General features: G+C 41.1%; 5 protein-coding genes across 5 annotated transcripts in view; 2 read left to right on the top strand and 3 right to left on the bottom strand.

Moving 5' to 3' along the window:
• The window catches only part of tmem276b (transmembrane protein 276b), a 13,107-nt gene extending 6,449 nt beyond the window's left edge, over positions 1 to 6,658 (bottom strand). The window contains exons 1-3 of the mRNA XM_080769003.1: positions 6,237 to 6,658; positions 1,991 to 2,104; positions 1,466 to 1,603 (exon numbers count right to left, since the gene is read on the bottom strand). Coding sequence (XP_080625129.1) covers positions 1,466 to 1,603; positions 1,991 to 2,104; positions 6,237 to 6,633 — 649 coding nt within the window. The 5' untranslated portion in view covers positions 6,634 to 6,658. The remainder of the gene's footprint in view (positions 1 to 1,465; positions 1,604 to 1,990; positions 2,105 to 6,236) is intronic.
• Positions 6,659 to 9,896: 3,238 nt separating this feature from the next.
• On the bottom strand, positions 9,897 to 28,071 carry slc39a13 (solute carrier family 39 member 13). The gene is made up of 10 exons (XM_080768995.1): positions 27,931 to 28,071; positions 26,246 to 26,596; positions 22,544 to 22,651; positions 21,526 to 21,677; positions 18,611 to 18,709; positions 17,494 to 17,583; positions 13,582 to 13,632; positions 12,762 to 12,894; positions 11,416 to 11,515; positions 9,897 to 11,187 (listed from the first exon to the last, which is right to left on the bottom strand). Exons 2-10 carry the CDS (start codon positions 26,556 to 26,558, stop codon positions 11,112 to 11,114), a joined length of 1,122 nt encoding a protein of 373 aa, XP_080625121.1. The 5' UTR covers positions 26,559 to 26,596; positions 27,931 to 28,071; the 3' UTR covers positions 9,897 to 11,111.
• Positions 28,072 to 40,516: 12,445 nt separating this feature from the next.
• Positions 40,517 to 46,656, top strand: spi1b (Spi-1 proto-oncogene b). Its single transcript, XM_080760602.1, has 6 exons — positions 40,517 to 40,858; positions 41,314 to 41,404; positions 42,471 to 42,643; positions 43,021 to 43,260; positions 44,251 to 44,401; positions 45,606 to 46,656. Exons 1-6 carry the CDS (start codon positions 40,817 to 40,819, stop codon positions 45,905 to 45,907), a joined length of 999 nt encoding a protein of 332 aa, XP_080616728.1. The 5' UTR covers positions 40,517 to 40,816; the 3' UTR covers positions 45,908 to 46,656.
• Positions 46,657 to 48,635: 1,979 nt separating this feature from the next.
• On the top strand, positions 48,636 to 91,708 carry mybpc3 (myosin binding protein C3; the record flags this gene model as incomplete). Its single annotated transcript, XM_080770482.1, has 29 exons — positions 48,636 to 48,660; positions 50,872 to 51,135; positions 52,052 to 52,279; positions 57,254 to 57,331; positions 58,516 to 58,664; positions 60,582 to 60,699; positions 61,383 to 61,434; positions 63,847 to 63,903; positions 65,036 to 65,199; positions 65,456 to 65,588; positions 65,994 to 66,118; positions 66,718 to 66,823; positions 67,736 to 67,902; positions 69,458 to 69,623; positions 69,725 to 69,831; positions 69,932 to 69,961; positions 70,072 to 70,211; positions 72,897 to 73,056; positions 75,575 to 75,679; positions 75,845 to 76,033; positions 80,941 to 81,075; positions 82,429 to 82,596; positions 82,939 to 83,027; positions 83,492 to 83,684; positions 83,821 to 83,960; positions 88,119 to 88,278; positions 88,794 to 88,930; positions 89,285 to 89,471; positions 91,326 to 91,708. 29 exons carry the CDS (start codon positions 48,636 to 48,638, stop codon positions 91,373 to 91,375), a joined length of 3,822 nt encoding a protein of 1,273 aa, XP_080626608.1. The 3' UTR covers positions 91,376 to 91,708.
• A 3,421-nt stretch (positions 91,709 to 95,129) lies between these two features.
• Positions 95,130 to 126,781, bottom strand: lgr4 (leucine-rich repeat containing G protein-coupled receptor 4). The gene is made up of 18 exons (XM_080766700.1): positions 126,030 to 126,781; positions 118,617 to 118,688; positions 113,884 to 113,955; positions 111,578 to 111,649; positions 109,053 to 109,268; positions 107,395 to 107,466; positions 105,983 to 106,051; positions 105,130 to 105,201; positions 104,742 to 104,813; positions 104,054 to 104,122; positions 103,423 to 103,494; positions 102,383 to 102,448; positions 101,905 to 101,976; positions 101,716 to 101,787; positions 101,462 to 101,587; positions 99,844 to 99,938; positions 99,357 to 99,410; positions 95,130 to 98,700 (listed from the first exon to the last, which is right to left on the bottom strand). Exons 1-18 carry the CDS (start codon positions 126,263 to 126,265, stop codon positions 97,295 to 97,297), a joined length of 2,985 nt encoding a protein of 994 aa, XP_080622826.1. The 5' UTR covers positions 126,266 to 126,781; the 3' UTR covers positions 95,130 to 97,294.
• Between the last annotated feature and the right edge of the window lie 17,398 nt (positions 126,782 to 144,179).

Genomic DNA, 144,179 nt, shown 5'->3' with positions numbered 1-144,179 from the left:
GTAGGTCCTAGTGTACAGTATGTAGGTCCTAGTGTACAGTATGTAGGTCCTAGTGTACAGTAGGTCCTAGTGTACAGTATGTAGGTCCTAGTGTACAGTAGGTCCTAGTGTACAGTATGTAGGTCCTAGTGTACAGTAGGTCCTAGTGTACAGTATGTAGGTCCTAGTGTACAGTAGGTCTTAGTGTACAGTATGTAGGTCCTAGTGTACAGTAGATCATAGTGTACAGTATGTAGGTCCTAGTGTACAGTAGGTCTTAGTGTACAGTATGTAGGTCCTAGTGTACAGTAGGTCTTAGTGTACAGTATGTAGGTCCTAGTGTACAGTAGGTCTTAGTGTACAGTATGTAGGTCCTAGTGTACAGTATGTAGGTCCTAGTGTACAGTATGTAGGTCCTAGTGTACAGTATGTAGGTCCTAGTGTACACTATGTAGGTCCTAGTGTACAGTATGTAGGTCCTAGTGTACAGTATGTAGGTCCTAGTGTACAGTATGTAGGTCCTAGTGTACACTATGTAGGTCCTAGTGTACACTATGTAGGTCCTAGTGTACAGTAGGTCTTAGTGTACAGTATGTAGGTCCTAGTGTACAGTAGGTCCTAGTGTACAGTATGTAGGTCCTAGTGTACACTATGTAGGTCCTAGTGTACAGTAGGTCTTAGTGTACAGTATGTAGGTCCTAGTGTACAGTAGGTCTTAGTGTACAGTATGTAGGTCCTAGTGTACAGTAGGTCCTAGTGTACAGTATGTAGGTCCTAGTGTACACTATGTAGGTCCTAGTGTACAGTAGGTCTTAGTGTACAGTATGTAGGTCCTAGTGTACAGTAGGTCTTAGTGTACAGTATGTAGGTCCTAGTGTACAGTAGGTCCTAGTGTACAGTATGTAGGTCCTAGTGTACACTATGTAGGTCCTAGTGTACAGTAGGTCTTAGTGTACAGTATGTAGGTCCTAGTGTACAGTAGGTCTTAGTGTACAGTATGTAGGTCCTAGTGTACAGTAGGTCCTAGTGTACAGTATGTAGGTCCTAGTGTACACTATGTAGGTCCTAGTGTACAGTAGGTCTTAGTGTACAGTATGTAGGTCCTAGTGTACAGTAGGTCTTAGTGTACAGTATGTAGGTCCTAGTGTACAGTATGTACCTCAGCTAAATTGAAAATGAGGGCTTGCCCTCAACTGTATTTCCGAGTATAAATAAAGGTGATGATGAAGATGATGATGTAGGTCCTAGTGTACAGTATGCAGGTCCTAGTGTACTGAGTCATAACCAACTCAGAGTATGTTTGTATTTGGATGTGTGTGTGTGTGTGTGTGTGTGTGTGTGTGTGTGTGTGTGTGTGTGTGTGTGTGGCCTCACCATCAACCCTACTCTCGCATACAGTATAAACAGTGCGTGCACTAACACACACATGCACGCACGCACACATACACACTGTTCAATGTAATGCGAGAATGTGCTCTCACTGTACCTCCCATGAGGAAGAGCAGTCCCGCTACATACTGCATGAGGTCATGCTGCTGGCAGCATCCCAGCACTCCAATGATCCAGCCAAAGAGAATAATGGACACGGCCATGCCCACAAAGCCAGCCGTCATTCTGCGTAGATCTACAAGCAGAGATCAACATTATTCAAGAGAAACGTCACAGGTTTGGAGCACTATAGTCCCCTGAAGGCGTGTGTCGATCTGGCTTTTAGTTTGGATGGAATACATTCTAACAACACGATAACAAAGAACTGTTACAAGAACGTGAGACAGACGGAAACAGACATACACTGTACAATCTAGAATGTTAAATTAACTCTCATGGGTACATTTGTACACCCTCTGAGTTAAACATTCTGGATTTTATTGTGTAGAAAATGAGACAGATAGGAATCTGAGGATAAACAACACCGATACAAGACGTGACAGATTGATTGGACCAGACTATTATGAGTCTATCCTATTCAGACAAGCTCTCCACCAAGACAGATGGGAAGGCTGAGACTTACGGAGTGCATGCCACTCATCCTGTCGTATAGTCTTTGTAATGTTGACAGGTAGATTCCGTGGGAGGATGGAGGAAGTGTAGTGATACTTGACTGGTGTGCATCTCTGAATTAATCCTACAGTAGCAAGGGAAAGATGGAAAAAGTAGTTACGATAAAAACTAAAAAGAAGACTAAAACAGTCTAAAAGACCCACTATCATGCAATGCCCAGTGCTGGCTAATGGCTATAGGGGCTGTTGTTAAATAACAACTGAACTGGACATTTTGGGCCAAGGCACTAGAGAGAGTTACTGCAGTTAACAGTTAAGTCAATGAATATGCAGAGCTGAATCACAGCCTAAAACGTAATTAAACGTAAACGCAAGTAAAAGTCTCAATACAATGCAATATAGAACAACATGTACTCTGTTACAAGTAAAAGTCAGGTAATCAAAATGTACTTAAAGTACCCACTTCACAAGTTCAAGGATATTAGGATATATATTATAAACCATAAGGTAAATATTCCAAACATAATTGATTAAAATAAAATGCATTTGAACCGGGGCAAACTTTTAACCGAATGAAAAGAAAAGAAAAGAAAAAATGATTAAAAAAAAGTGTTCAGTCTGTCTTGTAATGCAAAATAAGGCAATAGCAACAGTTAAACGTTTGAGATTGTAATCACTAAAGTATTGAGAGCCTCAATGGATGCAGCAGATGCAGTATAGTGATAGTTTGTAATGTTATGTTTTATTGACAGGAATTAACAATAACATTAATAATAAATAATATTATTATTTTCATAGATTATTGACTGAAGGGTGAAATACACTTCTCAATGAAACAATAAGAGTCTGGAAGGCTGCAGCTAGGGACCCCTAGAGGCCATGTTTACGCGGCAGACCAGATCGGTTTGAACAGGCTGCGCTCCACACTTACAGGGCGATTTCCATCTAGTTTTCAAATGAATCCACACTATGATGAAGTTAAGCAGGACACTCCAGTGCCTCTGTAGAAGGTGGTGAAGTAGGCAGTCTCCCTACAGGGCGTAGAGGATGAGGTGTTGCTGTGCCTTTTAGGCTGCAGATCGAGAGCCCAGGTGAGGTCGTCTCGTCACAGACCCTCAGTGCTTCATCACTGGCATTGCAGTGGAAAGGGTCAGTGAGTTCAAGTTCCTCGGAGTACACAACAAGGAAAAGTGACTATACTGATTTTGTCACTTGAAGATGTTCAGAGTGGGCCACCGTGTCCTCAGACTGTTGTACAACAGCTCCATTGAAAGTGGCTGTGTCACTGCCTGGTGTGGAAACTTGAACCAACAGCGGTATAGTGTGGTTGGCATAGTGCATACCTCATACCTGTTCCTCTATGCAGACTTTACTTTCCCTGTGTACCTGCCATGTGGATTTTTAACTGTGAAGTTTCTGCCCTATGTTGACTACCATTCTATGTGGACCCGTTCTCTTTGACACGTGATTATGAATCCCACCACAACTCTAGGATTGGCTCCCGGGCAGGCATAGTTTTACTGAAGTTATAGGGTTAGGTTTAGGCATAGTTTCACTGAGGTTAGGGTTAGGTTAAGGCATAGTTGCTAAAACGAGAACTGTCAATCACAGAAACTACTGGCCAATCACAGCAGAGTTTGCTTAGAGCTGCAGTGGGATCCATAATAACACCTCTTTGACATGTTTCTTTACGGTTAGATTTTTCTCCTTGCTCTCCCTCTCAAAGGCCATGACCATTGGACAATACCAACACCTTCCACCACTCACTATAGGCCTACATGACATAGAGTATGTTGACAACTTCACGTACCTTGGAAGTAACATCTCGAACACAGGAGACGTGGAGAAAGACGTCAACAACCGAGTTGGCAAAGCTGCAGGAGTGTTTCAGCGTCTCCGCAACATTTGGTTGTCTAAAACCATCTCTACGGCCACCAAGCTACGCCTCTACATGTCAGTGGTCATCCCAACAGCGACCTACGCCTGTGAGACGTGGGCGAAGACAGCAAAACTACCAACAAGTTGGATGTCTTCCACCGAAGATGCCTCAGATCCATCCTGAGGATCTCATGGAGAGACCACATCACCAATGAGAAGGTGATGAGAAGGGCAGGAGTAGCACCACTGTCTGTTATCATCGATGAAAGGAGAAGGAGAATGGCTGGACACGTACTCCGACTGCCAAGAGAGAGACCGGCAAGTGTGGCAATGGACTGGATGCCAGAAGGTGGAAAGAGGAAGAGAGGGAGGCCAAAAAAGACAGACAGCGGAGGAAGACCTAAGCGAGATTGGTGTCAGCTGGCACAGAGCAAGAAGGGTCGCCAGAGACCGGAGTAAATGGAGAGGACTCGTCGCCCAATGTTCCAATAGGAACGGGAGGAACTAAGTCTAAGTAAGTCTCCCTCTCCCCTTTTCTTCTTCACCCACTTCTTCTTCACTTGTTTTGTGGATTATTGATTCTTGCTTTTGACCGTCCCTCTCCATTGAGAAGCAACTGATGTCCTGCAAAAGTCAACAACCATCTCCATTGTTTCATACAAATAAGGTTGTTGTCATTGTACCAGCTCACCAGTTTCTCCACCTTGTCTCTGTATGATGTGTCATTATTGTTGAGGCGCACTACTGTTGTGTCATCAGCTAAGTTGATGATATTGTTGGATTCAGATTTGACAGAGCAGTTGCATGGAGTCAATAGTGTGAACAACAGTTGAACTGGAAGGTGCCTGCAGTGCTCAGTCTGATGGTGGCTACTGTTCTCCTATATAATGTGCATTGTCCAAAGACTCTCTGTCTCTCTATAATTTGTTATATACAGTATAACCAAAATTGTGTATACAGTATTGTGATATAAAACCAACAACAAAATATTTTTGTTTTTGTGACTAAAGGATTTTATTGTTTTCTCTTGAATATCCACCAGTCCAAACTAAATCCACTAGCAAGATGAACTGATACATTAGGAAGTACAGCACTGGAGCAACTCAGACTAACTTACTGTGTGTGTGTTTTCATTAGGATGCAAAGTCTGGAATGGGACAATGTTTCGATGTACACTATGTTACATATTCAGCAGGCTCATGTGATGCACTGGACCTGCCAAACTATATCTGGTTGATGTGTGTCATGAACTGACACATGTCTGTTTTATTATTAACTCCTAATTTTAGCACTTGCTACATGGAAATGTCTTATTTCCATGCAGTTGGTTGTGGCACAAGCCTCACTTGATCCATCAAAAAAGAAATAAGCAAACAGTTTGTCCAATTTCATTTGTTTATCCTGAATTATTTATAAGGTCTATAAGGAATATGAAGTTGAAATCACAGAAGAGCATTATATACTGTATAGTATTATATACTATTATATATAATGTGCATTGTGCAGACATATCCTTTCTTTACTTTGATTTATAATTTTTGTATTGTTTTGGTCCAGCACTGGTTGTTTCAAGAACTGTAAGGTGTGTGTATACAGTATATATATATAGTCAAATTAATGAAAACGACTTTAGCAGGTGAGTCAGTGTATCAGAATCTGTGTTAAACAGCTATAGCTTACACTTCTAATAATTACATAATTGCACCCATATTGTAACTCTGCAAATTAAGCTGTCCTCCTAATGCCATAGGCCTACTGTATGTACAGTATGCTATTATTAGTATAGCCTATATCTGGTGGTATCATGGTGATTGAGTAAATAGGCTAATTGTTATCATGACAAAATGAAGAGGCCTCGACACTGTGAGTATCCCCAGTATAGCTACAAATTCGCACCAACCGGATGTTTATCGATAATTGTATCTGAATGTCACATTTCCTCCGTGACATTTAGTCATTATAGACATAACAAAATGAAATTCAGCCTGTGACTGTTGCAAACAACTTATATGACAACATTGATTTTCTTTGAGAAGAATGCCACTCTCCTTATAGAGCACGAGTGAGTGAAGTATAGTGAACAACGGAATAGGCTCGCTCAGCACCATGGACAGCGGAAGGGGGGGAAAACGAAGAAAAAAAACATAACGAGCCATACCCAATGCTTGTGACATGATATGCTATACACATTCTCATACTCACAGTTTATAATATGCTATATAGATAAACACATGCAAAAAATGATCTATTAACGAATGTCGGCCTGCATGTGGTCAATTAAGCTACGTTTGCAGACCCGTTAAACAATATGCTATAGATGTTGAACTCATTCTGCGAGACCACCGCGGCCTGACAAGACAGGCTTCACATCATGTTTACCTTTATATATTAGGTCCTCAGTTTCCAAGTCGAATCCCTCCCGGTGACACTTTCTCCAAAGCCCAGAGATGGTGGAATTAAACTGGCGGCTGCAGTGGGACTCCATGGTCGATGCAGCGGCCAGAAAGTGTCGTTTCCCCCTGATGAGTGCACCAGAAATTGGGCCATTCCCTCGCCTCTCTATGGTCTTTGGAGGCATCTGAAGGGGAAGGTTATGATTTGAAATGTAGATGTAACCAGGGTCATTCCGTTTGTTGGCATAGTTCTTGCACCGCTCTCGATGTCTCCTCGCATCGGTCTCGTACCAATGGTCGGTGCATATCGCCATTGCGAGCAGCCCTAAAGCACAGAGCGCCAAGAAGAGCCCTGTGCTGGTTAAAATTTTCATAGCGGCCATCTTCCCCACTCGATGGATGAGGAGAGTCCAAACAGTCGAGAGATTGTTCCTCCTCGGCGGCCGTGGTGGTGGTACCCCGTGAAATAAATCACGGCACTCACAGCCTCACGCAGGTCTGTGAAACTGAACGCATGATCGAAGGCCAGTGTTGCCTCGACTGGACGCCGCGGTCTATTGTTGTGGTGCCCAGCAGATGTAATGTTTTCCTACCATCTGTTATGGTACAGGAGGAGAGTGCTGCTGAGGAGAGGGATGGATGATAACCAATGCTGTCAGGCACGGACGGAGTGTAGTTGCGCGCTCTCTCCTCCAGGTTGTTTTTCTTCTTTTATGAGATAGACCGGACGGTGTGTAGCCTGTTAAACCATAAACATTATTAAAATGTCATGTTAAAACTATTGTGTGTGTATATATATTAATATATATATATACATATATATATATATACAGTATTTAAAAAAATATATAGCTAGTTAATATTTTATTACTTTAGAAATACAAATATGAATATATAGGCCTACAGAAATATATAAATATGCACTTTAGAGATACAAATATACAAACTAGCTAACATGTTTTCATGGGCAAGATAGCTACACATTATAAACCCCCGCTTCTTTTCACTCACTCACAGTCTCACACAGTCTCACACAGTCTCTCACACACACACACACACACACACACACACACACACACACACACACACACACACACACACAGCTTTCAGTCAGGACACACAAGAGCCACTCCTTTCATCTTTTGTACCATACACAGATCCACCCTTTAATTTGTTTTAAAAAAAGTTAAGGGAAGAAAATAAATTATAGATAAAGTGCACAGGTCTCCACCAGGGCAGGTCAGGTTGTGGCCTCCTGGTGACGCTATAATAGGCCAATGTGAAAAGGGTGCCATTTCTTCTTACCCTTGGATGGCAATTGGATGATTTGAGGCATTTTGTTCCAAAAACGTGTTTTGCAAATATCCACCTGTTGGTGGCGCTATAACAGGCCAATGTGAAAAGCCTTCTGGAAAGAGGCAGAGGTTCATCATTGGCATCCAGTGAGTATGTGTGCAAAATTTGGCATCGACCGGGTTAATGGTGCCGGAGATTAGCTGGTAACAGACGGACGGACGGAGTGCAAAACATACTCTCTCCCCATGCCTTCGGCCTGGAGGAGACAAAAAGAAAACAATCATGGACTGTATAAATTATGTACAATTGTTTTAGCTGTCCATAAAGTAGTGGTTTTCAAAGTGGGGTCCTTGAGGGGGTTCCAGGTGTCAGTGGGTTCCCACCAGTAACATGAGTTAATGTAGCAACTGCCTTATAAAGCATGCAGCGATTTAGAAAATCACTAATCTGGTGAGGCATGTAGTAATGTTTTCTATGAAGTTACATGCCAACAACAGACTTAACATTCAGTGCTATAAAGAACAAAAGCAACATATTGGGGATTAGGCCTAATGATTCCTATTTATGACTTCAACAAAATTGAGTTATGTATAGCTAATATGGGAATGGAATGGCCATATGGGATTGGAATTGTATGATACTGATGATGTTTAGACTTTTGTGATGGTTATTTATGGAGATTGGAGACATTCTCATTTGTCAGACACTCATCCATTAATCTGTATTAATTAATACCAATAACATAGGCTACTCGACTATATGCATACGGTATACAAGTCTTAGGTACCGAGTTACTGATTATAGCCTTCTCTCGGTCTGGGACCAGTGTGATTATCAACCTTTTTGCTTATGGACTTACAGCTGCTAAAAAACTCTGCATATGGTCCAAATTTATTGAAAGATGTGATACATGTTCATGTTTGTACATTGACCAAAGTGTAAATTGAGTGGTTTGCTCTTGTCTTCATTTGTAATGGTTTGCTGCCATTCGTGTTGTGACGTTCAGGAACAGTCAGTTCATGACTAAGGCCCAACTAATACACTTCCTTGACACGACGGTGGCGCGCGTCAAAAATAGCCCACCTACAAGCTCACAAAGCGTTGTAGAGGCGACGCGCTGTGAGCTTGTAGGTCCGTTATTCTCGTTGCGCGACACTGTCGTGTGTACGGAGCATAAATTAGGCTTCAGGAAGGCAACCCGCAGGGGAGTCGTTATGGCAACAGGAGCTTGCCAAACAGACTGTGTTGGAATTGGACAAGTGTGAGCGCACAATCAATACCCCCCTCCCTTGTCTACCATCTGACATTTTAGGCACAGAACCCTTGCTGCAGAAAATATGCTTATGGTGCAGAATTTGTGTTCAGCAGGTGCAATTCTACACAGTTGGGCTTTCCAATCCATGACCACATTTCTCCTTACATGATCCTTGCTTGCAGCAAGTATCAGGTGGTGTGGAAAGCAAAAGGTCCCAGGTTTGATTCCCCGACACCGGCTATATTGTATGTCGAGGTGTCAATGACTTCCCTAACTCCAGTTACAGCATATGGACTATAGACAACGTATATGAAAAAGCTTTTCATAACACACAACACATTGTCACTCAACTCCCAAGATAATGTTTAACTGATTTGGTGAAGATTGGTGAAATTAAATTAAAAAAATGTTGGTCTGAGACAAGTATACGCAATTTTACATGTAGGCTTGTGTCGCATGTGTTTGTTTTGGAGTGATCGATAACATGCATTTCTTGATGCTCCAGTGATGTAACCTGGGGTCATTCAGTATCAGGCACCCTCACTCAGGCAACCCTGCCATGGCTGATCAGACATGGACTAAATCTGTCATAATGGTCCATAGGATAAGACAGACAGAAAGATAGACTTGTTGCTCTTCTGCCCGTTAACTGCTTTAATGGGGAGAATGGAATTAGATTAAAAAAAGTTCTGTGGTACAAAACAAATGCAAAAAACGGCAGCAGAGTGCAGGAACCTTAACTCTCACTTATGGATTGGGAAGAATATTTCGGGAGTGTGAACACAGACTAGGGTGAAAACATTGCTGTCCGGAAGAAACCAACTCCATTGTTTAAATAAATAAAGGCTATTGAACACCCTTTACGTTTGTGGGTTGGTTTTATATTGAACCAATGGAAAGTATTAAAAAGCGCTTCGACAAAAACCTAACTCTACTTGAGCTGGATGTTTTTTCATTTCCTGAAAAATGAACATTAGAGTTTAGGTGGTTTCTTCCAAACACTAGAGATATCTACATCCTGGGCTTCAGCCTGCCGAAGATAATGAGACAGATCTAATACTGTAGATATACAGTATTCTTCTGAGAATTCTGGTCTGTCTTACAAAATGATCATGCATTGTTTTATTTCAATTATTAAGCAAAATACAAAACAAGTTGTGTGCAGGAACACATTCATATTTACTTTTTTGAAAAATAAATACTATTAGCTATCATATACCATAGGATGTCTTAAGCAGAGCTTACTGCTTAGTATACATAGGCACTGAGTCATGGTGATCAAATCACTCGCTGGTTATGTCGATAGTATTGCATGTGGCCAGTAAAATGAAAGAGAAAGAGGCAGGCTTTGCTGTACCGCATACACTAATGTAACAGACTGCACCAAGCAGCATATTGTTTCTTGGCACTCGTTTCATGTCAAGGTAGTGTAATGGAGTGGTGTTAATCATAACTAAGACTTATATTTCATGTTGCTTGTCCAATCGTTTTAAATAAATAGACTACACAAGACTGCACCAAGCAGCATATTGTTTCTTGGCACTCATAGATCAAGGTAGTGTAATGGAGTGGTGATAATGATAACTAAGACGTATATTTCTTGTTTCTTGTCCAATAATTTTAAATAAATAGACTACACAAACACAAAAGGATGCACAACATATTGTGCTATACTGTACTGTACTGTACAAACAGTAAAACAAAAAAGCAAAATAATGCTTAATTTCAAACTCAGAAAGGTCTACATAGAACTAATAACACCCTTTTTGTGTTGAGCAGGTACATTATACTTATGTGCAAAACAATGATTGTCTGGTCAATGTCAGTTCAGTAACAAACCTCCAAAGTAGCATTCTTAATTCCCTTGATATTCTGAATCTGGCACATGTGTCAAGTTGTCCATACCCATTTCCGGTCAGCAGATGAACTGAACATACTGTAGTCTGAGTATTGTTGAGAAAGTTGGCATTATGATTAAAGCCAGCCATCCTTATTAAAGTGCCATTCTTATTGCCTCTTCTTTTGCCTTTAGATGTTTGTTGAGGTGGTTGTAATGATTGAATCAAATTTGTCCCCAATTTTGACAATATGCTGCAGTTGGGACATCAAACGTAATCCAGGAAAGGGAAGGACAAGCAGATGCGAGGGGCTTAGTGGAGCTGTGGGATTCTTCTTGTGAAGTGTTGAGTTTTAGTGTGTATCGTCTGGTGAGATTAAAGAGTGTCTGCCCACATGGTCAGTCTACAATGGCAGACAAGAAGGCCATAACAGCCACGCCACAACAGATGAGCAGGATGTCTGCCCACATGGTCAGTCTACAATGGCAGACAAGAAGGCCATAACAGCCACACCACAACAGATGAGCAGGATCTGTATTACGGAATGCCTGGAAAAACAGAATGTAATAAACATGTCTTGTTAAGCGTCCTTGGGTTTCATGAAAAGTTCTGTTTTGTCAAGTATCCTTGGGTTTCATGAAAATTGCTATACAAGTTAGCACACACACACACACACACACGAAACGGGAAAAGGGATGAGTTGCAAGTCGCGATTTGTGACCAATACAAATGGATCCACAACCCAAAAATGGGTAATAAAATAAATAAATATATACCTCCAACTGGACTCCTCTAGCAGGTCTGGCACCACATTCACCAAGGCTATATGCAGGAAACCTCCAGCGGTGAATGGCAATATCCACGCTGTCGCTTTTTCTATTTGAATAAAGATTGTAAGCTATATCGTATGTAGCAAATGTGGAACAGAAATTCAGTTTCTATGTAAATGTACTGACATTTCTACACTGAAAAATATTCAGTGCAAATGTCTTCACACACCTGGGACATGATGAATTCACGATACCAAAATCGCTGGCAAGTATTTAGCTTCACAAGTATTCATAAAGTTGATGCCTCATACAGATTCATGCCTTTATTAACTGACAAATACACCCAATACTGAATTTATCGCCGCCGCAGTATAATATTTGAAATATATGTGGATGTACTCATGAGACAAACAAGTTTGAAACAAATAAATATTTTGGGGTGAATTAATCGTGCAAAATAAATTCCCCTGTAAGAATCTTTGATGTATCCACTTCCAACTCTGAGGGCCCAATTATACACATGGTTTTTTCAGGTGGTATTGCTTAATTTGCTCAAACCGTGACCTCGTTATGCGCCCTTCATATTATGCAAGTTGTGCTGAACGCACGAACGAACTGCATATTTTAGCATTGGGGGAGTGTCCATATGTTAATTATATTCGCTATCGGCGATTATCAGTGGGGCACACAACCGGTGCACCAAGCGCGCATGCGTCGTCAAAATGTTGCCTGCGCGGTAGATCAAAGGCATGCCAGGCGCATTTGCGCCTGGCATGCTGAAACAGTTATGTGGAGAAATCTGACAGGCATTCAATAGGAACTCAAATTAAAATGTGATGTTAACGTCCTGTAAGTAGACTTAGAAATAAAACCAGTGTTGACCAATTATTACACGTTGCTCTTATTTTGAAGAGGAAGTCAGTGCACAGGAAGTCTGTTTCAGTTGTAAACAAGCTACTATGACACTTTCCCAAAGTTACCCGGTGCTCCTGCTAAAACACGCGACCATAATTATTTACACTATGAAAACCATGCATCTTGAACAACACTGGGATTACTTATACATGGAACCTGCAGCAGTAGGTGAGTAATTACTAATTATCTGTGTTGGACGTTTGTTTTGGTTTCAGTGGTTGAGCTGCTAACAAACGTCCTCCTGCTGCTTAACAACTAGCCTAGAAATATACTGTCTGTGAGCATCTTTATCTTTTGCATCTGCCCGTGTGGGCAGCATAACATTGTGGCAGAGTAGAAACGTCCATATCTAAATCAGTAACTATCAGTGCCAAGGACCCCCAAACTAAATGTGTAAAAAGTATAAAAACCTCCCTTGAGGTGGTATCCCATCTCACCTGTGCCTTTTGTTGACTGAGCACACAGAGCAACACAGGCTCCCAGCACCCCTACCAGGGCTGTGTACAGCTGCATCCGTGCAGCACTCCACCGGTCAAACCCAGCCCGCAGCAGGATGGCAAAGTCACCCACCTATAGCACATTTCACAAAGTCACCCACCTATAGCACATTTCACAAAGTCACCCACCTATAGCACATTTCACAAAGTCACCCACCTATAGCACATTTCACAAAGTCACCCACCTATAGGACATTTCACAAAGTCACCCACCTATAGCACATTTCACAAAGTCACCCACCTATAGGACATTTCACAAAGTCACCCACCTATAGCACATTTCACAAAGTCACCCACCTATAGCACATTTCACAAAGTCACCCACCTATAGCACATTTCACAAAGTCACCCACCTATAGCACATTTCACAAAGTCACCCACCTATAGGACATTTCACAAAGTCACCCACCTATAGCACATTTCACAAAGTCACCCACCTATAGCACATTTCACAAAGTCACCCACCTATAGCACATTTCACAAAGTCACCCACCTATAGCACATTTCACAAAGTCACCCACCTATAGGACATTTCACAAAGTCACCCACCTATAGGACATTTCACAAAGTCACCCACCTATAGGACATTTCACAATTTCTTCATGGAAAAACAGTGACTGACCACAATTATAATATGATCAGAATTCTGCTATGGCAGCGTAGAAATAAAGAAGTGGCAGTTAAATTATACAGGTTTTTAAATCCTAACATGACAATGAAAATGTTGTTACATTGCAGCTAAAAATGCAGGTAATCTCACCTCGTGGGGAATTTCATGGAGCAGTATGGCAAAGGTGGTGAGATACCCAACCTGCAACAATTAATTAATTACATCAGCTTTATTTATATACTGTAGCACATTTAAGAACATCAGCAGTTATCCCAAAGTGCTTTCCAATCAAGGATGACATGCAACCTGATGCATGACAGTGACAAGACAGGAGGTTATAAAGCATGGAGCATTCACACACAGCAAGAGAAAAGAGGTAGGTTTTTAGATCAATTATGTTTTTAGTATCTAATTATGGGGCAGGACTTAATGTGGGACAGGATTTGTTCAAACTATGTATTGTATAACATGAACTACAATTTAAAGCTGCTATAAACAATAATATGTCCCACATTTTAATGGCCCTTTTTTGGTATTCAGACAGCCAGCAATGGGTAGAACGTTCCCAACATTTTTATGTCTCTGTGACACATCTATAGGGGCCACAATCTGCATTCAAAGATTTTCCTAAAAGCTTTGTCATTGGTCAATTTGCCTGTCTGCTTCCTGATTGGTTATATTTGTCATTTTTGGACCAATGACAAAGCTTCTAGGAGCATCTTTGAATGCAGATTGGGGCCCCTAGATGTGTCACAGAGACTACATTTTTGGGGAGCGTTCTACCCATTGCTGGCTGTCTGAATACCAAAGAAAAATAATAATAATAATTACATTTTTGACATAATTATTGCTTATAGCAGCTTTAATGCACTACACATGGTCCACTAACTGCGTCACACTAGTTTAAACACAGCTTCACACTGTGCATGTACTGTAGTTGAAGTAAGATTGCATGTGATGTAAGCAGAAAATAGGAGTCATGTGTGTTTAAGACATCTAGGCAACTTCCTCTCTGGCACACTGCTCTGCAGTTCATGCTGTTAGCCTTATGCTTCTCCAGCTGGACTAGCTTCATACCACTAGCATAGTAAGCATATTAGATATAACTTAATGCAATGACTCCATGTTAATGTGAATCAGACACCGTTTGTAGTTCCAACACTGCATTATTATGTTTTAACCTTTAAAACAATGCTTGAGTTATACCATTATACTTTGGAATGAGCAATAATCTGTTCAGAACTCAGAGCCCTCATATGGTGTATCTTGTACTATTCCAAGAGACCTGTGCCAAACATGATACTCACAAGGCAGGCATTATCAGTGCCAATTCTGAATGTATGCCTCGCATACACTTAGTAATACAGCGTCCCTTTGTGGCCACTTTACATTTATTTTAGAATGCAAAATGATGCATGTGAAACTAATCCATATTGCCCTCAACATGAAGTAAAGCACACTTGTTGCTAGAGCTGACTGTAGAGTTGTGCCCTGTTGAAATTGGGATTATTCTATCAATTACTTTTTTGATTGATAGAATAATTGAGAAGCACAATATTTTACATATTAAAGGAATCGATTAACCATGCAAGGCGTTATGTTGTACTTTATCGCACAAGGGTATAGTCTTTTATACATACTGCCCTGTTAGTACGCACGTGAATGAACCTTGATCCATAGCGCACACCGGGTGACCAACGACCACTTTAGCCTGGTGCCCAACCCAAAGACCCGGACATCCAGACACATCTAACGAAGGAGGCAGCATCCCAGGGTTTTGTATCAATCTTCTTCTTCTTATTGTTGTTATTATTACGTTTTTATTTCTTATTTGTATTTATTTGTGTACTGTGTGTTTTCCCACCACCCCTATCCTGCCCTTTTCATGTCGCCCTAGACACTACTTCCCCCACCACAGAAATCCCTCAAATCTCATATACCCAGCTCGCTCACCCAGTCACCACATTGTGGTCGAGGGAGGCCTTTGGAACTGCCACGCAGCTACCAAAAAGGAAATGCCTGAATTTATCTCAGCCCACGCCACCCTCAAGTCTCTGCATTTCCTTGCTCTAACCGAAACCTGGATTACCCCTGATAACACTGCTACCCCCGCCGCCCTCTGTTTCACACACACTATAACATACAAACGAATTAGACCATTCCTCACCCAGGAGTCAGCCCAGCTCCTAATCAGGACAACAGTCTTGTCAAAACTTGACTATTGTAACGCCCTCCTTACTGGCCCACCGGCATGTGCACTTAAGCCCCTCCAACTGATCCAAAATGCCGCAGCTCGTTTGGTCTTCAACCAGCCAAAATTCCCACGCGTTTCCTCCCTTCTCCGCTCCCTCCATTGGCTCCCGGTCGCTGCCCGCACAGAATACAAAACTCTGATGCTGGCATTCAAAGCAACCAAAGGAATGGCTCCCCCATATCTCACAAGTATGATCGTACCCTACAAACCCTTCCGCTCACTCAGATCAGCCAACGCAGGGAAGCTGGAGGTACCTTCACTAAAAACCCCGGGACAACGCTCCACACGTCCCAAACTCTTCTCCCTTCTGGCTCAAAAACTATGGAATGCACTTCCCATCACAGTCAGAACTGCAGCCTCACTCCCAATCTTCCGCCATAGTCTGAAAACCCACCTCTTCAGACTCCACCATGGACCGTAGCACTTGCCCTAGCCTAGCCCCTTAGATAGCACTTTATGTAGACTTCGATAGTATTTTAGACAGACTTATAGCTTGTTACGTAGAGTAGACGGCACTAGATTTGCATTTTATGTAGTCATAGCACACATATATAATATAGTATAGTATGTATAGTTGACATAGATACTCCACTGTTACGTTCTTAGTTTATACATGATTCATGATAACTACTTTTTATATATGTGATGTATGTCATGCTTTTGTTTTTGCTTAATGTAAGTCGCTCTGGATCAAGAACGTCTGCTAAATGCCTAAATTGTAATTGTAGAATAGTGCAAATAGCTTATCTAGAAGCTCACCGCGTTGCATCGCAAGACATTGTGAGCCAATTGCTCCCGATGAGCATGTTGGTATGTCGTTTGCACAGAATTGTGGGATATACTACATTAACATAACCTACATTTGTGAGTGTGTGTGTGAATATATTGTATGTAATGTATGTTATAAAACAAAGCCAATAAAAATATTATTATTTTATATAAATGGCATAATAAAGGAGTAGGGGCTGCATTTTCACATTTCAGCAAAGTAACATTGTTCATATCTTTTTTTGTACAACAAACAGAAATGATTAGTTTTTTCAGACTGCTGGCAGCTAGTTATTTTTTAAATTAAAAGAAAAATCGCATCCGTGTAAACTGAGTGGTGCAACTCCGTGTGGGGGTCCGCGGAACTTCCAGACCCACTGGAACTCGCCCAGGGTGCCGACCCGGTTCCGGTGAGCCACCCCACGTCCGAAACGGTTGAGAAATGACAGAGTAAAGGTTTTATGGATTTTTAGCTGCGTTTCTCCATCGGTTTTCCGAAAAACACGTCCAGTGTGCAACCACCTTTACTGTGTGGGGAAATTACTGTAGCAGACAACACTCTCTCTCACACACAAGTAAGAGAGTGGTATTATCTCTCGCCCCGTCTCTCGCATGCATGCACGCTCCACATTGTAATTAGCAGGCAACAGTGCAACACTCTCTCTCTCTGGACACAGGGACGGACATTGCTGTTCCTTGGAGTGGCTGTACCACTCAAAAAAGGTAACAATTTATATTATATTAAAACTACCAGAAGTATACTTCATTAAACAGATAAAACAGTGGCTAACATAACATTAGCCATTAAGAGGGTTGCTGTGCTTGTGCATGAGCTGCGAACAGTTCAAGTTCATGAAAAGCTTCCTACCTTTCTCAGTCACAATTCTTTTCAGAGACCTTCACACAAAAATGTTGCCTTTGAATAGCTAATCATGCGGCAAGGCAGCAGGCAGCTGCCCTACATTTCTTGTCCACATCATTATGTGATGGACAAGACAATTGAGAAATATAAGAAAGAGTTTTAGATCCTGTGTTCTTACCTTTTTGCTGACCATAAAACTCCCAGCCACAGCCAGCCCATGGGTGAAGTTGTCAATGCAGTTTGCCAGTAGGTTTAAGTAACCACTTGTCTGCAATATATGAAATATGTTAAGCACAACCTTTTATTTATTTAGACACAACTAGTGATTTCAACATTTTGAAGAACTCATGTAGGCAATATGCTATTAATTTATAACTAGCTACTTCATGGCTCCTAAGCTAAATAATTTCCCTGATACTTTAGGATGGTGGCCAAAACTGGGGTAGAGGCATGGAAAACAGACACCTTTCCAGGGCAGTTAATTGAACCTGTGACCTTCTAAGTGGCCCTGAGCAAGACACTTAACCCCTTAACACTTAACAAGACACATAACTTAACCCCTAACTGCTCCCAGAGTACCACACTAATGGCTCCTAATATTTTAGGGTGTGTAAATGGAGGACAAATTTCCAGTTCCCAGTATGTGCAGATATACAAAAATATACAAAAGGAGTGGGGACCACCTTACTGTAATTTATTAGGATATTATGATTATACAACACTTATCTAATCAAATGACTGTTTAGCTAAAGTTGAATTATTCATGCTAAATCATATCATCACTATATGGATCAGTGGGAACATGGATTGAGAATTACAAGCAGATGTAAGCAGTAAAAGCACCCCCCCCCCCCCTTTCCTATTGGAGATATTAGACTTCTACTGTTATACACATATGACATTTTCCAACCTACTGTAGGCCTATATTCAATTCTGAATAAGACTTGAATTCTTAAATTAAATTGATACATTTAAGAACTAAACATAACCCTGGCAGAATTTCTAATTCAAAACCAATGCTGAGCTGTATAACAAAGGTCGAAGGCTCTAACATGTCTGACCCAATTCTACTTGCTAATTAAGTCATGACATGCTGTTGGTTGCTTAACATTTCCCCCGCTGTGCTTTTAAAGGCCCTGGAATCAAAATGCACCAGTTATTCCCATTTATTTTTGGAACAGATGGTCTTTCTTCCTCTGAGCTCTCTTGCAACAGACTTTGTGTGTCCAGTATACTTTCTTTCCCATGATATAGTTTCATTTGTTTGCCACCTCGACAGCTGGCTTCCACAATACCTTGATTTTCTCTGATCCTTCCTTCAGGGAGTGCTGTGGCTTTGAGCCATTCCGTGTCTCTGAGTGGTTTCCATTCTTCACTGCTGAGTTTGATGGTGTCTGTAAAAAGAATAATCAAATGAAAGGTTTTGTCATTCAGGATGGCAAGGCAATCACTATAATCTATGTTATTAGGCAATGACTGCGTCACAGTTTAACACATTAAAATTAAAGGCTACTATTTGTAGGTGAATTAGATCAGCGTTAGGGAGCTTGTGCCTTAATTTTGTATTTGCAGAAGCATGAAAGGAATTTGTTCCTTCTGTGTAATCTGCAAAGTCACACTAAAATTAAAGGTAATTAAGTGTAACACTGGGGAAAAGGGGAAAAACTGGAACAAAGGAATAATTTCTCTTAGATTAAAGGCCCTGCCACTGAAAGACAGATTGTTTACAATTACAAATTACTGTAGCCACACTGAAAAATGGAGGTGTCAAAACCTGTTAATGCATTTTTCAGAGCACAATTCAAATTTCTAGCATTGACCCTCCAATGTAAAAGCTGACGTGTTGCACATTTGAAACACATTGTGAGCTTGTCAGCTTGTTGATCTGCTAGTTTCTATAATTTAGCCTTTCTATTCAAAACCTTTCTCTTTCTTTCTTTTTTAAATAAATGATTATTGGTAAATCAATACGTTTGCTTAACTCTTGTACGCCATGTCATATGCAGTGATATGCCATCATTCCATTCCTCCTTTCATTCATCCTAAACATCCCAAACACAAGCCATGATCCTTGGTTTGCATGTTTTGAATATAAAATAAAATACCTGGTCACCTCATCTATTCTCCTTTTTCCGAGAAGGGTCAACTTCCCCGTTTTCTCATTCAAAAACCACTTTAAGTGGAGGGGGAAATAGCCTGCTGTCCACTGGATGTCATCAAGAGATGTTTGTTCCATTTTCTGTGACAGTTTGACTGCTGATCATGACATTTTTTTTGTTTTCATTGTTTAATTCAATGTTTTTGTTAACTTTTAAGAGATACATGGTTTCCATCGGACACAGTAGGATACAGTAGTACACAGTTTGGATCACGTGACCGGGAAAAAAATCTGTCACACTGGCTTCATAGGGCTGATGGGAAATTGAGGTGCAATGCAAAGTCAATGAGGGGCAATGGCAGCACCTGTGTCTCCCAGTTCCAGTTCCCAGTTCAGTTGGAATATATTTAGGCAGATTTTAGTGAAACGGACTTACATTAGTGCCCGGTTGACTCTTCAAAGGTTAGTGAAATACTCAGCAGTGAAGGTTATTTCACGATTTCAATTCTCCACAGTCTAAACTAAAGGTCCTTGCAGACTACTGCCCATTTGGATTTTTAGCTGCGTTTTTCCGTCGGTTTTCCGAAACACGCGTCCAGTGTGCAACCACCTTAAGTGTTACAGTAAGTATGAGGAAGTAATAAAGTGTGATCAACTTTAAGAACAATTCACCCTACAGGCTAAAGTGTGTGAGATGGGAGCTTGATGAAAGTTCAGCTTTGATCATCAATTCTAAATTACTTTAGAAGTCAAATCAAAGCATATAAGCAATAATAAACACACACACACACACACACACACACACACACACACACACACACACACACACACACACACACACACACACGATTTCAGAAGAGTAACAGACTACAACAACCCCCTCTGAGCGTTACACTACGGTCCTCGTATATCCCTTGCAATACAATAAAATAAGGTCAAATAAAGAAAAAAAATTAAAGAAAGAAAATCACAAAAATCCAATTTCCAAATGTTTGAAGAATAGTCTCACAGCACACCTCTGTCTGTTTGCTGAGCATACACTTGCAAGCAGTCTGAAGAGGGTACACCAGATGCCTAACCCCAGTTCTATAAATAGATGGTACGCTGATTCGCTGAATGAGCCCAGACATGGATGTCAGTCTTGGCACTACAAGGATGAGATACAGGCTGGGTACCGTACCGCGCCTCCTATCGTGTGCAATCAGCATTGTAGAAAGTTTGTATGGCCTCCTGGTGGCGCTCTAATAGGGCATTGTTAAAAGGGTGGCATTTATTCCTCAACATAGTGTGAATGCGAGCAAAGTTTCACAGCAATCAGACGCTGCGTTCATGATTTGCTGCATTTATGGGCCACTCCTGCAAACTTGAGATCTTAGCCAATCAGGATGTAGATTATAAATCAAACAAATCTGTCTTGATCATCATGTGTACCGATTTGCATGAAGATTAGATTGGATTCAATCTGAAGGAGCAATAATCAAAACATGTGAAAATCGGCCTGTTATAGCACCACCATGAGGCTGATGTCAGCCTAGTAGGAATGTGTGTGCAACCTTTCACAGAAATAGTGTACCGATTTGCGTGATTTTTGGACAAAAGACATTCAAATCCACACTACAGCAACCTTACCCCAGGGAACAAAAAAAATCCCTAACATTACTGATATCATTGGTCCAGAAACAAGTACAAAGGAGGACTACTCCTGACATTGTCCACACAAAAGAAGGGATGTGGAAACGGGTATTCCAGACACCTCAGACTGTCTTATGGCACAACACATGTCTAATCTGTTACATAATGATGTACACTGACAGACAGGAATACAATAGCCTCAACACTCATTGAGTTTAATGGCTCTGTGTTTTTTCAGATGATCTCCATATAAGGCATTTAAAAAGTCTTAGGGTCTACACTCTGAGTCTACAGCACCATTTGTCGTTCCCTGGTAGCACTAGCAGAGGACAAATGTTTTACTTGCCTCTGTTCTTTTGGGATTGTCCACATCTCTTCTTGGTTAGGAGACTCTTATCACCATGAAATGAATCCTCGTTAGGACAACTTGTATTCCATAGGATTGAATTGAAAGGAAATTAGGCCCATCACAAGACTTACGGTGGGATTCAAATTGGAGTTTGTCACTGGAGATAGTACAGGGTCCTTAAGACTGTCCTGGTCAGGGAACATCTTCTCCAGCAGTAAGAAGGACAGTAGGCCAATGATGACCCACAGGCCCTGGTTCATGTACTGCTGGTGGTCACTACCAGCTGGAACAGAAGGATACATGGAGTACAGAAACAGATTGGGAGACAACATGCATAACGTTGCTATCAGGCAGAAACCAAACCCCTTACCTCCATATTTACTACAAGAGCGAAAAAGTAGCCAAAATAGCAAATCTACAAGGTCCCAACACATGTAGATCAACTATTTAAAAAAGAAAATCACGCCTGTGTGGAGTGAGCAGTGCAACTCCGGCCCGGTTCCGGCGAGCCGCCCTGTGTCCGAAACGGTGAGAACTGACAGAGTTACTGTGTGGGGTTCTCCGCAACATTCCAGACCCCCAGGAACGTGCCAGGGGGAGGCCCGGTTACACACACACACACACACACACACAAACAGAAAGTGTGTCTGTGGGTTTTAGATTTTTCCCATGTCCTTAAAAAGGTAACAGTTTTGGACATACAAGGTTTCTGCACGACAGAGAACTGCAGACTCTCTTCAGACTCCACCTTAGCCCGTAGCACTTGCACCTAGCCTCGACAACCTTGCAGGCTTATGCAACACTAAAATTATAATTGTGATAATTATTGACCTGACATTCTATAGTGTTTCAATGTACATATTATTGATTTACTAGGTTCTTGGTTTACTTATGATGGTTATGGATTACTATTTCTATGCATTTGATGTATTGTCTTACTATACATAAAGGTACTTATAGTACCTTACTATACTGTATATTGCTCTGGATTAAGAGCGTCTGCTGAATGCCTAAATTGGGAAGTGGAATACTATGAGCTCTGAGGAAAGTTCCAACAAAAATCATTCTTATACACCAGGTGTGAAGAAACTCGGGTACAAATACAATTGATTTCTCAACAACAAAACTCAATCGTGTTGGATGTCTCACCTGAGCTGCCAGATAGGGCCCAAGCCTCTGGGAGGAGGTGGAGGAACACATCACCTAGCAGGCCTCCAATAGCAAAGCTCAGTAGCTGCTTCAACTTCTGGCATCCAGCTGAGCAACATACAAGTTGAAAACAAAGCAGAGCATGTTTATTCTGAACCTGCTTTATTCACTTGCTTCAGTTGATCTTCCCTTTTCAACTTAAGACCATGATAAAAATAGGATTAGTTTAAGACTTCTCTAAAGTTTGTGACACCCACAGCTACAACAACAATCTGGTACTACCCATAGAACAACAAACATGGGGAAATTCTTATTCTACCACCTGGAATGCCCTGACACCATCCATTAAACATGTGAATCACTGGTTTCTTTCCAAACTTGCCAGAGAAACTATCAGGAGACCACAAATGGAGGTAAATGCAATTGTCAAAAGAAAGACTGTCATTCACTGCTGACTCACTCACTGCTGACATTTTCCCCATTTGTACATAGTGTTTTTGTATTTGTTGATTGCATGTATGAGTGTTATTTTTTATGCTATGTTCATGAATTGAATACATATATAGGACAACAATGGAAACAACTGTTATCCTTTTAGCCTTAATGTCTGACTGTACCTGTGCTGTACATTCTTGAATAATAATGTATTCAATTAATGAGGTTTATGGAATTAAAATGTACATCATTTTAAGGGGCCTTCTTCCACCAGAACATGATAATTTAATATCTTCATATAGAAAATGATTATTTAAGTATTCCACAGAAACTCTGTTTATGAATTCCTTTGGTACAGTAACTGACTAACCTCAGGGTTAGGACTGCCCTAGAAAACCCATAGCGTGACATACAAATGTGGGAGGCTGTATTACAGTGGGTGGGGCAACCCAAGAGACCAGTGTTCAGGTTAACCTCAATGCATAGCAAGTGACTCCCCCAATAAAAAATGGAAGCCCGGGTGGCTCATAATTCATAACCAGAGTACATCCTGGTTTTTGCTAAATCCAGTCACAGTTGATGGGAGAGTGCAGACCAGAACAGAATATTTCCAGATGCAGAACTGATGATTGGTGTGCCCAATTCATCCAGATCCTGATGTCACTGCTATTACTGATGTGTCATGAAGGTTAGGGATTATGGTGAGCAGCTTAAATTATAGGACAGTACACACTACACAGTAGGTCATCCAATTTTTGGATTTTGGGGTCTGATTTGTTGTCCTCGTGATCAACCAATAGTCAGCCATTATTATTTCTTCCACTGGGATTATTAAAACATAAGAGACCTGCCTGACCACTGCATCTCATCGAGTGTTTGTGTAACCAGTGGCTACTACTGACAGCCACTGGTTATATTAAAAAAAGCCATTTTTAAGTCTACTAGAGTAACAATCCGAGATTTATGGATTTTGGGGTCTGATTTTTGGGGTCCGATTTGTTGTCCTCGTGATCAGCCAATAGTCAGCTATTATTATTTCTTCCACTGGGATTATGAAAACATAAGAGACCTGCCTGACCACTGCATCTCATCATAAATAACAAACAATGCAATTGAGAAAAGACAATGCAAAAAATATTTGAATAACATGAACTGTCAAATTATTGCACATACTGTAAGGTAGTTGAATAGTCTTCTTCAGATGTGTAAAGCAGTTATCCTTATTGTTCAATTTTCCATTGTGAATTATATTTACAAAAACAAAATCTTAAAATAATGCAAAACGTAATGTTTTGAAGAAAAATAGACAATGTTTTTTTTCTTCTTGTATTGTCTGTCAGGCCGAAGGAGTGTCCGTCTGTCCATCGCCGGCACCGTTGGACCGATCGTTGTGAAATTGTGCATGCACACTCCCTGGAGGCCAGAGTAGAACCAGTAGCTCACATTTTTCTCATCAGCGCCACTACTAGGCTGATTTTTGCTAAACACATTTTTGGCAATTTCTCCTACTGATTTTGTCCAAAAATCATGCAAATCGGTTCACATCCTCTAGTCATGTGATCAAGACGGATATGTGTGATTTTCATATTCCATTCTGATCGGCTAAGATTGACTTACAAAGTTTGCAGGAGTGGTCCGTTTTGAACACAAATGCCTCAAATCATGAACGATTGCCGCAAATCTTTGCACACATTCCCACTAGAGTGACTAGACCAAGAAAGAAATGCCACCCTGATGTGGTGCTATAACAGGCCAATTTGCGGATTTTTTCGATTGGTGTGAAACTTTGTATGCACACCCCCTAGAGGCCAAGGAAAAACCTCTGCCCTGCATTTTTCAGTATAGCGCCACCAGGAGGCAGAATTTTGTAAATGTTTGTTTTATTACTCCTACAGATTTTGTCCAAACATCACGCAAATCGGTACACATTATCTCATGACGGATGTAAGATTTTTAATATTTCATTCTGATTGGCATTTAGATTGCCATCTAAATATATGTCTGTGGCTGTGCAATAACTTAATCAACCTTAATCCCTCATCTTCTACATATTCAATTCACCTCTATTATGACTGAATTCTGAACATTGCTGACCCACAACAACCTACCTGACCTGACAGAGACCTGTGGTCTGAGGAGTACTTTTTCTAGTAGTATCATTCGTTTTATCAGAGAAAACAAAACGTTGTTTATATTTATTTGTTATGGGGGTTTTTTTAAAGAAAGAAAAATCACACCCGTGTGAAGAAGTGATGGGCGCTCTTATCATTGTACATCAAGATTCATCATACATTATCTCATTCCGGCCAATCAGAATTTGCGTCCTCACCTTCGTCTTCAATGTTTGTTTACACAAACACTCAAAATTGTACATTAATTGTCAATGGCATTTCATGTTTGTGTTAGGACAAAGTTTGTGTTTATACACACACTAAAAGCTGATTTTTTGAGAGGCTATCGCCCCTCAAAAAAAGGATTCTCCAAAAATCGGGATTGGACCCAAAATGTCATCCATTGGGCTCTATGCAATATGTATGTCTCACAGGCGGCATGTGTAAAGCGGAGGGGGTGCAGGTTAGTTCCAGATGACTAAATGTATGTAGACATTCTTTCCACTCCTATCTTAGGACATACTGTAGGTGGCGCTGGAATATTTTTTCCATCTAAGAGGACAACACACAAGACTCTGACTCATCTGACTCATTGGCTACTCTTCATCTGTGTTTTCTATGGCAGCATAACAACTCACGCTACAGAAGTCCAGAGATCTACAGGGCATGTCTCGTGTTTTTGAGGGGCGCTGTTTATTTTGTAAACGCCATTGACAAATGTACAACTCATTACGTCATATTGTCTCTTTATTGTTAACGGCGTTTAATGTTTGTGTTTGCACCGTTTGTTTAACATCACCAAATCAACATGAGTTAGACTTTAATATATTAGCGCCCCTCACTTCACATGGGTGTGATTTTTTAATCTCATCACCGGGCATCCCTAATTTGGGCATATGACTCTCCGAGACCTCTATTATGAGATGCAGATTTATCCAAAGCCTAAAATTTAGTGTCTGTGTCTAGGAGGGATATGTGAAAACAACCACTGAAATTGTATAAGCTGACAATAAAAAATATATATAAATATAAGTTATCGGTGTGTGTGTGTATATATATATATATATATATATATATATACACTTAGTGTGAGCTTCAAGATTGGATATTTTTTAAATAACTACATTTTCCCCATAACATTCTCCCCCTACAGTACCTTCCGTTTTCAGGGCTGCTCCAGCTTCAATGGGGATGATGAGCAGGGGGAAAATCCCACTGAGTCCTATTATGACCGACCCGACCAGGGAGCACAGCCAGACGTCAGAGGGATCACTGGTAAGAAAATCTGCTGCTGCCTGGAACCCGAACATGCCATGGCCTGGTCCTGCAGCAGTGTCTGTGGCATGAGCCATGGCTGTCTGGGAAATCTTATGAGCGCTTGATGCCCCCCTGGACGTCACCACCAGCAGGCCAACAACAACGAACACAGCAGCTAGAGCCCAGCTGGGCCGACCAAAGCCTCCTCTCATCCGTTCCACGGTCCAAAGAGCACTTGCAAAGGATGATGCTGCAAGACAGGTCAAAAGTTAATGAAAACAGGGGCCGTAATACCAATTACAGCCGATCTAATCTTGCTCTTGTAGGTCAATCGAATAATGCAGAAGTAGTTTTTTCATATAGGCCTACATAGCTCTGCTGTCTGGAAGAAACCACCTAACTGTACATTTTTCAGAAAATGAAAAAAAAAAATCCATCTCAAGTAGAGTAAGGAGGTTTTTGTCGAAGCACTTTTTAATAGTTTTCATTGGTTAAATATATTTTCACACAGGCGTAAATGGTGTTCAATAGCATTGATTTATGAAAAAGAAAGATGGTGGAGTTAGCTGGTTTGGAAGATAGTTTGAGGATCCAGTGGAGTTAGGATGTTTTGGCTGATGCACATTTGAATACTTTCCATTTTGTTTGTTTTACATCACCTAATCAACATGAGTTAGACTTTAATATATTAGCGCCCCTTACTTCACACAGGTGTGATTTTCCCATTCATTATGTAATTTGTAATCGAGGATTCGAGGCAAAGTTTGTCCTTAACTAGGCCTGATCCAGTGCATAGAGACCAGTCTATGATAGAGACTCGCTATAAGCGACCAGGGCTAGTCCTTAACCAAAGGAGAACAGAGAGACTCTTTTCATCATGTCAAGGGCAGGGCTACTATACTGACAGCCACTGGTTATATTTTTTAAAAAAATCAATTTTAAGTCAACTAAAGTAACAATCCGAGATTTGACTTTGAGACTTAAATCCTGAAGTGATTACTTGTTATGGTCATTATATCATTGTTAAAGAAAATGCATGTGTGAGAGTGCATGAGTCAATACCAATAGGCTGATGAAATGCAACACTTTTTGCTCCTGGTCTTGCAGTTGTCCCTTTGAACTTTCCATGCTTTTAAGCTAGCTCTGGTACTTTTAAGCAAATACCGGTTAATTCCTACCAATAAGCAACATTTTCGAAGCACAATTTAACTGTGTGCATCTACTTAAGTTAAATCTAGGTAAAACATCCTTGACGAAATAAATATAATCACGTTTCGACTTTCGAATACAACGAAACGTTTGGCTGTTTGTTTTAAAAAGGCAAATATCAGCATGTAAAGTGTGGCAACGGATAACTGAAAGAAATCAACAAAAGTTAGCTAACATCAGAGAGCCATGTAGACACTTTAGTTTATGCAGACAGGCTAAAATAGCTACTGTCGAGTGTAGACTATCACACAAGCAATCACTGCAAACGCAGATAGCCTACTACAAACAAGCCAAAGAGTGGGAATGTGGTGGATTAAACACGAATACACTACATACATGGATATTGCGCATACATGTGGCAAATGTTTTTCTAACCTTCAGATTTAGGCAGTCTTTGCACCACCGCTGTGTCCCTGCCATCCAGTCCAGGGTTTGGTCTCCTCTATACGCTCCCAGCAGCAGGCGTCCAAACAGCGCTTCTGTTTCTGCACGCACTCACCAAAGCAAACAGCCACGTATCATGGTCCAGCATTGGGGGGGGGGGGGACTCGGGGAGGAAGCAGGAGAAGACTCGAGAAGACTACACTGGGATCAATTATCTTAGCAACTTGCAGATCCGGCCTAGAGCGGACACGGAAACGGTACGTGTGTGTGCATGAATGTGTGAGTGTAATTTATACCGGATAAAGTAGGCGGTCTCTAGGCCGGATCAGCGCAATGAGCAGTAAATGGAAACCAGGCTTTTCCACAGAGTACTGCGGAAAGCCTGGTGATGATGCGAGTTTGGGAGAAGACCGTCGAGATGGAAATCCCGCCCAGTCATGGTTCCTGCTTCCAGCCCGCTCAGTTCCCGTTTAGGTTGGTGTAAAAGAGAGAAGTCTGCAACTCCATTTAGCTGGGGACCACCTGGAACCCCCTCAAGGACCACTGGTGGTCCCTGGGCCACTGGTTGAAAACCACTGGTGTGTGTGTATATATAATAAAAAATCACTCCCGTGTGACGTAAGGGGTGCTCTTATCATTATGCATCATCTCATGAACAACTGAATTTATGTGTTTGGTTGGTTAAATTTATGTCATATTTGGCGGACATTTGACCTAATTTTTCCTTTCATTGTCAATGGCGAATATGAGACGTGTGGGGACAAGAGGTAATTTGGTGGACATTTGACCTAATTTCTCCTTCCACTGTCAATGGCAAATATTGAGACGTGTGGGGACAAGATTTAGGTCATATTTGGCGGACATTTGACCTAATTTCTAATTTCTCCTTTCACTGTCAATGGCAAATATTGGTTCCAAACTATAGCTGGCGACCCCGACTGGAACTCCCTCAAGGACGCCTGGGGGTCCCCGGACCCCACTTTGGGAACCACTGGCGTAGATGACCAATTAATTATAAGAACATTGAACATCATTAAATGTAATTCTCATAAGCCGATATTGAGCTCACCTTCAGTAGTTTGTGGATGTTATTCTTTGTCCTTGGAGCGTTGTCTTCAACTTCTCTGAGGTTCTGGATGGATACCTGACCAACTGCAGCTGATCCTGCATTATAGGATCCTATAATGCAGGATGAAACCCCAATTATACGAGTCCTATCGATAGGACTCGTATAATTGGGGTTTCATCATATTGGATTCATTGCAAACAGACCACTAGGGGGTGAGCCAAACTCGTTTTTAGCCCAATAAGTATTTTTTTGTTGTTGCAAAACTAATGCTTGGAAAGGTTTGACATGTCACATGCTACATAAAGCATGATGACATTTTTAATATGTTGCCTTCTATAGGTTGTTAATATGGTATGGTCACATATGCCAATTATGAAAATTGCTCAACATATGCAAGTTAGCAGTTCCTACATGCTGGGGACCCATACTCAACATTTCTAACATAAAACCTTGGTGTACTACTCAACATGTCTGGGTTCACAATGGGGCTCTACATGGGCTGGCAAGTAGACTGTAATATACGTGATAGGTGAATAGGTAAAATTGTAATTAATATATTATCACCATGAAACTTCCCCAGTTGATTACTTACACAAAGACAATGATTTATTGTATTACACATTTTCTGAAATTGTACATTTAAATATGTAAATTATGCATTATGTAGGAAATATATGCAAAACATTGAAAATGTGAAAATGCTACTAGGCTACTGTGGATGTGTTTTTACCATATATGAATTTATTGACAATTTTATATAAGTATGGTTTTGCCCAATCAATTCATAATTAAGTTCCAATTTTGGAGGTCTGGTTTATGGACTAAAAACTGGTTCTGAACTGAACCGGTTTCCAACCCAAGTCCCAAGTGCACGATTTCCCCCTCAGCCAACCCTATTTTACACATTATTTGTTGGGGGTATCTCTTACCCATGGTCAGTGATCTGTTTCACTATCAAATCACTGCCTATAGTCCCTTCAACATCAATATATAATCTACTGTGTTTTCTGAGTTTTTCTGAGTAGGCCTACATATGGAAATGTAACCTAGTATACTGACTGCAAAATCATGAAGTTGAATGAATGAATGAGTTTATTTCGAACATTATTTGAGACTATACAAAACTGAAACAAAAAAATACACCAACAATGTCCGAAAAGGAGTAGGATGAAGTATAAAACTTATTAAACATCTACCCCCCTTTTGGGTAGTTGACAAACATCTGCACTAAACTATACTAAACATTCCAGAGTTTGGACTTTGTTTTAAATATATATACTGTAGTAAGTTGAAAGTCTTACATATTGCCAGAGCAGAGTAAGCTTTAGGGTTTGCAGGATCGACCCCTCATGTCTTCTGATTGTATTGCCTGACCACCAGGTGGTGTAGGGCAGGCTAAGGCTATTATGTGATTGTGGTAGCATAAGTATGCAAGATTGGTCCATTTGAGCAAAATGCCTCAAATCATAAACACAGTGTGCAATTTCTGTGAAAGTATGCACACACACTCCCGCATATAGGCAGAGGAAGAAATGCCACTTACTTGTGTAGTACAACTTTGTACGCACTCCCTAGAGGCCAAGGAAAAAACTTTGCCTTGCATTTTCCACATATGCCTGTTATAGCGCCATCATGAGGCCAATTTTTGCAAAACTCATTTAAACGCTATATTATCCTGGTGGAGACCTGTGCCCCAAGGGGCACTTTTTCTATTCAATTTAATACTGTTAATGTAGTGGTAATAATTTATCCACCCACTTATCCATCAGCATTCATAACTATTTAGCTGTAGATGCAAAACAATAGAACAATGCATGTCTAAAGGACATTTCAGGTGGTTTGTGTTTTTTTAGTTTTTTTAGAAAGAAGCCCATGTTAACAGTGAATATGGCTTACAAATGTACCAATGGGCCTAATAATTCAGGTAAAAGAAAGAAAATAAAAGGTTCTAACTCAAAGTAAAAATGAACATGTCACACCGTGGAAAGATACTGAACTTAAACGGGCGTGTTAACTTGTTAAGCAATAAAATTGTAAAAGATGATAATGCCTTGTGGCGATGACTTTGTGTTTGTGAGTGACATGTGAAGATAACAGATAACATGGTGAACAACATGGTGGACAAGATGGACATGATGTCCAGGGTCTGAGTCATCCCTGTCTGACTTGAGCAACACAGTCAAATGAGGAACTTGGCTGGTTGCTAGGGTAAGGGCCAAAAGTGTGTGTGTGTGTGTGTGTGTGTGTGTGTGTGTGTGTGTGTGTGTGTGTGTGTGTGTGTGTGTGTGTGTGTGTGTGTGTGTGTGTGTGTGTGTGTGTGTGTGTGTGTGTGTGTGTGTGTGTGTGTGTGTGTGTGTGTGTCAGTGTCAATGTGCATGTGATTCACCATTATGTATTTATACCCTTCCTCAGCCTTGTCTGATAGTCAATCTTGTGGAGCCCGGAGTCGTATTAGAGAAAATGAGGAATGAGGAATAAGAAGTGAGAGGCCTGGATGTTCCCTAGCATGCAAGTCAGGGGGGCCGCTCTATGACATTGTGAAAGAGATGATGGCCACTGAAACCTCTGGTGACTGACAGGAAGGAAACAACAGCCTTATCTTTTGACTGTCCACACAAACTATTCCTAATATATTTTGTCAGTTGTTGTTTTTTGCCAGCATTTGCCATTCAACGTTGGATTGATCTCTTTAGTTCAAAGAAGAATGCTTCCTGCATGAAAATAAGCCATTTACAGAAAATGGCTAAAGCTGTAAATATAGACAGTACTACAGTCCTTTAACACCCTTCTGCATAGGGCTGGTCATGACTGCTATGAAACTATTGAACAACTAATTCAGAGCATGGTTTTTGCAAATAGTATAAATACTTTAATTTACTGCCTGGGTTCCTGCCTGAATCGTTGCGTTCCATGAATCTGTTAGCGTGACAAAACAGATTCACAGAACCCAGGCTATATTAGGACTATAATACAAATAGTAGCCTACTACTCATCTAGATGCCATGTACTGTATACCTTAGAAACAGTATGCCTCTCATGTCTCGGGCCTTATACTCAGCCAAATAAAATCAGTTATTATGAACTAAACTACCGGTTTACATTACAAGTGGGGTCATACTGTGGGGTCACATTCGGTTAGAAAGCATTTCCGATCTTCATCTTCTTGTTTTATTATGGAAAAGGAAAAGAAGAAGAAGAAGGAGAAGAAGTAGTAGAATAAGGAGAAGAAGAATAAGGAGAAGAAGAAAGCCCTTATGGTACCAACCTAAATTGGTCGAATTAAGGAAGTTTTTAGTTCCCCTGTTAATTCAGTGATATATAGAAAGCCCTCATTTTTTAGCCATCTTTGGCAATTTGGTTCCACTAGCAACAGCTCTCTTCTGGAAATCAAATCAGAACAATGCACAAGCTATTGGATGCTATACAAGCAACGGTAAGACTGAGGCTAATTTGTTCTATGAATGAGAATGGGGCGTTTCCTAACTTTGCTTATGGGGCATCCTTTTTATTGAGATTGATATACCACAAGATTGAGACAGTACTGTAGGTACAAACGTCTTATGAATAATGGAAGTGTAAACTACAACTACTGAGCTGCTGTAGGCATACTTACAGCATACTGTACTTACAATAAATAATCTAAATAGCAACATCTTAAAGCATTGGGCTGTGCTTTGATTTCATACACTGCATCTATTCTATTCTATGAAATTATTAAGATGTATATCATGAAATAGATTACTGAAATCAACAGTATTTTAATTTAAATTGCTAGCAATAAGCCTAAACAGATTATATGAGCATTGGATGTTCCTTCTTTTCCCCCTTTTTAAGTGGCATTGGCATTGCTTGATGGAAACCATATACAAACAAGGAAACATCATGGATCTACATGATGTACAGCATATTTTATATCTTGGGTCTGGTATAGATCACGTTGTTTCTGTACTGAACAGCTTCAACCAAACTAAATTGTTTTGGTGTGTAGTACCAGCATGAATCATTTTACACTGTTCATGTATAGAAATGACGGTTGGGGCTCTTGTTGAAAGCACCATTTTCTACTGTATTTCTCAAGTGCCTTAAAAGTATGGTTGAACTGAAGATGATTACGAAAGATAAATACTGACAAAGGAGACAGTGAGGACATCAACCTGCAGTCATTTCGGTCAAACTGATGTTCTGCAGAGGATGAGTGCAACATTTCCTGTTGCGATGTAACCTGTATCCTGTTTTCCACAGTCAGTGGTCATGCGTGTCATTCCCCTCTGTGGGCGCAATCTCGTGACCAAGTGGGGCGTCTGAGACACAAGACGGGGACATTCCACATGTGCATGTCAGCAAATAAACAACTGAATTTCCACATGAATCAACTACCAAAACTCAATTTAACCACTTGAATCCCAGTATCCATATTCTGGGGGGAACATATTAGACAAATCAAAGCAGATCTGCAAGCCAAATATAAGCTCAAAACTTGTTGCGAAGTGTTGTGAGCTTGTAGATAATAGGCTATTTTTGCAGAAGAGAATTGGGATAAATGCGGTCAAAGTACAGAGCCAACTCAGGTCTATTAAGTCTAGAGGGTTCATGGTTAACTATTTATAAAGTAAGTGGAAATAACTTGTGAAGTTAATATTCCATGCATGAACATATTTTCATGAAATCATGAAAACTTAGAAGAAAAAAGTCCTTATGCACAGTACACCTACGGAGGACAGGTGCGTCGGATAACTGGAACTGGAGAAGTAAGAAGTTTGTTGGCTTTCTAAATAGCCTACACATATACAAATATAGTCATGAGAGCAATGACACCTCTAAGCAGAATGTCTTATTTCTAAGCTGTGAAGTAAGATGTGTCAGTTCAACAGTACACAATAGTTTAGCAATCAGAGATATGCATATTTTGACTGCATTTAGACATAGAAAACGGTGAAGTGCTCAGTCACACCCTATGGTCAGACAAAACCAAATATACACAAGCAAGTCATTGCTGCTGAAGGGTAGAACCGTCAGCATACGTGAAGATAAATATACCGTATCACTTCCGTTAGATTGACTTCTTTTAAACTCAATGTTAGTTGGCATTGACATAGATGGCATAGAAACATAGATAAAGAGAAATGAAACATACATATACTGTATGCGAAAAACATAGGCCATATTTATTTTAATGGAGTAAAACTAAAAGAAATGTTTGTTTTTAAGAGACCTATGTGATTTACCATTGACCTAGTGTGTTCAGTACCTACAGTATTTAGTTTTATGAGCTATGAGAAGGAAGCATTACAAGTGAACAAATAGAAAAACAATGTTTTGCATATTCATGTATAAGATATTCTTTAAAGTGACGTAAACAGGTTTGAATAAATAATAAATAAAGCACATGGCAATTGGCGATGCATAATGTGCCTACACCAACATCTCTTGTTCTTCATCTCTCCATTCCTGGAATATAAAACTGATTTTGTAATAAGTACCGATACCATAACCCAGTGTGACAGTGTGACCTTGATCTTTGACTTTTTTGACCCAAAAGTCACTAATCTCTTTGAGACATTCTGAGTAGTGAGCACGGCATACTAATAATTTCCAGGAGCTTTCATAAATATCATGGACTGATTTGATTTGATTTTTTCGGAACGGTGCAGGAATGCATGCCCCACTGTTCTGTTAATGCGCAGTCCGAACCTAGGCCTACAGTATATATGATTACATATCAGTCAGATTGGCGGGTCTGGACAACCGTCGATCCGACCATCCGATGCAGGGTACCACACTCGCGTTGGTCCTCTTTGATAAGTGCATGATGAGTTTAAGGTCCATCGGTCGGGCAGTTCTCGAGATGCGTGAAGGACAGATACACTGACAGTCTGACACGCATGCATCACACATCATGAACATGCAGAGGTTTTGGTCATATATTCAAATTTGATGGGGCATGGTGGCACAGTCGGCAGTGATCTGTCGCCTCACAGCTAGAAGGTCCTGGGTTCGATTCCCAATGGGGACGCTGTGGGCGCGTTCTCTCCTCTGTGTCATCAGTGCCCATACCCGAGGCGGGGTTGGAAAAAGGGCCTTTCTGTGTGGAGTTTTCATGTTCTCCCCATGTCCCCTAGGGTAGGTACCCTCACAAAAAACATGCAGTAATCCTGATCTCTAAACTACCTCCCCCTGGCCAGCCGGGGCACCTGATGGAGGGGAAAGGAACTGGTTGGAATAACATGTTCCTTCCACACACTACGTCCGGCCAGGGAAACTCCCCCCTGTCAGGTGAAAAGGAGAAGCTTGGACTCCTAGAAGGAAGCATGAGGTCAATCCGCTGCCCTCCCCAGGTTGGCAGAGGAAGTGTAGCGCCCAGGATAATTATATAATTGACACTGGGTGAAAAAATAGGTTGCAAAAATCCTGGGATAAACATTTAAAAAATCACACCCGTGTCAAATGAGTGCATGCCGCTCTTGTCATCGTACACAATTTATGTTAGCGGACATTTGACATTGCTATATAAGGTACATAAGGTGGTCCCTTATTGGCCAAGTTTTCCCTTCAATGTCAATGGCGTTTAATGTTGAATTTACGTCATATTTAGCGGAATTATCAGCTCTTATCGACATACATCATCATGCATCATACTGGCCAATCAGAATGCCTGTTGCAAGACAATGATTTAGCAGACATTTGACCGTAACTCCCCTTTCATTGTCTATGGCAAATCTTGAGACGTGTGGGGACAAAAGCTGTTTGTAGAAGGGGCAAGCGCCCCTTAAAAATATATATATTCAAATTTGACACACGCGTTCCACATCACCACAGGGAGTGCAGTGCCCAGAACCAGCACAAAAGACTCTGCCCAGGCTCCGGACAGGGCCCAAATCCAGATCACCCCTACATCTCCATGTATGGAGCTGGCCTGTTCTGACATGACACCTAATCACCCCCCCAATGGGCACTGATCACCCCTAGATCTCCATATGTGGAGCTGGCCTGACATCACAATGATGTTCTGGCATCACAATGATGTCCTTCAATAATCAACCCCAACGGGCACTGTTCTAATATTAGGAATGTGTAGTAAAGCATTATCAACAGCACGTAGCCTACTGTATGCATTATTTGGATGGGACTTGTCAATGTAAGCTTGTAGAAACAATCAATGGATTTTCTTAAAGAGACATCTTGTAAAAAAATCATAGGCGACAACTTAATTTTCTCACTCACTCAATACAGTACAGTGCACATACAGGTATAGGCTACTATAATGTATACTGTACATGTACATTGTACAGTATATGTATTTCATATTTAATGTGTTTAGTCTGTCAATATACAGTAGGCCTATCAGGAGAATGTAGGCCTATATATTCCTGTAAGGTGTGTTGATACAAATTAGTCTTTTCAAATGCAGTTAAAGGAGAAACTGATTTAAAAAGAAATAAAGTGAATATATATATATATATATATATATATATATAAATAAAATTACAGAAATATTCTAGACAGGCAAAACACTCTTTGGATCACCATGAATATGAAGGCACAGTGACACAAATGGAGATTAGAATACGCAACAGAAAAAAAGAACTGAATCTAAAAGATAATTTCATAGTTCCTCTTTTTTAATAGATGGTCATTGTCTGTGTGTGTACATGCATGCATGTGGAATTGATAAGCCTCTAAGCCTAAAACTGAAATAATGGCATCTCAAAGGTCTTGTGTGTTATTAAAAGGAAATAAATGTTGCTGATCTTAGTGTAGATCCATGCAAAGCAGATGCGATAAATTGTAAAAGTCAATAAAGTGTAAAAATGGATTGGTCTATTTCTACACTTTCAGAATGAAACTAACTAAACTATATGTGTTGTATTCTTGGTGCATACTATACCGGTATTTACAATATCCACTTGCAATAATGTGATATCCATGTGTAACTAGTAACTATAATTACATTTTATGCTTTTTTGTTTGTACTTTCACTTTATACGTTAATACCTATTCAAACTGCGTTAAAGTTTTCTCTATTCAACTATTCATTAAAGAGAAGTGAAAGTATTATCATGAGTTTCTTACGGTCCAGGGTTTAAACACAATGCAGTCACTGTTTTAGATTTTTTGCTTTTGCTTTGGCAATGTAAACGTAGGCCTATGTTTTTTTTAATTTAATTTAATTGAATTTTTGGAACCTGAAGGTCTCAATGGTGCTATGGGAGTCTTTCTGTGCACAGCACACACACAGACCATTGATATACAATTTTACATGACTGGGTGCTGTAAAATGGTTTCGAAAGAATGAAACTAAAGTGTTTAAAAGAAGAAGAAAAAAACAATTAAAATAAAGAAATGGATTGCATTGGGGTGTTGTAACTGCACTACTATTTGCATTTAGATAGATAGATTGATAGATAGATAGAATAAATTGGTAGCAACAAGATACTAATTCTAACATAATTGTACTGATAATGACACAAAAGATAACAAAAAGGATCAGCAGGTACCAGCACACTAGGATAGATAAGATAAGACCTTTATTCAGTCGCCAAGGCAGCACAGCAGTTAAGATACAGGTACCGGGCAAGATACGTCAGGGTAATACATCACAATCACAGATTATCCCATGGACTGAACAGAGCGATCTTGCATGGCATTGTATAGCCTCAGGGCTACCACCACACAATATGTCACGTGAAGGACCCCCAAATTGACACATTTGAACTGGCCAGTCCACACCAATGCAACTCCTTGCCACAGAACCGTTGTAAGGCCAGTCCATATCAATGCAACTCCTTGCAACCTGTTAGTATAGTTGCAAGGAGTTGCATGTTGCAAGGAGTTGTGTCACGAATCATTGGTGTGGACTGGCCTAAAGAGCTTGTGCCAGCCCGGGATGTAGCCATATGTTGTTGTGTCATTCTAGGTGGGGAGATACAGTAACAGTGGAGAGTGAAACCATTATCTGAAAAGCATTTTTTATACATTCTTTCATTGGATTAACCAGTGAAATAATAGTCAAATTTGACTGTTCCTAATTATGATGGGGAACCCCTGTAACCGTCCGGATACCATGGGGCCCATTGACCCCACTTTGAGAACCACAACATCAGCAGCTAATGTTGAGTCAGGTGCAATTAGACAATATAATGATCACTTTAATTGTCACCTGCAACATACCACTCACATACTGTATGCCTTAATTCAGGGGTTCTCAACATGGGGGTCGCGACCACCGACCCCCATGTTGGTAGCGATATTGTAGCGGTCTATTTGTATTGGTGGTGGGGAGGGGGGAGGGGCGAGAGTCTCGATACATGGCCAAAGCATTTTCGAGCCAAAAACGTTGAGAACCCTTGCTGTGCTAGAAATGATTTGAATGAAGACCACATTTAGGCCTACAGTAGGCCTATAGTCTTTGCTGTGCTGTATGCGTTGCAAAACATGTGAAAAATCATCTACAAAATAGGGTTCGCCACTGGAAATAACTGTGGCTAAAATAATGCTGGGCAAGCAGAAACGTTCACTGTGTATTAATATATTTAGAAAATGTCATCAGTTTTGGTAGACAGCTGTGATTAGCATGGGGGCCAGCTAGGGTAGGCCACAGTTTGTGTGGTTTAGCAGCTCCTCCAACAGGGACAATGACAATTATGGTATCAGTTAAACAGGAAATCAAACTGACAGGACACAACTTTTTTGAATTGAATGAACAAAACTAGCATGACAAAGTATGATGGGAAAACAAAGGAAAGCCTACTCACTTTGTACTACAATATATGTATACATACTTTGATATTTAAAGTTTTCTTTCTATTTTACCGACTGATAATGTATAATGACTGCAAAAATAGCTCTTTTGTACCCCTGCAATAACATATGAATTTGATCAAGTAAAAGGGCTGACCATTGTACATCAATGTATAGCTGACCAGTGTTCAGTGTTCCTTCTTGGGTGCTCATAAAATACATTTGCTTCGATATTTTGTGGTTTAAAAGTGATTTTGTGTGACTAATGTCTTCACAGCCATGGGAGTAAACCTTCATTACGGTATAGATGCTGAACACACCTGCTCTCCAGGATTATTTTAATGTGGGGAAAAATAGTATTTTGAGCACTTGTCCTATAGCGGTGTTATGTAACCTTCCTCTTTTCTTAAACACACAGAACATTAAACAGAATATTCCCTTAACCTTTTAAAATTAATGCAGGTATACCAAAATATGGCTGTTAAAATTATTTGATGCATTATCAGATTGTTCTAAATTGTGTAGTCCAGTGCATAGCACACAGCATAACAGTGACATCAGAAACAAGCTAAATGTTTGCATTAAACAGAAAACAAAGAGTCATGAAGTATAGTTGATGTAACCTTAGATGCCCATCGTTATCATTATCTGTTTGGTGCAGTAGGACTGTATTTCCCCTGGGAATTGTTTCGCTTCCTCCTCTCCCTGATAATCATAATCTCCATCTGTGGGGTTACAAAACATGTCTTCATCTAATCTTAAAACTCTGTCTGTCTGTCTGTCTGTCTGTCTGTCTGTCTGTCTGTCTGTCTGTCTGTCTGTCTGTCTGTCTGTCTGTCTGTCTGTCTGTCTGTCTGTCTGTCTGTCTGTCTGTCTGTCTGTCTGTCTGTCTGTCTGTCTGTCTGTCTGTCTGTCTGTCTGTCTGTCTGTCTGTCTGTCTGTCTGTCTGTCTGTCTGTCTGTCTGTCTGTCTGTCTGCCTGCCTGCCTGCCTGCCTGCCTGCCTGTCTGTCTGTCACGCGTGTGTTATGTGCGTGCGTGTGCGAGAGAGAGAGAGAGAGAGAGAGAGAGATTCAATGGAATTAGCACTCTCCTAAAGTTGTAGGAAATGTTCCCATCATGTGTGGTCACGACTCACGAGTCACATATCTGTGGTTGAAAAGCATACTTGCCAAACGTGACATTATGACAAGTAACCTTTTGCTATATTGGTATATGTATAAGTGAGATGCAAATAAGGGATTTTATAAAACAACATATCATTTATTGTGTCTGTGTCTGTGTCTGTGTCTGTGTGTGTGTGTGTGTGTGTGTGTGTGTGTGTGTGTGTGTGTGTGTGTGTGTGTGTGTGTGTGTGTGTGTGTGTGTGTGTGTGTGTGTGTGCGTGCGTGCGTGCGTGTGTGTGTTTACAGTCTTTGGTACAAATAAAACTAATAAACTAAACTAAACTAATAATATAGCCTACTATTGCATTTGGGCTCTTACATGGTAATCATTGCATTGTGCTCCAGATAATTAGCCACTGTGCTACCTACAGTAGCCATCATGTTCATGTTTTTGGTGTCATGTGGAATGCTTTTGGTGAGCAAAAATTCACCAAGGTAAAATGTTGAAACACCAATTGGGTAATATGTTGATGTTTAGATATCACTTTTGTTTCAAGCCCAGTTTGACCATGAAGACACTTCATGGTGATTGGCTGCTGAGGGAGGGGACAACACTATATGTGTGAGTGACTATAGTCACCTCTTGTCAAGTCATTGATAGCCAGGAACCTTTGCCAGACACACTCTGGTGCTCCCAACCGCATAGATTTACAGAAGTCAAAAGTTCCTATTTTAACAGTCAAACCGTTAACCAAGGGGTTTATTTAATTCAGCTTTTTTATATACAACAGAAGGCCGGGAAGGCCCCAAAGAATAGTGAGACTTAATTAGTATATAAAATTTGGGAGGTTTTGTTGAGTGAGAGGAAATTTTGAAACATTGTGCAACGGTGCAGAAGTTTTGAAATATTGTGAGAGACTACTTACTGCAAGCAAACGGAGTCGGTTGGCCGGAGAAGAATCCTCCATGTTGCATCCATACAGAATGGAGAGCTACCTCATCTCGCCTGTGAGTACAACAAATACTTTCTTTTCTCAAATGTTTCCTAGTGCAGTCCAGTAATCTAGGGTTAAATCAATGTTTATGATAGACATTAAAAGCTAAATGCAAGCAGTAAAATTATCATTCAAAAGATGCCAGCATTTTTCAGAAATAATTCATTTCAAAATGATTATTTGTGATGATCTTGACCATTTCAGTAATTTGGCTTTATGCAATAATCCATTAGAAAATATTAAATATATATGCCTATAGAAATGTATTTCACTGTATGTCAATGGTGACAAAAACATGTTTATTTTGGCATTATCATGTCCAAAAACTGCAGATAGGCACAGTTGACTGATAAACAATATAAACATTAAATTACTAATAGCAGGTAAGTCTTATCTTTACTAATTATACTGTTTGATATTGTCATAAAATAAATAGTTTCCTTACAGTTTCCTTATTTTCCCTTGCAGCCAACAGAAGAAATGTATGACAATGAAATCTACAGGCAGCAAATAGAATATTCATATAATCCATATGTCCTCGATGGAGATATTCAGTCAGGTGAGATTCACTCTACTCAACATGAATCATAATAATCCCTGGTTATTCCAATGATATACCAATGCAAAAAGAAACCAGTGTATTGTGGACAGACAAGGAAAATAACCTTATCTCAATAATCAACTCATAAATAAACACTCATCAATAATTTAATAAAATGATTAAAAGACATTTGTATTATGTGGCAAGGCTGTATCTTTCTGTACTGTAAATTGTACAGAAACAGTATGTAGTGTAGTGTAGGTGCAGCTGGTTCTACCACACCGTGTTGTATGGAGCACAGGAAACAGATGCCATTTCTGTCTGCCGCTAAAAACTACAGACATAGAACAACTTTCGGCCCTTGGGGTTTTGTTAATAGAGGAGCGGTTCTGTACTTTCTTTTGTAATCGACTGCTTTGAATGTATGTTTCCAAAATGCAACATTTCTGTTGTTGTTGCGTTGGTCGCGTTATTGAAAAAGAAAGTCATCTTGCACTCATCATGATTTTTTTTTAAATAAATCTCAGTGCATGGTGGTTTAACAAATGTATGTAGATGTAACTAAATGGACCCATTAGGTTACATTTGTACACTCTCTGAGTTACAAATGGATAAATTAACACTGATCATTTTATTGTATAAACAGTTTTTTTTATACAGGTACAATAAATTGATGCTTGATGTACTCTATGATACACATTTATTGTACAATATGAGTACATCATGTCATTAGTTAAATTTATAACATTTGTGTTCAGTTCTTTCAACGGGCAGCATTTGACAATTTAGGAGAAAACATATAAGACCTTAAAATGGATGCATACTGAAAACGATACTAACAATGACATGGAAACAGGAAAGAGCTTCATATCAGGCTGATATATTATTTTCACTTTAGTTTGTTACAGCACACTCATCAGCTCCCTATGGTGTTTTTGTTAATGTTTCAGCTAAAAATCTGCAACTGAATACATTTCCAGTCATTTTTGTAATGTTCTCATGATGTCTCAAAATGTGCTCCGATTTGGAACAACATATTGCACTGTTAAACAAAAGGGTAACATGTCTGTCCTCCTCTGTTCAGATCATTGGGAGTACCACCCTCACCATGGTCACCAGTTTGAAACCCTCCCGGAGAGCCACTTCACAGAACTGCAGAGTGTGCAGTCTCTCCACAACCCCAACCTCATACGACATGACATGGAGAACCTGTTGGATCCCAACATTGGGGTATATCCCCATGTTATACAGCAACCAGTAAGGCCCCCCACCACAAAATATAGGCTGTTTCAACCTGACAACAATAACAACAGTTAAAATCCATAGGCTACTGTAGGTTACATACTGTATACGTATATACACTAGAAAAAGCACAATATGGATATCTGGACCATCTCCCCATGCATCTTCCAAGCAGTTGTTACATGAAAGCCCCCTATACCCCCAAACCCCCCATGCCCACAACCCCCAACCCTCACCCCATACCTCCCCATCTTCCAAGCATGCAGTTCCTATATGTAAACCCCCCCCCCCCCCCCCCCCCCCCCATAGCCCCATGCATCTCTCCCCCCACCCTATTAGTGTCTATAAGTGCCTGGTCACAATTTCAAATTTCAATTTCAATGTGTTCAAAGGTGCAATTTGTCCGACCCATTTCCCCACACCAATCGCTGGTGCAGCGAAGCTCTGATGACGAGGCACATGGAGGACGAAGCCCCGTACTGTCTGAAGAATTCTACCGCGTACAATTTGAAAACCTTGCGAAGAACTTTTTCACAGAACTGCAGCAGTCTCCCCACAACCCCAACCTCACACCACATGACCTGTCGGATCCTAACATTGGGGTATATCCCCATGTTATACAGAAACCTGCAGTAAGGCCCCAGCCCCCCACACAAATTATAGAGTAATGTTCCAATCCTTGCACACTTCCTCTCTGTTAATATAATTTTATACAACATTTTCAGATATTTAATTAGTATTACCAAATATCAAATAAAATAATAATAAAAACGGGTTAGTTAATAGAGTAGCAATAATAGTAGTTAAAGCTGCAAGCAGCGATGACGGGCCCTCCCGCGTGCAAGTTACAGGCAAATATAGACCAATTAGAACTGGAAGCAGAGCAAAGTAACTCTACTGAATGAAAAAGGATTTGCAAATGAGTCCAGTGAGTGAGGTGGACTGTATGACAATCTGTTCAAAGGTTATGGCAAATAGAAACTATAACATAGAAGACCAATCAGAAGAAGGGTGGGGCTAAATTTCACCAATTATTTCACAAATGAAGGATTCTGAACCAAGTTCAATGACAAGGGTAGCCTATTTTATAAATAGTATAAAATATTTTTTTTTCATGATTTAGTAAGATTCTTTCATTCTAGCATTAAAATAATTGATATCAATATTTTAAAATGAATGGGTCAATGGAACCAGAAGTTGGCTGCCACTGTTATGTACTATATATTGCCTTCAAATGTGACTGCTGAATGTAAAAGTATAAAAATTACTTATTTGCCATTGTTTACTATTTTGAGAAACAATTTTAAAGTTCAACTAGCCTTTTTACATTGACACGTTATGAGCTTAATTGTAGATCAGCTTTTTGAACTATTTTAAAAGGTTTTTCAAAATAGGTGCAAGATATAGCCCTTTGTGTCTATTGTTCATTAGCCTATGTCAAAGGCTTTGAATTCCTGTGGGATATTCTTGCCTATATAAATTGCTGAGTTTCTACACGTTCTTCCTCATGACAGCTTTTAGACAAAATTGTGTAAATATGTGTGAAGTTGGTGTAAAGCACAAGATGTGTCTCCAAACAGAATAATTTCAATCAATAACAATCAAGTTTTTATGTGTTCAAGGTTCAATTTTTCCGACCCGTTTACACACACCAATCGCCGGTGGAGCGAAGCTCTGATGACGAGGAGCATGGAGGACGAAGCCCACCACTGGAGGTGTCTGATGAAGAGTGTCTGAGAGAGCGCATTCATTCTGCCACAGCTGGTGAGCTAGGTAACCACTTAAACCCTCCATATTAGTAAACTAGACATTCATTCTGCCACAGCTGGTGAGCTAGGTAACCACTTAAACCCTCCATATTATAGTAAACTAGACATTCATTCTGCCACAGCTGGTGAGCTAGGTAACCACTTAAACCCTCCATATTAGAAAACTAGACATTCATTCTGCCACAGCTGGTGAGCTATAGGTATTACCACTTAAAACCTCCATATTAGTAAACTAGACATTCATTCTGCCACAGCTGGTGAGCTAGGTATAACCACTTAAACTCTCCATACTTAGTAACTATAGACATTCATTCAGAATCATTCTGCCACAGTTGGTGAGCTATGGTAACCACTTAAACCCTCCATAGGAAACTGGACATGAGCTGCCCCTATAATTGGGGAGCTCTTTTCCCCTCTAAACCAACTATCTTATCTATCTTGAAAAACAACCAATCTACAAGCTGCAACACGTTGTGAGCTTGTAGATATGCCTATTGTTGGTGAATGTTCCCCCCAAAATAGTGAGGAGTAAGGAACAAGAATCCCTGGCAATCTTTATTTAATCTCCACTGATAGATTTGATCATTTGAACTGTAGTTGACTAATGATAAACTGCATTAGAGACAAAATACAATGAAACTAAATTGGTAAACAGCAATAATTAGTTTTAATGTAACAAAAGAAGCTAGATGGGGATGATGATATTTGTTACTGCATGTAGCCTACTCCTGGCTGGGGTACGTGGCACCTGTCAGCAGGGAGTGTGTAAGGCATCCTCCTGTTGGGGGCTCCTCACCGGCAGGTGAGGGACACAATGTGACAAAATCATTTAATTTACTGTAGGTAATAAATAATTGGCTACTCTAAATGTACGGGGGAGAACATCTGTGGGTGTGGAATCTAGGGAAAAAATATATTTAGATTTTAGGTTTACAGTTCAACATTAATAGGACAAAAGATACAGTGGGCATCTGGATTCAAGCAATCCAGATGCAAATCCATTTTGATTCTACAATTTACAGTTCAAAACATAAAGATGAAAATGTTATACAGTAGCACCTCAATGTGACAATCTCATACAGTGTGGCTGACTATGAAACTTTATACGGGACCATAAAAAGCATCATATTTGAAAACAATGTTAACTGAGGAACAACTTTACTTGAATCTGTAGTCACTAACATGGATAACCTATTTAAAATCCCCAGCAGGCAACAAAAAGAAGATCCGACTGTATCAGTTCCTGCTGAACCTACTGAGAGATGGCGACATGAAGGACAGTATCTGGTGGGTGGATCATGACAAAGGGATATTCCAGTTCTCATCCAAACACAAAGAGGCTCTCGCAAACCGGTGGGGGCTCCAAAAGGGCAACCGCAAAAAAATGACTTATCAAAAGATGGCTCGCGCTCTGCGCAACTATGGTAAAACTGGAGAGGTGAAGAAGATAAAGAAGAAGCTCACTTACCAGTTCAGTGGTGAGGTGCTGGGAAGGAAACCATATGTTTAAGGCAGATACTGTATCTGGATGATTTTCATTTTTGTTTATTCCATGTTGTTGATCTTGTAAATAGCGTAATATTGTATAGCAACAGTATGTGAATCAACTGAAGGTAGGACACTGTATGTCCCTTTAAGAAGTGGGCTAATTATCCATTATGCATTTCATTACACAGTATTTTCCACATAACTACTGCACAATAATGGTTTGAGCATAATTATAATGACTCATCTGTTTAACATACTGTACCAGTTTAAGACTATAGTCATTTATCACCACATCACCACACCTTCATTAGTAAATGTTTTGTCAACAGAATCTTCCAGAAAAGCAATAGCCACTAGATGGCCTCAGACATCTCATAAATCAAATTTGCATATTCATTTGCATACTTTCTGGACTCTCCTGTGTTGGACTAACTTAAGTTCTCATTTTCATTATACACTATAACTGATTCAAACACAATATTTAAAGAAACAAAAAAACTCTCCAGCATTAAATGCACATATCTCATGAAACTCTCTACTGAATGTATAGCTGTTAAAAATGTACATAATGAAGCTTTTAATAGTTCGAGGATATTTATAGTGACTCCAGGGACTTTCTTTCTGTTGGAAATACATAGATTTTTGCTGAAGTATAAATCAGTTTTAATTTGTTGTTAATACCATTGTATTTCACATAAAATCTTTAAAATTAAAATAAAAAAATTAAACAAATGCTGTTGATGATTATCTTATTATTATTATTATTATTATCACAGTTTTGTACATTTACTCAAACCCAGTGCAATCCTTTATACTTTGCAATATCGCCCTGAGATGGAAGTGACCATGCATGCAGTCACCCAGTTTTTATTTGGACGTGGCCAGTCATCCAGTATGCCCTACGCCATGGTGATACTGCATATAAACACTGGGGACATCCACTGAGATCTACTTAGGATTACTGAGAAAATACAGGGCCACCTGCCCGCATGCATGCCAACACATGCATGCACACACACACACACACACACACACACACACACACACACACACACACACACACACACACACACACACACACACACACACACACACACACACACACACACACACACACACACACACACACACACACACACACACACACACACACACACACACACACACACACACACACACACACACACACACACACACACACACACACACACACCCACACACCCCCCATCTAGGGTACATGAAAGCTTTGCCGCAGGGTGTAAATATTGTTGTGTGCTGACCTAGAGTCTATGGTGCTGACACAGCTCTGTGATGCTGACAAATATGAATTACATTGTATTTGGACCATGCACAAAAAACAGCAGAATTTAAAACTATGTCTTGTATGTATCATTTTCTTTAGTCTGTATTTAAAAGCTAGAAGTGGGCATTTATTTTTTTATATACATTTGTTGGCACTGTATGTACTAACTGGGTAGGGTTTGGGTTTTGTAAACTAATAAAAGAAAATAACAATTGATTTAACAAATCTCCGTCTGTCTGCAGTTTTTGCCGTGACATGGAGGTTATACGCAAACATTGATATCATGACAGACATCATATTGATGATCTCATAGTACTGCAGGAACATAAGTTGCTGTTGTCCCATCCAATATGATGTCACCCTTGCCCAAATATGGAATTCCATACGACTCCTCCAAGTACTCTGATAACAATACTGCACTATAGTTGCGACAGTAGGTCGCAGATTACTATGAAAGCAGTCAGTCCGTCAGTCAGTCAGTCAATCAATCTGTCCGCCCATTCGTCATACATCATCAGTCCGTGTTCAGCCGATCAAATCATCTAAGATTTGGTACACACAAAGACAAAGCTGGGCATATAGGAGGGGCTATAGCGTTCTGTGCTCAGCCAATCAAATCATCTAAAATGTGGTACACACAAACACACAAAGCTGGGCATAGGAGGGGATAGCACCCTCACGAATAGCAGTTTGTATTACAGACATCTAGTACAGAAAAGGGAAACTTTGTTGACAAATTGGTAATGTGGTATGAGTTATTTTACATGAATAACATTATTACATAAATGTAATATTGCTGAGCGACACATAACAAAGCAGTACTGGTATTCCTTTACTTTGAATTTCATTATATGGAATAGGCCAAGACCTCTACTATATCATTCTATTATATTATAATAATAGAATAGAATGATATAGTAGAGGTCTAGTATTGGTCTCAAATACATCAATGAGTGTTTATTACTGAGGCAAGTCTCAGTAATAAACACTCAATGAGTGCACATGGCTGGCAGACAGACAGACAGACAGACAGACAGGATGGCAGACAGACAGGCAGACAGGCAGGCAGGCAGGCAGGCAGACAGACAGTTTAATTCATTTTTTTGTTCTACCTGTTTTGAGGGGGGCTGGGGTGAAATGCAGCACCTTTCAGCACATGTCTATTCTATTTTAACCCCTGCCTTCCAAGAGGGCCCCTCCCTCTCAAGGCCTGTCATGCAGCAGAGGTGTTGGAAGAAAGGATGGTTGAAATATGGCCTGCCTGAGGTCATTGGGGTTTGCTACTTTGCTTTGTTCAGACAAGGGCTTGGGTCTAGACAGTGTCACACAGGGGAGGGTGCGGTTTATGATGGTAGGGGAGGCCTCTCTATTAAAGGCAAAGGCATTGAGGTACATAGAAGACTGACAGCAGTCAGTTACGTTTGTGGAGGAGACTACAGAATTAAGGATGCCTGAGCCAGCCAAAAAAGCAGGTAGGTTCATAATGATTACATTCAGCTGATTTTAAAACAGTACTAACATTTTCCCAACAATCCCAAATGTATTATTAACGTAGTGTTGGTGTTAGAACTGCCCAATACTTAGTTTTAATATGTAGACACATACATGAATCTGTCCAGGCTTTTGTGTATTTTCTTTTAAGTGTAAGAAATGTCAAACATTGCAAACAACCATCTGTGAGAAACATTTGGGCCACAGCCCTTTCAAGCCTATATGGAACTTTGAGTGCCAAGAAGCATGCGAATAAGATGAACAATGACAACTTACATACTTTATCTGCACCGTATTATATATTTTAAATAATTCACTGTCTCCTGTAACCTGTATTGTGTATGTCATGTGCTATATCAAGTCACGTGACCAAGTTATTTTGACAGCCATGAAGAGCAGCATCTAACTTTTCATTCTAACATAAACTTTTAGAAACTGTTGAGAGCTGTACAAAGTAATGTCAATACAGCCTGTTTTATGTACACATGGCATAAAACAGCCAAAACACCCTCATTTTAATAATTGACGTAACATCTGTACATTTAGGAAGGAATCATGAAAGGTTAAGCAACACATACTGTACTGTAAGCAACATGTAATAATACTGTAGGCCTATGTTGTTTTTTTCGGCTTGTTGAAACCCACAAAGTTCCACTAGTTTATGTCTTTCTAAGCTTCCTGGCTTAGTTAGACATCCCAAGTATCCAATAGTGTAGGCTAGAGAATACATCACAGCCGAAATCCTTGTTTTACAACATATGATTTTATGGGTTATTAATAAGTAGCTTGTTTGATCTGATTATTTGATTGGCTAACTATAGAGGAACTCGTGGAACAGCTAGGGAACACATGTTTAGTAAGAGTTATGGTGGGACAAGACACGACTGGCTCTGCTATGCTCCCGACATCATTGCATTCACAAAATAAGCATCACTCATGGTGTACCACTGATCTAAAAATTCCTGACAGGATTCCTATTTGACAAATGACTTTACACAGTTATTTTCTCTCAATGAGAATGCATTGCCTTTGTTTAGTGAGAAGCTTTACATATCAGATGACAGAATGCAACCCAAACAGTCAATTTGTGTGTGTGTGCTAAGTGCTGTAGCGTTCGGGATTTGCTGAACAACTACACTGTATTCAATACCAGCAGGAAACTCAATACCAGGTTTTCAAAAGGAGATTGACAGATTAGGCTATGTAAACACTGTATTATTTCACCATCTATTATTCACTTCATTCGTGAGCTTTTACGAAAATATTTACTGGCTTTACATTTGAATAAAATATAGAACCTTGATTAAAACAAAAAGCAGAACAACCCTAAATGTGCAATGACTAATGAGTACAGTATATATTGAATAGGTAGAAATTAATTAAAATGTAGTAAAAAAACAAATAATTGATGAAAACGTCTGTACAAATATTGTATTAATTAATATATTATATGTGGAAGATATTGATTTTAAATTGACATCTTCATAGACAGGCTTTGTAACGGCCAGAATGCAAAGATTATATAATATATAAATAGTGTCTGGCCAGAGATGCTGGACTGGGGTTAAGTTTATATGAGGCCATTGGGCCTCACACATCCCCAAGCACTCAGCGTTGCTGATATGAAGCTGTGCTCTTGTGGGAGTTGATGACTTTTGCAGTTCAAATAAGAACAGGTCCAAAGGAGAGGGGTTTACATGATTGAATGACTGCGAGCAGAAAATGACGAGAGCTGTCACAACAACGGAAAGTCTCAGGCTGCAAGCATATCATTCCTTCTGGTTCCAGAGTCTCAAAAATAGAGCCCAACTAATCCCTCTACTATGATACCTGGGACACCATTGCAGGCTGCTGGGATCATTTATTAGTACAGTATGGCACATATGTATTCTATATATAAACTCATAAGGTCATCTTGCATCATGTGGAATTCATTTGCTTCATGTGAACTCATATAGTGCAGGAGCTGCAGTATGTATAACTAATTCAACTCCTGCTTAGAGGGCTTTACCATACCGGAAACAGGATGCTTAACAAATTAGTTGTAGATGACTAAATTAATCCTGATAAAATCTCTCTCATATATAGTTATAAGTATGTGCTGTATATTTATTATGTCATTATGTCATACTTTGCCATTTTATTCAAAGTATTGAAAGGAAGAAAATGCATCCCTTTCAATTTAGTCTCAGCATTTGCCAAGAAACCAAAGACTCAGGAGGCAGAAGAGGGGTGTAATGTGGTCTTTGAGGCAGAAACAGAGAAACCTGGTGCAAAAGTGAAATGGCAGTGCAATGCAAAGGATATTGCCAGTGGCGACAAGTATGTGATCACGGCAGATGGAAACAACCACTCTCTCACCATACAAGCGGTCACTACAGAAGACGCCAATAGCTATGCTGTGATTGCTGGGGGTTCAAAGGTCAAGTTTGACCTGAAGGTCATATCAAAGGAAGGTGGGAGGCTTTGATTTTACAGATGTACTGTACACTTGAGGCACTCACTCACCTGTGTGGTATGCAGTCAAAAGAGCACGTACTCAATAAAAACAACATAGTGTGGAAACAGTATGTATTATGTACACTGTCTATGATCTCTTGGTCTTGGTCAGCATCTAACACAGAGGCCTAAAAGCACAACAATCCTAAAATTGTTTTTTTTAATCACATTTGCTTCCCTAGACAGTCACTTTCACAATCACGTTTTATTGAAAATGTATTGAAAAGCAACGCAATGCATGCAATAATTGTGAAATTATGTTACACAAACTGTGGGCCAAGTGTGACATAGTGTGATACTTGTCTCTTCTCCGAATGATGTGTGTTTAATTTGATAAGGTGGAGCTAAATCTGCACGCAAAGAGATGCAGTGACTCGGCTGTTAGTCTTGGTGGGTCCACAAGTGATAAATGGCTGCCTGTGGCCAATGTATGTGGCTCATATCATAACCAACCTTGCTCTTCGGCAAGGTGACCCTAACCCCTATACAGCAACAGATTATTTCCTCATGAGTACCTACCGGCCACCACTTGACTGTGGCTCAGAATAGGCATAAGAAGCAGCTGATAACACACTGCACATGGAAACTTGTTCCGCCATTTAAAGATGATAAAGCTGAAATGTTTGGGTGATAACAGATGGTGGCATGGCAAAGAATATTTGAGCTCTGACAACAATTTGGACAATAATTATTGAATTAAAATAGATCAAATCACACAAACAAGCGTGTAGTTGACTGAGCGATACTGGATTTGTATTATAGTTTAATCAATATTTAGTTTTTTGACAACTGATGGATAAAATGGTATAGAACATTTTGCCATTGTATGCCTCTTATTTGTGCCTGTTTGTCTCCACGTTGCTGGGTATACAGTAGACCTTAAGAAAACGAGCAAAGTCCCACCAGCAAAAGTTGATGGAGCAGACCAAAGCCCAGCAGCATCAGGGGAGGAGACCCCTGCCCCAGCCGCAGCAGAACCCATAACCACAGCAGGGGAGACCCCTGCCCCAGCTGCAGGACAAGGAGGAGAGACCCCTGCCCCAGTTGCAGCAGAACCCAAACCCAGCCCTGCTCCAGGCAGTGATGGTCCTCCATCTGATGGTAGGTCACACAATATAATATAAGCCCAAGCCTGGTGGAAGTACTGAATGAATGAATGAAGTCATTAATTAATTCATTCATTCATTTATGTGCATCACAATGACTTTGGAATTACAGTTTCCCATTTGACATTGCCCTATTGAAGTATTCTCATTATATTAACATTTTCTCTTGAATAGATGTAGGTCAGTCTGTCGATCGATCAGTCCAAACCTTTGGTACCAAACAAGATATCTCAAAAACTCCTTGCTGAATTGCTGTACACATTCGTGCTCCTCTGAGGATGAACTCTACTGATTTCGGAGACAAGGGTAGCTCAGTCGGTAGAGCTCTTACCTTTGGACCACAAGGTCATGGGTCCAGTCCCGGGAGCCAACTAAGCTTATGAGTAGTAGGGATTGGGTTTGGCAAGTTGTACGGTACAGTAAGTACTGGTCTGGGACCTTAACCCATTTTGACCTGAGATCAGATTCTAAAAATGTCTTGTATATCCTGACAGTTTTCTGAAAAAGCTATGTTTCTATGTCAGTGGCTCTTCGATTTTTCAAAAATAGCAGACCTACAAGCTCGTAGCGCGCTATGAGCTAGGACGACCTCGTCCTTTTATAGGGCGAGGTTGCCAGCTCGCCCTCAGGGCATTTTACTGGTGTTATTACTGTAGTTACAGAGACAGATAAAGAATGCCAGGAGGCTATGGATTCTACTTACTCATTAGCCTAAGGGTGGCACTATACTATAGGTAGCGTGGCATATTGTTGGTCCTCCCGTTTGTCCGACCATTACTAACACTATCCCAAACCCTAACCTCACAGGAAGCCTCACAGGGTGATTTATAACCCGCAGCACAGGTCGGACTAATGGGAGGACTGACTTACAGGGGAATTCCACTAATTTTCAACATTTTCATTAATATGTTGATCTGTTGAGTGGAAATAATAAAAAAAAGTCCCCCCCATTCTGTGTTTCCTAGAATCATTAACATTGTGAAGTACAATGTTAATGATTTTTTCATAACCGCATGTACTATATACCTCTATAGTATACACCTCATCAACATCATGGGTGGAATGGGTGAGGGAGTTGGGACCAATAAGAAAATGCAGATTTGAATGCAGTTGAGTAAGTGCATCCATGTTTTTTTTTTTACATCTGTGGCAGGTGGTGAGGGTGGAATGGGTGGCTGAATTGATGGTCTTGATGGAGAGGTAGAGCTGTGTGTCATCGGCATAGCAGTGAAACTGGAGAGGAGGGGACCTAAGCCGCTGTCAGCGTGTATGACTAGGGCTGTGGATGATTTGCAGTTGTATGAGACATATAATTTCAACAAGGATAGAGTTATGCCAATAGAGGGGGTTCCAGGGGTAGGGATGGAGCCCAAAACCGGATGACAAGCTTATTGAGTACCCGGTATCAATACGCGTTGGGCTTATCAAGCCTGTTATCGAGCATAGCAGCCCATAACGTCCAATCAAGTGAAGAGACGATCAAGAAATACATCTGGCACCCATGCTGGCACAAACATGTCAGTCTAAAAGTGTATTGATACCTGACAACCAGCGCTGCCTGGATAAACAAAATGACGCTTTTAAAGTGATGGTTCTTCAATATTATTTTCCAAAAGATACTGGTTCGGTTAAGAATTTGTCAATCTCCCGTCTTTCTACAAAATAATAGAAAATGCTCGATAGTGGGCTTGATAAGAACCCAGCTGGCCGGCTCGATAAGACTGATCGATAAGATGCTCGTTAAACGAGCTCCATCCCTATCCAGGGATCCCCAAATACGTTTAAACACATTAACCCTGTACATCATTTGAAAATAGGCGATCTACAAGCTCTAATCACAACACATTGTGTGCTTATAGATCTCTTTATTTTCAAAACATCTTGGGGTTAAGTGTACTGTTCAGGGACACAAGTTTCCACATGTGACCGAGGCCGGAGACAAACCGGCGGTGACCTTCGATTTACCAGATGGTCCCTCGCTAAGAATGAGGGCAGGAGAGAGAAGGTGTCAGCCAATAAGGAGGGATACATGGATAGATTTTAGATTCTGGAAATTAATGAAGTGCTTCTGTCTTTCAAGGGTGTGAATATCAGTGTCCTAGCCTGGTAAACCATTCCAGTTGTGTGAATTCACATTTAATATCATGCGTCTTCTGCATACCAGTCTGGGCCCAAGTGCTGAGTGGGCGTTGTCTGTCAATCACAGGGCCCTGAAGACTAAAGTGAACGCAGACACTGATTGACTCTTGGAAATGAATGGAGTGCTTCTGTTTTTCAAGCGTGTGGATATCAGTGTCCTATAGCCTGCATTATCATGCATCTTCTGCATACCAGTCTCCAAGTGCTGGGTGGGCGTTGTCTGTCAATCATAGGGCCCTGAACACAGACACTGATCGGCTCTTCCACTTTTTTGTTTCTACAAAACGTCCAGCGAGCGATTGGGTCCAGACCGGTCTGCAGAATGTGAATTCACGCGACTGTGATGCAGTTTACCAGGCTAATCAATGTCCATGGATGTTATCTACGACGTTGTCATAGTTGTCATAGTCTACGTTCTTTTTATTTCCACTCCATTTTGATTGGGCAAGTGAAAATCAGCCTTCAGAGGTTACCATTTCAATGTAATCACCCGAGGGTCAGACTCACTTCTGTAAATCACCTGAGGGTCAGACTCACTTCTGTAAATCACCTGAGGGTCAGACTCACTTCTGTAAATCACCTGAGGGTCAGACTCACTTCTGTAAATCACCTGAGGGTCAGACTCACTTCTGTAAATCACCTGAGGGTCAGACTCACTTCTGTAAATCACCTGAGGGTCAGACTCACTTCTGTAAATCACCTGAGGGTCAGACTCACTTCTGTAAATCACCTGAGGGTCAGACTCACTTCTGTAAATCACCTGAGGGTCAGACTCACTTCTGTAAATCATCCCATAATAAATACACAATGCAAAGGAAACCTTTTTAAAGTCCAGTAAAACTGGGCAGCCCAACTGGCCCAACGAGGGGTGGTGATGGTTACCAATGTCATCGATAGGGGCGTTCCAATGTCAGCCATGGCCCAGAAACAAGGCTATACTGTATATGTTTCACTCTCTCTGTGCTGCATGGCATCCATCTCTGCCACTTTCTGTGTCCGTCCCTTTCGCAGCACAGGTGTTTCTATTATTTAATTAAAATTATTGGATATCGCTTAAAATGTTAAATATGGATTTTGCTCTTAATATAGACCCACAAAGCATATTGTACTTTATTACATTCACAGTACACTAAGCCCCAAAGCAATGATTTAGGTAAACATTACTTATCCTAATCTTTCAAATCAACGCAGTCAAAATGAAATTAAATGTTGTTTCTGCTTTGTGTACAGTGTTTTCCTGCCAATCATCCAGCTGAATTAAAATGATTATCGAGAACTGATCTGTACAAAGGCGCAAAGTTGTTTTGCCAGCAATTTGCCTACTTTAATATCTGAACGTGCAATATTGTTTACTTGCCTGGTGATATGGAACACTTATTGCATTACACTACTTAACTATGCCAAACAGTCGAACATCATATCATGAGAATATGATGTTCATACTATGATGTTTTACTTTACTGTATTTAATTGATGGAAAGTTAAAACATGTTCCTGTCACTTACTCTAAAGTAAGCACATTTATTTGTACTTCCAAGTTCAATAGGCCTAATTGCAGTCATGACCCTGGACTGAGATAGGCTGAAACAAAGCATGTGAAAATGCCCTAAGCTGTCTAGTTAGCCAACTTATCTGTCACAAACGTGATTAGGACATCATACTTTCTGTTTTGGGGATAAAATAATAATAATATATAATAATAATCCATGATTATAGGCATGCCTTTTCAATGTTGCCATATACCCAATATTTCAGGTTTCATGTTTTAATTTAAATGGCACAGCATAAACATTTTGTTGCCTGTTGAGTGTTCTGCAGCTTGATTCCTGATTTTCTTGAAGGTACATACAGTAAATAGTATCTCTGTGAAGTTCCTGTGAGAGATAAATAGCTTGTTGTGACCATGGCACCCATAGTGGCACTGGCACCCACCACTGACTAACTGCCTCAAGACAGCGTGTGAGCCTGTAGAGGGTGCTGATACCCCATTTAACTAAAACAGTACAATGCAGTGAAAGTATTTTCCTTATATTATTCTTGGCAGCGCCATTGAGTTGTCTTTCCAGCTTGGATGTAATTCTCAACATCTCTGAGCTGCTTTTTTTGTTTAATAAATATGTTAGTATTAAACAACATATCAAATGTCGTAAGAAATCCCAGTAGTAGAACATATTGAAGAATTATTAAAATAGGTGATGTGCCATTAACAACCTATAGGCTATAAAATTCTCAAAATGTAATTCTGATTTAAGTACAGTAGCATGTGAGGTGTCAAACTAGAGGGTTTTCATGATTCTGAATCCATTGCATGCATTTGTTTTGGATGAAAAACAATACTTGGGCTAAAAACGGCCATAGCCACTTGCCCAAATGTGATAACCATCACATTGTAAAATGTGATAACCATCACATTTGTGATAACCATCACATTGTAAAATGTGATAACCATCACATTGTAAAATGTGATAACCATCACATTTGTGATAACCATCACATTGTAAAATGTGATAACCATCACATTGTAAAATGTGATAACCATCACATTTGTGATAACCATCACATTTGTGATGACTGCTAGGTTGTTAATGGTACATCACCTATTTTTGCATTTTTCAATATGTTCGCCTATTTGGATTTCTCAGTGCTTTTGATATGTTGTTACTAATATATTTATGAAACAAAAAAAGTTGAAATAGTTTCTGTTGCAATTTGTTTGAGGTTGACCACTTTTTTCCCCCATTGCCTTTACTACATCTTGGCCAGAATGACAATAACCCAAATGATGATGACTCTTTCTAACATGGATTTTGTTTTAAAATTGCACTTTCAGATGGACAGCCTCCAGACACTAGACAGGACCTCACTGGTCTCTTTACTGAGAAACCCCAGACTGCAGAAGTCGCTGTTGGTAAGTGGCAGATCCAAAATGCTCAAACTAATAATGATCTCTTAAATAGGGCCATGTCTCATTTGCTGCTAAAAGCTACTTGTAAGAAAAAACACACCCGTGTGAACTGAGTGGTGCAACTCCCCTCCCCCCTCCCCCCTCCTCTCTCTCTCTCTCTCTCCCTCATTAGCAGGCAACAGTGCAGCACTATCTCTCTCTCTCTCTCTCTGGCACAACAGCGCCCCTACTGGTACTCATTAAAGTCACATAGTCACATACATAGTCACATAGTCACATAGCCACATAGGTTAACACAGACATTGCTGTTCCTTGGAGTGCACTCAAAAAAGAAGAAAAATAATTTAATTCAAAAAGATAGTTGGTCCCGCCTGATGTGTCGCATGTTTGAGGGGGTGCGCACGTGTCCGATATGCGCTAGTCTGACATGCGTTGCGCCATGCTTGCGGTTAGGGTTAGGATAGGGGTTTGGGTTAGGTTGTCGCTCTAATGACAGCTGGACCAATGCGTTTGAGTCCCGATCCCGACGACAATAGACCCATCAGGGCCCAAGCGTTGCCCCCAGGGGCCACGTCAGGGCCCCACGGGGCCATGCCAGGGGCCCCTGGGGGCCACAGGCACACCGTTGCTCCAATCTGAACCAAACGTGGCACTAAACGCTACGTTAAACATTGCTGTAGTGCACTAGAAAGTGCACTACAGCAATGTTTAACACTTCCAATGGTCATAACGCGGTGGCTATTGCTCAGATCAGTGCAATATATGGCTGCATGGATTTGAAAGCCTGAAATTCTAGTATCACATTAAGGCTGAAACAATGTCATAATTTAAATGATCATCAAGCATTTACTTATTTTATGAATCATATTTTGTAATTCAAATATTGTATATGAGGTGTAAAACTACCCATTTGTGGTAAAATACAGAGATTAAAATATAATTTATTTTGCTAGCTTTAGTTATGATGATAATTCTTCTTCTTCTGTTTTCTACATCAATATAACCACATTATAACCATATTCAATGAAATGGGAATTTGTAAAAATGGCAAAATATGACTCCTATAACATTGTTGAAGTGGGACTCATAAAATGTCCCTGGGACTCATCTAAAAGCCCATCCTTGCATCCCGGGACTCATTACATTGAAAACATCACTGAAAATATATCTTTTATTTTTCTGTGCAGGTGAAAATATTACATTTGTGGCTAAGGTGAATGCTGAATCACTATTGAAGAAACCCACCTGCAAGTGGTTCAAGGGGAAATGGATGGACCTAGCCAGCAAAACTGGGAAACATCTGCAGATCAAGGAGCAATACGACCGGAACAATAAGGTAATTTTATGTTATTTTAAACTTTCAACATTTGCTTCTAGATACGCATGTGAGAACATCCCAATTGTTCTTATTTACAGAAAAATCTTTCCATACACTCATGAGGCCTGTATGAGGCCTCGGGATCTTGATGACACAGCGCGCTCCCGTGTGAGGGCATAAAACCCCTCTGCGACTTCCGCTTCTCACCCCGGATAAACCCTTTTCTTCTGCACAAGCAAGCGAGAAGGGCCACCCGGCGTATCTAATGCAAATGTATTGGTTAAATAACCATGGTTATCATATAACCTACAGTTATTTTAACCTTCAACATTTGCTTCTAGATGCATGTGAGACTCATACTCTCCCTTCGTTATCACTAAGAGAGAGAGAGAGAGAGAGAGAGAGAGAGAGAGAGAGAGAGAGAGAGAGAGAGAGACCATCCCTGGTTGAACCCGTCCTCAGAAGTTGAACATGCCTCCCCTGGGATTTATCAATCTACCATTCAGACCTCGGTCTGATTGGAGAGATAGGTTCATAATCTCAAGGTCCAACGGGTCCCTGACCCAAGGACATTGCACACTTGCCAGGAGCTGGCATCCAAAGTTGCCCAGACTCTGACCTGACCATACTGGTCTGGTCTCAACCCCTAACTGATGAGTCCCTGAGGACAAGAACTATAGGGGCCTGAGGGCGGCTCCCACAGCAACTTGCAGGACTGCATGAGCCACCGAGGGCTCAGTAACGTCCAGGTTGTAAAACCTTGCAAAAGTTGAAGGCGACGACCAGTTCGCCGCTAAACAATCATCCTGTACCGATATGCCCTTGTATAGAGCCCAGGATGCTGTGGGTAGAGTGAGCCCTCAACCCCACAGGTGGTAGAGTACCTCTGCTGGAGTAAGCCTTCTGAATGGCCTCCACAATCCATTTGGACAGCCTGACCTCAGTCACTGGCTTCCCCATGACTCCAGTACCTCATGCCACAAACAACTGACTTCCTTTTCTGAATTAAGGAAACCGTTCTGGCCATGTACACCCGTATGGCCCTGACCGGGCACAAGGTGTGCAACCTCTCATCCTCAGCTGACGCAAAAGGAGGGGGGTGTCAACATTGTCATGTTTTTCTTTTGGCTCATGATGTTCTTTTTATCCTCTTATTTTATGTTCAGCACTTGGAGTTAGGGATCCCGTTTTTTTGCTCCCGATCCGATCATTTGATTTTGATTATCTGCAATACCGATTTTTCCCGATCCCATATTTATATGTTTATGACACTTGAGATGAGATGAGATATACTTTATTAATCCCCGAAGGGAAATTGAAGCGCTACAACAGTGGACATAAACACACTACACCAGGACCACACGCAAACTTTGGGGGAGGCAATTCTTATGCATTTGCATTATAGAGTCTGATGGCAGTTGGCCATATCACAATAGTACAATATCCAAAATCACAGACGATATCCAGTCTAATATCATGATATTGATAGAATATTGATACTAGGGATGTCCCGATCACGTCTTTTGCTCCCGATCCGATTCCGATCATTTGAAAATGACGTGATCGGCCCCGTTTTCCGATCACGTGATTGGATCGGGACAACCCTGAACCCTATACTTGGTTTTGCATCAGATGTACATATGCTATATCGTCTCTGTTGAGTGGAAAACTCACAAGTCCAAAACGGTTACTTTTCAAAATTAAAATTAAAAAAAGGCAAAAGTAGTACATCTACAAGCTTAAAACTTGTCACTTCGTGCTGTGTTTCTAGCTGCGTTTCGAGCTTGCTACTTTTGTCCGACGCTGTAGTATGCAAGTCGGGCGTTAATTTACGGAAAAACACAAAGAGTTTGAATGGAGATAAGAGGTTTATGCCCGACAGCAACAATATATATAAAGTTTAATTTATTGATGTCATTACTATGTATTTTGCAGTCCTACACCTTTGAGATGCAGGTCATTGGAGCCAAGGCTAATTTTGCTGGAGCATACCGGTGTGAGGTGACCTCTAGGGACAAGTTTGACAGCTGCACCTTTGATTTGACTGTACATGGTAGGTATGCCGGCTGCAGTATCATAACATCCTTCTGCTAATTACCCTGGAAGTTACCAATGCAGTGGGTCCCCAGTGGATATCTTTATTTAAAATGGAATTTTGGATTAATTATGAAAATATGCTCTGTGCAACTGCAAACAATGGCTTAGCTGGTTCTCCAACATTTGTGATGTGAACTGATCCCTTAATGTATTTGGTATTTGGCTGCAGATCTGAAAATATGTTGTGCCAGGGTGTATATATATATATAGATATATATATATACACGGTGTGTGTGTATATATATATATATATATATATATATATATATATATATATATATATATATATATATATAAATGTATATATATAAATAAATATGTTGTGAGCTTGCAGAATGTGTTGTGGTTAACTGAATTTGATTCTACATTAAGTAATGTTGCTGGGGACCCACTGGAACCCCCTCAAGGACCCTTGGGGTCCCCAGACACAACTGGCTTATAGTGTTCAGTTCACACATTTTGCTCAATACGGTAATTTCACTTTCTTAGGGTTATGTTAAGCACCTTATTTTCTACATAAATTAAAACAGATGGAAATCTGGAGAGTTTACATGCAAAACTGAGATTGTTTGATGCTATATATTTGATCATATTGACTTACATCGACTGTTCTTTCTTATGTCTTGCATTACATTTCAGAGGTTCCGAAGGATGTAGATGGATTTGACATAAGAGCAGCGTTTAGACGCACGTAAGTAATTTTTTATTTAATGTATAGCTTAACCTGCATGTTAACCTGTGAAAAAGTTAAACATAATAGAACCCTGTCACACTTATTAGAGATGGAGTGCCGTGATCTTTTTTTCTGTTTTGTATGTGTCTATGAAGTTAAATTACTACTCTAATAGTCCCCCAGATGTGGTAAGAATATTAAAATATGTCTTCCCTGTGTGTTTTTGGTTTCTTCCTGAAAGCTGAAAACCTTTGAGTCAAAAAGCCCAATCGAAAATACACAATTTGTCTTACATCATAACCGTAACCCCTCAGCTAACCCCTCCCCCATTATCATACAACACACAGCTGTTGGCGAGGCTTAAGTTCAGGTGGGTAGTGCTACGGTGAAAACCAGGTATACTTACAGTAATGAACTGGTGGGTGTGGCCACATTAAAAAAACCATAATTTTAACACTTTCTGTACACTTTTTTTTAAAATAAATCTTCCTCCTAGTATAATCATAGTACCTGATGATCATGTTTTAACATAATATGCTGACAATGTACTCAATATAAAAACAATAACTAAAATATGAATTAATGGTTATTGTTCAACTCATGCCTTTAATATTCCACATTTTATCACAGGCATGACATACTGGATCCAAATGTTACCTTTTCATAATGGGGGCTACGATATCGTGTTTAGTTAATATGTTGGTTGATACCCCGCCTTTTTAATTGGGCCTAATCATTGGAATAGTTATTAGCAGTTAAAACAGATGATTTCATCTCTTTGATTTGGTTACGAACCAGGCCGCTGCATTTTGGACCACCTCATTTCGGAGATGTATTTATTTAATAGACAAAGACAAAATCTACAATTTAAGCATTTAGCAGACGCTCTTAATACAGAGCGATTTACAGTAAGCAAGAACATAAAACATGGTAATACATCAAATAGATAAAAATACTAAAATAGTCATCATGAATCATACGTAAGCTTAAGAACCTAACAGTGGAATATCTATCTACTACACTACACTATATATACTATAGTATACGATATATACTATAGTATTAGTAATATAATATAATAAATTGGTAAACCTAATTTGAACGTAGTTGTCTTTGTACAGTAGCTGATAAAAGTAACATATGGCAAAAAGTACAATTGTTTCCTCCGACTCAACCCTAGATAACTTGTACAGGTGCTATAACCTTTAAATGCTATTTGCCTGATACTCAGGTAATTTGTATCAAAATGATATAGGAATATAAACTGATGCACTTTTTTATTTGCTGATCAGGACAAAGCACATTTATTCAGGAAGTAATTAAATAATTCATTGCTGTTTAAACATACTTAATCAATAGTAATCAACTGTATCGCGGTGCTACCATATTGGGCATGTAAAGATAAAGAATAATAACTGTGGACATGCAAACTCATTAGGGGTGGTGAAGCTGCTAAGAAGAAGAGTGGACCATCAACAAGGTATAAGGGTGTTTGTTGCAACAGCGGAGGCTCATATTCAAACTATGAGATATGATTGTGAATGTAAAGAGAACTCAGGACAAGGAATGAAGCCTCATGGCTTGTTGTTCTTTTCTTTTGGGTCAAACATAACTCATATAGTTTGGATAATGTTGTCTCCATTGGTTTGAGGGAGTGATCCACAGTAGAGATCAAGAGAGGATTAAAAAAAACGCAGTTTAATTTTTTAAGTTTATGTGCAGTACATGGAATTATCTTCCATTGTGTTATAACACAGGCCTTTCCAGACATATGAGTTCAAATTGTATAATCTGGTCAGGTTTTAATAAGTTACTGTATACAAAGTATACTGGTCGGGTTTAAGGCCACCTATCACCTCTCCCTGATACAACTGGATCACTGTCAAAACAGCAAAGCCGGCTGCACAAACAACTACCCAGCAGAGTGACTTTTGGCCCTGGTTTGACTATATTGAAAGTGCCTTATGTGCTAAAACACATAGGCATAGCCCACTGACAGGGCTTCCACACAGAGGAAGTGAAGCCATATGTGCACTGTAACTTCACCTTTCACAGTCTAATCCCGATTGCCTGCGAGATCAGAGGCAGGAGATAAACACACAAGCAAACCTATATATCCTTGCCTTTATCTTCCATTCAATTGGAGCAGACATTGCACACAGGGATTTGGACCAGGTGCAGCTATTAACCTTGAATGCATCGTTTTGTTCACATTTGGAGGATTGCTGCTGTGATCTTCTCATTGGCAGCTAGCCTGCTACAGGGAAATCAACTATCGATCCAAACTGATAGCTGTGCACTTGAATGAATTGTGGTAAACAGTTCTGTTTACCTGTACTGTATGTTTCTCAACGTCTGGTCCGGGGACCCACCAGGAGTCCTATGTCTGTAACACTGATATTGTGATGTTGGTGGCTGATGTCTCTACAGTAGCTTAGATGATGCAGACGGAGGGGAACTGGACTTCACTTCCTTGTTAAAGAAGAGGTGAGTATCTAGAAAATAAAACCAAGCACACAATTAGCTTTTGATGACATAATAGAAATACTTTCCACTGTTATAAGTAATATAATATTATTTTGAAATGTTATTGTCTAAAATGTTGTTAACACTGACAGAGATTGGATTGATTGTTTTGTTATAGCCTACTAAACAAGAGTAACCATATGTTTTAGAGCATGCAAAAACATTTCTCCTGCATTCACTGCCTGTGGGGAATCAATTATTGATTTGTAGCATGTGATTTGCGTCTGCAAATTTTGCCAATTAGAGGTTTTGGAACACTAGTCACAGCCAGTAACAGCACAAATTCCAATAAATACGAATCCTATGTTATAGACCAAACCTTGGGTTAAAGGAACTTTTCACAATTCCTGCAATTTACTTAACAGTTGGCAAATTGCTGTGAGGCTCAAAAAAATTATTTTCAAACTTTTTTGTTTGTTTTTCAGGAAATTAAGCACGTATTATTGTTAATGCAGTTACAGTATCATTATTATTACTATTAATATATAATAATCAAATAGAGATATAGGTTTCTGCCCGACAGCAACAATATCCAACTGCACTAATTTACAGTTGTAAGCAACATACTACATACAGTACATTGTTTTTTTAGTTCATTGTCATTCACAATATTTAAACTGCATGCAATGCAAAGTCACAATCCTATCTCATCTAAAATACATGAAGTAGTAGGGTACAGTATGCAGCCTACCCTGAAGTGAAAATATCTTCTAAGATTTACAATCCCACATAATTCTGCATAATATTAACATGGTTAATCCTTGCTTTTAAAATGTCCAGGTTTCCATTCTGCTGACTGATGAGTTTTGTGTGTTAATCTGTATGGTTTGTTTTATCATGCTTGCCGCTTGGGTTCTGCTTCTGAATGAGCAGCAGTTTTACTAAATCTTCAACCCGGTAAGAAACTGCTGATATTATTGTTATGCTGTCTGGTTGACATGTTCAAAATAATCTTTGTTTATCATGTGCACATCCTTGAGTGGAACACAAAACTATTTTGTTGGGAATTTACATTTCATTAAATAGGGAAATTAATTGCACAATGGTGATGTTCTTGTGACTGATTTATGCTTTTGGGTTGCTTTATCTGCAGAAAAGCTGCAGTGAGCAATGAACCGTCTGAGGATGTGTGGGCCGTTCTCAACAAGTCCCCAGCTTCACAATATGAGAAGATTGCCTTCCAGTATGGCCTCACAGACCTACGAGGAATGCTCAAGAGACTGAAGAAGATGAAGCAAGAGTCACAGAACAGCGCAGGTTGGGGCTGTATTTCTCTTGGGCCAAGCTTTACCTGCTCGGACAATGATGATGATGATTATGTACTGTATAGCATTATGTGAGCTAGTCAGTCATGGTGGTTATGTAACTGTGCCAAGTGCCAAGTGATTAAATCCACGTAATTCCACTCTTGTCACATACTGCAGTAACCTGTAGGCTTTGCTCCCCCTGTGGATTCTGTCGTCCCCCCCCCCCCCCCCAGTTCTGACTATTGTACTTTTTGTCCACGACACAGCTTTCGGCAAGAAGATGGATCCTGCTTACCAAGTGCAGAAGGGGCAAACAGTCAAACTCGCTGTCGAGGTGGCTGATCCAAATGCTGACGTAAAATGGACGAAGAATGGAGTGGAGATTAAGGCAACTGGGAGGTTGGGATTGGGGAAAGGGGGCAACTTCTTTGCATTTCATCTCCCTCCATTATGAATACAGACTATATGGGACTCCATTACGCTAATGTAATCTTTTCACTTCTCTCCCATTCTTTGCTGTACTCTCCGACTGACCTACCCACCACCTGCAACATGTGGATGGACTCACTCCCATGTCATTTCATTACATTACTAGCAAGTACGTGTCCTAGTGAGAATAAACTGAGTAACAAGAAAAACAACATTGTTTAAGCTCAGTTCGAAACAACCATTTCCCCCCAATGCATCTTCTTCCTCTTCATACCAATTTGCCCAATCCTGCATGTCTAAAGACAATCTTTTTCAACCTCTCAGACAATTATGATTTTTGTACTTCACACTGCAAGTTTCCTTGTCATTTTCCAGGTATATTTTTGAGAGTGTTGGCAACATGCGGTATCTCACCATTAACCACTGCTCACTGGCGGATGATGCGTGCTACGCCTGTGTGATTGGAGAGGAGAAGAGCACCACTGAGCTCTTGGTCATGGGTATGTATTAAAAATCTAATCGCTTTCAACCTGGTGTCTCTAATTTGGGCAGATCATTGCAGACACATTTTTTTTAATCCATCTAACTAAATACACAATGCCAAAAGATCATATATTATATGCACACTTGTATTCTGTTTCTATAATAAATATTGGTTAAATCTATTCGTGAGTTATCTGACTGAACTATGATAATGGCTACTGCATTGGTACTTATAGGGCTAAGACAAGGAGTATAACAGATACAGTGGATATGTTTATAACAGGTAGCCTATTGCATAACCACACCAGAGCATTGTGGGTGTTGTTCACAACAGGCAATGGTGTAGTCTATCTATAATTCCTTTATTTTACTGTAGTTCTTTTCTCCAAATTAAGTTGATTATTTGTTTTCACCATGTAGAGACTTTGAGTACTTAGAAAAGAAAGGACAATATACATCTGTAAACTATATTGTAAATGCACAAAATCTGTCTGTGTGTGTGTGTGTGTGTGTGTGTGTGTGTGTGTGTGTGTGTGTGTGTGTGTGTGTGTGTGTGTGTGTGTCAATGTCATACAAGTATCAACTAAAGAAAGAAAAACGTGACTGTTTTCTCTAGACACACCCGTGCAGGTCGTGAAGAATCTAGAGGATCAGCAAGCCATGAAGGGAGAACGAGTGGAGTTGGAGTGTCAGGTGTCAGATGAAGGAGCCACAGTCAAGTGGTGAGACATTAAACTTAAATTAAATTAACTAATTAAGTTCTTACTATTGTCAGGATACGACTAGGAGTAGACCCATTATGCAGGAACATGCAGGAAACCGCAAGAGTTGAAGTAGAATCACACTTTACTTGAAAACACAGAAACAAAAGTAGCCTACACCTTCAAAGAGGGATCAAATTGTAATTTAAATTAAACCTGTAACTAGAACAAACACCTGGTAAGGATTAGGATTGACGACGAACAAGCAACCGAGTACGTGTTAGTTCCAGACACCTTAAATACTCACAGTCTGAATTAATTAGTCACCGCTGGGAACCCCAGGTGGAACCAGTCTCACAATCAGGCCGCACAGAGAAGGGGGAGGGGGTGAGCACGAGCATGCAGCAGAGTCACGACAGAGTGCAGTAGCTGCACAAGACAGGGGTGAGGGAGATTGTGACTATTCGTCAATTAGTCAACTTTATTTATATAGTGCCAAATCACAAGTTGTCTCAAGACTCCCTACAAATTAGACATTACTTTCAGTCTACAAAGACCCAACCATTCCCCTATGATGACGTGATGGTGGAAAGGGAAACTCTATGCATGAGACTCGATCATCATGCATATAAGGAAGCATGAGGTCAATCCTCCCCCCCCCCCACCAGGTTGGCAGAGGAAGTGTAGCGCCCAGGATTACATTAGATAATTGACACTGGGTTGCAAAATAGTGTAGGAAAAAAAGGAAAACTCACACTCCACTATGGCACTATCTCCTTGAACCATTTCATCACTGCATCCAAAGTGACATTTTTACAAGTTTGTTTGTTCTATTTTTTATTGAGCAATCAACATATCAATCAACATATCAATCAGTAGGAGCTATTTGGTCAGTTTAGAATTCCGGTGCTCACATTATGAACTTCTGTGCAGGGAAAAGGATGGCGTGGAGCTGACAAGAGATGAGCTCCTCAAATACCGCTTCAAGAAAGACGGTTGCAAACATATATTGATCATCAATGAGGTCACAAAGGAAGACTGTGGAAACTACAAGGTTATAACAAGTGGAGGTGCATCAACGGCCGAAGTCATGGTGCACGGTAAGTAGAGTTAATCGGCAAGGAAACAACATTGTTATCCAGCCTTGTCAAAAGCACATCATGTGTATCCAAAGAACACATTCAGGACTGGGCATGAAACACAATTGTACACAGAGAAGAAGCTAAAGATTCTATGGTAAACACACGTCCACATACCCTATCAATAGTCACATGGCTGTGTCCCTTTTGGCATGCTTCTATGCTGCCCAACCTTGGAATATGCTGGCTCGTAGCCTACATTGACCCACACCATTCTGCCAAGGCTGCCGCACACACACATCCAAATGCCATCTAAAGTTAGCAGACAAGGCCCATATTTTATCTGAAGGGCACTGGTCTGGACAAATGACCCTTGTGGTCTCACTCTCTCTTTCTTTCCCAGTATTGTGTTGTAGAGCTGGTGGTTTAGTGTTGCTTGTACTTATGTTTATGAGCTGGATAATTGTTGTCACATAAAACATAAAACTGTGAGTTTGACATTATTTTTGCTAACTGTGTCACTCAACTCCACAACAGGTGTTAAATGGATCATGTCGTTACATTATGTTTAGAAAAACTTCAATTCCAATCCACAGGTGATCGTTTAGGAATGTTGGATGGGAACGGTTCAAACTCATCCCTACATGGACGTAGGAAAAATATATACATGTCTAAGAAACAATCTACTTTCACCTTCTTTGTGACTACCAAGTAACCATGTCATCTTAAGTTCATTAGCTTATAGAGGAGTTGAAGTACTGTCACAAAATCGACCTTGCAATTCATGCATTGATATTTCATATATTTTCATTTAGAAACAGCCACTTCAATGTGGCTATATATATACACAGTATACTATAGCATGCATGCATATACAGTATATATTGTTGTGGTGTGTGTGTGTGTGTGTGTGTGTGTGTGTGTGTGTGTGTGTGTGTGTGTGTGTGTGTGTGTGTAAATCAGCATTTTAAACCTGATCCTTTCCCTGCTCTCAGTCCAGTTAAGTTTATCTGGACTCTTAATCAGACACAGCGGTTGCCAAGAATGACCAGCTGTCAATACTGCAGCGGAGCTCAACACCTCATCTAGAGTCAAACTCCCATTATAGTGCCATTCTCAGCTCATTTGTCCTCCATGGGTGCCAGCTAACATCAAGCTCCTGTAACCTTTGTTAGGAGTGTGGTACGATAGTTAGTTACTTTTAGATACTGTATTTGTCCTCAATTATTAGGTGCTTACATACATACCACAAACAAATAATAATAATAATAGTCATTAAATAAATTACAGTATTACAGAATTTGATGGGTCACACAATAGAGTCAAGGAATGATTCTATACCACAGAGAGGAGTTTTGTAACTCTAAAAGGAGGTTACTCAATACTCACCTTACCATACCTTTCTACCTTTTTCCCCAGGCATTAATACACCCTATTGATCTACAGATAATAGCGTTGATATCATCTTCAGATACCACTTGGTGTGCAGCATGCACAAACCCTCATCATGCAGTATAGTATAAGTATAGTGAAATCATCATTTTCACCTGTCATACTCTGAAACGTTGTTTTCCAGAGAAGGAACTTGAGATCTACCAGAGCATTGCTGACCTCACAGTGAAGGCAAAGGAGGAGGCTGTGTTCAAATGTGAGGTCTCTGATGAGAAGGTTAAGGGTAAATGGTACAAGAATGGAGTGGAAGTGCAGCCTGACGCAAGGACCCATATCACTCACATTGGCAGGTGTGTATGACATTGTGACACCTCCATTTGGCTGATTAATGTTTTCACAAGTTGAACACAACCAGTGACACAACTGTTTTTCAAAATATTTTGGACCTCAGGAACCATAAATTGACCATTGATGATGTCAAACCAGAGGATCAGGGGGATTTTTCCTTTATACCAGAGGGCTATGCATTCAGTCTCTCTGCCAAACTTAGTTTCTTGGGTAATGCTTATTATTTTATACTGCATATAATAAATCATTCAGATCACCACATGGCCGGGATAAAGTTCTCACCATCAGTATCTTTCTTTTCTTTTTGAAGAGGTGAAGATTGACTTTGTGCCTCGCCAAGGTATACAACTCTAATTTCCACGCCTTATATTGTTGTATCTAGTACAAGGACTATAGAAAGGTGAAATGTATATTCTATATTCATTTAAACAATTTGTCTCATGATCAAAGATCCTCCCAAGATCCACTTGGACTGCACAGGACAAACTCCTGACTCCACCATTTTTGTGGTCGCTGGCAACAAACTACGTTTGGATGTCCCCATCACTGGAGACCCTGCCCCTACTGTGGTTTGGACTAAAGGAGAAAAGGTAAAAGAAAACTCTTACAACTATAGAATCATGTGAGTAGAACACAACCACATCTACTAAAACGACTCTAATTTAATATTTACAATGCTGAAATTAACTATAGTGACATACAGACTAGCTGTGTGTGCTCACTGATGATGTATAACCAATGCTATCATTTCTCCCTGCTGATAATATTGGCCTTTTTGGCAATGGTGTGAAGGTCCATTGTCTTGTTCTCACCCGTCTGAACAGGTAGGATGCCACTAACATCACACAGATCTTAGATGGCTGCTAGAGCACTTAGGTTTCCCAGATGAAGGGTCTGTGAACCCCATTTGTATGCGTTGCAAATATCCTTTTTTTCCCCTTGCTATTTTTTGTTTTCAATTACAAAGGATTACAAAATAAAATAAAAAAGTAAAAGTAATAGTGAAAATAGCAGAGCTGTATATCACAACGTGTTGCGATTGCGTGTTGATGTGTTGTGAGCTTGCAGATCTGCTATTTTCACTATGCATTTTTCTACCTTTGGGTCCTGGAGAAACACCAAAGTGTCTCAAGCTGAATTGTTTTGGAAACCCCTGCAATAGAGCGCAGCAGTCCCGCCCCCTCTCAGAAAAGCGAGTGGCCCAGGAAATGAAACCCCAATGCATTCTTTCATCGGCACTTCGAATATAATTTATTTAAAGACGGTTACGCCGCGGACAAAGCCAATTCGGATCATGACAAATCATGACAATGAACACAATGTTTTGGGACGATCAAATCATTTATAAGACGAAAAACAAAACAAATAGTGTTGTCTCCTGCCTTTATTTTCTTCTTTCTAATGATTTGATCGTCCCAAAACATTGTGTTCATTGTCATGATTTGTCATGATCCGAATTGGCTTTGTCCGCGGCGTAACCGTCTTTAAATAAATTATATTCGAAGTGCCGATGGAAAAATGCATTGGGGTTTCATTTCCTGGGCCACTCGCTTTTCTGAAAGGGGGCGGGACTGCTGCGCTCTATAGGCGAGGAGAAGTGGAGAGGACACATAACCGCCCTACTTTCTTCTTTTACTAATTTGCTCTGCTTACATGTAGGGAGAGGCGAAAGGACTGACAGCCTTTTCTTGGAACCTGAAGGATGGGGAAGTGAGTGTAGACCTGAGCAAAACAACATAGCCTGCTTGTGCATGTCACATATACATCTACATCTTCCATGCTGACTCTCTGTAGCATCTGGATGCCAGGAATGCACCAATTCCATTATCTTTGCATCGATTCAGTCTTCTGCCTCCACCTCACTCTGTCTGTACCCCCTTTTTTCTCTCACACAGTCTTTGCTTTTCAGCACACTGTTCTGCAACCAAATTGATTATCCTTCATCTTTTATCAGGGGAGGCAGAACGTTGCATGTCACCAGCAGCCTGCAACGATAGGTGTAGCCATCATAGAAGTATCAAACAAAATATCCGGAATGCATACTGTATATGCATAGGTATATAGCTGATTAAGACAATGTGTTGCTGGTTGGTTGTTACAACTGTATGAATGTAGAAACGGCAGCAACAGCATTATTGGAAGTACTATTGGCAACTTCTATAATGGCTATCACTGTACACATCGTCAATGTTTTCAGTTTGACTGTGTTCTCATGTCATCATCCCAGTACCCAGTACTGCAAGGTAAAAGCTGCATGAGGAATGACTCGACATGTGTGCATCCATCCATGTCAGTCAGGTAAGAGCATGTTATGAATCTTGCTTCAGATAGGCACATCTCAGAGGAAGCTCAGAGCTGGACAGTAAGTATACAGTAGTGTTGGGTTGTAACAGCTCTAACACATTCACTACATAAGCAGGTTGTAATAAATATAGTAGCCTAACTAATAACCGAATAGGCCTACAGTAAATTAGTCACACAGGATCACTTTTTGAAAGAATGAAAGAAAGAAAATAAAGAAAGAGTACCTTTTACCACCATGCCAGTGTAAAGTCTTAAAAGTATTTAAACATGCAAGAAAGCACTAAATAAAAAATTAGAATAGAAATAAAACGGTTTCAACTACTGGTAGGCTACTGTATGTATCCTTGAATACCAGTGGGAATTAAATAGTTTGAGTACCGGTATTTACACTCAGCCATTTTATATCATGTAATTGAAACCAAAGTGAAATTGTATATTAAAAAGACTGAGCACATCAAAATAAACACTAAAACTTTCCTTATTACTCTTCACTGAATATGCCAGATCCTGCGATCCACTTTCAATTAAACGTGTTGAGAAGCATAATTACTTCAACAATTCCCCGGAGAAGAGCACCTTCTGTGTAAGGAGCATGTGATTTAATGTGTACGTACAAACAATGTGCATACAGTTCATGTCTAGAATAAAAGAATATTCATGCATGGATAATCTGTTGCTTGATGCACATTTTAAATAGTGACGCTCTAATGGTACTGTGGATGGATGTCTCTGGTCTCTGTCCCTCCTGTCCTGGTGGTCTAGGTCAGAGGTGGGCAACTTTGACGATGGAGAGGGCCACTATATTTCCACTCTCACTGAGTCCATTGCATATTACCGTTATAGCAAAAAATGCAAAAACGCGTTTTGAGCTTGTAGATCTGCTATATTTGAATTGAAATTCTGAATTATTTTGCTATTCCTGAAAATTAGCATTTTCATTTAATTTCAAATGCCTTTCAAATGTGGTCTAGGTGATCTCAGAAGGGGATGGGAGAGTGCATGTAGAGAGTGCCCACGGCCGCTGTGTCTTAACCATAGAGGGCACTGACAAGCAAGATGAGGGCACCTACCGTGTGATTGTTCGCAATGCTGCTGGAGAAGACACTGCTGATATCAACGTGAAAGTTGTCGGTAATGTTTTACCACTAAAATCTATTATTATTAAGTTACTTATTTGAAGAAGTAAAATGTAATTATCTCTGCAGTTGTCTACAGAGGGACATCATTGCCCTCTGCAGGCCATAAAACATTATAGATTTTCTCCGCATAATGTGAGCTAGCTATACTGGTGTAGAAGTTCGGGCAGATTAGAAAACTAACTCCCAATTATGTTGTTATGGTTATGAAAAATGAATCACTCCGAGGCCCAGTCATGCTGACTGTCTACAAAGCTGTCAGATTTGAACTTGAACTCATGGTATGCTTTCAAAGTAGCCTACCAGTTTTACAACACATTACGGTCATTAGATAGTAAATGTATAACTGCATGTTCTGTCCAGTGAAAAAAAAAATTGACCTGAATTCAGCTTGTGTGGTAGGTGGCCTTACTTCAGTCATGCCAGTGTTATTGACCCCTCCTCCCTCTGGTTCAGATGCGCAACTCCCGTGCCTGCAAAACCAAGGGGACCACCCACCCAACTTCTAGACCAATCAGTGAACAGGGTGATAGCCCAGAGTGAAAGGGGAGATCTTGGTCAGTAAAACAGATATGTGTAAGGGTGAGCGGTGAGTGACTATACGACCCCGTCTAGGGTAGGGGAAAAGTGTCATAATAATGGAGGAGACAGCTTTTCGAAAGAGGATTTGGTTTTATTATCACTTTTTTTCTTCTGAGCAGAGGCAAAATGGCTTCAGAGTGCCGGTTTACAACAAGAAAACGTTCTACCTAAAGATTACCCCAAACCTAAAGTCCCCAACCAAAGGCAAAACAAAAATACAATAATTCTAACTACCCTGACTATGAAAAATACAATAGATTAGGAAACCAAACAAAAATACCAAACACTCCTACGGAGTGATAAAGTTAGGGTTTAACAATAAGGGAGGAATATAGGAATCTAATAAATAACTTAGAATATTTGAATTGATAAGTAAATGATAAAGGACACTTAAGGAAACAGACTTCAAATTAGCATAAACCAGAAAAGAACTAGGATTTAACTTACTCAAGAAACTGAAGACAAACCGACTCACAGAACCAAACAGCAAAGAACACAAAAGGAAAAGGGTTTGCTTTGGGTGGAGAACAAGAGAGCCTCTGCTCCAACGATCAGCTGTTGTCCTCCCTAAAGTCAAGTCAGACTGAACATTTTATAGAGAACAGGCCAACAGCTCAGCCAATCATGACCAGGGTGTGGATGGGAAGGTCGAATGAGGAGGGAGGGGCAGGTCCAGACTGGACCTGTCAATCTGCAGCCACCTGTGTTCAATCAGCCACTTCACTCTCAAACTAGCAATCAGCACCACACCCATTCCTCACATTCACCTCCTAGCCCCTTTTGGGACCCTCGGCTACCTTTTCTGTATTTTGGACGACGGTACGTTAATCCACTCTCCAATAGACGCAGCTGTACCACTGTCTGTTCACGGACACATGTGGCGTCTCTCGAGTATTGATGAGATGTTTCAAAGATGCATCAATTAGCAGTAGGAGACCGTGGAAACATGTGCAACATGTATGATATTCTGCGTTGTTGTTCTGTATCTATTTTTGAATTTTTGGCTTCTCTGAAATGCTCTCTTCCTCACTTGTCCCGCCTCCCGCACCGCGACTGGCTAGCTGCACGTCCTAATTACTGTTTCTGATTGGCCGACCGCGTTGTTGTTGTATCATATTGTTGTTGTGGGTCTATTTAATAACTCCTGTTATGGCCCAATCTTAGCTTTGGTTAATTTTAAAATAAGAAGAAGACATGTTTTCTCTTTTTTTTTTTTTATGTCTGAGCGCAGATACAGCAACGTGCATCTAGCCAATCACGGTGCGGGAGGCGGGACATGGGAAGTGAGAATTTCAAAGAAGCCAAAACTTCAAACAGACAGTGGTACAGCTGCATCTATTGGAGAGTGGATTAACTTTCAAGGGACCCTAGGGCAGTGGTTCCCTAGGGGTCCTTGAGAGAGTTCCAGGGGGACCCATGCAGCTAAATTAACATTGATTTTACAATAGAAATTGGGGGTACCAGAGATATATATATTTTTTAAAATGAAAGGGGTGGAGAATCACTGCTAGAGCCGTAAAAATCTTCTCTTATGGGGGTCCCTGGCATATCTTTTCAAATGGGGGTCCGTGGGCTAATTAGTGTCAATTTGGGGGTCCTTGACATGAAAACGTTTGGGAACCACTGCCCTAGGGTACCGCTGTCCAAAATACAGAAACAGTAACCGAGGGTTCCGAAAGGGGCTAATTCACCTCCATTTACCAGCTTGCAGAAACACAAAAGGAAAACAATACAAGGCACAGATTATACAAACATATTCCACCTCAACACAATGATTCCCAAATTAACCAAATATAATAAGGACCTCAGTCCCTAACAGTGACATAGTGTTGTAGTTTTCTAACTTCAGAAAACTACACCACGGTGAGTTGCTATTCACCTAAAACTGGAGTATGAATGAGCATTGACACTATAAACAATGTTTCCCCCAGATGTCCCAGATCCTCCAAAGGCTCCCAGGATCCTCAGTGTTGGAGAGGACTCTTGTGTGGTCCAGTGGGACCCCCCTGAGGAGGATGGTGGACAGCCAATCACTGGTAGGAACATACTGTACAATCCGTGTGTTCATGTTTGACATAATCAATAATGCCTCAGGCGACCTCTTTTGAAGTAGTAATAACTTGATAAGAACATCATATAAGAAAAATAATAAAGTAAAATCTTCCAGAGTTCAAAGAACATATCAATAATTCTCTTTTTAGGCTATGTGCTGGAGAGGAAGAAGGTGAGGAGCTATAGGTGGATGAGACTTAACTTTGACCCTTACGCTGACACAACCTATGAAGCCAAGAAGATGATTGAGGGCGTGCCCTACGAGATGCGAGTCTACGCTGTCAACGCCATTGGCATGTCTCGTCCCAGCCCTGCTTCACAACCATTTGTTCCAATTGGTGAGTCTCTTCCCGTGGGTTTTGCTAGCCCCACTGCAACTACAGTTGCTGTAATCAATCACTGCCACCCAAGTGTTTTCTTCCCATTTACAGTGTTGTTCATTGTTAATCAAGTTTGCAGTAATATAAATTATGCATTCATAATAAATGATTACCTTGAGGCTTCATTAGTTAATAGTAATCTGTGGTCTGTATAATAATAATAATAATAATTGTAATAATAATAATAACTAGAAAAAATACTCCTTGGAGCACAGGACAGGTAGGTTTTTGTGGGCCAGAAATGTTCAGAATTCACCAATCAGAATGGAATATGAAAAATCTGACAGATCTGTCTTGATCACTTGACTAGAGATGTGTACCGATTTGCTTGATGTTTTTTGCTTGAACAAAATGTGTAGGTTAAATGTGTAAGTATTTTTGCAAATATTGGCCTCCTGGTGGCGCTATAATAGGGCAATGTTAAAAGGGTGGCTTTTGTTCCTCAACTATCATGTGGACCTAGTGGCGATATTTGGATTGAGTAATATAAAAAAGTGTTTTACATAAGTCGACCTCCTGGTGGAGCTCTAAAAGGCAGATGTGAAAAATGCAGGGCAAAGGTTTTTCCTTGGCCTCTATAGGGAGTATGCATAGCATACAATACACAGTGCAGTTATAGGTAAAAACACAAATCTACCTGTTATAGCGCCACCATGGGGCTGATTTGAACATATTCAAGTGGCATTTCTTCCTTGGCCTATTGGGAATGTGTGTGCAAAATGTTACTGAAATCACACACTGTTCATGATTTGAGGCATTTTGTTCAAAACGGATCACGGTCATTACTCTGGAGTGGATTTAGACAGGGTCAGGTGTGTTGGCATAATGTTTTGGATCATCTTACTGCCATGGAGATAGGTCACTTGACTAGAGTCATTCATTTTAGTGGGTCATTTTTGAGGACACTATCTTTTGGCTCTGGCTCATGTGTTTGTGTTTTGACGTATGTCTCTAGTCTGCAGTGAGGACAATCTCTTTTGGCACTGGCTGTGTTTGTTTGATGTATGTCTCTGATGGGGACAATGACTTCCTGCCAATAGAGGGTATGTGGTATGCGCGTGACATCATCATCATCATACGCGGAAGTTATGCGGGAACACCTACTGAGTGGCAAAAATATATACTTTCTGGCCTTGACAGCCCATACATCCAAACAGAAAAGTCCTATCTGATTGCATTAAACAACGTTAAAATCACTTTAACATTCGATTTGACACTTACTTTATGCATGTGCAATGTGTAGTATAGTATTTTTGCAGTAGTAAGTATTTTTAATGCAAGTACTCTGGTACTTTATTAACTCAGCTAAGAGTTTGACAAAACATCTTTCACTTAGTTATAATATTATTTGGCCAGGACTATCTAGTATTTACGTATACTTTGATCAAGTATTGGGGTTGAGTATTTGTCCACCAGTGTATAGAATCAACTGTACACTCTCAAAGACAAAGTTAAACTAGAAATGCACTCTGTCAAGATGCCAACTTGCGCCTTGCTGTCGTTGACTGTACCCTACTGTTTTAATTTTATTGTTTAATAATCTAATACAATTATCAATCAATCTCTGCTATTCTAAATCCTTTAGACCTGTTATTGACCTTATACCAACCTTGAAACGTACTTTAGTTACGTAATGGTGGTCCCTTACTGGCCGGTGGAGTACCCCGACATACAGTATATCCAGCCGAGCACAGTACAAGTCATTAAAACACAAGATTTAGCAGTGTGTAAAATCATAATGACATTATATTGCTAGAAAATAATTAAACATAGTGCTAATACTTTTATATACTAGAAAAAGACTGTAAAGTGATTCATTGTGTTGCATCATGTATATGAAGTGTGCACTGGTGTTTGTATACTGTAGGCTTTTATGGTTTCTATGACCTGGTATTATATGGTACTCTTTGGAAAATACTTGACACCCATTATAGTATTAGCCAAGGAAAGTAGACTACTGTAAGCTCTGCCGCTTCTCCGAGTACCTGCAACTACTCAACGACACATACCCATCTTGACATTTAGTGCTTGTGACATGCCAGAATTGCACTTGGACACAGCCAGGTGGCTAAAATAAGACCACTGTCTATGGGATAAGAACATCTGCCTTGTGGCTTTGTTTTTTTCATCCCTACCTTATCAACCCTCCCTGGGAAGTACAATGCATGTGAACACCATTGTATCCGCACAGCCCATCTTTTGTAAGTCACCAGATTAGGAAAGTATCCATGGCATGCCTCTATATATAATGACACATTACAAGGGTAGCATCCTTTGGACCAGCTGCTTAACACAATGGGGGCTTGCTACTCTAAGAGCTTTTAGGATGAAACTGCTGCTGTAGCTACAGCAAAGACAACAGAGAGGGAGGGGGAGAGAGAGAGAGAGAAAGAGAAAGAGAAAGTGCAGAACAATAGAACAAGACGTGTGGACAGGAGAAGACATACGAGCATAAACTCGAAGCAGCAGTTGGATTACCGTACGTTTTAACGACCTGAGGACAATGACAAAGCCTAAACTACCAAAGACAGCTGAGAAGAAGCCAGAAGCAGGGGAGGCAACAGTGGTCGCTCCAGCAGAGGCAGAAGGGGAACCCAAGGAGACACCGCCACCACCACCTCCTGCAGAGGGGACCCCTGCAGCGGAGGATGCTCCCCCAACAGAGGATGGGGATGCTCCCCCAACACTGGACGGAGCTGCTCCCCCATTGGAGGCGGCCCCTACGGAGCCTGCTCCTGCACCTGAGCCTGAACCAGAGCCAGCACCTATTCTCAGTAGGCTTATATTATTTGTTTGTTTAATGTTTAATTTTTATTTATAGTGACGTAATGAAGCTACAGTATGTATCAATGCCGGGGTATAACTGGCTTTCGATGGTGACGTAATAAAGATATGTTTCAGTGTCGGGTGGATTCAAGTTGATGTCTCTATAGGTTTTACTGGCCAGGTGCAAAACTCGCTATTGAAGAGTTTTGTAGAAGTTGCCCAGTTTGCCAACTCACCGCCCCGCGCCCGGCCCAGCGCAACCCATTCATTCCGCTCCCTATAATTGAAGTGCCATTTTCACGTATAGTGATGGACATATAGTGGGGCCGCTGCCCAAGTCAGTGCGAAGGCACAAGTATATAATGGTGATTGTCCATTATGCCACCCGGTACCCCGAGGCCATCCGGGGTATAACTGGATGGCCTCGGGATACCTGTCGATGGTGACGTAATTAGGATATGAACGTTTGTAGCGGTCGACAGTACTTGCGCGCTCTGCTTGCGCACTACTTGTGTGCAACGCACAAGTAGGCACTCGACAGAGTGCGGTTCTAGTTTATTTTATTTTTATTTTTTATTATTTTTTATTATTAGTTTCATTCGTTTTTGTTTCTGTGTTTGTTTATTTAAAGGACTGTGGCTGGATGTGCAGATAAACTTTGAAAATTATGTAGGCGTTCAAGATTATTTTGGGGGGGTCGTGGTCTGACAAGTTTGGGAACCCTTGATCTAGTCTACTTACTAAGGTCAACCTTTGACCATGGGCTCTATGAGGCTACAACTGAAATGCAAGACCTGAAGCTCTTTCAAGCATTCACTTATTTCAGACTGCTTGTGATATCTGGAGTCTGCTGTTCACTCAACAAGTTGCTGGCAACGGGTGCTCTCCAAGATAAAAGTGGTTAATCTGGCAGACACTAAATTAATGATAACACAGAACTTTTATTTTGATAGCCAGTAGCAAGTAGAAAAGGTCACTTCAGTATGTTTGACAGTAAAATATTTTTTTTTTCTCCCAGGGGTCTAGTGCATTGTAACAGGGATAGACTCCATCTCCCAGGGGTCTAGTGCATTGTAACAGGGATAGACTCCATCTCCCAGGGGTCTAGTGCATTGTAACAGGGATAGACTCCATCTCCCAGGGGTCTAGTGCATTGTAACAGGGATAGACTCCATCTCCCAGGGGTCTAGTGCATTGTAACAGGGATAGACTCCATCTCCCAGGGGTCTAGTGCATTGTAACAGGGATAGACTCCATCTCCCAGGGGTCTAGTGCATTGTAACAGGGATAGACTCCCGCGTGTTACCGGCTGATACCGACAATAAGCCACTCACGAGTCACGACCTACTTCTACTTCTTCTTCATACAACTGTCAGACTCCAAATATTGGAGAGGAACACCCTTCTCAGAAACAGTATTCATGTTCCACACTTCCAGGATACATATGTCACACAAATGGTAGAACGTATGACACCTATGATTTGCATGTAGATTATACATTTATATAGCCTATTTTTAAGTTTAGATGTTCTGCTTGCATCATTCTACACCTTTTAGTTTGGTGTGGACATTTTCCCTTCTAGACGTCTCCAAATCAAGACCCTTATTTATTTTTTAAATGAATCAACAACACTGAACAACACTGATATTTAGCTATTCTAGGCACTGATGACAGGTAAACCTTCAAATAAAACATGTTTTCTGTGATTACATACTGATGTTGCCATTTATAAGATGGGTTATGTACATCAGAGTGCCATAAGCATGAAATTGGAAGATATATTTCATTTGTTTCTACCAAAACATACTAGACTTAAGGGCCGTTCACACCAAGAACTATAACTATGAAGTTAATTATTGTTATAATTGTGGTGTGATCTGATCTCTGCCATCCACTTGACCTAGAACGATTTGTATAACTATATCTTTATTGTTATTTTAATGATGACATGATGCTAATGTCTCCGGTAACTAATTCTAACTCAATTCTAGATATCATTCTATTTTTAACAATTTTGTACCACATATGTCTAATAATTCCATATTTATTTCCTTAATAATGTCCGGTTGACTGACATTCTATTTGTTCTCTCCCTCAGCTCCTACTAGTGAGCCCCTTGGACTCATGATTGATGACATAAGTGACACCACCATCTCACTGAAGTGGAGAGCCCCTGACAGAACTGGCTCAGCAGAACTGGAAGGATACTCGGTTGAATATTGCAAGGAGGGCAGTAAGTGTCGGGGCCACTGAGAGGGTTCAGTTGAAGGAGTTTAGAGAAAAGGAGATACAGTATTGTTTTAAACACATGGAACCCTAGGCTAGTGTCGCTAAGGCAACCATATGCATTCAATGAAAATAGTCTCACAAGTTTTCTTCTATTTGGTGTAGAGGGAAATACTAGTGGACCTAATAAAAAGCCCCATGACGGACCACAGGCAAAGTATAGGGTTTGTTATTGTTAATAAGGAGGTGGTTGATCGTCTTTTGAAAAGTTGTGATATTTACTGTATAGTGGTATGCATATACCATAATGATTCATATACAAAACACTACAGTCCATCATTCAGGTTTGTCATGTTCTGACAGCTGAAATGTAAATTTCCAACATACAGTAACACAAGCCCACATTTACAATGCAAATTATTACTAATGAATTACAATAACAAATCACCGCCTGTTTTTCAAGCAAATATCAATTGACAATTTTAAGTTATATTTTATATACTATAAATATAATATGCACATACTCTCTAAAATGTCAGTTGAATCATTCAACCTTTTGCCTTGTACCTTTTAAAGAGTATTTTCAGATGCCTTGCATTTTGATAATAAAGCATCTACTGTAATTGCACATGGCCAAATCATGTGCTATTCTAACACTATTTATTTCCTATTAAAACATTACAGTAGTAAGAACACAATTCCTGGCTTTTATAGCACAAGGGTACAGTGTGCATGTTGTAAATTCTTGACGTGTGGACATTAGCCTGTGGCTTTGGCTCTCTCTTGTGGGCCATTATCTTTTAATTGTTGGCCTCAGTAGGACCCTCTGGACCATTAGCACAGTACTTAGATTATACTATCATACCCAGGGACAGAAGAAAGAATGTACCGGTATCTGGATATAAGCCTATAGTTGTTGTATTGTAAGGCCGCATTTAAGATCCGTCGCACTGAAAATAGCAGAAGAAAACCATAAAAAAGCAACATATGTATAGAATCATGTATTACTTTACAACTGGATCTGTTGAACAGAATACGTTTCCTTCAGGATTAATAAAGTATCTATCTATCTATCTACCTATCTCTCTCGCTCTCTCTGTCTTGTACACAAGCTCACAGTGTGTCACATCCCCTGTGAGCCTGTATAGTAGTATTTATAATAAGTATAAATCAGGCTTAACTCAATACAATGTGGGCCAAGTCAAATCAGTCTTACCTTATTGGCAAAGCAAATCCAAAATCCATCACCTGAACAGTCTAAGATATTGTGATAATGAAACAGAAAATCTAAATGCATGTCTAATTGAACTATTGAGATGGAACGTTACCCAATTTAACTGTCCTTATTTCCTGGCCACAGCGGATGAATGGGTGCCAGCCTTCGAGGGTCTGACAGAAAGGACATCTGTGAACATCAAAGACCTTACCACTGGAGACAAGCTGCAGTTTCGTGTGCGCGCCCACAATGTGGCAGGGCCAAGTGCCCCCGCCACCCTGGCACAGGCTGTCACCATCAGGGAAATTATGCGTGAGCATTTGAAATACTCTTGGGAGCTCTGAGTTTTCTCTGCTCTGCCTCATATTTCTGTTCTTTTCAATTCCAGCAGCATGACATAGGCTACATACATTCTGAAGCTCTTTATTTATTTAAAAAAACTTGAAAGATTAGTTATGAATACTGAATTCATAGATTCAACATTAGTTAAGAATACTGAATTGTTATACAATTCTGTATTCATTAGTGATATACATAGTCTCACACACGCAGTAGTGTTTGATTATTCTTACAATCGTTCCTCTGTTAGTTAAACTGATATTTGCACCCATTGTGTGTGTGTGTGTGTGTGTGTGTGTGTGCTTGCCTGTATAGAGCGCCCCAAAATATGGTTGCCGAGGAATCTCCGCCAGACTATTATCAAGAAAGTTGGAGAATCAGTGAACCTTATGATTCCTTTCCAGGTAGGGTACTCTGATTAACATTTGGGCCAACCAGTATGTCATAATTATTGCATGACATTTGCCCATTGCATTTTCTGCTCCTCTTATGGTCAACAGGCTTTGTGCAAAAGAGATTAAGCATGTCATAACCTATACTGAACATACGGTATCATGCAAAGTGACAATGTAAATGTCACTATAGTTTTAAAATGTTTGACAATGTGTTCTCATCACTATTTATTTAGCACATAATTAATTTACTAACAGAAAATATGCATTCCAAGCGAGCGTATAAAATGCTTTCAGCATTTATTTTGGATGTTTTATTAAACATGCTGCTTCAGTTCAGCTTTTCTTTTGTAATAATTCTAAGTGGCTTGAAACTGCTTTCATGGTACTGTAACAGATACATGTTGTTGCAATGCAATACGATTACTAACATTATGTCCCAATAAATAGGTGAGTAGTCTCTTGTTTTTACTTAGGGTAAGCCCAGGCCCAAGATTACGTGGAGTAAAGATGGGGAGCCTCTTAACCCCAGTGTCAGTGTGAGGAACAGTGACACAGACACCATCCTCTTCATCCGCAAGACAGAGAGGATTCACTCTGGGAAGTATGCCATCCAGGTGCAGATTGAAAACGTGGAGGACACAGCAAGCATCAATATACAAATTGTTGGTAAGGAGGGGTCAGGTTTGCATTGATAGTGTGTGTGTGTGTGTGTGTGTGTGTGTGTGTGTGTGTGTGTGTGTGTGTGTGTGTGTGTGTGTATTATTATTTATTTATTTCCTTTTTAAATAATTGTTTTCTATAGATCTTCCGGGGTCTCCTTTAGATGTGAAGATCATGGATGTGTGGGGCTTTAATGTGGCTCTGGAGTGGAAGCCACCTAAAGACGATGGAAACTGTGAAATAATTGGTTACAATATTCAGAAAGCTGACAAGAAGACTATGGTAAGAATCAGAACCCTGGTCTGTTTCCTCATTGAGACATTTTCAGATGACATCCAGATGTAATTCAGAGGGAAGGGAATAGAATATCCAGTCTTATAATATAAGTCGTTGTTGGGTGGAAAACTGTTACTTTTCACGAAATTTATGAAAAGATCGAAAAGATCCAATACAGTTAATATTTTGTCAAAAGCTCTTTTCATTGGTTCAATATTTATAAAACCCACAGATCCTAAATAGCAAAAAATAGCAGATCTACAAGCTATCTTCGCATCACATTGCAACGCATTTGTCATACCATGGAAATAACTTCAGATGAGGGCCTGCAGCCGTACATGTGATGAAATGTTTGAGAACCACTGCCTTACCTTACCTGACCTTACCATAGCTTATTTTACCTCTGTAGGCTAATCTTACAACTTCGAAGTCAACCTCCCTATGCATGGAACTAGCTTTGTAGTAATGTAATGTACGCTATGTGAGAGGAGGAATGTTACATGGTCGCAGGGGGATATTTTAGTCTTTCCTTGTGACATACAGTGTAATCAGCCAATGCTGGTCACAGAGCCTCTTTTGTGGGCCAGAAGTGTGGCATTATGGGCCTGTTGGCTAGAGCTTCCATTGCTACCTTCCGCCATGCCAAGCTGCCTGCGTCCATGGTAGTCAGGAATGTCCTAATCTTAGCCTCCTAGCCATGACCTGACATGCAGCAACGCAGGCCTGCTGTCCTTCTGGATGGCATGGCATGGCAGCGTGTGCATGCCACTGTGCATGCCAGGGTGCATGGCAGGGTATGCAGTTGCACCCTGTTCAGGTTTCATTGTAGTCATGATTAGATTCAATTAACTGTCCGTACGTCTGCTTATGGCAATCTCTGTAATTTATGAGGACAGAAATATACCTGTGTTCAGTGTCAGAGATGTCCGAGCTCTTGCTAACTCTAAAAGGGAAAGTGTTTCGTCAAGACATCAACTGGTGTGAACATCAATCACCTATAAGGCCTATATATGTCGTTGTACGTTAAATAGCCAAAACTATTTTTGCAGGGGAAAAGTGAAAATGTTCTTAAAGATGAAAATGTTTTTGGTGCCCTTGCCCCAAATAGGGATGGCAGGGTTAATGTGGTTAAATCAATACCTAACGTGAATGAATGTCACTGAAAATGGTGTTATGATGATAACATCATAACGGTAAAGATTTAAATAAACTGATTTTGCAACATATTGTTGCACATACAGGGCCAAATTCACAACTGAAATATACGACCAGGTGTAAATGAAATGCGTAATGATATCGTATTTATCCGTCCGATCAAGCTGCGACAAGCTCACGTGTCATTCACCAATAATGACTGCATTTGTGCGGATCGCCCGTGTATCTCATTTCGCCTCTTTCCCAAGCGATTGTAGAGCAGTTACTTTTGACAGCAATGTCAACGAACTGAACGTTATCAAGTAAAGGCTACTCTCATAACCAACTCGTTCATTTATTGATTTAAGTTCAAGCTCAAGGCTTTATAGCCTAGGCCTACTTGGCAATTATATTACCTATACAGAGCCATTTCTATTGAACAATTGCACACTCTGCCTTTGCAAAGGTAAAAAGAATATCCAATATTTGATTAATATCTGAATCATGCCTGGGGAATTAATTTGTTCTGGACAGTATTCATATGAAAAGAAGGGAAACGATTATGCACCTCCCAGTTTTTAAATACAGTGCTGGACCCAGAAAACAGTGGAATGTCCGCACAGGATCGCTGTGATTCTGCTCCCCGTCCACTTTATTTTAACCTATAAATCAACGTTTCGGCCCTCCGGGCTTGTTTGTTTTATAGGTTGAAATAAAGAGGACGGGGAGTAGAATTATTTTTCTTCAAGCTATTTCAACCATATGTATGCTACGGTATGCTTACTCGTCAGAGGTATTAAAGTTGGACTCATGATTCATGAATGGTTAATAATTAATTTGAGTCATAATATTAAAATGATTCGCGGGACATTTGGCGTTAGTTGGCACAGCCTAATGGAAGTTTGATGCTGAGCCTACAGTATAGTAGTCTATAGCTGTAGTACAGTTACAGTTGCCTATTATAATGAATGAATGGCAGTGCTGCCAGCACAGCAACATTAAAATATCCTACCTCTGGGGGAGAGCGCTGGAGGTGAGCTGGCTTAAAACTATATGATATGACTGGCCGACTTTCAAACACGCTGATGCCATTCAGTAATGTGGTCTTCAAACACGCTGATGCCATTCAGTAATGTGGTCTTCTATTTTGTATATACTGTAGCCGATCGATGGCCGCAGTAACCCTCGATTTTGCTTGGTTCTCCCCCCCTCTGAGGGGACAGGGGGAGATGCCCAGCACCTCCCCCCCTCTGAGGGGACAGGGGGAGATGCCCAGCACCTCCCCCCCTCTGAGGGGACAGGGGGAGATGCCCAGCACCTCCCCCCCTCTGAGGGGACAGGGGGAGATGCCCAGCACCTCCCCCCCTCTGAGGGGACAGGGGGAGATGCCCAGCACCTCCCCCCCTCTGAGGGGACAGGGGGAGATGCCCAGCACCTCCCCCCCTCTGAGGGGACAGGGGGGAGATGCCCAGTACCTCCCCCCCTCTGAGGGGACAGGGGGAGATGCCCAGCACCTCCCCCCCTCTGAGGGGACAGGGGGAGATGCCCAGCACCTCCCCCCTCTGAGGGGACAGGGGGAGATGCCCAGCACCTCCCCCCCTCTGAGGGGACAGGGGGAGATGCCCAGTACCTCCCCCCCTCTGAGGGGACAGGGGGGAGATGCCCAGCACCTCCCCCCCTCTGAGGGGACAGGGGGGAGATGCCCAGCACCTCCCCCCCTCTGAGGGGACAGGGGGGAGATGCCCAGCACCTCCCCCCCTCTGAGGGGACAGGGGGAGATGCCCAGCACCTCCCCCCCTCTGAGGGGACAGGGGGAGATGCCCAGCACCTCCCCCCTCTGAGGGGACAGGGGGAGATGCCCAGCACCTCCCCCCCTCTGAGGGGACAGGGGGAGATGCCCAGTACCTCCCCCCCTCTGAGGGGACAGGGGGAGATGCCCAGTACCTCCCCCCCTCTGAGGGGACAGGGGGAGATGCCCAGTACCTCCCCCCCTCTGAGGGGACAGGGGGAGATGCCCAGCACCTCCCCCCCTCTGAGGGGACAGGGGGGAGATGCCCAGCACCTCCCCCCCTCTGAGGGGACAGGGGGAGATGCCCAGCACCTCCAGGGTTTGGTTCTCCCCCCCTCTGAGGGGACAGGGGGAGATGCCCAGCACCTCCCCCCCTCTGAGGGGACAGGGGGAGATGCCCAGCACCTCCCCCCCTCTGAGGGGACAGGGGGAGATGCCCAGCACCTCCCCCCCTCTGAGGGGACAGGGGGAGATGCCCAGCACCTCCAGGGTTTGGTTCTCCCCCCCTCTGAGGGGACAGGGGGAGATGCCCAGCACCTCCCCCCCTCTGAGGGGACAGGGGGAGATGCCCAGCACCTCCAGGGAGCCGGGGGGCGCGCCGCCACCCCGTCAGCCCGCCAACAGTCCACCTTCTCGGGTCGGTACTTGACTGTCAGTTTGCTGCCTGTCTGTCAAACCATAAAATGCATGCAAGCGGAAGCTGCGCGATACTCGTCGACACATGCCTACATATTTTATTTGAGGTTTGGGGACTATTAATTGATTCAGCATGAAGACTAAAGCCTTCTAAATAAATATACGCATGCCTTGATCACGGGTACACCACCCTCCGAGCTGACTTGAAATGAAATTTTACGACCAACGGCCGTCAACGTCACAGCCAAGTTCAAGGTCATGAATTCCACACGTAACGTGGCAATCCTCGTGAATGTCCGTACGCTCACGATATGAGCGTAAACGCCGTTGTGAATTTGGCCCACAGTCTGCACATGCAGTACTAACATCATTTAGATTTAATTTAATTTTGTCTTATAGATACTCCTTTGGATGATGAATAGCAAAAATAGACTATCTACAAGTCTGAGGTGTTAATTGTATTTGTGGACTTGTAAATGGGATATATTTTCCATTTTTGAACATTTAGACAACTTTTGGAAATTTTCACCTATAATAACATTCCCAAATATGGAAGCCAGTTTGAACTTGGTTAAGTTGCTGATGTGAATGTCATTCCTATACAGGAGTGGTACACAGTCTATGAACAATACAGGAGAACCAACTGTGTGGTGCCTGACCTCATCATGGGGAATGAATATGTGTTCCGTGTGTTCACCATTAACCAAGTGGGCTTCAGCCCTGACCCCTGCAACGCTAAAGATAGCGCCTTCATCCAGAAAACAGGTAAGACTGTTTGAAACGTAAGTGGGAGCTTTACAAACTCACAGTGTGCAGACTTCTATTTTTTATATTTGTTTTTTTATATTGCCTTAGACCACATGACATGCCCCTAAAAATATAATTTAAATAAAAACTCCTCTTTTTGGAATCTGTCATTTGGATTAAGGTGACTTGATAGATTGACATCAAGAAGGGCCTGTCAGCTCCCTTCACGGCTTAATGAGTGTTGCGTGCAAATATCAGTATTCAGTAGTATTATAAAGTTATATAAAAATGTGCGATCAAATACCACAAAACATGCCACTTCCATACAGATTGGGAGGAGGGTCAATCCCCCCACTCTTTCCATTTCAAAGGGCTATTCCAAAGCCCCTTCAGATCATTTCTTTCAGCAATGGGATCAAAATGTTTTGGGTGGTAGATTGTTTTAAAACTAGCTCTCAGGTCAAAAACGTGTAGGCAATTAGATTCTAATGAATATATGCCCAAACCCAAAACTGAGTATTGTCTGTTCTTAGGTCTCAGTTACAAGCCTCCATCCTACAAGGATCGTGACTTCAATGAGGCCCCTAAGTTCACACACCCCCTTGTGAACCGCTCTGTCATAGCAGGATATTATGCCACCCTCAGCTGCTCAGTCAGGGGCACTCCAAAGGTGAGTGCAAATGAAAAAAACCAGAAGATATCCTTTCCTTGGTTTCTGACCACATAAGCCATTTGTTGCACGACGAATAGCTAAAACAGCCAATCTCCTATTGCTATTTTCACTATTATTTTAATATTCTTTTTAGAATAAAAATAATTAATGTTGATAAGTTCAAAACTGTTATCCAATCAAAGAGAGCATGCAGGATGTTACAGTAATGATGACTATTATATTATCATCACCTTTATCATCTTTAAAATGACACTTAGATCAGTAGATTACAATAATAAACATAGCATAAGTCTAGTATATAGTGCGTGTTGTATGTTAATAATAATAATCTTCAATTTCCTACATTGTTAGCCCAAGGTGACCTGGTACAGAAACAAGATGTGTATCACAGACGAACCCAAGTATCGTATGCTCAGTAAACAAGGTGTTCTGACGCTGGAGATTCGTAAACCCTGTCCATTTGACGGAGGGATCTATATGTGCAAAGCAGTTAATGCCAGCGGGGAAGATGTTGTGGAGTGTAAACTGGAGGTTCGCCGTAAGTATGCCGCAAACACAAGCACACAGCCTGCACGAGTCGTCCTCAAAGTGGAGCCCAGGTTCATTTATCCATTTGTAACTCATGAGTGTACAAATGTAACCAAATGGACCTGTATTTGGTTACATTTGTACACTCTTGAGTTTGTACACCACCAATTGTAACGTATCAGCAAAGCTTTGTTCTACCCTTCTTCTACTATTTCTCAGAACCTGTGTAAACATGTTTACTTAGAGTGGTACCAGTGCCTTCTAGTGCCTTCTAGAGCAAACAAAGCCATACTTAAAGCTGACTCTGTAACTTCCATGTCCTACAGTATTTATTTCGCCCCCAAAACTCCTCCACCAAAGTCCAGTACAGATTCAACAGGACAATAACAATAATACTGAAAAATGGCAAAACAAAATAAACACTTGAGCAAACACTACTGAACAAAACCCAAATGGATAAGAGCTCTCTTCAGGCTGTACCTTGATCACACAAGGCCCTGTAGCTCTCCCTCAGGGATGTTACCTGTGTCATTGCCCACATCTAACTAACTAGCCTGTCCCTGCAGCCTCCTTTAAATAGGAGTGGATCCTACCACTGGGCACAGACTCAATTAGCACATTTCTTCTCAGTTGGAAAACAAAAATGAAAGTCACCATTCGTCTCCATGACTCACCACTGGCACCAGTGCTGCCGCCGCCCTGTCTCTGCCACCGGCCGGTTCTGCTGCTCTGTAGGTGCCATCGGCTGAACCCTGGTTGCCTCAGTGTCCACTGGAGCTGGGTGATTTGAGGGTTGACTCTGTTGAGCTGGGGGTTGACCATGTTGAGCTGGTGCTCGTGCTTCTCCTCGATCTGACCCCTCATGATCCACATGAAGGTCTCACACTGCCTGGCACTGCTGATAAACGCCGCCTCTTGGGAAATGGTTGTGTCCACCTTGGGCTGGAAGTCTTCCTCGATGACTCCCCCTGTGGCACCCTCTTCCTTTGAGGCTGTGGCTTGCTGCTGGTTCTTGGGAGGCATCCTGAACTGTTCTTACTTTTCCGCTGCCACCACATGTAAAGTTGCCCGAACGGCCAAGGCTCCAAGAACAGTCAGAAATGCCGTTTCAGGGTATTTATTTCACCCCCAAAACTCCTCCACCACAGATTCAACAGGACAATAACAATAATACTGAAAAATGACAAAATGAAATAAAGACTTGAGCAAACACTACTGAACAAAACCCAAATGGATAAGAGCTCTCTTCAGGCTGTACCCTGATCACACAAGGCCCTGTAGCTCTCCCTCAGGGATGTTACCTGTGTCATTGCCCACATCTAACTAACTAGTCTGTCCCTGCAGCCTCCTTTAAATAGGAGTGGATCCTACCACTGGGCACAGACTCAATTAGCTTTCTTCTCAAATACTTCACTAATATAAATACTTCCATCAACAACACCTTGAATAAACAGTAACCTAATCATTCTCAATAATGTGTTACAATTAAACAAGTATAAATAAACATGAACTCAATGACAAATAATCAAAGCATAAGGAGGAACACCCCTCTCCTGCATTGCTCTTGGCCCCTTCCTCATCAAGGGAAATGCCACCAGCAGTGCAGGAGAGACACTAACCAATCAGTGATTACAATCTCAATAAAGTTTAAAACCATAGTCCTGGCATGTTATAGGAAACAGTTTCATGTGTGTTTGTATATAGGGCATCACGTTGCCCCGTGACAGCCCTTTTGATTCATCCATTTGAATCCATGTGTATACTCTCAGAGGTAATTGGAAGGGGAATAAATTATATATAAAAAAGGAGAGAGAACCACTGATTCTAATATTTATCAAGTATGACAAACTCCCTTCCCTTGCAGCTCAAGTCCCCAAAGAGGAGAAGAAGAAAGAAGAGATAAAGTCTGGCTGAGAAAGTGGAAGATTTGCCTACACTGTCAGGTTGACCGCTGGGATTCCTCAGGGAACCCGTCAGGTTGACTGCTTTGAGCCCAGATTAAATTACATATGTTGTTGTTTACCCCACTTCCTTTGTTTGCCACTTGCTCTTGGGAAATGATTATCTGCTATTCTGTGTAGAACGCTTAGCCTATTTGACAGACTGACACCTACATTATATGCTGCTGATTAGCACTTCTATATTATGTATGCTGACATATTTTAAAGATTGCAAAGCTTTGTCATCCATCCATTGTCCTCATTCAAAAGATCAACAAAATAATAAGCCAATTAAACCATTATGTTGAATCCATTGAAGTGTCAATATATTTACTTATGAATCCAAAGTGTGAGTTCTGGAATGTTGTACTGTATACACATGTAGCCTACTGTTAACTTAAGTCATAGGTGATATAAATGTGGAGAGCAACAATATTTCTGGTATGTGACACAGGGGTCATCATGTCCACTTGTCCATTGCAAATCTTTAATTACATTTTTATAATCGTATTTTGTTGCGATGAAGGCACTGACTGTACTGATATAAGACCCCAAATACATCCCAAACATGGAACAGACTTGGACCATAAAGCATCAATGTCTGTACTTCAGGTTATTTTTTAGAATAGGTAGATAGTTTTAAACACTGGTTTAATCAATGTAGAAATATTTGTTTCAAATGTGTAGCACATTGGAATATAGACACACATAGTGAGCCCTATACATTTAGGGTTATAGGTCTGGTAATGTTGTAGCCCGGTGGCAAAAATAACATTTGATGAAAATGTCCATTGCAAGCCTGCATTGATAACCATGACTAAGTATAATCAGACTCCGAGAAGCCACATGGTCACTGACGTAAACAGAGCCCGCACAGAGCATACCAACAACGCAGAGAACAAGTGGAACTCTGGGGCCAGTTGAATGAACAAGAGTCTTTGAATGCTTAGTATTATTCGCAACAAAGCCTTGCTAATGCTTGCTAAGGCATGAGGTATGTGCTTAATAATGTGTAGACCACCAGTGACGTGTATGAAGGCTTTCAATAGTCTGGATGTCCTTTTGACGACGTGACAACATGTGGCATGTGTGATTCTATTTCTGGAAATGATTCACCTTTTTAAGATCAATGTTTCCTGTGTCATTCAAGTCCAGTGTACAGTGCATTGATCAACAAACAACATTGTTGGTCTCAAAGCTACTATAATACTGTAGGCCTACTGTACATATAGTATACAGTATGTCTTTTCTGGGGCAGCCAGGCAGTGACATACTGTATTTATTTGTTATAGGTTTCAAGTGTTGATTCAAAGTATAGGCTAATCTAATCTCCAAAACATGTGTAAGGCTTCATGCCTTACCAACATGTTTCGACCAAATGGTCCTCATCAGGATGAGTATGCAAAATTGCCCTGATGAAGACCGTTTGGTTGAAACATGCCCTGATGAAGACCGTTTGGTTGAAACATGCCCTGATGAAGACCGTTGGTTACTTGAAACATGCCCTGATGAAGACCGTTTGGTTGAAACATGCCCTGATGAAGACCGTATGGTTGAAACATGCCCTGATGAAGACCGTTTGGTTGAAACATGCCCTGATGAAGACCGTATGGTTGAAACATGCCCTGATGAAGACCGTATGGTTGAAACATGCCCTGATGAAGACCGTTTGGTTGAAACATGCCCTGATGAAGACCGTTGGGTTGAAACATGCCCTGATGAAGACCGTTTGGTTGAAACATGCCCTGATGAAGACCGTTTGGTTGAAACATGCCCTGATGAAGACTGTTTGGTTGAAACATGCCCTGATGAAGACCGTTTGGTTGAAACATGCCCTGATGAAGACCGTATGGTTGAAACATGCCCTGATGAAGACCGTTTGGTTGAAACATGTTGGCGTTTTAAACTTTTTGTAATGAATAAAGTACCTTGATTTTATGCCCTCTCCTCCGTCATTTTTCATGTGCTCGGGACACTCTGTCTGCCCACGTGTCAGAGCCTAGGATGACAGTATACGACTGTAGTAAATTAAATTGGGCATTTTGCGTTTGCTTATGTGTTTCTTTCTAATAAAATGATTTAGCAGGTTTTGTGTTTAAGAAATAAAAAAATGAACTGTATGAATGTGAAGTAAAATGTAAAAACTATGCATTGCATTTGCATTCACTTGCTTCAATGAGGATAATTTCCTCCCAAACTAGGATTTTAAAGCAAGTTGTCTTCATTTTTTCTTTTTCTTTTATACAGGTTTTTTTTCTTTTATACAGGTGAGTGAGAATTTAAAGAAAACCAAAACTCCATAAAATGTCTAAGTAAGGTGCTGGGCCACCATGAGCCACCAGAACATCTTCAATATGGCTTGGCATAGATTGCAAAAGTCTCTGGAACTCTGCTGTATAAGAATGGAGCACGGTTCCAATGAAAGAATACCCTCACTTTTTTGATGAAGGTTTTAGCATATAATTCATGACATCATTTTCATACTCATCCAACCATTCAGTGACCCCTTGTGATAAAGGTGATCACTGAAAATAATGTTGCATTGATTTGCAGCAACCCAGGAGACAAGTGGACCAAACCATGGCAGGAAAATGCTCCATACGCAGCCTGGGGTTCTCAAAGTTTTAGGCCAGGAACCCCCATAGATGCTTTGGCAGTGTCTCGGGACCCCCTCCGACCCCCAATATAAATTGACCGCTACAATAACCTAAATAATAGAGACAATACACCATAAATATATACTGAAACCAGATATAATCATTAGGGAAGGTGTATGTATGTACTATGTAAACCCTTCATTTCCATTTTCCAGCAATTCAGTTAAAAAAAAATCTTTTCGGGACCCCTCAAAATAATTTGGCGGCCCACGGGTTGAGAACCCCTGCCATACAGCATAACTGCTTGACCCCTCACTGTAGGGGTCAAGGATTCAGACTTCAACCGTTCTGTTGGTGTACACCACACGATGCACTTGCCCACATCTAGAGAATGACTCATCTGACTATATCACCTTTTTTCCCCACATCTCTGTATAGACCACTCATTGTAATGAGATGCAGACAGAGTCTGATCATGTCCTGCATTGACATTCTCAGTCACCTGTGGAAGACTTACTGTTGTTGGTTTCCTTACATGTTGCTTAACAGTCATTTGATCTTGCCATATTATTGTTCAAAAAGCCAGCTGGTCACAACTGGGTCTGCTTAGTATTTTTAATACAAAGCAGATGCATTGGTTTCACGCACACACACGAGACTGTTCCCTTACCAAGTGAGTCATATGTTGTACACACACACACACACACACACACGAGAGAGACCATGTTCCCTTACCAAGTTGTCTTTCCTGATAGCAAAGCTGACATCTCTTGCAGGATCATCTCATGCCACTCAACCACTGTGAAATATGTGGCTCAAATGAGTGTTTCAAGAGAGAGCAGTTAGTGGTGTTTCAAGGGAGGCAGACTTAATCACTCTTCCACACAAGGATAAGAAATGTTGTAATTTTACTATGGGGGTATCTGCCTAGACAGCAGTTAGAAAGGTTTTAATTTATTTTAAGACACATGCAGTTACTTAATTGACCCGTTGTACAGTACCATATGACTGTGAACCATATGATGTTTGAGCAGCATAACACAGGTTCCAATTTGAACAATTCGCAAGTCCTTTGCAAAAAATGGAATAACCTATTTTTTTTTCTTCAAATAAAATGTATTTGGACTCAAATGAAAACAAGATATGTATTGTATTTACAGCACTGATATCTACATGTATCTAATAATATGAAACACCAAACTGTAAGAGTTCCATAGTTTATAGTTTGGTTAAAAAAAGAATCACAGTATACAGTACATAAATTACTCCCACAATTTGCAGTGAACTAAAATGGTGATGTACAACCTAAAGCCAAGTATGCAAACAAAACAAAACAAACAAACAAAAAAATCCATTAAAAAAAGCACTGCCGGTAGCCACTACAGTTGAAGAGGTAGCTTCCTTAGTTAAACATTGCATCCCATTCTTGATTATATGTTTTCTATCAAAATAATTTACAGACTAATGGAGACGGACAAGTACAACACATAATTTTTACAGGATGTGATCTCACACTTAAACAAGAATGAATGGACATTTGGTTGGTGTTAGAAATTACACACCCAGTCAAAGTGTTGTGTATAAAATCCATACAATGACAACAGCAAATTAAAACAAAAATCTAAGTCAATATTATACATTGTAAAGACACGAGAATGATTTGTTGATTGGAGAAAAGGGCTTCCCTACATTACCTAAATTCCTGAGCACTCACATGATGCACACTTGTGGATACATGTTCCAAGGGTGTGTCCAGATTAATGTGTACAATCACACGCTCCAGCACAATATGTATCAGCCAGAGAGTAATCCTCCAACAGTCACACAATCTAAGTGAAGAGTCATCTACATTAACCACTTAAGCCCTGTTTTTTTTTTACTTCGTTGTAGCTGTCACAGCGGAAATAGCAAATCTACAAGCTCACAACATCACGTCACGTTGCAATGCATTTTCAGCTTGTACATCTGCATTTATTCATGGCGGGGGATGTTCACCTATAATCACATGCATGCCCAGAGTAGGCACACCAGGGTTACTGTGGTTATTGGTTAATATTACTGCTGACTAATGGATTGTAAGGATACTGTAAGCACCAATATGTGCAACTTAAGACTTGTAAAAAAAATAATAACAGTGAAGTCTTACAGTACTACAATACAATGGCAACAATAAAGGTGTTTGTGAGGGATTTAACATTTGCCACTAGGGGTGCTGTAGTCTCTGTGACTGCTTCCGTTAAGCATTCATCATTCAAAGGCCACCTTTCATATACCTGAAATTACCTTGAACAAGACATTCCTACCGCTCAAAACAAATAATTACAACACCACATTAAACAACCCAGCACAGCTGTCGCTGACAGTGATATCTGCTACGTTTATATCACATTCGAAGTCTTACTCACTTTACAGTGGGGAAAGAAATAAGTTTATACCTAAATGTACATACATTTATGCAATTGCCATGCTCTCGTGAAGTGTGGACTGTGAATACAGGGCACAGGGCAAGTTGCCATTTTATAGAATATGTTAAAGTAGATTTGGGTCACATTGGAAGGGTTTAACTTACTGGGGAAAAAAATATTGATTAAACTTGATCCCCCCTCTTTAGTTTAAGACCACTCATACAAATAGTTCTCCTGAAATTCATGTTACATTCACAAAGAGATTTCTAGAATGAGGATGATTACATCTGCTACATTTACGTACATATAAAATCAACAGCTATCATAGTGAGGCTTTTAAAACGGACAAATTGCATGACATAATTTCTTTCAACAATTGATAAAAGCTTATAGGTAAAACAGATGGCACCAAAAAAGGGGAAAATAAGTGACAGATGATTTGAGGCGTGTATATATATATATATATATATATATATATATATATACATACACACACACACACCGGTATATATATATATATTGTGACATCCAGTCCAATCTAAACCAGGAAACAGGCACTGGCGGCAAGAGTTTCTCTTGTAACGTCCCTTTGTTGTTTGACAACTTGCACCGGTCCAGCTCACATACAATTACATGAAGCAAAACGTGCTCATCAATAGTGTCCTGGTTGATAATTGCATGCCAACTTCCCTTTCTGTCGGTGATTGGTTGAGTGTCTGTTTACACAGTAATTACAAAAATAAGTGCTTTGTATGGATAGTTTCTTTAGCAGGGTAGCTTTTGTTGTTTGACACAACTTGTTTACATCATATTGTAGTGTCCAAATTCACATAACAGGGAGGGATACGTGCGTGTGTATGTGTGAGCGCACATACCACTCTGTAGGGCTCCTTAGTCTTTGACACGAGGTATGTTGTATGAGTAGTGTACGAGAGGGAGGCCTCGGCTCTGACAGAAGCAGGCTCTGCCACAGGCCTGCACCTGGTCAGAGCTGTCGGACACAAACGAGTCTCCCTCATCTGCGTACTCAGACTGAGCAGAGGGTGTGCCACTGTCTGCCCAGTATCCCTCTGCACGCTGCTGGCACACGGCAGCTCCCGCCAACAGCGTTGGGCAGCTGTGAGACTTCACCAAATGTCTGCAGACTGTGGAGGAGGAAGAGGAGGAACAGGTCCGGGCATGCAATGCTGCTTCACAATGCTCACACACGACCGACTCCCCGCAAAGCTGTGAGTACACGCCACAGTCAAAGCCTAGCTGCGTGGAGGAACTTCCGTCCGTGGCACCAGACCCTCCGCCAGCATGATCTCCCTGACTTCTGGCACTGGCTTTCACCCCCCTGGCCACACACCCGTGACCCCGTAGTCTCAGCCAGTCCTCCCTGAAGGTGGGGCTGAAGAATACATACAGGACAGGGTTCAGGCATGCGGGGAGGGGGAAGAAAATTAGGATGACAGATTTGGCTATCTCTGGGCCACCGGCGGTGGAGCCTGACCCAGTCAAGAGAGGGGCAAAGGAGAACGCTGCCACAGGGCAGAAGAATATGCAGTTGGTAAAGATGAGCCAAGCTACATGGCGCAGGGCACCCGTCTGTTCTGGATCTGCAAGCTCCACCCTGCCAAGGTGACAGTACAGCTGTGTGTAGACGGCTGCAGTGAACAGATAAGCCAGCGCATTGAGCAATACCAGAACTACAGTAATACTCAAAGTTGGGCCTTCACCACCAGCAAAGGGCAAACACAGAGGAGACGCAGATGACCCTTTGTAACTCAGAAGAGGCAGACAGGCAGCAGCAGCAGCAAAGAGCCCCAGTAGTCCTGCAGCAAGGCTGAAACGTTGGTCTCCTCGCCAGCACCTCCAATGGCTGCTGCTGCTCCTCCGTGGCGACACCCTCACCTTCCCCAGAAGGGCTCGCACCGCCACACTCCGCTCCACGGCTGCCAGTGAGAGCAACAACACCGCCCACTCTGAGGAGAAGACTGCAAGAGCTCCTGTGACTTGGCAGCCCGCGCCCATCTCCCACCACACCCCGAACTCTGCAAAGGAACCCCAGGTGGCAACGTCGAGCACAGTCAGCACCCCAACGTACAGCCCGGTGAGCAGGTTGGCTAGGGCCAGCAGCCCTGTCAGTAACCTGGCTGGTGACAGGGGCGGAGCAAAGCCGGGAGCATGGTGGACAGGAGAGAAGGTGGCTATCAGCACCAGGCCGTTGAAGACCAGAGACACCAGGCAGATGAACCAGACTGTCAGACGAATCATCCAGCTTCCCAGGAGGTGCTCACAGGGCTTGAACGCTCCTGAGAGGGAGACACATTGTTATTACATTCCATCATCAACCCAACACCGATAATAAAGTCTATAAACATAAACAAAAGCCTAAACCTGGGCGGCTGGCATAGCCGTCTGGGCACCTAAGCTGGTAATCCACAATAAAGAGACAATATGACATAATGAGGCACATTATAACGTAAATCTTCCCTTCATTGTCAATGGCGTTTACAAAACAAACATTAAACCTGTATATAGGAGGGGCTAACGCACCTCAAAAATATAAACTAAGCCGATTTGCTCAGACACTGCGACGTAAAATTCTCCATTCATTGTCAATGGGAATTTAATGTTTGTGTAAGACAAGAATAGCCGATTTGCTCAGACACTATGACATAAAATGCTCAATTCATTGTCAATGGGAATTTAATATTTGTGTAAGACGAAGATCTACACTAATAGCTGAATATAGGAGGGGCTAGCGCCCCTCAAAAAACTAAAGCCGAAATCAACGATTGGGCCGTGAGGATATTCTAAGTGGGCCCCCAAATAATTGGCAAAACACAAAGATTTTATTGATGATATAGCATTATTATCAACAAATGTATGGGCCCTGATCCAGAAAAGGTTGAGAACCACCGGCCAAAATGAAAGAGGAAAATGTGTCATAAAGGCGGCCTCTTACCTGGAGAGGGGGAGCAATGTATGATCATAGAAATTCTTTCCACTTCCTCTCCACCTACAACAAAAGAGGGTTTTCTTTAAGAGGCCTGAATGTTTCATTGTCAATGGGAATTTATTTTGTGTAGGACAAAAAAGACTGTGTACTCTATGGGCCCTATTTTCATCAATGCTAAACCGCTTATGTGCCTTTTTTTTTTGTATTTGGAAAAATATATAAAAGTTGTTCAACTAGCCAATATACATCAACACGTTGTGAGCTTTTAGATCGGCTATTTGAACTATTCAAAAATGATTTAAAAAATAGTAAAAAAGGAAAATAAATTTAGGCATAAGGGGTTTAGAACTGACCAAAATCTGTCCATTTATGTTAACTGGGGTCCGAGACTGTAATCACACTATATCACACTGGATAAAAGTGTCGGCTAAAAGCCTAAATTGTAAATGTGGTCATAGTTGCAGGGATGTGACTTTGAGTGTCACTTTCTCACCAGCAGTCTTCCTTAGGTCATCGTCATCAGAAGAAGCTATCGTGTCACATCCCACAAATGCACAACACTGGTAGGCATAGGGGACAGAGATGGACCTACGGAGAGACAATGGACATTCACAACACTGGTAGGCATAGGGGACAGAGATGGACCTATGGAGAGACAATGGACAACACTGGTAGGCATAGGGGACAGAGATGGACCTATGGAGAGACAATGGACAACACTGGTAGGCATATGGGACAGAGATGGACCTACGGAGAGACATTGGACATTCACAACAATGGTAGGCATAGGGGACAGAGATGGACCTACGGAGAGACATTGGACATTCACAACACTGGTAGGCATAGGGGACAGAGATGGACCTATGGAGAGACAATGGACAACACTGGTAGGCATAGGGGACAGAGATGGACCTACGGAGAGACATTGGACATTCACAACAATGGTAGGCATAGGGGACAGAGATGGACCTACGGAGAGACATTGGACATTCACAACACTGGTAGGCATAGGGGACAGAGATGGACCTATGGAGAGACAATGGACATCCAAAAAGTGTTCTACTGCGTAAGTAGTATTTTGCACTGCATCCACACTGATTCACCCTAATGTATGAATTCACATTTTCCCATTGTAATTGCACTGTAATGGCATTAGTTTACTGGAGTTATACACACATATATACAGTGGGTGCTAGTTAACAACCATCCAACATGCTATAACATATATATATATACAGTGTTGGGAAAGTCATTTTTTTATGAACTAGTTCAGTTCACAGTTCAAAAATATAATAGTGTTAATAGTTCATTATTCAAAATTTTGAACTAAACTTGGCTCCAACTAGTTATTTTTCTTTCATGCATTCACTCATTCATTCATTCATTCATTCATTTTTCTTTTTTAATTATTGCCACAGACCATAGGAATAAAGTCTGCTATTGGGAATGAACTCCAAAAGTGACAACTTTTACAATATCTCCATTACCATTATCCAAATGAATTCCTTATAATCTGTTAACATTTTGGAAATAATAGCTCTTTTGCAATGTGAAATGCCACCAAATTCTTAATCCTTTTCTACCTACCTGTCATCAACCCCAGCCTGCCAACCCCCTACCACCATTCCTCCTTTGATTGAATAAAACCCCCTGGACTTTGCTTTGGTGTCGTATCTGCATTTGGGTCTGTTGAATAAAACCCCCTGGACTTTGCTTTGGTGTCCTATCTGCATTTGGGTCTGTTTTAACCCTTTACACAACAGGGTCTGCCAGTTTTGTTAAACATGACAACCATACTCTCTCTCTCCCATTTGGTCTCTCACACACACACACACACACACACACACACACACACACACACACACACACACACACACACACACACACACACACACACACACACACACACACACACACACACACACACACACACACACACACACACACACACACACACACACACACACACACACACACACACACACACACACACACACACACACTCTTCTGATTTGTACAGTGCTTCTTTTTTTTACCAACGATATATATCATCCTACAGAATACTACTACCTTTTTCAAGTTTTTAATCAAATACAAAAATTTATTCTCACCTGAGTTTTGGTAAACTTTTGGCTGTCAGGACACTTTTCATTTGGAGGTTCCCTGAAAGTTTCAGTTGATTGAGGGTACTGAGGCCAGTTGTCGGAATCACAGTCAGAGAGTTCATACTCAGATCTCTGCAAAGAACATTAACAGGATCCCATACACATTATTAGTTCAAAGAAACTACACGTATAATGAGCTCTAATAGTGCAGTTCTGACTATTTAAATTGAGGTCAATTGCACCATGCAGGTTATACTCACAGGTTTGTAAGAGCAGTCAGGGAAAGGAAAGCATCTCGGTGTATGACACTGATTTCATTTCTACTCAGGTCTCTGTTGTGACATCAGAACACAAAATAACTCAACATCCAATCATGTTATTTTTACCCCTGGCATTGTGTGTGTGTGTGTGTGTGTGTGTGTGTGTGTGTGTGTGTTGTTAAGACTTACAGCAAACGTAAGGAAGAAAGGCCTTGAAAAGTGTCCCTGTCTATTTGTAGAACATGGTTGTGCTGCAGGCTTCTGTTGATTGGACGCAGACATGATATGACATATCTTAAATGAATCTGAATCTTTAAAGATGGTGTGCCGTGATATTTGTATTTTTTCCAGTTTTTCATGTATTTATGAGGTGACAGTACTTCATTAGACCCCTATATGTGGTTATGTGCAATGATGTCTTCCCTTTGTATTTAGGGTTACTTCCTGGAGGCTGAAACCTTGACAGTCAAACGTGCCAATGAAAAATAACAGTGATATAGTGACATCACAATATCATCCCATCCCCTAACCCCTCCCCCTTTATCAACAGCTGTGGGTGTGGCTTCAGTTGAGGTGAAAAAAAATTCTTCCTCATATAAAATAATCACGGCACGTCATCTTTAAACTGCAGTTTTGGTTTACATTTGTCTTGGTACTTGATACTTACATCTCTTGTAGTTTTAGACAACCGTGAAAGGATGGAAGCTCCTTAATCTCGTTGTAGGATAGGTCTCTGATTGAAGAAAACAAGGACACATCTCCAACAATTAGTTGATTGAGACAACATAGTTCACCCCTTCATTTTCCTTATTAAGACAACATAGATGATATGATGTTTGACTCTTTCCACAAATCAATTGAGGCTGCCCTTTATGCAAAACCATAGCAGCTGCTGAGCATTCTGTAACACAAGGACCCTAAATCATGTGAGGTATACCTCACATTTAAATTATTTTATTATTTTTGTTCTGTAAAGCCACTTTGAGGACCTTGAAAAGCGCTATATAAATCATATGTATTATTATTATTTTTTAATGTATATTGCATCCACAACCAAGCCTGCATTGTGCATAAATCAGGCAAATCAGTCCCTTCCTCACCAGGAGCTCTGGGCAGTTATTTTGTCCATTTCTAGTCAACTCCCACCTGCAAAAACCCTCTTTGATGTATTGTGACTCTCTCTTCACCTCAACTAAATGTCCTCCATATAACGGCTGCCTGTGGCTGCTCATTTTAAATTTAAACCCTGCAGCTGGCATATAATGTTACAGAAGGAGTTGTACCTCACACTGTACCTCCAGGCCCTTTTACTAAGGTAAGCGAGGGGTCACCTCTTCATTCCATAAGCTCCATAGCCCTCAGGGACAAAGCCATCCCATTGCCTGGTCATAACCTTTCATCCTTCACCACTACTAGAATCTTCATCTCATCGCCTCATCGTCCTCCACTACTATCTCTGAATGGGATTCTTTCCTGCCTGTGTCATTTAGCCCTTGTGGCGTATATATCATTCTAGGATGACACAAACATTTGTTATGTTGTGTTTATTGCAAAACACACTTAGTTAAGACTAACACATACAGTACTTGATACAGGCATTGCCTCACTAGCTTATTATGGGGAAATGTGTTGGTGAAAAAGAAGGTATTCCTGTTAATGACTGACCCATTATGTGGGTAGTCAGTGCCTTAAAAAAGAATTACTTACAGAGTCCGAAGCATCTTCAGATCCTCACACAGATCTGCTGAGATGGATGAGATCTTGGTACCAGTCAGGGTCCTAAAAAGTATGAATCACATCAGTAACCCCCTACACCACACAAAGCATACTAGAAATATGGCTAATTCTAGTATAGACCATATCCACATGGTAGCCATTTAGCTCTAAATTGACACACCGCGTTATGTGTGTCTGATTGGCTCCCTGGCATGCATAGTTTCACTGAGGTTGGTTAGGGTAAAGGCTAGATTTAGGCATAGTTTTACTGAGGTTAGGGTTAGGTTTAGGCGTAGTTTTACTGAGGTTAGGGTTAGGTTTAGGCACAGTTTTACTGAGGTTAGGGTTAGGCACAGTTTTACTGAGGTTAGGGTAAGTTTTAGGCATAGATTTACTGAGGTTAGGGTTAGGTCGAGGCATATTTGCAAAAAACTGTCAATCACAGCAACTACTGACCAATCACAGCGTGTCTCTCTAGAAAAAGCGGTGGTACTATCCATAAGCATGTGGGAGGGACAACCCCATCTGAGTATTAAGAGAATGGCTGCCGAGTAAATATGATCTGTTAAAGTGAGGTAAAAGCTCAAGGTAGTGATGTGGAGTTAAGGCTGAGTTCACTCACAGGCTCTCCAAGTTGTTAGTCCATGTAAGAATTGGGAAGTCCTGCATCATACTGGCCCCACGCAACATTCTGCAACACAAACGCAGATAATAACACTCACTTTACATCAGTGGTTCTCACACATTTCATGTGAAGGACCCCAAAATATCTTAAATGGACAAAGCTATTATTGACAATTGACCCGTACCAATACTCAACATAATTATTGTACTATGGCCAAAACAGGCAATATTTAAAAAATTGCCTCTATTTCCTCTATTGCCTTTAATTTCCTCTATTCTTAACAGTGTTTAAAATTGTATGAACATATTTCAACAGATTTATACAGATGAATGGGAGATTATCCACCTCTCTCTCTCATATTAGCAGGCTGCACAGTGCAGTGCAGCGCTATCACTCTCTCTGTTCTGGCACAACAGCGCCCCTACTGGTACTCATTATAGGTGCTCATTAACCAACACATAGGTGAACACATAGGCGGACACATAGGCGGACACGGACATTGCTGTTCCTTGGAGTGGTTGCGCCACTCAAAAATAACTGATCATCATCAGGCGATTATGTGATCATTGTGACAGGCCTGGCCATGCCCAGCTACCATTTATTGGCCACAACCCAAAGTCACAGCTTAGACGTTGTGGCATGATGTTGCGATCTGCTGTAAATCATGGGTAACAGCAGGACTTACAGGGAGTGCAGGTCGGATAGATTCTGGAAGGCCGAGGCCCCCACAGACGACAGGGGATTGTCATACAGGTGACTGGAAAAAAGTAAAATGGGTTTACTATGTTTGAATGGCACCATCTTCTGGACAATCTTTTTTTCTAAGACTCATATTCCATTGTGTGTGTGTGTGTGTGTGTGTGTGTGTGTGTGTGTGTGTGTGCATGTGCGTGTGCGTGCGTGCGGAGGAGTGTTTCTGTAACCACAAATTAATAAGTTATTCCCATATCAGAACACCTTGGAGCCTAGACCCTAGAGCATTCAAAGCAAACCCCCTTATACTTAATGATTTATTCTTAATTTGCAAGTAGACATTTACAGGTATACATTGTGTGAGTGAGGTTTGATCTTACATTGTTCGCAACAGAGGATTGTTGTGAAAGGCTCCTTCAGGTATGGACGCAATATCATTGCTGTGAAACCCACTGCAAAGAGAACACAATAAAAGAGACAATACAACATATAGAGTACACATTTAATGACCTTGGAAACGTCAAACTTACTGTTGTTCCAAACTAACTTTTTTAAATTATTTAATTTCATTGGAGCCTTAATTGTGTGATTGCAGTGCCAAAACATTGCTGAAAACAAGCATGCATTCAACTGTGGATAGCTCTCGGTTTGTAATTTTGAACAGACTGACTGAATGACTGAGTGGCTTATACTATTCTAAGAGGAGAATATAAGGAGCTAAATAACACCAAGTTACTAGTACTGACATCATCAACTGGAGAGTGAGGATGATTCACATTGTCTTTGATCTATTGTGTCATCGTGATGGAATTCCATGTCATTATGACAGCATGACACACCAAACAAAACATAGTAAATGGACAGTGCTCTGAACCCCTTCATAAATCTTTCAGCTCCATAAGCCACTAGTCCATAAGCCACTAGTCACAGCTGCATTATGAGACACATCAACAACTCACATCTCATGAAACTCACCAGCTTGCCAAAAATCACAAAATACAAAAGGTACTGCATATCGCCACGATACATTATGTTTGCAACAAACATTAGCTAAGTCAATGCAATCCATTTGATCTTACTCTTAAGTTATTGTTAAGGGCACTGATGAGACATTTTAAGTATAATAATGTCACTGCCTATGATGTTACTATTGTGACGTCATCACTGACATTTGAACATGTATGCCGTTTTTACTGAAGGAAGGAGAGAGATGGTTAAATACTGTATACTCACAGTTCCTTGAGTTTTGGCAGAGCCTGTATTGCTTTGGGAAAGACCTTCAGACTGTTGTAGTTTAGATCTCTGAGAACATGAAGAGAAACATAGGCCGTCTGTAGATTTATTCAGCCACGTCTGGCACATCACGTATACTAACACACATCATAATAGGCTACTACACTTAAATAAGCCGTAGTATTATTGGACAGTATACATTTACACTTAGCTAGTCTAAAAGCCAAGCCCAACCAGCATCAATCCTGCATTAGTGGTGCAGATGAAAAAATATATATGATTTTACTAATATATTTACTATCGAGGCAGAAATGGCAGAGAGAGGGCTTAACTGGGGAGATCTCGAAAGAACGGCTAAAAACCGAGTGAAATGGAGGACATTTTGTCAACGGCCTATGCACCCTAGAGGAGCAACGGGCTTAAGTCAAGTAAGTCAATATATTTACTAGTATACAGTATAATTGGTTTGATCACATCAGTGTAATATAGTGTGATATGCGTTTAGTGAGCGAGATGATGTTTGCAAATTGTCCAACTATCTAACTGAACATTTTCGTAAAACAGTTGACAAATAGGTTTAGACAACCGAGTTAAATTGTTTTAGGAGTAGTGAAAAACTGTAAGTGGGTAACACTGAAAACATAAACATAAACCATTAACTATACTAGTCTAGAGATGGCCCGGATGTGTAACTGCCCCTAAGTTGCAGTTGATTTTCAGCAGTGACAGTGAAGTGTGTGCTTGCTTGTGTATTGCAGTGGTTCTCTAAGTGGGGTCCTTGAGGGGGTTCCAGGCGTTCCCTAGCAAAAGATGATGTGACGCGCTGTGAGCTTGTTGACCAATTATTTATTTTCCAAAATCAGACCTGTCTGAAGTGAGTGGTGCAACAGCACTCCCTGTTGGTACACCACACACCCACCCCCACACACCCACACACACACACACACACACACACACACACACACACACACAGTAGCTGCACCCTATGGTTGCACCACTCAAAAATGAAAATGTAAATATTTGTAAAACGGTGCACAACCAAATACATTATGACTCTGGGGGTCCTTGACATGAACATGAACTGCATGTCTGCCTTTGGCAAACATGTGTTATCGTAACGCTGTGCTGCTCTACTGGAGCTGTGTGTAGGAGCTGCTGGCTGATACTGTAGACTGCAGAGACGAGATGTGTCCCTGCTGCCTGGTGACCATGGCACACAGGAGGAAGTGAACAATGGGAGGGCAGCGCTGATAAGCATCATGGACTTCACTCTATTTATCCTGGAGCAATTCAAGGAGGAAGTGGACACACTGACGTCCGGACGGCAGCAGGAGAGGTGGGTGGAGAGCACACGCACGTGCGCACACACACACACACACACACACACACACACAGTGTGACCGTCTACTTACAGTGTCTCTAGATTCGCCAGGCCAGCAAAGCACTTCTCACCCATCTCCTTAATCCTGTTGTTATGAAGGTGCCTAAAAAATATCAGAATGATCACAAAACGGTTGACTTGTACAGACATAACAGATATAAACCCAAACCTCACTGTTGGTCATAAAATATATGTACAAATGCCGGCATGTTGTGTGATTAGTACATCTGGTGCCTGTATACAGTATGTGCATATACTGTATGTGTGAGTATTTGCAATGGGCTATCACTGGCTGATGAAGGTATTTTCTTCCTGCTTAGTCTAATCTGTTTATTACATTCTACCCCTGCAGAAATACCATTATCCCTCTGTGTCTATTTGTTGAAGCAGATGTGAATATGTTAGGTATGCATTATGAGATAAAAAAAAACAAAAAACATGTTTAACCATGTACAACCAAGCTTAAACAATGACATTGCCCGTGTAGTGTATTGCACTGTTATCACCACTCGGAAACCAAGAAAATCTCCTTCGTTTTGTATTATTGCTCATTGTTAAGTCTCTGTAGCCAAAAAAACTCAAGAGGCACGTGGCTGGGCATGTGCAGAAATGAATGGGCTTCTCACCAAAATCTGTAGATATTATCTTGTTAGCTCTAAGCTGTGATTATAGGTAATGTGTAAAAATCCAATTAGTTTGACAAATTGCATTTAATTTCTGATTTTTGTCTGCCATGATGTGGCTAAACTTTTCATACCAATCAGTGCTTTTAAAATGCTATGATAAAGTAACTAACAAAGATGAATCACACACACAATGCAATTTAGTGTGTTGATTACATCTCTCAATCACGTTTAAGCACTATGCAAGTTGAGTTTCATACTGTACTGAAATAAAAAATCTGTAGTCAAAATAATGGAAAGGAAAATGGTAGGCAGTGATGTCAAGTACAGTATACCATGTCTTAGTCAACAGGCTTAAGGGCTATATCTTGCGTCACCCCTTACACCTTATCCATAAAACATTTTGAAATAGTTCAACTAGCCGACCTACATCGACACGTTGTGAGCTTGTAGATCGGCTATTTTAAAAATAGTATTTTAAAAATAGTAAAAAATGGCAAGTTTAGGGATAACACCTCATCTACACTAACAGCGATCTGAGCGAGCGAACGATGAAATCTCATTAGAATACATGTTTTTCATTGTGTCTGTTGTGACATACCACGAGCGACAACGTGGCGTGCAGCAACGTCGTCCACCCCTCCTATATTCACTCGCAAAGTCTCTATTTGAGCAAGGTTTAGCGGCCCTAAACACTTTTATTGGTTGACATATACACACAATTTTTCAGGATACGTCGCAACGCAATGGCCGACTCATGTCAGGACAGTTTTCCGCACGATATCGCCGTCGGAACGCTCGTTCCTTGCCTGTGTAGATGAGGTGTAAGGGGTACGATATATGCCAGACCACCAGTATGGACCTTTCATTAATAAACATGTCAAGCTCTTGGTCACCCCTCTGGACCCTCCATTTGTACACTCCCAGAGTTAAATTATCATTGAGGATTTCACCATGGAGATTGGAGTTCCAGAGATGAAATCAAATTTGTGTCTGTGGCCTGATGCATATCAAACTGGGGGTTACTTGAAATTAAAAAAGGTTCAGAATCACCGGCTTAACGTACAGCACTACAAGACTGGTAAGGTTGGCAAAGGCATTGTCGGGGATGTAGGAGATGCGATTGAGTGCCAGTGTCAGAGCCTGTAGATTGGCCTGGTGCCTCAAAGGACCAATGGGAACCTCGGTTAGGTTGTTATCATCCAACCAGAGGTGGCGTAGCTGCTGGAGTCCTTCAAAGCTGTCCTCTGGCACCACGGTGATGTGGTTGGCATCTAGTCGACTGCGGAACACAAACATGAACAGACAACATGTTCAGCAATGACTATGACAACTATCAGGATAATTCATTTAGTTGTTTATAAAGTGTTGTAGGTGGGGGTGGAATTAAGCCTGTGGCAAAAAAGCTAATAAATAGTTAGTACATAAAGTGCATAAAATTCCCCGGGTGATAAATCTGTTTTGCAATTAAAGCTTCTGCGCTTTATTGACCACAAACATGTACAAATTAGTGAATCAAGTCTTTGTGGCCAGCCTTGGGTCTGCTGCTTGCTATGTGTTTAAATCAAAGTCCTTTGCCTGTGCATCATTGAGTCAGTTCTGTCTCTATCTGCCATTGGTGTCTGTGTCTGGAGAGCACAATAAGACAATTGGAAGATGATGATGATGATGTAACATGATATTACTTGCACCACCTTTAAACCTATATTGATTTACGTGTAATAGAAGAGATATAACTTGAACTTGTAGATCTGCTATATTCACCAAATGTTTGCCTGTAAAAAATGTCCACATGCCCAGAATCAGGACACTACGGTTCATGTGGTTAAGTACCATTGCCTACAATAACGCTGTTCACTCCTGTTGTTGTCTTGCCTCTCCCTTTCTCTCTCAACACCCCCCCCCTCCCCCCCTCAACCTCTCTTTCGTTCTCCCCCTCAAAATTCCCTAAGAGTCTGCGCTGGAGGCAAAACAGTCTATTGATTGACATCTAGCTCTCTAAGGCTTTATACAAACCCAGCCCTGGCTCTGCCAAAACATATTACTTCAGCTACAGACCTTAAACCCCTCACAGAGAAAAGACATCTGTTAAAAAGAAAGGAGAGAGAGGGGAAAAAAATAAAGAGGGGAAGCAAAGGATAGGAGGGAGGGATATGGAGGGGTGATAATAGCTGAAAGCTGGATTTTCAGCACGTTTTTCCAGCTGGATTCATTCCCTCCATTAGTCCCTGTCAAACTCAGAGGCACAGAGGCCGGGAAAGGACCAGCAATGGAGTCATGTACACAGTGTGCTCCCAATGAGACTGACATGCAGTAGTCACTGAAACACCACTGAGACCAGGGACCACTGGAGCAGGAAAGTTTGAGAGGGGTTGATAAAAACAACAAAAGAAAGAAGCAAATAAGTGGAAGCTCAAATGGAAATCTCAGTACATACAGTACTATGAAAAGTATCAAATCTGAAAGTTAATGCAAAGTTCATGCACATATAACAGCAGTGCAGTCTGCCTCTATCAACTAGGTAGGTGGCACATACTGCCTCACTTTACTGGTAGACTTCGCGGCTCTAAATATATATATTTTTAATTACCTGTACATACAATTAGGGATGGAAATTGAAAGATTACCCACTAACCCTGGCAAAGAATTCAGAAAAAAAAAAAAAAAGCATTGCAATGCATAGATTGTAGACAATATAATCTATTGATTTGACAAATCAAGCACACTTTGTCATTTTCTGCTACAAATACATTTGCTCTTGTAAACAATGGCTCCCTCCCTAGCATGGGTAGCCTCGTTTTAAATATTTTATGTTTTACATTTAAAATCATGCTTGGTTGCACTGCAGCTCTGAAGCCAGGATTAATGTCCTTCAAAGTATAAAATATATAAAAAATAGAAAATACTTGACAGCTAATTATGACAAGAGTTAGGCCTGAAGCTGCCTGGCACCATTCAGTATTAATTATAGTTCTCACACTGAAAAGGGTGACCAGTAGCCTATAAAGTTATACATTCCTGTAGCCTATAAACTATTTCTCCATATATGTTAGGCATGTAGCCTACTTGCGGATAAATGCCAGCATTTTGCAAGAGTTGGAGAATGTGACTGTAGGTTGGTGATGTGGGCAGCAGATTGTGCAATACATCTGTAAATTCATTAGCACATTAATTCCCATGGTATTAATAAGACAACGGTTCTGACCAATTTGTATATGAGATCATGATCACACAACATGCTGGCTTTATAATATACAGGAAAAACGTATGTCTTATGAGCTGTCCAGTAGGAAAATAACCTTCGGTTATAAAGACTGCAGTCCGTTACAGTAGAGGCTTGAATCGCATTTGTGACTTGTTGGGTGCGTGACACTGTCATATAAATCAGACTTTAGTCTCTACTCCACCTGGAGCAACTAAGGTAAAAAAAAAAATCAATAATAAATAGATGTATAAGATATAAAATAATATCTGAAGTCAATGTCAGATATAAACATAAGAGGTCATATTTTACCTCATAGACTAAATTACATGTGTGTGTGTGCGTGCGTGCGTGTGTGTGTGTGTTATGCTATGAGGGACTTTACTCACAGAGATTGTAGTGAATTGAGGTTCCTTAATGCTGCACTGGGCACGGTCTTTAACTGATTATTCTGGAGCATCCTATAAACGGGGGAAATGTTTTGGTTATTCATTATAATCCTCTCATCACTCGTCCTCATACCAAAAGTTAAGTCTTGAAAAGGAAGTAGAAACGTGAAGGCAGGGCTTCACATTAACTTTTTGAGTACATTTCCCATTCACTTGTCCGGGCACGGTTAGCAGATTGACCTCGTCGGCATTTAAACTTATAGCACTGCATGTGCACCCAAGAATACATTTGGACTTGGAGTCGTTTTGGGGACTAGTTTCATATTCATTTGAAAGTTCTGGCAGTAAATGTGTATTTAGTCAAATATCTCCATTTTTCCACAAGCTGCACACGGACGACATTCTCTCCGGCGAGGGCCCCCGGAATGAGTGCAGGAATGAACAGGAAGCACAAATGTATGGGGCACACAAAATAGGTGGTGTGATCAATTACCCAACACCAATCGCAACACACTTGTCAATTGTGTGCGCTATATATTTGTGCTTCCCAAACATTGACTGTTCCCAAAGGTTGTTTTAATATTTTCATTCTAGCTTTTCCTTATGTAAAAGTAAAAGTTAAAATGTAAAAAAGGATGTTTTACACAACATATGTTTTTTTGCCAGAAATGTGAAATGGATATGAAACTAGAGGACAATATCTGACTCAAAGTCTTAGGAATTAATTACTGCACTACACACGCAGTGCCACAAGTTTACATGCAGGTCAGTCTGCTAATTGCTCTGATAGGACTGATATATGGCTGTGTATTTGGAATACATGAAATGTAAGATTACAGACATTCTAGGGCTATTAACAATATTGTAAAGGTGATGATCAGGAAAGCCATACAATAATGCCAGACAATATTGTTGGCTGGTAGGAGCGCCACAGAAAAAGCGAAACCAGGAGTCACTTGTCCAATGGACAAGTAAAATTTGAATGCACCGTCCGGGAAGATTTAATACTTGTCCCGGACAAGCAGACAAGCCCTGGTAAAGGCATCTAACAATTTTAGATGCCTTGAATGTTGATGCATTGCCTTTAAAGCTCTGGCCGTGGGATCAATAAAATGTTTGACCAGTAAAAACCTAATTAGTTGACCAGAGTCCCTCAGGGGTTCACTGAAACAGCCAATGCATTTCTGCCTAATGAACTCAATCTGATTCTAACATCTACAAGTCATATGGCAAATTGCTGGGGAAATTCTTTAAATAGGCCTAATAATAATAATAATAATAATAATAATACATATTTTAGACATTACACGAGATTCAACTTCAAGGTTCAATGTTGTACTTTATTATTATGTCTTGTGTATAGGTACATAAGAGTAAAACCTAAACATATTTGTGTTAATAATTACAAAGTGTGGAACTACTAGTGACTAGATTGGTTAAGTCACAGTTCTCTGTATAAATAACACACCTTTCGGTAGACAAACAGGACTTTAACCTTGTGGCTCTGCACAATACCAAAGCCATGGTTAGGACTGTGTGTGTCTGCTATCGTGCGTAAGGTATGTTAATATGTTAGTAGGTAACCTCACCTACTTAGATGAATTGTAGAGAAAACAAACACCTCTATTGTTATATTAGAGCTGCAATACAGCTATTTTTAGATTACCTTGTTCCAGATAAGCAGTACCATTAACATGCAGTTATAATGTGTAATTGTAAACAATGATTCTCAAGGGGTTTCGCACTGATCATGTACATGTGCACAATACATTAAATAAAACGTTATTCTGCTGAAATTGTTCTTTGTCCCTGACCACTTATTATTGTGAACCACTTTTGAGTAATAGAAAAATAAATAAATAAAACAGAATAATTACTATTTAGGCTTATTGAAAATAGGTGGGTATTATTTAACTATGTAGAACTGAGATCACCTGGCACAGCAACACATTATATCTGTAATACAGGAACACTTTCTGCCAGCAAGGAGGAAAGCCCCATTGTTACAGCCAAAATGCACACATACACATGTGCACATCTGCACGAGTGTACTTACTGTATACCCTGTGCACACACACACACACACACACACACACACACACACACACACACACACACACACACACACACACACACACACACACACACACACACACACACACACACACACACACACACACACACACACACACACACACACACACACACACACACACACACACACACACACACACACACACACACACACACACACACACACACACGTTTGTGCAACATGTGTGTGGGGCCACCAGGTAAATGCTTACAGGACTTTGAGCTGATGTAGTCCAGACAGGGCTTCAGGGTGGATGAATGACAGGTAATTTCCTGCAAGTCGTCTGAGAACAAGAAAGAGAGAATGAGAGATGTGTTGATATGTTATACATGCTGTACATACAGTACACATACTGTACATACATACTGTACATACAGAGAGTGAATGAAAAAAGTTGTGTTGATAGTGATAGTATATTTGATAGTGATAGTATATTTTGTGACTCATGTGTCTTGTAGCAGCGATGGTTGAGTGGAAGAATAGACCATACATACTGTATATACACAGAGAGAGAGGACGCTAATGTAATGATCAACATAAAATGGTAACTTTTCTGCATCAATACACAAAAACAGCCACAGTCAATATTTATGAATTAAAGGGATAATTAGTGCATAGTGTGAGAACCTTTTCACATGCAAGGCCACAGTGTATTAAGTTCTTGCTATCAGGCTAAACATGACGCCTGAGGTGCCAAAGAGATGTGTCCATGCCATGGCCTGTTGTCACTTCATCTGACACCCAAGACAGATTAGAACTGGTTCTGGCTACCCCACTCCCTTCATGAATCTCCCCACCATCAGGCAGCCCTCGGAGTCTCACAGCCCACTGGAAAACACAAAACTCACTGCTCCACTTCTCCAAGTGGAACACGTAAATGAAAGCAACAAATGGCTACAGTATAGCCCCATTTTGAACTAGGCCTCAGAGACTCTTTATCCTCTTGGTTAAACCTATCCATTTATTACAGTCTGCACATGGTATGACCCGCTTATGGCCATACCCCCTTCCTGTTGGGGCAGTGACGGTCGGGTGGAGGAAGTATTGGTGTAAAAAGCATGGTCGGGGACGGGGCTGTGTGCAACCAAGACACATGGCTCCACTGTTACTATCTGGCCTGAGAGATTAGCAGCAGATTTATCACTCTGCAACTTGAGTCTGGACAGGCTGAATTCCCTTGCAAGGAGAGTGGCTGGGGTGTGAGCCTGAGAACCAAGGCTCCTCTGTGTAGGAGGCTAACTTGCTTGTCTGGAGCACAAGAGTTCAGGGTCGATAAATATTCCATGAATTGTGACAGAACTAGGGTGCTTGTTTACCCACAGAGCATTTTTATTGTAAATAATGTGGAGTGAACACTGAACATGAATAGTGCCATGTTGTTCCCTTGCCATAAGGCAATGTTCAAGCTACTTTCCATAGAGGAAACAAATGTCTCAAGGCCTTAATAGTTATTTCCATTCATTCTTATGACATGAGATTGAATGGAATCGCATTGCTACACATCTTCAGAAATAATTTGAGGAAATTTGAGGAAAGCCCTTGAACTTAAAATTGAACAACTTTCTGTTTTGCATGACATTAACCTTCACAACGAAGACGACTGGAATGGAGCATTCAAGCGGTGAAGGCTATACCAACAATTATTGTTTACTAGAGTGGTGCCCGCTGGAGCCTCTACAGCTGTGTCCGTTGGGCACTGGCCTACATGGAATGATGCAAGTTGGAAAAGCATGCCCCACCCAGATATTATGTATGTGTCCCTTTTATGCCCATATATGGAGTTATTTGTCAGGCATGCCCAAATATGGAGTCTATGGAGACATCAGAATGATGTCAGAACAGGCCAGCTCCATATATGGACACTGGTCTGGGCAGTGGCCCTGTCCAGAGCCCACACACACACACACACACACACACACACACACGTGTGACATAGCCTAGGCAATTTGTTGCACTCAAAAGCAGACAGTGGAAATGTCAATATAAAGACCAAGCTGAAATAGATAACATGAAGCACCCTAGCAGCAGAACTTGCTGCTTTTATTCTCACTGATATTGTTATTTGTTATTATTGCTATAATTGTTGTTGATGATTATGATTGTTTGATTTTAAATTGTTAAGCACTTTGTAACATTGTTTAAAAAGGTGCTATATGAATAAAGTTTATTATAAGCAGATCTACAAGATCACAACAAGTTGTATAGTGACATGCTGTGAGCTGTCTATTTTCACTGTCATATAACATACATAAGTGGTTAACTGCAGCGTTTTACAAAACCGACATGTCCAGCTCCACCACACGGTGCCAGGAGTGTGGAGCGCTGTGGGTCCATCATTACAGGCTTCCGACAGCCGTGAAAAGACTCAGGGTGACTGCTCTAAACTCAAGACCACAGCTCCCGACTTTGCCGAATCCCAGGCCCTGCTTACAATGTTTTATTTGTTGTGGTTCACCAAAATTGATCAAATTATGATTTGGAACACTCACCCAGCTTTATAAGAAAAGCATGCTGTCTCTTCAGCTTGACTTGGCTGCATGACAAACCCAAAGATTGCCTTGCAGTGGTGGATTTCCAGGACACATTTCACCATCTAACCATCCAATCAATTAAAGTATGTGTGTGTGTCTTCTTTGACTCACAATTTGTACTAGGATGTTTTATGACAGCTTGTTGGAAATGTATCTTGAGAGCCAAGGCTACATGGAGACCATGGATTTTTGCCACAAATTAAGATTATGTCTGAATACACTGCAAATCCAAACCACAATATCTGGCCCATCTTTGTTTCACACTTGTTGAAGTTAATTAAGTTAGCACAGTATGACAAAGCTATGAGTTAAACTTTTGATACAATATGTATGTTGGAAAACTCCACAAATCTGCAGTGTCTCAAGCCAGCCACTAGACACCATAAGCAAACCTGGCTGACACATTGTGGCACAGAAACAAAATGCTCAAACCCGTCAAGTCCCAAAACATGGAGTGCATCTGCCCCTTTTGCTTTCTTTCAGCATATTCAGAACACGTCCCCCTAGGCTTTGAAGAGGACAGAAGAATGTGCTAAGTCTTGTTGAGGAAAGGCTAAATCCTCCCCTTGTGACACCACTCCCACAAGTCTTTCTTTTTCACAAGGGCTTCACTAGGAGGTCTCAATGTAGTTCCATGTGCTTTTACAGCAGTTGAGTTAACAATACCAAACAAGATCTAACCTCATCATTCTGGTCACCAATATCAATCAGCAGCAACAAACTTTGTTCTACTCAAGAAAGCACCCAACTACATAATTTGCCTCCTGATTGCAGGGTACACACCATTGTACGAGCACGTGCACGTGCACGAACAAACACACACACACACACACACACACACACACACACACACACACACACACACACACACTTGTATCATTAGGGTGTTGATATGGCCACTTGTCAATGATAAACCTATGACTTAATTTGCTATTTTGACATTGGCAACGAGAATGCAGAGAGATGGAGAGAAAGACATAGAGTGAAAGAAGGGCATATTCAGATTTATTTGTTTTAATAATATTAGGAATGCTTTTGTCCAAACATCTAAAAATAGAAAAGCTGGCTTTGCAAGTAAAACTAACAATAGACAGCAGCACATACAGGTTCATGTAGCACCACAGGGTATGCATGATCAGTCAATTTACAACAATACTACAGCACATACTGAGATTCTACATGGATTACTTTTAAAGATAAACATTAACCACTGACATCATGCATGTGCAGATTTGTACTGGTTTGAGCAGGGTAGGAAAAGAAAGTGAAGGAGAGTTGCGTGACTATGAGGGAGTGAATGTTCCTTCCTTGTCTCCTCTCTCTCTCCTGTCCTGTTTGGGTTTGTCCCTCTGTCCCTCCCTATCTGCCCTCAGGGCCCCCACTTGGTTTTACTGACAGCTAAAAAGTCCTCAGCTGAAGTTCATTCAAACAAGCCTGGAGATTTGTTCAATGGAAAAGGTTAAACAAACACACACGTCAACTAAGGATATATGTCTATGTCTAAAGCCATTCTTCAAAACAGCTACCCATGCAGCCCATGCATTCAGATGAGTTTTAAGAAGAAGGGAAGTGGGGTACATGTTTCACAATACATACAGTAGCCTACATAGCAGACAAGACAAGTTTACAGTATGTACACTTGGGGTCCACTCATTATCTCTGTGCAGTGATAAAACAGGTAACATTGCGTGGTTGAAAGAACTAACAGCAAGACTGGTTGAGTTTTTAGCTCCATTGTCATGGAAACCATTGTTTTGCCTTCTTCCTTCCTGCCTTGCATTCCTCCACACAATGCGATGAAAAGTAAATTGCCCTTCGACAAAGCAGATTGAAGTACTGTTTGGAAAAGAAGGGGGCGAATACTAGTATAGATGAAAGATGCACAGAGGGCTGAAAAAACATGCCTGCAAAGAGAAATGGAGCTGAAACCACTGGTGTGTGCACTTGCTGGTCATTTTGCATTCTCTGGGCTGCATGTTACCTGATATCAAGTAGACAGATTTTATCACTGGCTTCCAGCGCTGAGCCAGACAGAGGGTATTTAAAGAGTAAAGAAATAACAAATACCCACTAAGATTAGATATGGCCACTGAATGGAGCCCCAAAGCTAAAATGTGCTGTTGCCTGTCCTGTTGAGACTTTAACATACTGTACATAATGCATTATATATTGCCTATAAAAGCACTGTCTCATCTCAAGCTTTTATGATTTTATGATTAGCCTTGTATAACTGCCCAGTTCATATCAGGGAGAATGAGTGATTCTTGGTATCTTCTAACTCTGTCACCCCTTTATACTGTACTGTGCTATATCAAACAGCCAGGTGCAATTTAACAACCAGTCCATCTATATTGTACAGAATAAATGAACATTAAGCAGACTACATAAAAGAGTTGAAAATAGATGTACTTACAGCTCTTCCAGATAGGGGAAGTTTTTGAACACATTTGCTGGGAGTTCAGTGATGTTGTTCATGCTGATGTCACTGTGGAAACATCCAGATTTAAATATTAATCATTGTAGTTTCTTAGGCTTCATAAAGCATATTTACAAGGAGCTGCTTTGGTGGTTAGAGTACACTTTAAATAATTATTGCTTGTTTGTGCATTGTTAGTTCTTTCTCACATTACTGCCAGCAATATTGTAAGAAAGGCAGTGATGAAAGATGATATGAATCTTTCCTCACAGCTTGCATAAAGTTAATGGCTTCTGCCGCTTCTTCTTTTAGACACAATTTGAATTTCAAGAAGCCTGAACAAATTTACTGGAGATGAGAAAGGTACTGTATAGATTCAAACATAAAAAAGCAAATAGTTTCAAACTCATTTAAAGCGAGTACCCTACCCTACAGTACATGATTGTAAAGTGTTTAAGCCCTGTGACATTTAGCTCTGTTTGGAACCTCGATATCTACAGTATGCTGCTACGCTTTAACTCCGAGATGAGGTTCCGTCCAGTGATATCCCTGCACAGGTCGAAATGGAGTTGAGCCGTCCACAAACAGTGGATTAAACCTTTTTCACAGCATAATTTCCAAACAATAAGGTATCAGAACCAAGATACAGTTGTTAAATTAATGCCGGCACGTAACATTTTAAGTCTGAGGTAAAACAACCGCTTACATGTAAGCGGTTGTTTGTCAGCCAGTACCATGTTTTCCACGGTTTTCCCAACGGAATCTTACGGAAGCAGTACTGTGCATGCGAACGGGGTTGACTGGACAACATTTTTATTTAACCCATTTTGACCTGAGATCAGATTATAAGACTCTGCAGGGATATCACGGGACAGAACCTCATCTCTGAGCTAAAGCGTAGCAGCGTAGATATTGAGGTTCCAAACGGAGCTATGTGACATTATGATTTTAAACAATTTTCCAAAGGACTTAATGTGTGCATGGCTTTTCAGTTCATGCAACATTAATATAAAATAAAAAATAAAGCAAACATGCAATAAATAGAGCATAATTCTAATTGGAATCTACAGTGCACCAACAATAGTCACCCTCATGCTATGGTATTTATGCCTTATACAGATCCTCAACAAAACGCCTTGAAGAAGCCTCCTCTTTAGCCCCAGGGATTTTCACTTTTCAGACTAACAGCAAGCATAGACAGGCATGTAGCAGCATGAAAAATATGCACACAGTACTTGATTTTCTTCCCTACGTGTCTAATATATGGGCATATATGTAGAGTGCATATTATAGCCTGAATGCTGATGTTGTCTAAAAAAATCATTTAAATGTTAATCTTTGTATGTGAAAGTATATTTAAGGATAGTAATAATAACCAGTTATTGTGGTAATTAAATATTGTTCACAAAGAACGTTGTCGTTTAAAAGAAAGAGGGGCCAAATGCTTTCTCAGGTTCAGTGAAGAAATGTACAAATCAATGGTCAGATCTTGATTAGGGATCCACTCACTGGCTTCAAAGAGATGCCCGTAGACAGCAGATGGGGGGAGATGGCACACAGCAAGACTGAAAAAACATCCTGCATTCACTAATGAAACGATCCCCCACCCCCAAGTCGTCATCTTGGATTTCACTGCCAGATCTCTCCAGAACCTTGTGTGTGGGCCCCTGAATCCTCAAAGGATCATATTGCCTTGCCTCTGCACTCTCGTTACACATGCATACACACATATACACCAACACCAATACACACACACCCACACAAGGTGGGCCTTGACAGAAGCCCTCATCGTCGCTGCCACCTCCCTCCAACCTCCATCTACCTGCTTATCCAATTACTGTATTGACTCTGCACATACAATGGGGCTCCCATCATGATCCACCCGCACCTTATCTTTATGGCTTCCCCTTGCCAACTCCTTTGGTGGTGTTCTGCAATCACTGCTATGGGCCAGACAGTACAGGTGGTCACATGGATACATTCTGCTGTTGCTGAAAGCATCCCAGCCCGTATCCCAAAACCATCGTCAACAGCCTGGGACTGAGACTGGCAGGGAAGCACATACAGACCAGCGGAGATGAGGAGGCCTAGGTGCTTCTATCACATTTCCTCCCTTTCCATTTCTGACTGCTTTACTCATCAGGATCCTGGCCTGTCGCTGTTAAGATGGATTGAGGACACTAAAAATGCAGCTGTGATAAACAGTAAAAACCCTAATTGCTTACACACACACACACACACACACACACACACACACACACACACACACACACACACACACACACACACACACACACACACACACACACACACACACACACACACACACACACACACACACACACACACACACACACACACACACACACACACACACACACACACACACACACACACACACACACACACACACACACACACACACACACACACACACACACACACACACACACACACACACACACACACACACACACACACACACACACACACACACACACACACACACACACACACACACACACACACACACACACACACACACACACACACACACACACACACACACACACACACAGTATCCGTAAGTTTCCATGCTGTGTAGTTGACATTTTGCTAAACAGGAAGCAGTGCATCCTAAATGAGAAAATCCACTTTAGCTGGGGAGGAACTTGTAAAGATTTGGCTTTTGTTGACAAGTTTTAGATGTTTTTGTATGATGTTAGGTATGGGTATAAGGTTTTCAAAAACCTGTGCAAACGAGTTGGGCTCGCCCAACGTTTGCAATGAATCCAATATTAGATAGGTATAGTATATGGTTGAAACGCCAAATAATCGATAGACGGAACATTTTCAATGGATTCTGTTACTATTGGAATGCTAAATAACATACTAACAATTTAGAAATAAAGAACTTCTGGAAAGGCATAATTTCTAAATGGTGTCCACGATGGCTGCCGGGAGCTATGCAAACAGGCCACTAGGGGAAAGCCGAACTCGTCACCAAAAGCCAAATCCTTGTGATTTTTTTTACGAGTTCCTCCCCAGCTACAGAAAATAATGGATGGAAGCAAAACAGATATTTTGTGAAAATTTTAAATATCATATGCCACTATAGTCTGCAGATCATCTGGAGAAAACTGCAGTGAATAAAGACAAAAAAATATATTCTAATAAATAACATAATAAAAGATAGTAGCACTTGAATTGTACTTAAAGACAACTTGGAAAGACAGGGAGAGAAATAATTAACTCTGCTAACAGTACAATAAATTAAGGCCCAAATAAGTATGTGTTAGAAGATTATTACCATGGCCTCAGACGGATGGTAAATCATGGTTCTCTGACCTAGCCTGGCTTAACTTCCCTTAACAATTTAACAAGCCACTTCTGTTCCTCCTCAGACCAGTTGAGGTCCAAACCAAAACCACAAGACAGCCACAATGCTATAGCCGGCTGAAGAGAAATACGACATGCAGGCAATGTTTGAGTGCATAGTGATCAGAGCACAGAAGGCCCTTCAGTCAGACACATGGAACCTAATTAGTTGATCTACATCTAATCAGTGTCAAGAAAGATACTGAATAATAATCTCAGGCCTGAATAAAGCCTGAATAGTGCTGTGTGACAACATGACATTTTCTTCAGAAAACAGTGTTAACATGACACCTATTTATAATTCCTTGTTTGTTCGCATGTTTCCTTGATGTGATTTGTATGTTTGTTTGTTTTTTTACTTGATTGACAGACACTACAAAAGATATAACTAAAACCATCATAGCTAGCCTTAATTACAGTCAACTGCTAAATGAATACTACAAAATGATAGAGCGGAAACAATAATTTCATCCACTTTTGTACACCTGTAAACCTGTGATGTGACAATTATGATGATTCCCGATTCCGATTCTAAGAAAAGTGTGCTGGTTGGTGCCTTGCATGGTTTCCGCCGCCATCGGTGTATGACTATGAATGTCTGTGTGAATGGGTGAATGTAATGCACAATCTATGTAAAGCGCTATATAAATGCACCATTTACCATTTACTTAAACATTTCACTTGTATTACCTGTGGCATGAATTTCTCATGATTGTGTAAAAATGTTAGCTAAAATTCACCATCATAATTTAACTATGTTAACTATATGAGTTCTCAGGCTTTATAAGCCATGACATTGTTTTAAATGCCTTCTCCTTTGGCTTAAAATCATATAGAAATAACAATTATGGTTTCAATATGATACAATATTTAGATCAAATCAGTCACAGTCATTGCTTAAATTCTTTGTTAAAATCGTCTAGCAATAAAAACAAAGCCCCTTTTTCCTTAAACGGAATGCTTTCTCTCAACTCCAGTACAAACCAAATAAACAGTACTCTAAACAGGAATTTTACATTTAAATTGCGTCTTAATTACATCCACTTATGTTTGGTAAACAATGATTTGACAAACTATAGTCTTTTAATATATAACACATTCCTGGCCTACTGCTCTTCACACTGAACTATATCACATTAAATTCCATGGAACTCACTATGTTTCTTTCTATCATTTTAAGCCAATGTTTTTACTGAAGTTCCCAAACAGGGCATAGCAGGCAAGGTCCCTTGATCTGGGAATGTATGCAGGTTTTACCACCTGACTACAAGTGTTGTTCTACTCATTGCAGGACAATAACTAGTCAGATATATACTGTATATGTTTAGGCTAATACACGACAGCTACCGACAGCATGGTCAGAGGGGCATATTATATTATTCAAATCTTTTAGCAGGCATATGGCAACTAATGACAAGAGAAACTACAGTTGAACCGTTAAGATAAGTGAAAAGGAAACAGAAGTTAAACATTATTTTGTGTGTAAGGTGTGTGTGTGTGTGTAGGGTGGGTAGAAGTTCAGGAGCCAAAGAGTGAGAGAGGTAAACATTCTCCCAACCAACAGTCATCCTGTTTGCGAGCGGGAACCACTGACTGGCTCCTTTCACCTCTGCTGACCACGAACAAAAGTATCATTCAGTCAAAGATGGATTGAGGGCACCAATGGTGAGCCAGCAAACTGGATCAGTGGAGTGTAAGACCCCTGCTTCCACCCCTCCTCTCGCCATTGGTCCCAACTTGTGCCTGTTCATGCTATGAAATCAATCGAGACGTGAGCTGTAACAATGCACATCCCACTACTACGCCATCCGCTGCACGCAAAGCATGAGTTGAGCTCTCAAAAAAACCCATGACCACTGACCAGATAGCTAAATTAATCTGAGAGGGCTGTTATAATCATTCTACAGCATAAATAGGCAGCATCAGGTAGCCTACATACCTGGAAAGGGTGCAGTTGTTAGTAACATGATTGTGTTGACTGAGGGGCCTCATTTTTCTCTAACCTCATCTGTTTTCCTGCGACAAGACTGTTTCCACTGCAGGAGCCAAGAATCACAACACCATACCAATGAACTATGGGCTATGTAGGTGACAGTTATTCCACTGTGATTCATTATGAATTGTACGGTCTCCTAAAATAAAATAAGGATAATAATCTTCATTCAGTAGGAGAAAGAACAGTATGACTAATGCTGCATATAGTTAACAGCTGGAATTAAAACTTATTTCTGAGAAATTATTTTCGGACCTGTGGGGCTAGCGAAACCTGAAGAAGACCTGAAGTCATTGGCTGCCTGAAACCTCTCTGTTTCTGTCATTATGTGTGTATGTGTGTGTGTGTGTGTGTGTGTGTGTGTGTGTCTGTGTGTGTGTCTGTGTGTGTGTCTGTGTGTGTGACTGTGTGTGTGTGTGTGTGTGTGTGTGTGTGTGTGAGCACACGTGCGTGCGCTCCCTGCACCATTTTCTTCTAATTGCAAATACCCTCTCTAGGAAAAGATTCCATTCGTCTGGTATCTTATCTATTTGTGATTCCAAACATGTCTGTTTCCAACAACGACTTAATTGAGTTCAAATCTTACCAGGAGAGACTCTTAAAATTATTCATTTCTGACTTAACATTTCTTCTTCACACATCAACATGTTATTGTCTTCATCCCCCTTTGCATTAGCCCAGAGAGGGAAGGAGCTCTACAGCTGCAATATGTCTCACTAATCCATCATGATCCCTAACCCCACTGCTCTACATACAAAAAGAAGAGGACAAGTAGAGTTCAAGAGACCGAGAACAGAGAGAGAGAGAGAGAGAGAGAGAGAGAGAGACTTTCTTAGAGGCTTGAATAAAATTATTACTGTTCACATTCAGTGAACTTAACCTATGAGCTTAATACATGCACACATGATATGCCACACTGATTTTCGACAGTTTGTTTAGAAAACAAAATGTTATGAGTTGACATTACTTTTATTAGGCAGCAAATAACCTAGACTTGGGAAGATGTGCAAAAGCACAAAGCAGTAGGCTACTAAACTCAATCTTAAAACGTTTCAGCTATCAAGGTGACAGTATATGATCAAATGTGTGTGTACATAATAAACAGTCTGATATCATAATCACAGCCAAGGTCATATTTCATTCTCCTTCATTTAAAAAGGTAGCACAATGATTACACCAACCTGCAATGAATCGCTGCCTTGACACTGTCAGGTGGTTACTCAAGTTTATGATTAACCCAGCAATTGTGAAACATTTTTGGCTAACTAACAAGGGATAGGCCCTCTATTGCCAATGTATGAAGTTCCAGTCTCCATAGGCAATAATCACAGAACTTCAAAAACGTGCAGTCCAACTATCAAAGTATCCACCTGCGCAAAATGTGGTTGAAAGTAAATTAGATACATTTGTTTGGCTAGTAATGGTGTCACATTGAAGCCAGAACCTGAGAATGTGTACAGTAGCCTAGTAATGACCCAATATACATTGTTTCATATTATACCTGTAACAAGAGTTTAACTATAACAGTGGTACTGGTCAGCCGGTGCATTGCTGTAGTTTTAACATGGTTGCAATTAATCTCGATTGAAAGATCGAGCCATTTTAAGAATATTAAATTGAATAACGTCATGAGCCTAGCTGGAGTTCTGCCTGTACCAGTGAGTTAATATCACATCTCAAGTAGAGGAGGGACAGTAAAATATGGGATGTTAAGTTAATTTTTGGCTCACCAATGTGAGCCAAAAATGCCATAGTAAGTGCCATAGTAAATAGGCCTACGTTGTGTATCATGTAGCTCATGCTGTGCTAAATTGAGACCTTATAGTCGCGAATAGACGGCAATAGGCTAATAACAATCTTTAAAACATTTCCTCTGGCGAGCCATTAGCGCGAAAGTTTACACCACCGATGTAGTGTCCTCCTCAACATAGGCTGCATATTCACTAACATATGGGTCTTGACTCTTGAGGAAACTGGAAAGGGGAATGCATAATGCATTAAAGGTTTATTACGATCGATTGTTTCTTTGTAATACTTACAGGTAATAAGTGAAAGCACTTAGACCAGCTGGGATAGTGGTCAGTCCTTTCCCAGAGCAATCTGCACCCCCATCTTCATCGCAGCTGCATGAGGGCGAACAAATAGCCGGAGTCGACTGCCCTCCTTGCCCAGTGGCACCAAAACGAAGAAAATAACACCACAGAAATATCCAAACGACAAGCACACGCATCTTCCCGTGTGTTCTGGTGCAAGCAAAAAGCCCCCTATAGATCATTTATTCCGTTCGTCGACTTCTCATGTGGTTTACTTGGTTGTGGCATGAGATAAAACATTCCTCTAAAAAAACAAAACAAAAAAATATATATGTATCTATATAGTTCGTATGTAAACGACCTATTCAAAATGTCCGCGTTTATTTCACGCGTGTTGAATACGAGACTTATCTTTGAGTACTACTAGTTTACCATGCAATAGGAACATTTCTCAAGCCGTGTCGTATTAGTCCATGAAAATAAAGTAGCACCACCGACGACAAGAACGGCAGTCTACCTTGCGTTATTATTTTTTTCCGTTTTCGATGTCCCATTAAATAACCAAACCAAACATCGGCTCTTAACGCGTCGTCAACAGCAGAGAGATTAAATAAACACCTTAATGTTAAAATACGCCATATAACCGCTAGCATTCGCCGTCCTATAGTTAGTTTGTTTCCTGTACAAGATCACCGTCAGCTTTCAGCCATTTCTCACGTTCCCTTCCTTCGCTCCCGACATCAACAGCATGCCTCTTGCTCGGCAAGCACCCTACCGGACAACCTGACACACTAGGCCTAGTCCCGCATTAGCATAACCTGCACCACAGCACAGCGTCACTATTTGGCAACCATGCATTAAAATACTTTATCATTTAGAGCAGTGGTGGTTCCCAAACTTTTTCATGGCAAGGACCCCCAAATTGACACTAATTATCCCGCGGACCCACATTTGAAAAAATATGCCAGGGCAGGGACCCCATAAGAGAAGAGTTTTATGGCTCTATAGCAGTGATTCTCAGAAGGTTTAATTTCAAGGACCCCCGGTTTGACATGCATTACTCTATAGAACCCCATATAATGGCATTTCTATCTCCCCAATCCCCAATTAATATTATAAAATCAATCAATGTCTCATTTAACTCTGAGGGTGTACAGATGAAACCAAATGGACCCGTTAGGGCCCATTTGGTTCCATTTGTACACTCACATGTTACAGACACATAAGGATCCATTTGGTTCCAATCATTTAGCTGGGGACCCCCTGGAATTCCTTCAAGGACCCCTGGGGGTCCCCGGACCCCACTTTGGGAACCACTAACAGCGGTTCTCAAACGGAAGGAACCCCCATATATATATATATATATATATTGTGGCGACTGACACAACTCAGGAGCGGGAATCAGGATTGCCTATTCACAAAGGCATTTATTGAATAATTCTGCAGAACAGAACAACTTTTCTCTCTTTTCCTTTTGCATGGGAATGCAGTCAAACACAATTAAGTTCATTTCCAAGGTAGAGAGGAGGATCTTCGTCGCTGGACTTCGTCGCTGGACTTCTTCGCTGGACGTCAACAGTATAGGTATACAGTCACAGAGGTTCTGGGTGAGTACTCCTGCAATGGATTTCCATAGGTGAGTATATACGGTATAGGTATACAGGTTTAGATTAGGCCCCCTTAGCTTAGGTTCTTCTTCCCACAGGTGAGATAACAAGGAGTACGCTCAGGCTACTGAACCAATGTCAATACATGCGCTGAGAGCGGCTTTTAGAACGGTAAGTATTTCTACTCAGCCTGGATGGCCCGCCCGGTACCCACTGGATGGCCCGTCCAGTACCAGCAGAGTAGTTCTGGAGCAGCGGATTGTGTGTCCCTGGTTTTTCCCTAATGGGACTGATCTAGGGTAGCTACTGGGACGTAAATTGGGACTTCACTTGATCACCCCGGCTGGGTCACCCGAGTGAGGGGTATGATGTTAGAAGACCCGGAACCCAGATGACCTTGAGATACATCACTGAGGATACGTCCCAGTTGCATTCTTGGCAGGGTTCCCAAACTTCCCATAGCCTACAAAAACATATGCAAAATGTCTACCATGTCCATTTCCTGTGAAACTTCACATTGGCCTGTTACAGCACACAGGTCCTCTTTATAAGTGACACCAACACCGTATTGTTCAGATTTATGCTGAGGAAGGCATCTGGGATGGGTCACGGTGGCACAGTCGGTAGTGCTGTCGCCTCACAGTTAGAAGGATCTGGGTTCGAGTCCCACTGGGGATGCTGTGGGCGCTGGGGACATGTTCCCTCCTACGCGTCATCAGTGCCCATACCCGAGGCAGTGTTGGCGAAAGGGCCTTTCTGTGTGGAGTTTGCATGTGCTCCCAGTGTCCCCTAGGGTATAGGTACCCTCACATGTGAGGTACCCTTACACCGCAGTTGCGGTCCCAAGCCTCCGTATAGGGAGTATGACATAAAATAAGTCCAGCTTTAATGTAACGTACAATCCATAATTATTCATATTCAAATGACACCAGGCTCAGACTGATTAACACAGCATTGAGGTATACTGTTGAGACCCTTGGAGGCTCCGATCCAACTAGACTCATGGACATATGACTCCAAGCAGTTCAGCTTCATCACCTTTCAGGTGAGGGCTCTATTTTTCGGCCATGCTAAACCCCCTATCCATAAACTTCTTTGCCTTTGCCTTTGCCTTTTTACTTTTCCAAAACTTTACTATTTTGAAAAACATTTTGAATAGTTAAAATAGCCAATCTACAAGCTCACAACATGTCGATCGGCTAGTTGAACTAAAAACATTTTTTTCAAAATGGTAAAAAAGGGATAAGGGGTTTAGCATGGACACAAATATAGGGTTGACAGTTTGCTCTGCTGTTGGTTATGGTTTTAGAATAGAATAGAATTCTGTAAATTGGCAGAATGTGCACAAGAGGTCATACACCTCATGTTAGAGGTATCAATAAAAGGTTGACATTTTCCAAACTATTAATTAATTAATCTCTATTTCATGGGTCTTGGCATGTAGGCCTATACAGTAGACTAAACATTTGTGGCATCATTTAAGTATTTGCAAATTCTGAATCAGATCTGATGTGAATTTATGATTCAGATTTGCAATCATCTCTCTTCCTTATCATCTTGCTTTGTCATCACCGATCCTCTTGCTTCCAATATGTCAGAGTCACTAGGTACAGTATATAGTGTGGCTTACTCAAAATGCAAACCAAAAAATAACATCAAAGATTATATTATGTATTAATCCTGAGCCCCTGAACAGATGTACTTACATTAACACAATGTAAATGACTATGAGATGATTTGATAAGGAGTACAATGCTCGCCTTTGTGTTTCAGCAACATTGTAGCCAATGTGTTAACAGATCTTTTAACTTTCCCTCAGCAAGAGAGAGACAGCCAGCCAGCAGGCAGGCAGACAGACAGACAGACAGACAGACAGACAGACAGACAGACAGACAGACAGACAGACAGACACAGACAGACAGACAGACAGACAGACAGACAGACAGACAGACAGACAATCACTGCCCTATACACAAAATCCCTTTGTTAAAAATAGCCGATCTACAAGACCTAATGTGTTGCAACCAATTATAGATAAGCTATTTTTGACAAATGTTCCCCCCAGAATATGGATGCTGTGCATCAAGTGGTTAAGTACCCTATTACGTATCAAACTAAAGGACATGGTTGCACAGACATTGCACATTGGAAAATAAATATATTAAAATGGAATACATCAGACAGTGAAAATCACAGCCTGTTTGTGGCAGGCTGTACCAAAACGATTATTCAAATAAATATAAAGTATGGTCCATTCTCATTGTATAGGTACACATTGTCAGAAGGCTGCTTCAAAAAATATCTTACTCATGTTTCTAATAGTTTTTTCTAACTAGGTGATAGTGAAGCCATACTCTTATGAAGAGAAATACCACCCCTCAGTGGTTAGATTTTCTCTGTGCTTCAAACTTTTTTTATCCACACTAAATGGTAGGCTACTATAATAATAATAATTGAGTTATTGTTTACTTTAACACATTCACTTTGAAAAGGTTTTAAAAAGTACACAACCGCGTGAACAACTAGGATCACGTGGAATATTTCATGACCAGGATTGTTGAGGGGCGCTAGACCCTCCCATGCAGCTTTGTCTGTTTGTGTGTACCCCATAGTGATGATTTGATTGTCTGAGCACCTCAATGATTTGATTGGCTGAGCAATGTACGTATTGAGGATAAAAATCACACCCATGTGAAGTGAGGGGCGCTCTTATCATCGTACATCATCATGATGTAAAAAGGACAGTCTATTTGCTCAGACACTGTATGACGTAACGTTTTCCATTCATTGTCAATGGGAATTTAGTGTAAGACAAAGTTTGTGAACATACACTAAAAGCTGGATATAGGAGGTGCTATCGCCCCTGAAAAAATGAGGACAGAACATTGAGGATGGATGCCACAAATGATTAGCCTTGAGGACTTGAGGATATAAGGACTTGAGGAAAGGATTTGATGAGAGACAGCTTCCTGGAGAAATTAAGAATGAAACTTTCCCAGTTGATTACTTACATGACAACAATGATTTATTGTTAATACAAGTTCACAAGTTCATGTGTGCCTACATAAACTCAGTCCACAGCCCTCACAGAGTCCACATGCAGCATACAGATCGCCAACCCAGGCAGCCATGCATATTCGACAAAAAAAAACATGGTGAATGGAAAGGAGAAATAGTACTGTGAAATATATGGTGTCTCTTTGACTGGAGAAACTTGGGTAGTCAGCTGTATCCAGAACTAAACAATATTTAATAGGGTGACTTCATCATCATAAATTATTATCATGATAAAAGGCACAGGTGTGATTCTTTCCTATATTTAAAATATACTTCACATTCTCAGTTACCTATTATATTACAACATCCCCTTTCTATCTATCTGAGTGCAATAAGTGGACTCGACTTGTGTTTCACAAATGTTCTCATTGCTACTGCTGCCCACAACTATGTGCATAACAATTGCTTTTCACGTCATAGTGTTTGATAGAGGGATACTAAAACCATTATTGATACACCGAATGAACATTGACACTTACTTCACAGATTATAAAGAACTTTGAATTATAGCAATTACTTTAGAATTGGCCGAGTATGGCTTAGTTAAACTGGCGGTGTCCACAACCAAACATCTCTTTTTGCACTTTAATAAGAAGTGGTCCTGACCTGGCTGAACATGTCTTAACTATGCAAACGGGCAAAATAGCAGATAGGCTACTACATGCCCTTAATTAATATAAACACTTCCCCAGGAGTTAAATATGCTGGCGAGTTTTTAGGTACTTTTAGTAGAGTACCACTGCTGGAGTAAGCCATCTGAATGGCCTCCACAATCCAGTCTGACCTTAGTCACTGGCTTCCCCATGACTCTAGTACCCCATGCCACAAACAACTGACTGTTCTGGCCATGTACACCCGTATGGCCCTGACCGGGCACAAGGTGTGTAACCTCTCATCCTCAGCTAACGCGAAAGGAGGGGGGTGGAAGGACCTCAGGTCCACTGGCACAATGGTGGCATTGGAGTTCTTAGGGACAAACGCTGGGTTAGGCTTAACCGTCACCTTAGTCTTGTCCTCATTAAACACTGTGTAGTCCGGGCTTACAGACAAGGCCTGTAAGTTACTGCCACCAGCAGGCTTTCAGACCCACTGTCTCCAGTGGTTCAAATAGGGTCTCCTATAGTTCTCATATAGTTCGACAGCATTCGACCTGAGCAGTCGCATTCCCAGGAGCTCTCTCCAACCAAGAACCGGTAGCTATGTTTTCAACTTGTTCCGCCTTTTACCTATTCTTCATCCTATGGATTACGGACGCATGCTTTAATTCAACATGGAGTTTACACCAAGAAGAGATGGAACGATACGGAAACGAAGCAGATGAGTTTGAGTTTCACAGCGACTATTTCCTCCTAAATGGTTTGGAATGCAAACACATTTCTTTTGGGTCGGCGGCGATTCATGGCCTGTTAACAGCGAACCCGAATCGCAAGTACAAGCCCCCGACTGGCAAAATGGATCGCAGAACTGTGATTATTTTATGCCTGTTGCTATCGGGAGACATTCATTTCAATCCTGGACCGGTTACACGATCACAAGCGGTCTCACAAGCGAGACTGCTCCTACAGCAAGAGGTACTTCCGCAAGCCACAGCCGTTCCCATCGCAACGCGCCACGGCTTCCAGAGCGCCGCCTCCATGGACTTGACCACGGACGCAACTCCAAGATCAGCCTGGGAACGCTCTCCAGCCTCTCCCCCACAGCATACAACCAACGCCAGCGGACCCCCCTATTTCACCGCGGGCGTTATGTTTGCTGAAACCAACCCGGCTGTGATCGAAACCGAGGAACACCCCCCCCTCCCCCACACCCCCAGTCAATCCAGGACTACTGAGGACAATGGCATTGACATGTGCAGGACATGTCCTGACATGCACAGTCAATCCAGGACTACTGAGGACAATGGCATTGACATGTGCAGGACATGTCCTGACATGCACAGTCAATCCAGGACTACTGAGGACAATGGCATTGACATGTGCAGGACATGTCCTGACATGCACAGTCAATCCAGGACTACTGAGGACAATGGCATTGACATTCCACCGCCCCTCCCCACTCACACCTCAGCCACGGAAATTCCACCGCCCATCCACATTCACACCTCAGACTATTTCAACACCGACGAAATTAACACAATCGTCGAAACCAACGGCCTTCATCTGTTTCATTTGAATGTGAATAGCCTCAGTCGCAAACTGGCAGAGATCAGACATCTATTTCAAAACGGTAAGGCAAACATCCTGTGTTTTTCTGAAACTAAGCTTGACGAGTCCACTAAGGACCCAGAGATAGAAATAGAAAACTATACTGTCATTAGGAACGACAGAAACAGGCATGGTGGTGGCGTGTGCATGTATATTCACAAAGACACTGAATATGTTACTCGTACTGAATTACAGCATGATGAAATTGAAACTGTGTGGGTTGAATTAATTTTCAAAAATGCTAAATCAGTACTAGTTGGCACCGTCTATAGACCGCCTGATCAGCACGGGTTCTATGATATTCTTGAGGGGTGCTTAGCTGGGGAGGAATCTGTAGAGAAAATCCTGATTGGCGACTGGAATACGGACATGCATCGTAAGGAAGTGCCTGTGTTTAAATCGTTTAGTCGGCTCTGTGATCTGCATGGTTTCAGCCAGCTAATTACCCAACCCACAAGAGTGTGTGATTCTACTCAAACTGTCATTGATCTCATTCTGACCTCGGACAAATCCAGAATCTCCAAGAAAGGGGTTATTGTATGTGGGCTCAGTGATCATTTTATGATTTTCTGTACCCGCAAAATACAGAAACTAAAATTTGACTGTCACAAAACAGTCATATCTAGGGACCTCAAAACCTACTCTAGTGAGGCCTTTAACCTAGAACTGGAGAGACTGGATTGGTCCGATGTGCTCAGGAGCTCACTAGTCGAAGAAGCATGGCTTGGCTTTAAAACCAAATTTACAACAGTACTAAACAACATGGCTCCTCTGAGAACCATCAGGGTCAAAACCCGCTCGGAGCCATGGATGAATTCGGACATACTGACTGCAATGAAAGCCAGAGACAACAAATGCTCTGAACTTCTTAAATGCAAGTCCAAGCTAGCTAAGCGCTTCGACAGTGATCTCCAAACCAAACTGTGCATCCTTAAAACCCAATGTAACAAGCTAAGAAACGGTGTAATTGCCATGACCAAATCAGCCAAAAGTAACTTTATCAATGATAAAGCCGAGGAAATCAAAAACAATCCTCGGGAGCTCTGGAAGCTACTAAACAACCAACTAGGCTGTGGTCAGAAACTTAAAACCAGGTTTACTAACATAAACATCAAATCAAATAACACCCTCATCACTGACAAGGTTGATGTAGCCAATCACTTGAACATCTTCTTTACAAACATTGCAACAATGCTGGTTAACAAACTGCCCTCCCACTCTGGGCGTTTTGGTGTAGAGCACATCAAAGGCTTCTACAAAAACCTAGGTGTTTGTAAAGATGATTTTAAAATGACAATGGTAACAACTGAGGAGGTACTTAAGAAACTGAGTGCCCTCCAACCCCACAAGGCCACTGGCCATGACAATATTCCCTCCAAATTTCTCAGAGACTCAGCCATTTCCATAGCTCCAGTCATCACCCACATAGTTAACCTCTCCATCAAACAAGGACAGGTCCCCAGAGATTTTAAACTGGCCAAAGTAACCCCCCTGTACAAAAAAGGGAGCAAATTAGAACCCGGCAACTACCGCCCTATTTCTATTCTAAGCTCCATCTCGAAAGTGATGGAAAAAATAGTCTATGAACAGGTTGAAAAGTATCTTGCCACTAATAAATTGTTGTACGAGTTCCAATCTGGTTTCAGAACATCCCACTCCACTGACACATGCCTTCTCTATTTGAGCGACCACATCAAACACGAGGTGGATGCTGGAAAATACTGCGGCATGGTCATGCTGGACCTCCAAAAGGCTTTTGACACCGTGAACCACTCCATACTGGTTAACAAGCTTAAAGCTATTGGTTTTGATAGCACATCAGTGAGCTGGATGCAATCCTACCTGGAGGGGAGAGAACAGATGGTGGAAGTGAACGGAACACTGTCCCCCCCCCTCCCAGTGAGCTGTGGCGTCCCACAAGGAAGCATACTAGGGCCTTTACTGTTCCTAATATATGTAAACGACATGACTTCAGCTTGTGACTGCAACTTGTTCCTGTTCGCAGACGACTCAGCACTGCTGGTCTCGGACAGGAACAAACTGCAGGTTGAAAAGACCCTCAGCTCTGAACTCGGTAGAATCTGCACCTGGCTCGCTGATAACAAACTATCCTTACACCTGGGAAAAACTGAATCCATTCTCTTCGGATCAAATAGTAATCTCAAAAAGGCAGATGGCTTCTTGGTTAGAGTTGGTGATGATATTATCACACGGAAGGATCAAATTACCTACCTAGGTTCCATCCTGGAGGCCAATCTTTCCGGTGATAAGATGGCCACCAACGTAATCAAAAAAGTCAATCAAAGAACAAGATTCCTCTACAGGATCTCCTCACTGGTCGACAAAAACACCTTGAAGACCTTAACAGGAGCCCTTGTACAAGGTTTCTTTGACTATGCATCCACCTCCTGGTACCACAGCACCTCAAAGGCCCTTAAAACAAGGCTCCAGACCTCCCAAAACAAACTGGTCAGGCTCCTACTTGGCCTCACCCCCCGAACCCACCTCACCCCTGCCCACTTTGACAGGCTGGGATGGCTTAGGGTCGACGACAGAGTACAGCATCTTGCAATGGGTCTGGTCCACAAGATTAGATACACCACCAAGATACCCATGTACCTGTCTAAATACTTCCTTAATGTAAACGAAGTCCACACCCACAACACCAGAGGGAGTGCAACAAACCATGTACAACCCAGATTCGGCACAAACAAGGGACTAAATTCTTTTCGCTCCTATGCGACCAAAATGTGGAACGCCCTACCAACAGTCATTAAGACATGTGAATCCCTTGGCTCCTTCAAAACTGCTCTCAAAGGGCACCTACGGATGGCTGCAATTCGAAACTGGCCTCTGTAAAAGCTGAATTTGTATCTGGATTGTACTATGTTTTTGTATGGACGTGGTGTTGGGTGCCTGCACATATGCACACATGGCATCAACGCATGGTGTTGTGTGCAGGCGCCCTACACTCTGTCTTTGTACTATGGATTGTACTATGTTTTTGTATGGACGTGGTGTTGGGTGCCTGCACATATGCACACATGGCATCAACGCATGGTGTTGTGTGCAGGCGCCCTACACTCTGTCTTTCGTTTTCTTTTCTTTTATCCCCCTGTTCCCCTCACTGTATATATACTTTTTTTTCCCTTTTCGCTTCCTATATGATGAATTCCTGTTCTGTTCTTTAACTACATAGAAGTGTCTATTTGTTTGTCTCTAAATGTTTTGATGAATTGAACAATGTGGACCCTGTTGTAAACAAGTGTAAGGCTTAATTGGGTCGTCCACTCACAGTTAACAGTCTTTGTATTGAGTTTGTGCTTGAAATGTACTGTAATTCTGCAAACTGTTAATAAAGATTTCAATCAATCAATCAATCAATCCGAAAGAGCCCTCAGAACCATCGACAGGTCCCATCGTGGAACTAGAGACCGCGTCACCGGGCATAATTTCCGTGCACCCTTCATAAACCACCTTATGAGGGTGTCCTACCTCAGGGCCTTGTTATCGATTCCAAATATGGCAGGATGATATGGCCGCTAGGTTCACCTTTAGCGAGGAAAAATAATTGCCTTTATCCAGGAGCCCTTGTAGAAAGTTAAGGACGTCCCTCTTCGAGGCCTGAAAAGGCACAACCTCCACAGGTCGTGCAGCGCACCCGCACTCGAAAACCTTCCATGCTATGTCGTACACCTTGATGGTAGACGGAGCTCTGGCCCCCTGAATTGTGGCAACCACATTCGCGGGTAGGCACGTCTTGAAGATTCATCTTCTCACGGGCCAGACCCAAAGGTTCAGTGCCCTCGGGTCTGGGTGGAATATCTCAAACCTGCCTGTGTGAGCTGGTCCTGCCTGAGCGGGAGCCGCCATGGCCGGTCGTATAGGAGGGGCTATTTCCGACTTCCAAGAGCCGGGACTACGACTAGCAGAGACAACCGACAGGTCCTGACCCTGTCTAGGGTTGCCCTGATCAGGTCGAGGCGGGGGAACGCGTACAGCAGCCCCTGTGGCCACTCGGGGGCCAGCGGCCTAGCGTTGTCGCTCCGTGGAGGGAGAAGAACAGGTGACACTTCCTGTTCTCTTCTGAGGCGAAGAGATCTGCTACTGGGGTCCCGAACCTATATGCCATATCTGGTCCGCTATCTGCAGGAGCAGTCCGAGTAACGGAGTGGCCCTCTGGACAACAGATCTCCTTGATCTGATAGGCGATAGGTTATCTGATATGTATCGTCTGGGCCGGGGCCAGGATGCTCTTTTTGAGGTTCAGAGAGAAACCTAGGGAGGATAAGAGGTCCACTACTCGTGTGATGTGGAGCACTGCTTCCTATGGCGATGCTGCACATATAAGCCAGTCGTCAAAAAAACGTGGCTACGCGGACCCCTTGCGATCGCAGGGGTCTGTGCATTTCACGAATACTCTCTGTGATAGGGCTAGCCCGAAAGGCAGGATCATGTATTCGTAGACCGAATCTCAGGAACTAGTGTGAGGTGGATAAATTGGCATGTGGAAGTATATATGCCTCCTTTAGGTCTGGTAAACCAGTTGCCCTGGCGAAGAGATTGCAGTAGAGAGCTTGCTGTCAGCATTTTGAATCAGAGTCAGAACCCTGACTCTGTTTGACCTGAAGGAACACAACTTTTGTCAATTATTTTAACAATTAATGTCTCTTAACACCTACAATGTTTACCATCATGTCAAAATGGCTGTCATGAAAACCGATACTGGTTTCGATTGTGTATGATGATTAAATAGGCATATCCATTAAGATTTTACACAGCGTTCACTTAAAATGTGTAACATTCCATGTTGATCTGCAATTTAGGGTGAGGTCGCTTCTCGCCCTCAGGCATGAGGCGTCTTACTGGTACTATCAGCATTAAATAAATATAAACAAAATGTCATATTTTCATTAACCATTGTTTTTTCACCATTCAGAAAGACACGCACGCACGCACGCACACACACACACGCACGCACGCGCACGCACGCACACACACACACACACACACACACACACACACACACACACACACACACACACACACACACACACACACACACACACACACACACACACACACACACACACACACACACACACACACACACACACACACACACACACACACAGTGCAGGAGTCTGGGGCAGGAGTCAAGGGCCATTAGGGCCGCCAGTTGAATAGCCCTGCTTTATGGTGTCGTATGGTGTCGTTTTTGTATTGAGTTGTGCTTGAAATGTACTGTAATTCTGCAAACTGTTAATAAATCAATCAATCAATCAATCAATCAATCAATCAATCAATCAATGAAAGCAGAGCAGCAAGCAGAAGCAACATGCACTAAGTACAAGCACTATACCACAGTTCTACTGCACTACGCATCACACAGCCTTGCATGCAAGCACGTGCAGTCGTGCACACACAGCATTCATGGAGCTGCTATAACCAGAGTCTGGACCAGTCTGCTGGGTGGTGGTTAAGTGGTTTGTAGATGTTGACGATGGTAGTGTCTTGCACTTTGCTTATGATCCTTTCTAAATTATCTCTGCACCCTCTGGAGATTGTCCGGCGGCTGACATATCTTTGCAGACAAATGGTTACTGGCGATGTGGCCGGCTAAAGTGTTCTGTTTCCAGGATTGGTCCATTTTGAACATGCCTCAAAACATGAACGCAGCCGTCGATTTCCGTGAAACGTTGCACACACAATCCCACTAGGCTGAGGGAAAATATGGCACCTTTCCAAATCAGCCTTATGGTGGCATGATGACAGTCCGATTCACGTTTTAACCTATAACTGCACCAAAACTGATCTGCGTGAAACTTTGCATGCACATTCTCTAGAGGCCAAGGATAGCTCCACAAGCAGGTACATTTTTGGAATAAAATGCTTCAAATCATGAATGCAGTGTTCGATTGAAAGGCCTACGAAATGTCACCATTTTCACATGGGCCTATTATAGCATCACAATAACAACTAGAAATGCACTCTGTCGAGATGCAAACTTGCGCCTTGCACACAAGTAGGCCATGTATGGCCTACTTGTGCACAAGCAGAGCACGCAAGTATAGCTACTAACTAATGTCTATTACACTGCTGTTCTAAATCCTTTAGACCCTATTATTGACCTTATACCTACCTTGAAGCGTACCATAGTTACGTCACCATCAACAGCCAATAAGGGACCACCATTCTTACCGACATACATACATACTGTACATACATACATTACCTTTTACCCACCCAACATTGAAACATATCTTAATTACGTCACCATCAACAGCCAATTAGGGACATACATGCATACCAGATATACATACAGTACATACCACTTTTAAGAATCTATAAGTTTCGCTAAGTACAGTAGTGTATGAGAGGATAACACAGCAAAATATTTGTGATTAATGCAGTAATGTATAACAGATTTCAATTATTGGAAGGTAATTTGTCAGGAATTAAATTGTGGGGCAGCTGACGAAAGCAGCTGGAATTGCAATCATATAATTATTTTAATATACATGTACAGTACAAGGACATAATCAGTATGTGTCAGTTTGTTATTTGTAACTGAAAAAATTATTTGAAGATACCGTTTATTCGAACATAGTGGCCTGGTCATCTTAATATTGTACGGTATGTTTTGAAAAATGTGTCAATGGTAGACATGTTTTTGTTCCTGTCTGGGTTGTATTTTTTCTTCTATTTTTTTTTTTTTAGCTCTGATGCTCAAAAACAAAGCCATACCCTGGGGCCAAAGGGTACCAGTGCAGCTAGAACAGATAGTGTGCAAGTGAGACAGACGCCAGATGACGCTGTCTGTCAACGATCTTCTCATAGAAGAGCATTGTATGGCCAATAGTCATCAATCCAATATCATCATAAAGCTGCTCTTGTCACTGGCAGAAGTAGTATCCCATGCAAAACAGGAACAGAGAATTAAAAACAACTAGGCTAAATTACGAATGAATGTTTTTTTTGTCATTTTGGTCAACAGCATTAGGCCTACATAAATAACCTTGGACCACTGTTATATGTTCTGTGACTCTGAATGAAGGCATTGATTGCCTGTCATTGGCAAATGAGTGTGAGTGTGCTGTTGTGGCTCACAACATGAGTGATCAGTTATAGCAATTTTGTAACATAAAGGAATTCCTACAAAGGCTGTACTTACAATGAACTTGTTGTCATGGAATGATACAGAGACTAGACTGGATTGCACTGACTGAGGCATTAATGAGGCTTGTGGTTTTGGCGAGTAATGACCTAGAAATCTCTAACTCTTCAGCCTTAAGCTACACGTCTCATATTAAAGATTATTTATGGATATAATGTCTTACCAGCAGCCAAAGACAAATTGCCCCAGAGATGTGTAGCAAAAGATGGTTGTGGCAGCACACGCACATTTGTTGCAGAATAACAATGTTTGTATTTATTGTAGGCATTTAATGAAAGTGAATCAAGTGAAAACAGTAAAGTCCTGTTGTTCATTCAGAGTTAAATGCACACTGAGGATTTTACTGTGTACTGGCCCAAATTTAGCTTTCATGTTTCAGATACATACTGTAAGTGTCCCTTAAATTGCATTTTTTACATGATCCACCCTTGTGGTCCTGTCATTCATGCCACTCGAATGCGTAACAGGGCAGTGTGACACTGTCCCCTCAAGCAATAAGCTATCTGAGACAGTCAGTGTCAAGTGGTCAGTTGTTACTCACAGTTGATGACACAACAAACAAAACCCTTTAGATGAACAAGAGGTGCCTGATTATGACTGACTTTATGCTCAGAAAGGGTATGATTTCCTTACTGAAGGCAAAATCAAAGGGAAAGGGGCAGTTCTGTCCCAGGTTTGCAATAGTAGGATGGATCCAAAATAATTACATTTTGTTCACTTGATCATAGCACATTCAATTAAAGAGTGCAGAAAAACTCAACGTCGAGTTTTTACTGCAATATAAATATCATAATATAATTTGCTAATGTTAGTTTCATTATATGCTATAATGCCTTTGTTGGGAGAATGTTTAAGAAGGGAGTGGACTGATCTGACCTTTCTTGGCCAGTATTGTTGTCCATCACAGTAATAGTTGTGATTTATTCTATTTGTATAATAACTGTATGAAATGCAAAAAAGAAGAAGAAAAAAACCTCATAATAATTCATTGGAATCCCTACATGTACCGGATGCATTTGATATCACTGACTTCATCACGGTGGAGAAAGATTTCTTTCAGCTACCTCTGCTCTCTTCTGGTACAACAAAACACAAAACACATGAAACAAAAACAGTTCTCGGTTTAAACTAGTTTTTCCTTTGTACAATAGAAGTCTCTGTGAAACATTTTCTAAATAATCCCAGAATATTATTCAGTGAATATTATGTTATGTTGGGTTATTACAAACAAATGTATTAACACTAACTTGAATTATACTAATAAGGCTGCTTAAATAACTGATTTTCAACTTGAAAATATGACATTTTCGGTCATACCACGAAGTATAAATTAGGCTTTAAAATTCATGTGTGTCCTGTAGCTCCAGGGTGTCTTTTGAAAGCATGCTGTCAGATTAATTTCTAGCCTCTCAATCTAAAAGTCCTGCTGATGGCGAGGTTTGGCTTATCTTGGATGCTTATTGTGAACTGCAATTAATGATGGAGCACCCGTAAACCATGCTGCCTCCCCTTTGTATACCCACAAAGTCCCCCCAGTATTCACAGGGGCAACAGGGCAATTTGTTGGGGGCAGTGAAAGAAGTCCAGTGCTAATGCTACAAGTTCAGTCAAGAAATAACTTTACTCTCTTTTGTTATTCTTTCTCTTTTCAGTAGATAGTACAAATGAGCAACAACAAAAAAAAATCTGTGGCTTTGTTTCTTCTGAGTAAGATGTAGACATGTCTCCTGATTCACCCATGTGAGGTGTGAAGCGTTTTAGGGCCACAGATCAGGTGAGTCAGATTCTTTGTAATGTTATTTTCACGGTCACATATTTTGCAGCAATGAAATAACTGGCTGAAGATTTACGTCATCTCTGACGGCTGTATAAAACATTCTATGGGGCTATTGAGTTTACAGCATGACTCAGATTGTATTGTGAGCCAATGGGAGACAGGGGATTGGCTAGCATCTAATGAAATCCTTGGGAAAACGTGAAGCAGATTGGACCAAACAAAAGGGACTCTTTGTCTCTCTTGCGTATTGACTGATATTCAAGGATTTGTCTGGAATATCATTATCATCTAAATAATCCTGTGATCCTCATGGTTGGAAATTGAGGGATGGTCAAAGAGGTTGTCAATCACAAGTAAATATCATCCAACAGCATAGTAAGGAAATAATAAGAAAACAGAACATATAAATGAACTTGTAGTAAACATTGATGATTCTGTTCATGGGGGATTTTACAGAACCTTGCTGTAGGAAGTACATGTCTGATAAGGTACACTTAATGTACTAGATATCATATAACCTCAACCTGACACTAGGGGCTCCATCTTATGCCATGCTTTATCCTCAAGTAATAAACATTTTCTGTGAATTATGCATTTAGGAGCTTCCACTATGCGTAAACTTTATCTTGCGGCCACACAACCCACTATTCATTTTGTGGACTCTTATATTTGCGGGTGGAGGTGCGTCTGTAGACGTGTTGATGCGCTTTCCCTATATTTGCTATCTTATGCACACAGGTTTATAGGACAATGGAAAGTGCCTCTTCAAACCACCCATAATGCGACTTCTGTTTGATAAAAGAATGCGCTTCTGACTCTGAGACGGTGAGACCTGAGTTGGAGCTGCCTCGGCTTGAGTCATGTTGACTCTGAGACGGTGAGACCTGAGTTGGAGCTGCCTCGGCTTGAGTCATGTTGACTCTGAGACGGTGAGACCTGAGTTGGAGCTGCCTCGGCTTGAATCATGTTGACTCTGAGACGGTGAGACCTGAGTTGGAGCTGCCTCGGCTTGAATCATGTTGACTCTGAGACGGTGAGACCTGAGTTGGAGCTGCCTCGGCTTGAGTCATGTTGCACAACATTCACAGCTCAGAGGTCTAGTTCTGTCTTAATTCTCCACAAATCTCTGTGATTGGAATTTTACCATAATCAATCAGCAGTGTCAATTCCTTGTGCTTATTGTCTAGTCAAAGAAGTTATTAGATTTGCACGAGTGAGGCTGTGTTGGAGCTACTGGACACAAAACAACCCGGCGTCTGTATCAAACATAAATAGGCTATATTTCAAGGCAGCAAACGTGTGTCGCTCTTCCATGGCCATGGGCGATAGTGTAAATCACTGGGCATAATGTTAAATGGATAATGGATCTCTTAAAGGCACGGTGATTGGTTTAATCATTGTAACGCCCAAACCACACATAATGTCAGGGGTAATGGAGGTGTTTTAGAGACTTAGGCTGTGGCACAAGATAACACATTTTTATGGGGCCACACCTCTCACACAATACTAAATCCCCAAATTAAGGAAAAAGGGCCGCAAGATGGAGCCCCATGCTCCCAAATCACCCCTTTTCCTTTTTGTCTTTGCAGAGAAGGGCTATATCTTGCGCCACCCCTTAACCCTTATCCCTAAACTTATTTAGGGATTTAGAAAAAAACCTTTTAAAATAGTTCAAATAGCTGCTCTACAAGCTCACAACGTGTAGATGTAGATCGGCTAGTTGAACTATTTTAAAATGATTTTCAAAATAGTAAAAAATGCCAAATAAGTTTAGGGATGAGGGATAAGGGTGGCGCAAGACGGAGCCCAAATTGTCTGCTCCCAAGTGAGACAGTGAATGATTTTCTATTAGTTCTCAAGATCCAAACAGTGAGTGTGACTCATTGGCTTATACAATGCAGGCCTTCATAGAACTCTCTCTCTCTTCTCTCCTTCTGTCGCGCCTCTCATTCTGTCTTCCTCCCTCCATCTTCTCCCCCATGGTGCAGATTCTCAAGGATAGATTGAATGTCCTCTTCCATTTAGCTTCTATTTTGGTCCTTATTTCAACACGAGGTGAGTCACCAAAAAAAATAAAGAAATACGAACCTGCACAATTAGTGAAACACATTCATATGTATGAAACAATTAAGTTTCTATAGACTATAATTACATTTAAATTTAAAACATGTATATAGCTCCCTCATCCATTGCCGATGTATATCAAAACATAAGGAATTTATACTTTTCATGGTCCCTACTCGATTTTCTTCCACTGGAATTATTTTTTTTTTGTCCATGTCAATCTAGCATTAAGTTGAGATATCAAATGTTAAAACCAACTGAAACTGACAA

This window comes from Protomyctophum bolini (genome assembly GCF_963924005.1).
Source record: "Protomyctophum bolini genome assembly, chromosome: 1".
In the NCBI taxonomy this organism is placed as follows: Eukaryota; Metazoa; Chordata; class Actinopteri; order Myctophiformes; family Myctophidae; genus Protomyctophum; species Protomyctophum bolini.
This window is presented reverse-complemented; position numbering and strand designations above follow the sequence as displayed.

What these genes read in the sequence shown, in the direction of transcription:
- slc39a13 (XM_080768995.1), bottom strand. Translation starts at nt 26,558, where the DNA reads ATGAGAGGAGGCTTTGGTCGGCCCAGCTGGGCTCTAGCTGCTGTGTTC. An exon ending in GTTTTATGGTCAGCAAAAAG is followed by an intron (nt 13,633 to 17,493) that starts GTAAGAACACAG and finishes TAATTGTTGCAG; the next exon opens with GTTGGGTATCTCACCACCTT. An exon ending in CTAGAGGAGTCCAGTTGGAG is followed by an intron (nt 11,188 to 11,415) that starts GTATATATTTAT and finishes CTGTTTTTCCAG; the next exon opens with GCATTCCGTAATACAGATCC.
- spi1b (XM_080760602.1), top strand. Translation starts at nt 40,817, where the DNA reads ATGTTGCATCCATACAGAATGGAGAGCTACCTCATCTCGCCT. An exon ending in AGAGCTACCTCATCTCGCCT is followed by an intron (nt 40,859 to 41,313) that starts GTGAGTACAACA and finishes TTTCCCTTGCAG; the next exon opens with CCAACAGAAGAAATGTATGA. An exon ending in ATGTTATACAGAAACCTGCA is followed by an intron (nt 43,261 to 44,250) that starts GTAAGGCCCCAG and finishes TATGTGTTCAAG; the next exon opens with GTTCAATTTTTCCGACCCGT.
- lgr4 (XM_080766700.1), bottom strand. Translation starts at nt 126,265, where the DNA reads ATGATCTATAGGGGGCTTTTTGCTTGCACCAGAACACACGGGAAGATG. An exon ending in CTTACCAGTCTTGTAGTGCT is followed by an intron (nt 107,467 to 109,052) that starts GTACGTTAAGCC and finishes GATATTTTTTAG; the next exon opens with GCACCTTCATAACAACAGGA. An exon ending in ACATTGCTCCCCCTCTCCAG is followed by an intron (nt 98,701 to 99,356) that starts GTAAGAGGCCGC and finishes TCTCCCTCTCAG; the next exon opens with GAGCGTTCAAGCCCTGTGAG.